The following is a 144179-nucleotide window of genomic DNA, read 5'->3' on the forward strand; positions in this document are numbered from 1 at the left end:
GAAAAGTCAGTGAACCAATTACCCATCTCAACAATAAGTTATGTTGGAATACCTGTCAAAAAGTTTGAACTACATTATCTGGAGTAGTGTAACTGATACAAAAATTAAAAAGCTGTGCCAGTCAAGACCTCCTCCTGATGGCCTAGTAAGCATTTTTCATACATTCTTGAACTACAGGCTAACATTTTGGGGAACCTGCTGGAGCTAAATATGTCTTCCCCTGGCAGAATAAAGTAATAAGACGCATTTTTGGTATATGGAACACAACTTCTTGCAAAAAATGTTTCACCGAATACAGAATACTTACTGCTCCCAGTTTGTACATACTCCAAGTTCTTGTTCATTCCAAAGACAATGTATGCATGTGCGCGCACACCCACACTGTGTGTGTGTGTGTAAAACTTATGAATTTGACCACCTATGGATCACCTACAACTAAAGACTTACGGTGTGTCTTTTTCTTCCTTTATTCCCAGTACTTCTTTATTTCTCTCCAACTGCTCATCTCTGAACATCTGTCCACACTCTCTTTGGTTGAGATTTTGGCATATCTTCTTCATAGTCTGTGTTTTATATGAGTAGCGTGAAGCAATTTCTGTCACATATTATTTCTTCTGTAATGCCTGTTTTGTTTTCATCTTTCTTCACTCTTCTATCCATCCTACCATTTTCTTCAGGTTATTGACATAATTAAAAATTTTCTTTGTAATCTGTGTTTCTCCCATTCTTTTTAAATGTACCATGTAATTTTAGCCATCTCTTCCTCATTGTATCTGTGATTTTTTCTGTATTTTTATATAAATCTTCATTTCTCCTTTTAACTCATTATTTTCATTGTTTTTCTCAGGACCTAGACTTTTACTTAGTATTTTCCTGTCTCTTTTTTCTAGTTCTCTTAGTTCACCTTTCTTATTCAGTGCTAGGGACTCTGATCAATATGCTGCTTTTGTCTTAATAACTGAATTATAATGTCTAATCTCCATTTGAATGAATATTGATTTCTTATTGTAGTGGTTTTGTGATAATTTGTACGCAAATTCTAACTACTTTGCTCTTTTTGTTTATTTGTTGTGTTATCCCGTCTGTTGGTTTGAATTCGTTTTCTGAGGTATCAACTCTTTTAATTTTTCCATCCATTACATTCATAAATTTTTCTCTATCGTCTTTGTGTTGTGTATACTTGTTTTTTTCATAAGATACTTTTAGCCCAGTCTTTTCAGCAATATTGTGTAATAGATCAAGCATAACAGTTGCATTTCAGTTATCAATGCTTCATCATCTGCAAAGGCCAAACATTTTACTTCAAATTTGTTCTTTCCTTGTTCCATGTTTATACTTTTTATGCCTCTGTTTTTAATGTGTATTCTCATGTTTTTACAACTTTATCTACAACCAGGTTCAAGAGAATCAGGGATAGTCCATCTCCTTGTTGAACTCCTGTTTTGATTTCGAACAGTTTAGAAATTTCACCTTGAGACTTAAATCCTTGATGTTATATCTGTGAGCATTTTTTCAAATCTTCTGGTATTTTCATCTATCTCTGATTCATAAAGTATCTGAAATAGTGTTTGTCAACTGAGTCATAAGCCTTCTTGAGGTCAAGAAAGTGTCTACAGTACTGCGTTTTTATTTTGTATAGTTCTTGCTCTCAAAATGGTTTTTAAATTAAGAATTTGTTCTGCATATGATCTACCTCTCCTAAATCCTGATTCGTACTCTCCTTTGTTAGATCCTACTTGTTCCTGTATTTTGTTTAGTAGTGCTGCAGACAATATTTTTTATGTTACTGGTAACAAGGAGATACCCTTGTAGTTGATGGTGTCTGCTTTATCTCCTTTTTGTGAGGAGGATAGATCAGTGCTTGTTTCCAGTCCAAATGTTTGCTTTTGTCCAAATGTCTGTAATTAACTTGCGAATTTTCTTCCTTGTGGATAAGCCACTAATTTCTACATTTCTGCCACTATCCCATCCTCTGTTGGTGCGACTTGATAATCTTTTATATTTTTTCTTTTGTAGGTGACTCTGATGGTGGATTTTCATGTTGTGCTTTTTGAAATTATAATCTGTCAATAGGCTCTCCACAATTTAATAGATTTTCAAAGTATTCAGCTAAGAGCTGGCAGTTCTCTTTATTGCTTAAAACCATGTTTCCATTTTTATCCTTAAAATGTAAGCTCTATGGCTGGATTCCTGTGAAAACTTCCGTGAAAGTCTTATAGAAGTCCCTAGCACGTGAAAGTCTTATAGAAGTCCCTAGCGTTATTCTTTTAAAGTCTGAAACCATTTCGTCTTGTCCATCTTTGTTATATTTTCTTTTCATTGAACCGATTATTTCTGCTGCTTTATTGCCTTTCTTCTTTAAACTCTTCCCAATATTCTCATTTCTTATTACTGTTGTATTGTTTTTTCGTGCCACTAGTCGATTGTCAATTGCTTCATTACATAACTCATTCCACTGTCCATGTCTTGGTATTCTCCGTTGTCGTCCCATTTCTTTAACTGTCTACAACCATTTGAAACTGCTTGCTGTACTCAAGCCTTGGTATACCTCTACAGTTCTTATCCTCCCCACTAAACTCACTTGCGCACACACACACACACACACACACACACACACACACACACACACACACATTTCTTTCCATTACCAAACTGATGATTCCTTGATGCCTCAGGATGTGTACTATCAATGAATATTTAATAAGGAGACTTAATGAGGAAAAATAAATTTGTGACCAAAAGAATGAATTACTATTATTTTAAAAAACATTTTGCAAACTTGTGATATTTGTCAAAACCTGATGATAAACACCATACAAATACTCAGTTGTATCCAATTGTCCCTACAGGTTCATGGGTCAAAAAGTTATTTTTCTGCAGAAGTATAAGCAAAAATATTATTTAAAGTTGATAACTGAAAATCTTGCAAAAGCCTCTATGGGACCTTGGGATTCTAACACTCAGTTGCCAATACATTTATGGTATTTATTTTTAGTAATATGAGTGAATTTAGAATGAATTATAACATTCACATCTTCCACCATGAAGATGATGTGCTACAGATGTGAAATTTAACCGACAGGAAGAAGATGCTGTGATATGCACATGATTAGCTTTTCAGAGCATTCACACAAGGTTTGTGTCCCCATCTACAGTTCAGAACTGATTAGATTAGATTAGATACAGTTTTTGTTCGATAGACCCAAAAATGAAATGATTCTCATGGGTGTGGAAAAAGAAAGAATAACATGAAAAACATTGAATATAATAACAATACCCTGATCACTTGTCAGGAGATTGTCAAAATAGGTCAATAATTACAGTAAACTGGAACTGCTAATATTTGCAGAATAAAACATAGTTATGCACTTTTAATAAATTTATCATACACAAAATACCTAATATTGACTGTTGTGACCAAGTGCTGTCAAAACTGAAGTCTAACAGACATTTTTACTTAAGCTGCTCTACCAGTCCCTGGTACAAAGCACAAGTAAAACAAGCAGAAAGATTTCCACATTCAGGAAGCAAAATTTTTTTATGGCTGTATATCTCACTCCTTTCTGGGCCACACTAAGGTTCAATTCAAATCAATTCCTTTATTCATCCGTTAACAATATACATTGTATGGATGTAGTCAATTACAATATAATTTATTATATTTAATTTGTTACAAAAACTCAGATAATAAATATAAATATTTCAGATCAGTATATATAAATACTATTAGTTTTCCATATTCAGATATTCTTCAATGTTATGAAAACTATGTGTTGTAAAAATTGTTTAAGATCTACCTTGAATTTATGAAATTCTTTAATTTTCTTTATTGTAGAAGGCAATGCACTAAAATGTATTTTCGGCTGATAGTTTACACTTTCCTGGTAGAGTGTTCCTTTGTGGCTGTCTCTGTGAAAATCATCTCTTTTCCTTGTTCCACGGTTATGAACCTGATTATTTAATGTTGAAAATTCCTGGTGAGTTTTCAGAAAGCGGACACATTCATAGATGTATAAGCTAGGAAGAGTCATTATTTTAAATTCTTTAAATATTTCCCTGCATGACACTCTACAAGGAACCCCTTTCATTAATCTACACTACTGGCCATTAAAATTGCTACACCACGAAGATGATGTGCTACAGATGCGAAATTTAACTGGCAGGAAGAAGATGCTGTGATATGCAAATGATTCGCTTTTCAGAGCATTCACACAAGGTTGGCGCCAGTGGCGACACCTACAACTTGCTGACATGAGGAAAATTTCCATCCGATTTCTCATACACAAACAGCAGTTGACCAGCGTTGCCTGATGAAATGTTGTTGTGATGCCTCATGTGAGGAGGAGAAATATGTACCATCATGTTTCTGACTTTGGTAAAGGTTGGATTGTAGCCTATCGTGATTGCGGTTTATTGTATTGTGACATTGTTGCTCGCTTTGGTTGAGATCCAATGATTGTTAGCAGAATATGGAATCGGTGGGTTCAGGAGGGTAATACGGAACACCGTGCTGGATCCCAACGGCCTCGTATCACTAGCAGTTGAGATGACAAGCATCTTATATGCATGGCTGTAGTGGATCGTGCAACCACGTCTCGATCCCTGAGTCAACAGATGGGGACGTTTGCAAGACAACAACCATCTGCACAGTTTGACAATGTTTGCAGCAGCATGGACTATCAGCTCGGAGACCATGGCTGCGGTTACCCTTGACACTGCATCACAGACAGGAGCGCCGGCGATGGTGTACTCAATGATGAACCTGGGCGCACGAATGGCAAAACATCATTTTTTCGGATGAATCCAGGTTCTGCTTACAGCATCATGATGGCCGCATCGATGTTTGGCGACACTGCGGTGAACGCGCATTGGAAGCGTGTATTCGTCATCGCCATACTGGTGTATCACCCGGCGTGATGGTATGGGGTGCCATTGGTTACGCGTCTCGGTCACCTCTTGTTTGCATTGACAACACTTTGAACAGTGGACGTTACATTTCAGATGTGTTAGGACCAGTGGCTCTACCCCTCATTCGATCCCTGCGAAACCCTACATTTCAGCAGGATAATGCACGACTGCATGTTGCAGGTCCTGTAGGGCCTCTCTGGATACAGAAAATGTTCGACTGCTGCCCTGGCCAGCACATTTTCCAGATCTCTCCCCAACTGGAAATGTCTGGTCAATGGTGGCTGAGCAACTGGCTCGTCACAATACGCCAGTCACTACTCTTGATGAACTGTGGTATCGTATTGAAGCTGCATGGGCAGCTGCACCTGTACACGCCATCCAAGCTCTGAGTGACTCAATGCCCAGGCATATCAGGGCCATTATTACGGCCAGAGGTGGTTGTTCTGGGTACTGATTTCTCAGGGTCTATGCACCCAAATTGCGTGAAAATGTAATCACATGTCAGTTCTAGTATAATATATTTGTCCAATGAATACCCGTTTATCATCTGCATTTCTTCTTGGTGTAGCAATTTTAATGGCCAGTAGTGTAATATCCCTTTTTTGAAGTTTGAAAGCTTGTTTTGCCACACATGTATTTTCACAGAAGATCACACCATATCTAAGCAAACTGTTCATATTCAGTGTTGCAACGTTCCCGAAGCATTCTTAGCACATAGCAGCATTTACTTAGTTTTTTACTCAAAACTTCTAGAAGCTTTTCTCATCTCAAGTGCTCATCCACCCACATACCTAGGAATTTTGTGTATGGAGCTTGTACAATAACTTAGTTTCCTAACTCAGCTTTCACTCTTCCTCTAGCTTTACTTTTAATATTACTGAAATTCATCAATACCGTTTAATCCTTATTTATGACCAAAGCATTGTCGCTAAACCATTTTCCTGTCTCATTTATTGTCTTAGAAACATTCTGCTGTAGATTATCCTTGGTGTATCCTTTTATAAAAATGCTAGTGTCATCAGCAAACATCACCGTTTCTGCAACTGTCAGATGGTTTGGCAAATCGTGTATACACAGCAAGAACAACAGAGGGCCTAATGCGGAACCCTGGGGCACTCCATAGCTAGTTTTTTTGAAATCTGAAATACACTCTTTGCCTTCATGACATATTTGTACTTTCTGTTGTCTATCAGAGAGATAAGAGTTGAAACATTTGAAGGCAAGTCTCCGGACCCCATAAAATTCTAGTTTCATAAGCAATAAGGCATGGCTGATTAGATCAAATGCTTTAGATAAATCTAAGAATATCCCGCAGCTTAATTTGTTCTTGTCCAAGGCATTTAGGGCCATTTTCATGAATTGGAAGACTGCCGTTTCTGTGGATGTGTTCTTTCTAAACCCATTTTGAGCATTAGTCAGTATTTTATTTTTATTCAGGAAGTCAGTCAGTGTTTCATACACTACTCTTTCAATTACTTTAGAGAAACCTGACAATAATGACACTAGCCTATAATTATTTGTGTCAGCTGTACAATCCTTTTTGTGAAGTTGCTTTATTTTGGAGAGTTTTAGTTTTGATGGAACACCCCTGTCCTGAAAGAAGTATTAATAAGGTCAGTTAGGTGAATATCTATACTGGTAGAACTATGTTTGATTACCCCGTCTGAAATTCAGTGAATACAACAATACATTTTATTTTTTAGTTTATTAACAGCATTTCTGACTTCACATTCAGTTTCTGGGTACAGGAACATTGTCTTTTCACAAGTTGGTGCTTTTATGTTTCTGTTGTTTGAATTGCACAGACTTTTAATTAGGTTTGGTGTTATGTTTGCATAATGTTCATTGAATATATTGGCTATCTGTTGAGCATCTTCTATTACTTTACACCCACTTTTAATTTTGAAATTGTGGGTCTTGGTTTTACATTTTCCTAAGCTTTTGTTTATAACCTTCCAAATCATTTTGATTTATTGCTTCCCTTGTTAATGTATGAATCATTGCTTAGCCTTTTTGCTGCCTGTAAAACTTCCCTATAGACCCTTCCATATTTCCTCTAGTATGGTTTTATTTTTGTATTTACTTTAGCATATTTGCTTAAGTTTCTAAGGGTAATTGCTGATTTTTTAATCCCTTGTGTTACTCATGTGTTTGTCTTCTCACTGACTTTAATTCTTTTTAATGGGAATGCTACATCATAATAATATTTATAATCAGTGAGAAAACTATCATACTTTTTGTCTGCATCATCAGTTTGTTCTATGCCTCATTGCACCATTTTAGCATACTATTAAATACCCTTATGTAGTTTGCATTAGTAAGTCTTCTTTGTACCTATTTTTCAGTGACTGTGCAATTCTTATTGTTCTCATTCCTTATCGTCATTTTTAAAGCCATATGGTCAGAAAAGCCTGTATCTGTTACTTCAATATTGTACTCAACTTTGTTTGTTGGTAAAAATCTGATCAAGTGTTGTTTCATACCCATCCCCATATCTGGTAATTTCCTGCACAGTAGGTTGCATGTTGTATGTGTTAAACAGATTTAATAATTGTACCTTGTTCTTACTACTTTTGTTAAAATTAATGTTAAAGTCACCAAAAACTACTGTGCATTGTGACCTGCCTCTCAGTTCATTTAAAAGATCATCTATATAATATAAGAATTGGGTAAAGTCACCCGATGGGAACCTATAGATGCAAGCAATGATAGTTTGACAGTCTGTAAGTTCACAAATACAACATTCAAAATCTTTTTCTTCACACTTCACCTTGCTAAGTTTTGCCTTTAGATTTGACGTTACTTCTAACCTAGACACATACACCTCCAAATTTATAAGTTTCCCTGAAAAAGCTATTTATTAAGTCAAAGACTGGTATATTTGCTGCACAAATCTGAGTGTCCTGAAGGCAGTACTCATTGATACACAGAACAGAAATCTCCTTAAGATTACAGTTTAAAATTACTTCCAGCTTACACGTTTTGTTGCCTAGTCCCTGATACAGCAAAGTCAATCCACCTAGATTTGGTACACGGCTCACCTTAATGACCACTTTAGGTTTTGACCAAGTCTGTCATATATCAGGCTTGGTCAGTCTTGTACGTTTCTGTAATCTGGTTCTGAGTCTTGAGACATATGTTCCAAATTGCTGATACAAGATAATTTGTTATTTACCATACTAAGTATTTTTTTTTTTTTTGGCCAGCAGTGTCTTTCTTATTCCACTTAGGCCTTGACCATGTCTTGTATGACAAGTTCTCGAGCACTTACAATTGTCAGAAGGTTGAGTGAGGGATAGTGTAAATTATTTCTCTTTTGAGTATTATAGAGTAGGAGTTGCCTAAAGTCTTTCAAACTCTATTTAAAATGTGCTTTATCTGAAACCAAGTTTTCAATGTTTGTTGGCAATTTATTGAAAATGTCTGTTCTTGAATATTTGATCCCTTTTTGGACCAAGGTAAATGATCTTTGGTCTGTAAGTAAGTTGTTCTTATTCCTAGTATTGATACGACGTACTGAGCTATTGGTTGGAAATACAGATATATTACATGCAACAAAGTTCATTAAGGAATAAAAACGCTGAGAAGCAATGGTTAGAATACCAAGTTCCCTGAACAGGTTTCTGTATGATGTTCTTGAATTTACACCACAAATGAGTCTTACTACACACTGGAAACTTCTGCTTGGTTTGATGAGTTACCCCTGAATATGATCTTGTATTCATAATAGAATGGAAGTAAGTAAAGTACGCAAGTTTTCTTATATTTATATCTCCTACATCTGACACCATTTGCATTGAGTTCTGTATGGAAATGTGAAAGCATGTAACAGATTGCTGGTAGACATTAGGCAGTATAAACCCCAGATATTCGGAAACAAGGTAAAAGGGTAACTTATGAGCTATCCTTTCTACAATTTATAGGAATCAGTTACATTAACTCTTTGTATGAAGCTGTAGATAGAAACCACTGAGTGCTGTAACAAGAACAGTGGCTCTCCTGGGAGATGACAGTCATGTGTGGGTGAGATGTGCTTGCTAGTGTGAATGAATGTGTGTGCGTTTCTTTTTCTTTTTGTGACAAAGGTTGTGGCTGAAAGCTCATGTGTGTCTTTTAATTGGTCTGTCTGCAACTTAATGTATCATCTTTACAGTAAGTAGCAATCTATGTTCTCCTTATGTTGTTGTCTTTCTCCCAGTATATATGTAAAGTTACATAGAAATAATTGCAACAATTATAAGTGTATTAGATTACTGTGAGTCAGGACTTACTATTTTGCATTTTTGTTTGTCTTTCCTTGGTAAATGCAAACTGGTGCTTGTTCCACAATCATAATCAGAAAATACACACAAAGGGCAGGGATGTGTTAATCATTGACAGTTCAAATGTACATCAGACAATGGTACCCCAAAAGGAAATGGCAGCAGATGATTGGAATGATAGCCATGTGCATACAGTGTGTATACCAGGAGGCTTCATCTGACATGTTTAAGAACTGTTCCAGTAGCCATTTATGGAGCAGAATGCAACCAGCTACACATTGGAACAAACTATGCTTTTTGTATGGTCTCTGAAGTCATATTTGCATCATTCCAGCAGCTGGCAGTTTGAGAAGATAAACCTTGATCACAAAATTTCAATGAAGCTCACACATTTGCAGCAGTGTCCTGAGAACTGGACATGATACTGAATGGAGTGGAAGACATGAACTAAAGAATTCAGAGGTTCTGTGATTAGCTAGGCAGTAACATTCTATACCTGTGCCATAGGGTCGAGATCTTTAGGTTCTCCCTAAATAGGTCAGGTGTGCACTATACATCAGAGACTGGCATCTGTTAGGGGGGTGGACACAAGAATGCTTTAGAGTAGAAAACCTTCAATCTGGCAGAAATAACGATAGATGTAGTAAACTACAAAGTATCAGTGTTACTCGTTGGGCTTAGATTAACTGTAACACTGTCTCTGCTTGTCCATTTTCTGGTTGTTGTCTCTTATGTTCCCATTTGGTGATCAGCTGTTGAAACCCCAGACCATTTGGTCCGGCCTAATTAGGTCTCTCTTGAGTAATTCCTGACATTCAGTCAAATCTCAGTGACAATAGAGGGCATATTTCAGAAATATTTTAAATCTAAAGGCAAAATAGACATGACTTCTTTGGATATGTACAGTTGAAACTGGTATCAGTAGCCATAAGGTACACAACTGATAAGCACAACTGATTACTAATGTACAAAGCACAAGTAAAACAAGCAGAAAGATTTCCACATTCAGGAAGCAAAAAATTTTTATGGCTGTATACCTCACTCCTTTCTATGCCACACTAAGGCTGAGTGAAGGATGGTGTAAATTATTTCTGTTTCGAGTATTATATTTATGAATGTTTCTGCTGTTTCCAAATTGTGGCTGATTGTTGACAACAAACTTCATAAATAGTAAATGTACTCTGTGGTTGTTATCGGCATTATGTGCCCAAGAAGCTGAAGAGTTATGTAGAAGAGGTTATAGAGAGGACACCATGCATTGTGCTTATTAGTCACTTCTGTGCAACAAACAGTTGTTTCCTTTATGTTCTGGGAGAGGCAAGAACAGAAAAGACTACATAAAGTGGGATCTTCAAGTGGAACTGACCATAAATAAATAAAAAATATTGACAGTGGTGCATGTTTTTAATGGTACATAGTGATGTTACTGTATTAAAACTGACGAACTAATTACTAATACCCTACTTATACGAGCAGGGTACGGTAGAAAGTACTACTTAGAAAGTCATCAAATTATCGGTACCTAACGACAATTAAACAAAAGCAATACTGTTATAGTGCTTCATTCTTCATTACTTACACATCATTGTTGTCATGTACCTGTACGGTATACCTATATTAATTTCACGTTAAATATAATTATTATATAAAGTACCGGTACGGTAGTGATTGTTTCTTTTGACGAATGGAGTAATGTTGCAGGCTAACGAACTCGTCAGGCGACTACAGCACACGATACGGCAATGTTCCTCAGTGACTGGTCTAGTGTCACCAGCAGACAATCAAAAATGAAAAAAAGGTACGACATCAATTTGGCATGCGAAGCGAAATGTCCTGTGGTTTACTGTTTTGCATCTGAAGTACCAGTGCTATTTTTAGACGTTCTGTACAGAAGATATGGTTTTTGAAGGAAATGCCCAACATTCTACCAACGAGGAATATTTATATAAAATAAAAAAAACAAAAAAAACATTGGTAGAGCAGACTATTAACTGTAATCGTTCAAAGTACAACTATTCATCGTATATCGCAGGTAGCGATTCTCAACTATTTCATTACTCTAGCCAATAATGAGAGGGTTATTTGTGCGCGAGTTTAAAGTGAATAATCGAGCGGACGCGATTTGCACTCTGCGTGTTTTAATTCTACACATTATTTCTGACAAGGATGCTGTCAACGTTACAACGCAGCTTTCGTACGTAGCTCAATTACTGTATTTTGAGATTTACATACGTAAGTGATTTAGAGACACAAATTCCTGTTAGAAATATGTGTTAGTTGCAGCAAGTGCATTACCGGTACATTACTTGTCCTAGTTAATGTATAAGCCACCAGGAATTTAATGACGCTTGACAATACTAATAAACTTGATTACCAGATCAAGTACTATTCCCGGCAAAAGCAGATGCCGATAAATTTCTTTGAGAACGTCACAGAGTCTTGGAACTAGGAAATATACTATCTCTCGGATCTATAGCCTCTACAATGAACATGTGAATGTAAGCTACAGTTGAATGGGGAACCGCAGGTACTGACCTTACCTTAAATGTTTATAACAAATTTAATAATTTTTGTTAAATTAGGAAGATCTACATCCCTACTTTGGAATACATACTTGTGTACAAAACAGTTGGTACTTTTCGTTGAAGAATATTGTCATTTGGGTAAAATACAAGTGTGGAAATAACGCTGTGATATAACTGTAAAGAGTTTCTACTTCCAAGTTTTTCGTCAAAAACAAGTTGCTAAACATTTTTTAAAGATAAGCGACATCATTCTCCGGTATTTGTCTTGTTGATGTTATTAAAAATCCAAAGAATAGTTTTAAAGTACATATACAGACTTCTAGAACTTTAAAGAGCGCCAATCAGATACTGACGTGAATAGGAACCTATGTGCGGAGACGAAGAGTCTCCGTAAGGGGACAGACATATAAAACAATATTTCCTCTCTACTGTGCCTCCTGGATACGTGATACATATAGTAGCGCCTCTGGTAATTAGTACATTATAACTACCGGTAACTTACTAGTATAAGTAAGATTGCCCTGTTCTAGAATACACACAAAACGTATCTACATTTATTTTAATACATGTTGATATTTGGCCATAACTCTCCACTACCTGGCCTTTATTAGGAACGGTTAGGAAGGGTACTAAATTTAATTCAATAATAATAATACCGTAATAATAAAAATGGCAAACGATTAATACCACGCATGCTGCCCATATTTGACACATTCATTGTGGCCTCTTAATCCAATCAGATGTGAATACTATTCTCTCTTGGCTAGTGCTGGTCATGAGTGGCTTTTCGAAAGGCGGGATTTTCGCGATATTCCAATTGGAATGTGTGAGTTTCTCTGGTTGAATGGGAGGCGAGGGAGTTTTAAATAGCCGGCTTCGTTTTGCCACGGTAGCGTTGTTTCCTTGAATCTCTCATATAGAGTGAGGCATCTGTTCATGCTTTTTGATTCGTTGAAGATATTTATAAACTTTCTTCACTGTGGCGAGTAGCTCACTATGGCCTTAAAATTGCGAACCTTGCGTTATCGTGACCTCGTTAACCACCGAATGCACGTATCATATTCGTTTTTCAGATGTTACTGTGTTTTTTTTTTTTTTTTTTTTTTTTTTTTTGTTCCAGAATAATCTACATCTCTTTACGGATTTTCCGTAAGTTAGTACATTGTCAGCAATGTTACTATAACCTTATTAATCACAGGGACGCATGTATCGCATTCGTTTTTTCAAATGCAGCCATGTGGTATTTTGGTTCCAGAATAATAGTTCTAGATTAGTTCTCTAGCTCTTTACGCGTTCACCAGTTAATACCGGTACATGATCAGATAATACCGGTACTTCATTAATAAACATCACAGGAGAACGAAGAAACATATACAAATTAATAACACAATGACACAAAACTTTTTACAAGTAGCTAGCAAAATCAAAGGAACTTTGTCATAACCCCCAATAACCTGATATATACACACTGGCTGACACTGTAGTCCTAGTTCATTTCTATCGCAAATACACAGTTAATATAATATCTTATAGTTCGGCGGCGTTTTCTTATGGAAAATTTGGATTAATGGGGATTCAGACCATCACAAAAAAATCAAAGAAACTTCATTTTAAATAAATTTTTACCTCAAAATTGTTATATACATGTACATACATTCATATATATGACACACACACCACTATTATATATGAGTATTAGGTTTCTTATGAGATATATTCTAAGTATGGACTCATGTCACTCCTAGTAGTTACAAATTTTGTTGAGACAGTGGTGTACTGGAGCATTATTTAATGACTGTAAGTTCTCTCTGATCAATTTGTTTTCCTTAAGGTTTTTCCCTAAAGAAATCCATATATGACCTGTCAAATAATGAACTAAAAAAAAGACAAAAAAATAAAAAAGGACCATGTGCTGAGAATATAAAAGAAAGTAATAGTTTTGAGAGGAAAATAATGTGTCTGGTGCAGTATATTAGTGCTGATCAATGGAAAAATAGTTATTTGTTACTTAAAATGTTTTTTAATGTTTCTGTATGTGAAGTTAATATGTAGGTCCAAGCAAATTGTATATATATATTAAAGCTGGGTGAATTTTATGAGTCTTTTATCATTGTAAAATATGATCATGATGACTGACAGTATTGAAACCTTTAGAAAGATCTAAGTTAATTCCCACAACACTGCTGTTATTGTCCAAATTACTAACTATTTCATTGGTGTAATGATTTATCACTGTTTTATTTATTTATTTTGATCCAACATCAACTGATTACAAAAAAAGGTTTTTTTGTTGCAGTCTTCTGGATAAGTCAGAGCCTTACTTACTAGGGTTACATATTATTGGCTGGCACTTTTATCTACACAACTTTTTCTAAATTTAGTTGAGAGAACAGAGTTACATATATGGACTATACATAAAAAATTGTTATTGCCATACTTAGATTAAGGAATCTACAGTTTGTGACATAGTATTCATATCTGACATTCAAATGTTTACAGTTTGTGACACACTCTAAGATCAGAGATTACATATATTTTTAGATAGATGGTCTTCCATCATACAAGTTTACTAAATCTAGAAACTTATCTATTGAATATACAGGATTGTTTAGGAGCCATAATTTTAATTTCGTTTTTAGTTTTGTAATAGGCAATTTGGAGATATTAGGATGGAAGCAATTCAGTAGTTTTATGCATGCATAATGAGGGCTTTTCTCCTAAAGTGTTGTTCTATGAGAGATGATGTGGGGTCTCTCTTTACCTCTAGTATTTTGATCGTGTATTCCTTTATTAAGTGTTTCTGTACTTCTTCCTGTTCTAAAGCCATGCTGACTGCTATTCAGTAGGCTGCGATCATTTAAGTACTTGGCAATTTGTTGTTTCATTAATCTCTCAATTGCTTTTGAGAATACTGAGAGGAGTAAAATGGGTCAGCAGTTTTCAACTTTATGCCAATTTCCACTCTTGAACAAAGCTATCACTTTTAATTTTTTTTAATCTCGGAGAGAACACACCCTCAGTGAATGATAAATTAACAATGTGAGCCAAGTGTTTTGCAATTTGTAAAGGAGTACGTATTGTAAGTGGTGCTGGTACATCATCTACACTAGCTGAACTTTTGCATTTGAGGCTTTTAATCATCTTCACTACTTCATCTTCTTTAGTTGGTAACAACTTCTTGCTGTATGCTGGTGTGTAAAACCTAAGTTTATCCTCCCTCGGGCATGCGCGTGTGTGTTGCCTTAGCTTATGTTAGTTTAAGTTAGATTAAGTAGTGTGTAAGGGACCAATGGCCTCAGCAGTTGGGTCCCATAAGACCATACCACAAATTTCCAAATTATCCTGATTTTTGAAATTTAAGCTAAGTGTTTGGGAAGCATTTGTAAAGTAATCATTCATGTAAATTTGCATGTCTTTTTTGCCGATATTGACATCGTCGGCATTAGTATGAGTAATTCTGTGCTGTTCATGTACTTTCCTTGTTTTTCTTTTTACAGAATTCCATACAGATTTTGATTTGTTGCCCAACATTCTTGTTATGCTACGGTTTCTAAGGAGCTTTTGAGTTACCTGGGGATATATTTTCCTGTAAGTCTTTACATATACTATAAAGTAGGGATCTGTGGTTCTTTTCATTTGAGAATTGAGCATTTTTGAAGCCCTACAGGATACTTAAATACCTGATGTAATCCAGGAACTAGTGATCCAACATGAATGGGCTGTAGTCAGTTTCTTAGCAAAACACATTTTAAAACTGGACATGAAGAGAAAGCATCATATGCATTGTTAGTGCTTGACTGTGAAAGCACTTCTAACCAGTATTTATTATTTTGACTACTGACAAAACTAGCACAAAATTTATTTTACAAGAAAGAAGTACATTTCTTTTTTCCACGGGTATAGCTGGAATTGTAAGGACGAGGGCATTATGATCAGATAACACTAAGTCAGTATTAATAATTTCTGTCTCTGTGCTGTCATCGTTTGAAAGTTTGTTGTCTATAAAACTTTCTGTTCTTTTTGTTGTTTTTGTGGGGCTTTTACTAGAAGAAATGCGTTGAAGCTGTGTGATATATTAAGAACCAGTTTCCTAGATAGAGATTCATGCATGATATCTATGTTGAACTCCCCACAGACAATTGCTGTGGCGTCTTCAATAAATGTGATGTCCAAAAGAGACTCCAGCTTACTAGTGAATGTGTGTGTGTCTCCACTAGGAGCTCTGTAAACTGCTGTGATTATTATGTTATCCAGCTCTTGTGCAGTTTAACAGAAGCAGCTTCAAAATGTTTTTCAATACTCAAAGCTTCTGCCTCACACCCTCTTTTATATTCCATATTAGATTTTAGGAAAATACAAACTCCACCACATTCAAGGACTGCTCACAAAAATATTTTTGCTCAGCATATTAATCAAGTGTCACACACAACTGTGCCAGACACAGCCCAGATGGTAACTGAACATGGCTAGAATGATTTATAATGCATAATGGAATCCTTAACTGCACAAAGACTCTTATTTTAAAAAAAATGACCTGCTCGTAAGAGAAACAGATCTTTGGAAACAATGAAATTTATTCATTGGTTTATTATCTTAAAAAAGTAGCTGACTTCCATTCATAGATAAATATTAGGCTACAAATAGGAGGTAATGAAATATTATTGCCTCCTTTCAAAGCTGAACCATCCTTGCTAATTTTGGTATGTTAAATTTATGCCCTGTGTGTGTAGGTTCTATGTAAAAGTGTAGCAGTAGTCATTGTTAATATAATGAACATATTTAGTTTCTAACAGCTGATTTTGTTTTGTTAGTATTTAACAGTATCCAACATTCCCAAAAGTATTTTGTCATGCTGAGACTTACACTGTCTTCCCTAAATTTGGAAACAACCAACTGATGGACAACGGAAAGGAAATACATTATAAAACTGCATTTTATTGTTTTCTAAACATTTAAGTTCAAATAATACTTACATAGATGAAACTATTAAATTATAGATTCCTCAGAAAAGCGATCCTCTGCATTATTTATTCATTTATTTTATTTATTTCTTGTTCCGGTGATCCATGTTCTGACAGTATCACACGATATGGAATGTGTCAGACATCTATGGTGGCACATAAAAACAAAATAATTTCATATTACAGTAAACAGTAACTTAGGTTCTACTACAGAAAATCAATTTTGAGACATAAATAAATATTACAAAATAATAAAGTGTTACAGAAAATAAATATTACAAAATATATTTTTACAATAAACAATAGTCAGGATTACAAATGTAGATTTGGGCACATATTTGCATTTAACAATACAAGAAATGCTGAACACTGTAGTTCAGGAACTCTTCTATTGTATAAAATGGTCCTTGTAATAGGAACTGCCTTAAAGTTTTTTAAACAAGGGCTCATCTCCTACCAGACACTTAATTCTTGATGGGAGGGTGTTAGATTTGCCTGTTGATAGTGGATATCATGTTTTCTTTTCATCTCATTACTATAATACTCACTATTCAGTTTCAAATGGATTTTTCTTTCCTTATGAAGCACATCAAAGAGAACATATGTTGTGCAGTGGATGTAAGGATTCTAAGTTTCTTAAAACGATTCCTGCATGTGGATCTAGTATGGACTCCACACCTGATCCATATGGCTCTTTTTTGTGCACACAGTATTTTTTTTAGTCAGTGCTGATTACAACAAAATATAATTCCATATGCCATAATGGGATGAAAATAGCCATAATAGGCTGACTTCATGGTTTCCATACTTCTGTAACAATAAACAATGGGTAATGGGTAAGTTGCTGAGCTCAATCTTTTGCATAGAACCAGGATGTGGTTTGACCAGTTCAGTTTTTCTGTCAATATGCAAGCCTAGGTATTTTGAGGTATCCACCCTGGTTATCACCAGCTCTCATATTTTTACTACTATTTCTTCATCTTTGAATGTTGTGTGGAAGTGAATGTAGTTTTTTTAGTGTAATTTAAAGGAAGGCCATTAATATTAAACCAGTTCACTGTTTCACATAAAACCTTATTTGCTGTTCCATCGAGTTTATCTACTGAATTATCAATAAGTAGTGTTGTGTCATCAGCAGAAATGGTGAATCTACAATATACCATAAAGAGAGGTAGATCATATACAGAAATAATAAAAAATAGGGGGCTCAGAACTGAGCCTTGGAGCACTTTACATGTGATGGTACCCCATTCTGACTATCCATTACAGCTTTCTGTTTCCTGTTTGACAGGTACGAGTCAAGCCATTTCCCTAATGAACCACTTATATCGAGATGTGCAGATTTTTGTAAAAGAATCTGGTGACTGACACAGCCAAACACTTTTGTTAGGTCACAAAGATCCCAACCATTTTTAGTTTTTTGTTGATAGGTTCCATGACTTTGCCAGCAAATGTAAATATTGCGTCTTCTGTCAACAAACCTTTCTGAAATCCAAACTGTCTTGCTGATGGTATTTTGATCCCTGAGATGCTTAACTGTCCTGGCATGAACTAGTTTCTCTAAAACCTTTGAAAAACTTGTCAGTAGTGATATTGGCCAATAGTTAGTAGCATCCGTCTTATCTCTCTTCTTATACAGCGGTTTTACAACTGCATACTTAAGCTTCTCAGGAACTATTCCTTGCTTAAGTGATGAATCAGAAATGTGTTAAAGAACATTACTTACATGGCTGCAGCAGTATTTTAATAATTTGTTACAAATATTATCAATCCTGGTAGAGTTCTTACTTTTCAGAGATTTAATAACTCTTTCAATTTCTTGAACAGTGTCTGAGTGGTGTACTGAGCTAGGTACTCTGGCTTTCAAAAGATTGATGGAGCCTTGTGAACCCATTTTTCCTGTTACTGTTAAATGTCTGTTTAATGAGTCTGCAACTATTTTTGGATTGCTAACAAGATGACCCTCACTTTCATATGCATATTTTTACTACAAACTGCATTTTCCCTTGTTTCCTTCTTTACAAAATTCCAAATAGTTTTTACTTTATTACCTGGGTAATCCAATTTCTGACTTCAAGTACATGTTCTTTGCTGTTTGTATGTTCTTATTCAGAAGTTTATTGTAGAGTTTATTTTGCATACTCCTACTGGGATCATTTGATCCATTTAACAGAACAATAGCTTAAGTGCTGACAAAGGCCCAATCATTAGATTAAGTCACCCAGAGTACAGTGTCGAACATTAGGTTATGCAACATGTTTGTCCCATGTAATTGCTTCTTACAAGATTTTTTTTGGTCATCAGTCTACTGACTGGTTTGATGCGGCCCGCCACGAATTCCTTTCCTGTGCTAACCTCTTCATCGCAGAGTAGCACTTGCAACCTACGTCCTGAATTATTTGCTTGACGTATTCCAATCTCTGTCTCCTGCTACAGTTTTTGCCCTCTACCGCTCCCTCTAGTACCATGGAAGTCATTCCCTCATGTCTTAGCAGATGTCCTATCATCCTGTCCCGTCTCCTTATCAGTGTTTTCCACATATTCCTTTCCTCTCCGATTCTGCGTAGAACCTCCTCATTCCTTACCTTATCAGTCCACCTAATTTTCGACATTCGTCTGTAGCACCACATCTCAAATGCTTCGATTCTCTTCTGTTCCAGTTTTCCCACAGTCCATGTTTCATTACCATACAATGCTGTACTCCAGACGTACATCCTCAGAAATTTCTTCCTCAAATTAAGGCCGGTATTTGATATTAGTAGACTTCTCTTGGCCAGAAATGCCTTTTTTTGCCATAGCGAGTCTGCTTTTGATGTCCTCCTTGCTCCGTCCGTCATTGGTTATTTTACTGCCTAGGTAGTACAGTTCCTTAACTTCATTGACTTCGTGACCATCAATCCTGATGTTAAGTTTCTCGCTGTTCTCATTTCTACTACTTCTCATTACCTTCGTCTTTCTCCGATTTACTGTCAAACCATACTGTGTACTCATTAGACTGTTCATTCCGTTCAGCTAATCATTTAATTCTTCTTCACTTTTACTCAGGATAGCAATGTCATCAGCGAATCTTATCATTGATATCCTTTCACCTTGTATTTTAATTCCACTCCTGAACCTTTCTTTTATTTCCATCATTGCTTCCTCGTTGTACAGATTGAAGAGTAGGGGCGAAAGGCTACAGCCTTGTCTTACACCCTTCTTAATACGAGCACTTCGTTCTTGATCGTCCACTCTTATTATTCCCTCTTGGTTGTTGTACATATTGTATATGACCCGTCTCTCCCTATAGCTTACACATTTTTTTTCAGAATCTCGAACAGCTTGCACCATTTTATATTGTCGAACGCTTTTTCCAGGTCGACAAATCCTATGAAAGTGTCTTGATTTTTCTTTAGCCTTGCTTCCATTATTAGCCGTAACGTCAGAATTGCCTCTCTCGTCCCTTTACCTTTCCTAAAGCCAAACTGATCGTCACTTAGCGCATTCTCAATTTGCTTTTCCATTCTTCTGTATATTATTCTTGTAAGCAGCTTCGATGCATGAGCTGTTAAGCTTATTGTGCGATAATTCTCGCACTTGTCAGCTCTTGCCGTCTTCGGAATTGTGTGGATGATGGTTTTCCGAAAGTCAGATGGTATATCGCCAGACTCAATATTCTACACACCAACGTGAATAGTCGTTTTGTTGCCACTCCCCCAATGATTTTAGAAATTCTGATGGAATGTTATCTGTCTCTTCTGCCTTATTTGACCGTAAGTCCTCCAAAGCTCTTTTAAATTCTGATTCTAATACTGGATCCCCTATCTCTTCTAAATCGACTCCTGTTTCTTCTTCTATCACATCAGACAAATCTTCACCCTCATAGAGGCTTTCAATATATTCTTTCCACCAATCTGCTCTCTCCTCTGCATTTAACAGTGGAATTCTCGTTGCACTCTTAATGTTACCACCGTTGCTTTTAATGTCACCAAAGGTTGTTTTGACTTTCCTGTATGCTGAGTCTGTCCTTCCGACAATCATATCTTTTTCGATGTCTCCACATTTTTCCTGCAGCCATTTCGTCTTAGCTTTCCTGCACTTCCTATTTATTTCATTCCTCAGCGACTTGTATTTCTGTATTCCTGATTGTCCCAGAACGTGTTTGTACTTCCTCCTTTCATCAATCAACTGAAGTATTTCTTCTGTTACCCATGGTTTCTTCGCAGCTACCTTCTTTGTACCTATGTTTTCCTTCCCAACTTCTGTGATGGCCCTTTTTAGAGATGTCCATTCCTCTTCAACTGTACTGCCTACTGCGCTATTCCTTATTGCTGCATCTACATCGTTAGAGAACTTCAAACGTATCTCGCCATTCCTTAGTACTTCCGTATCCCACTTCTTTGCGTATTGATTCTTCCTGACTAATGTCTTGAACTTCAGCCTACTCTTCATCACTACTATATTGTGATCTGAGTCTATATCTGCTCCTGGGTACGCTGTACAATCCAGTATCTGATTTCGGAATCTCTGTCTGACCATGATGTAATCTAATTGAAATCTTCCCGTATCTCCCGGCCTTTTCCAAGTATACCTCCTCCTCTTGTGATTCTTGAACAGGGTATTCGCTATTACTAGCTGAAACATGTTACAGAACTCAATTAGTCTTTCCCCTCTTTCATTCCTTGTCCCAAGCCCATATTCTCCTGTAACCTTTTCTTCTACTCCTTCCCCTACAACTGCATTCCAGTCGCCCATGACTATTAGATTTTCGTCCCCCTTTACATACTGCATTACCCTTTCAATATCCTCATACACTTTCTCTATCTGTTCATCTTCAGCTTGCAACGTCGGCAAGTATACCTGAACTATCGTTGTCGGTGTTGGTCTGCTGTCGATTCTGATTAGAACAACCCAGTCACTGAACTGTTCACAGTAACACACCCTCTGCCCTACCTTCCTATTCATAGCGAATCCTACACCTGTTATACCATTTTCTGCTGCTGTTGATATTACCCGATACTCATCTGACCAGAAATCCTTGTCTTCCTTCCACTTCACTTCACTTACCCCTACTATATCTAGATTGAGCCTTTGCATTTCCCTTTTCAGATTTTCTAGTTTCCCTACCACGTTCAAGCTTCTGACATTCCACGCCCCGACTCGTAGAACGTTATCCTTTCGTTGATTATTCAATCTTTTTCTCATGGTAACCTCCCCCTTAGCAGTCCCCTCCCGGAGATCTGAATGGGGGACTATTCCGGAATCTTTTGCCAATGGAGAGATCATCATGACACTTCTTCAATTACAGGCCACATGTCCTGTGGATACACGTTACGTGTCTTTAATGCAGTGGTTTCCATTGCCTTATGCATCCTCATGTCGTTGATCATTGCTGATTCTTCCGCCTTTAGGGGCAATTTCCCACCCCTAGGACAAGAGAGTGCCCTGAACCTCTATCCGCTCCTCCGCCCTCTTTGACAAGGCCGTTGGCAGAATGAGGCTGACTTCTTATGCCGGAAGTCTTCGGCCGCCAATGTTGATTATTTACCAAAATTTAGGCAGTGGCGGGGATCGAACCCGGGACCGAAGACGTTTTGATTATGAATCAAAGACGATACTCCTAGACCTACATGTCTCCAAACAGCAGATAATGATGAATGAGAGAAATCCAACCCCACAAACTGATTTTTTAAAATAAAAAACAAATACCCTTGAATTTCCCATTATGAGATCCTTCCTCTCTACGAATTTCCATGTATTCCATACACTCCCTGAATCCCCTAAGTTGTTTAAATAAACAATATTCCACACAATGTCTAAATTGTTTAAACAATATTCCATACACTACAATCGAATTCCCTCCAAATGATCGATCAACTGAGTCTTTTTCCCACCAGTTTCCAGGAGGGAGGGTGGGAAGAAGGAGGATTACCAGAGGGTGGGGGAGTTTAATTAATTGATTAATTTAATTAAGTAGTCATTCAAACTGATAAGAGTGAGAGGGGCTATTCCAATAACTCAGACTTGAAAGTGTACCTGTAGCAGTGATGGGGAGGGGGTGGGTTGGAGTTTTCCTGATGGGGGGGGGGGAGAGGGGAATGGGAGGGGGTGGCGAAACAGTAGGTTAAGTGTCTGTCAATCAAAAGGAAGGATCCTTTTAGCAGAACAATAAGGAGAACAACAGGTTTGCTCCTGAGTGCATACCTACCCCTGATGTAGGCAACCCACACTAACAAAATGGACTGAAACGACTTTTGCCTTACTACTATCATACAGTATGTATCATTGTTTGACGTCAGAGTTCGCTACAGATGCCTACACAAAAACCATCCTGCAGCCCAGGTAATCGAAGCCAATACATGCTACCACAACTGATAGAAAAAGAAAATGAGTCACAATTCTAACTTCGAAATTGTCCTCGATAAACAAAAATAAAGTGCCGAAAACCGAGGCCCCCTCACTTCCCTCATCACCTCCCCCTCCCCCTCCCCCTCCCCCCTGTCTTTCTCCATACATCCATCAATTGGGAGGACAAATGTTTCTTCAAATGGCCAGCTGCTTCCCCGAGCACCTTGCGGCAAGGGTAGGCCACGCGATACGCGGCATGCCTTGAGGAGACGGTCCTAGACAACACAAAAGGGAAATTTAGTACAATTCCACCCATCCCGAGAATGCTTCAGATGGCTTTTTCAGAAGTCGGCTGCTTGTGAAACAGTAAGCCCCTTCCACCTAAAGCTCTTGTAGCCTCACACTGCAATGTCTTCAAGTCAAAGTATGACACCAGCACCCCTCAGAACGAAAATAGGTGAAGTCCGTTTTATTTTAGTTTTATGAGCAAAATCGGTATAGTTTTCACGTTCCGCTGCAGGATACAATTCACATCTCATTATTTTGTGATGACAACGAAGTGAACCACCACCGATCAAAAATGATCAGCAGATACATGTCCATGTGTAAAATCAGGAAAAAAATCTTCGACTATTTTGCTGTGTAAATTACAGATCGCCGCAGAATCTCCTCACTATCTCGAAACCGTCTTCGGAGTAAAGAAAAAGAGAGAATTTAAACTCTGAAGACAATACATCTAAATTAAGCAATTTCTCTCAGCTTGTTGAAAAAATTACACGACCTGAGAGCGTCTCTCATGTTCTTTCTCAGTAAATAAACTGTAATGCACGCGTTTATTACAAACATTTCAGCCAATCATCCACGCAATTGGCTCACATGTCGGAGAAAAAAATCCTTCATTTTATGTTTGACGACAACAAGATATAATTCTTGCGGCAGTGAAAAAAAAAGGAAGTACCTGTCAAGAATCATTCCCTGGTGCCCTAGCCGTCTCCTCTACCCACCAGCCGGCACCTCATTGATATCAATTTGTTAGGCAAAGTAATTAAATTGATTATGAGAGACAGTTTGCATGGCGAGTAATTCTTTTTTTTTTCAGTAGTCGGCTTACTCTCACCAGGTAGGTCAAATTGGAATCCGAGGGAAAATGATTTTCTTTTCGAGGAAGCCTACTGAGAAATGACATCTGAAGCTGACCACAGAGGGATTATACTGCCCACAACATACATTTCGCGAAAGGAGCACACTATTAAAAACACGAACATAACGTCTATGTTGCTACCACCCTGCATAGAAAAGCGGTCTTGAATCTACAGGCACACACGCTGATAGTGTTACAGTTTCTGGTAGAAATGCTGCCTGCGATTTGGAATCAAGTCTATCCATTCAACCACAGATTTGCGTTGGTTCCTGTAGAGATGTCTTTTAATGATTACAGCCACTGGTGAATCATATTCATTGTTGTTGTTGTTGTGGTCTTCAGTCCTGAGACTGGTTTGATGCAGCTCTCCATGCTACTCTATCCTGTGCAAGCTTCTTCATCTCCCAGTACTTACTGCAACCTATATCCTTCTGAATCTGCTTAGTGTATTCATCTCTTGGTCTCCCTCTATGATTTTTACCCTCCACGCTGCCCTCAAATGCTAAATTTGTGATCCCTTGATGCCTCAGAACATGTCCTACCAACCGGTCCCTTCTTCTTGTCAAGTTGTGCCACAAACTACTCTTCTCCCAAATTCTATTCAATACCTCCTCATTAGTTATGTGATCTACCCATCTAATCTTCATCATTCTTCTGTAGCACCACATTTCGAAAGCTTCTGTTCTCTTCTTGTCCAAATTATTTATCATCCATGTTTCACTTCCATACATGGCACACTCCATACAAATACTTTCGAAACGACTTCCTGACACTTAAATCTATACTCGATGTTAACAAATTTCTCTTTTTCAGAAATGATTTTCTTGCCATTGCCAGTCTACATTTTATATCCTCTCTACTTCGACCATCATCAGTTATTTTACTCCATAAATAGCAAAACTCCTTTACTACTTTAAGTGTCTCATTTCCTAATCTAATTCCCTCAGCATCACCCGATTTAATTTGAATACATTCCATTATCCTCGTTTTGCTTTTGTTGATGTTCATCTTATATCCTCCTTTGAAGACACTGTCCATTCCGTTCAACTGCTCTTCCAAGTCCTTTGCTGTCTCTGACAGAATTACAATGTCATCGGCGAACCTCAAAGTTTTTATTTCTTCTCCATGAATATTAATACCTACTCCGAATTTTTCTTTTGTTTCCTTTACTGCTTGCTCAATATACAGATTGAATAACATCGGGGAGAGGCTACAACCCTGTCTCACTCCCTTCCCAACCACTGCTTCCCTTTCATGCCCCTCGACTCTTATAACTGCCATCCGGTTTCTGTACAAATTGTAAATAGCCTTTCGCTCCCTGTATTTTACGTCTGCCACCTTTAGAATTTGAAAGAGAGTATTCCAGTTAACATTGTCAAAAGCTTTCTCTAAGTCTACAAATGCTAGAAACGTAGGTTTGCCTTTTCTTAATCTTTCTTCTAAGATAAGTCGTAAGGTTAGTATTGCCTCACGTTTTCCAACATTTCTGCGGAATCCAAACTGATCTTCCCCGAGGTCCGCTTCTACCAGTTTTTCCATTTGTGTGTAAAGAATTCGCGTTAGTATTTTGCAGCTGTGACTTATTGAACTGATAGTTCGGTAATTTTCACATCTGTCAACACCTGCTTTCTTTGGGATTGGAATTATTATATTCTTCTTTAAGTCTGAGGGTATTTCGCCTGTCTCATACATCTTGCTCACCAGATGGTAGAGTTTTGTCAGGACTGGCTCTCCCAAGGCTGTCAGTAGTTCTAATGGAATGTTGTCTATTCCCGGGGCCTTGTTTCGACTCAGGCCTTTCAGTGCTCTGTCAAACTCTTCACGTAGTATCTTATCTCCCATTTCGTCTTCATCTACATCCTCTTCCATTTTCATAATATTGTCCTCATATTCATGGTACTCTCGTATCTCGAAACGAGTCACCTTTTTTCCAACATACCTGCTAAGGATCCCATACACCAAGAACTCCAGTGCTGTTTTTTAGACAGTCCCCTGCATCTTGTAATGCTCCTAAGTCTCTGCCCAGTCCTCCCGATAGCTTCGTCCATGTGATCGTCCCAATTTAAGCCGGACCTGAACAGAATCTAGAGAGAGTTATATCTAAGACCTTCTGCACACTGTGGGGAAACAGGATGAGCTGAGTTAATGCGACACGAACGCGTTTTGACCACTCAGTGGAAATGGGAACATGTTGTAGCTCCGCCAACCATGTACAGTGTATAAGGCCAGCGCCAAACGAAGGAATAGTACGAGCAATTATGGTGGTGTTTCTTGTTGGAAAAATTAGGAAGACTCCACATCATACACGGCATGGAGGAAGGGTGAAGATTTTGCTACTGCATTGCGACACATCTCCAAACTACATACAGATACTGCAGTTCAAAGAAGATCAGTGTCTCTCAGGGTGCATTCACGTCTATCACCCAACGTATGTGGCGATACTGTTAAATATACAGGTATTGCTTCATTGGAGCAGGTGGTTCGTGATTGAAGTCACTTCCACAGACAGATGTAAAGGTTCATCACCCGTACTGTTGGATGACCATATCCAACAGACGATCAGTTCAAATGGTTCAAATGGCTCTGAGCACTATGGGACTTAACATCTGTGGTCATCAGTCCCCTAGAACTTAGAACTACTTAAACCTAACTAACCTAAGGACATCACACACATCCATGCCCGAGGCAGGATTCGAACCTGCGACCGTAGCAGTCGCGCGGTTCCGGACTGAGCGCCTAGAACCGCGAGACCACCGCGGCCGGCGACGATCAGTCACACGAGAGGTTTCCTGTATTATTCCTTCATAAGCAGTTTAATACACTATTTTTTCGGTTGTAAGACACACAATCAGTGTGCACCACCATACACTTTGTTATCTACCATGACAGAGATCCGTGTCAGCTGGTGTTAACACAATTCGATTCTCTATCTCTCGCAGAAAGCTGAACATCACATGGCATAAACTGTACAGCTGCCACAACACAGGTTGGTAGAAATAAAACACAGAGGCAATGTTTAACAGTGACAAAAATGTGGAAGACATCGCAACATATGGAAACTGGATGAGTTTGCGGTACTGTAGAGAGCTTCCAACAGCTATTCGACAGGGTAGCAGATGTCTCGGTGTTACATTTCGAAAAGCATTGTTCCTTCATTCTGCAGTCATGTACATGATTACTGTTCCGGTTGACCATCGCTGGAAGGTGCTGTTCACAACTCGCATGGGTTAGTACAAATAAAAAGAGGTACTGTCACCTGATTGGTGAAAAAAAACATGTTTACGGCATCACAGCATATGCAAATAGCACCAGTCTGTAGCACTGGGGGACGCTACCAAACAACTGTATGGAGGTGATGATCTCTACATTTAGTGCCATGCTCCACAGCGGTAAGTAGTAGATAACTGGTGTTCCGCCAAGACTCCCTCCAACCGATGTGAGTGATGTCAGTCAGTTATTATGCGGTAATCATCAGCGTACCCAGTGGACAGTCAGGATAGGAAAGACACCGTTGATATGGAACAATGTACTGTGATACACACCGCAGTTGATAGCGAGATCAATTTTACCCAGAAGTTGGAGAGAGCTACATCTACAACATTCTGCAACCCGCGTAGAAACAGAGTGAGCTGAGTTAATGCTACAGGAGTGTGCTTTGACCACTCTGTGGAAATGGGAACATGTTGTCGTAGCTCCGCCACCCGTTTACGATGTGTACGATCAGTGCCAAAGGAAGCCTGCTCTTGCAACACGACATAGTATAAAAGACAGTACGAACAATTCTGGTGGTGTTTCTTGTTGGGAAAAATAAGAAGACCTCACATCATATAGGGCATGGAAGAAGGACGAGGATTTTGCTACTGCGTTGTGATATATCTCCAAACTGCAGTACGAAGCAGATCCGTCCCTCAGAGTCCGTTTACGCCTATCAGCCAAACATTCCATCATCGTTATTCTGTACCATACAACAGGGAAAAATTACGAACTGTAAAAGCTCCGCTAACGTCATCCGATAGATTTTTACCCATCTCTCTCTTCTGATATATCGAAAACAAATACCATCTGCATGCCGGCATCGAGCATATGCGGTGTTCCTATTAAATATACAGTTATTGATCCATTAGAGCAGGCGGCCAGTGATCGATGTCACTTGCACAGAGCGGTGTCAAGTTTCATCGCCTGTACTGCACGAGGACCATCTCCTACAGTTGTCGGTCGTAGGAGAGGGTCTATATTTCGTTGTTTGATACACCGCTTTTTCTGCTGTAACTCGCTCTGTACACTGCCATACATTTGGTTTTTTTTTTCCTGCCACTTCGACGTCTGTGTCAGTTTCTAAACTGACATTAACCCATTGTCTCCCCCAGAAAACTAGACATCACACGGTGTAAATCATGTTGGAGCTGCTGATCCCAAAACACACCCACACAATGGGTGATTGAAATAAAAGATAGTCACAACATAAGGAAACTGGAAGAGCTTTGAGGCATTATGGAGCGTTTCCGAACTGCTGTCCGAAGGTGACTGACGACCCCCACATTTAAACTCGTCATACACAGTGACGGAATAGTTGATGGCGCTGTGTTCCATTTGATTAATTCCTCATATTGCTGCTATGCACGGGATCACTGTTTCGGTGTTAGCCATCCTTGGAAGGTGTTGCTCCCTCCACCTAGACTCTTTCTCCATCTCAAACAAGCGATGTCAGTAAATCATTATGTGATAATCAACAGCGTACCAGTGGATGGTTGGGGTGGAAAAGACACCAGCCATGTGCTGTAATAATAAGCATTATTGTTGATAGTACGATCAATTTTAGCAATTTTATCTTAATTTCAACACAGACCAATGACGTGGCAGCATGCTTACCAATTTCTGTATCATCGCTAAACAGCCCCTCCATTACTTTACGAGTATCATCGACAATGTAAATAGATGACTGTGCAGTACGTTCATTCATTGTTACGAACATATACACCAAACTATGCCAGAGAGCGACCTACATATCTCTAGCACATCGATCATAGTGCGTAATTTACAATTTTCTCTATGTGGGATGGAGTCGCAGGGCACTGTCGCATTCTTAGGATATAGTTAGAGACCGAAAGATCTCCTGGCAATGTCTTTGACCAATGCTCCCTGCAGCACCGGCACCGATTTAATCTGCAGCTGACCACGTTTCGTGTAGGAACAGTGCGAACCGAAGCTGTAATTGCTGTCCCACACCCACCCAGGAGCACAAGATTTCTTCAGATGCGCGAATGTCGAAGAGGATAGCACCCCTTATCGGTGGATAGTAGATATGAATCTGTTGTGATGATATAACAGACGGCTGAGAACAAGAAAGGCGGACGGAGTTTGCTGCATTTTACGTAAATCAACTGCGCTACAATTCTAAAGTATTGTTCTAGTGTCTGGGGTCATTATCGAGAAGGTATTGGTAAGAGAGAACATAAACACTTGCACTCCTAAGGCAACAAGTTTTTACACTTAAAACACGCTATACTGTTAGATCGTTGCGGTTTCCGACCTATTAGTCGTGAGGAATGCAACGCTGTTACTATCCCGATGTAAGAAATATGTTTCCAGCGCATGACATACATTCTCCTTGTAGGTTTCTCTACGGTAAACTATGGTGATAAACTGTAAAATTAAACACTACTTCCTTAAAACACCGATTCCTTGTGATACATGTACAATACAGCTTTCCAGAGGTGTATAGCTCCAACTATTCACATCAGCTCAGGGTTCATAAATTATACTATGCTCGCATCAGTTCTATATAAAATGATCATTATTAACGGAGAACGTCTCTTATAAGAAAGATACAAACACATAACAGCGGTGTTTGACATGTGAAATTACACGTCATGCCGCCACTAACTCCGTAAACAGGACATCTGTCAAACAGATGTATACACGGGGAGTGTAGTACATCACAAACACCTGTCGCTAACTTAGAATCACTGCACTTATGAAACTGAAGACTCAGTTTAATACCCAAGATGCGGCAGGGGGATGGAGTGACAGGTGCCCATCCAAAATAAAAAGTTCTTTCCTGGACACACTGTTTTCTTGAAAAGGGCTACCTATTGCAGAAATATTTCCTCAACTATCCATACGCTTTCACTCATGCATGAAATACATCAATTGGGCAAGTTAACAGTCAGCTCCGACATGTGTCTTTATCCCTTGAAGATAACAAGCGGTGGTAGATACGCACCTGTTGCGTTGCTGCAAGTGATAGCCGTAAGGTTCTCGCCTCTAGGCGCTTGCCGAAGAAAGGACCGCTTTTGTATCTCTCGCTTCAATGACCTTCGGAGGTCCGTTGTTGAGTGCCAACTCTGATTCGACCACGTTGTACACATGAGTAGATTTGTCATGGAGCAAGAGATTTGTAAGAAGCCTATTTACAAGTTCGAAATGCTGTTTAACAATCTCTTGCTTACTACGGCTGCTTTTAATTTCGAGCGACCCTCTGCTTTTCTCAAAGAGAGATGGTTTCTTTGACAGATTGAAATATACCAGTCGTTTCCAGCCGTGTCTTTTCACGTGTTTGGTGTTGTTCTGGAATGATAGTCTGAAAGATGCAGTACACAAGTTTTTGTATGAATCTAAATTCTCTTTTTCACAAATATATTATTCTATTGGCAAGAGAAATTTCCAAATCCTTAGAAAATACACCAACAGAGTTACGACACGCAAATTTTTTCGGTAAAAGAATACTAATTCAGATAATGTCATGTTTTTCTTATCGATGACGTCGATACAAACTCTTAAATGACACTCCAAAAGTTTTCTGGTTTCTAATATTGATGTCCCTTTCATCGCTACTTGAATGCCGCCTCCATCGGCCCCTCGTGCCACTTCAGTCTACCCCCTTTTATAGGCCCTCACCACCTAAAGTAAATTAAGTAATAATTCAATTGTATTACAAAATAGTACGTTTAGTAAATGGACTTTAATACTTCATATTCAATCAGTTTTCAACTAACCGTTCTTAAATTCTTTTGAGGTAGTCATATAACCCCAAAGTACATTTAAACGCGATAATGACGTAGTTCCCCATTGCAGTAACAGATGGCAGCACCAGTCACGAATGTGGCTTAGAAAGAATACATTATCGTCTCTCAACTTACTTCATATCTTTCATTTCTCAAAAACTGCAAGAAATCCATAGCGAATACCAAATCAATTTTAGAAACCACACAAGGACCAATTGTGAATTATTTACCTTCTACACTTTAAAACAATCTTGACGAGATTTCAGATGTCACAAAACTAAACAGACGTGGTCACTGGACAGACAAGACTCCCAACGATCATGGTCACTCACACAATGGCTTTTCATCGCTGTTGATATCATGGCGCATGCATAAAAGCTTACATTTATACATATAGCCCCTGTGTTCAATTAGTGCTCTCTATCCAACATACGCATCAACAAAATTTTAGCATCAACCCTTTATTGAGAAATTCAATGTACACAAAAAAAAAAAAAAATCTGCTCTGAGGAACGCATGTATATTCATCTGCAGTGTGTTCAGATCATTAAAGAAGTGTAACGACGAAATTGTCTGTTTCCCATGGAGTGTTTCTCACATCACTCCTGAAGAATGTCAATACATGGTGGAACACCCCCTTGCTCGGATCCATCGTGACATTCCATCGATGAGGTCATACTGTTCCAAACTGTCCCACAGTTCTGTGGTGATTCTGCGTAAGCTGCACAGAGCATGTGGTCGGTATCAACGACAAAAACAGCGCGTTTCAATCGATTCCATATACACTCCTGGAAATGGAAAAAAGAACACATTGACACCGGTGTGTCAGACCCACCATACTTGCTCCGGACACTGCGAGAGGGCTGTACAAGCAATGATCACACGCACGGCACAGCGGACACACCAGGAACCGCGGTGTTGGCCGTCGAATGGCGCTAGCTGCGCAGCATTTGTGCACCGCTGCCGTCAGTGTCAGCCAGTTTGCCATGGCATACGGAGCTCCATCGCAGTCTTTAACACTGGTAGCATGCCGCGACAGCGTGGACGTGAACCGTATGTGCAGTTGACGGACTTTGAGCGAGGGCGTATAGTGGGCATGCGGGAGGCCGGGTGGACGTACCGCCGAATTGCTCAACACGTGGGGCGTGAGGTCTCCACAGTACATCGATGTTGTCGCCAGTGGTCGGCGGAAGGTGCACGTGCCCGTCGACCTGGGACCGGACCGCAGCGACGCACGGATGCACGCCAAGACCGTAGGATCCTACGCAGTGCCGTAGGGGACCGCACCGCCACTTCCCAGCAAATTAGGGACACTGTTGCTCCTGGGGTATCGGCGAGGACCATTCGCAACCGTCTCCATGAAGCTGGGCTACGGTCCCGCACACCGTTAGGCCGTCTTCCGCTCACGCCCCAACATCGTGCAGCTCGCCTCCAGTGGTGTCGCGACAGGCGTGAATGGAGGGACGAATGGAGACGTGTCGTCTTCAGCGATGAGAGTCGCTTCTGCCTTGGTGCCAATGATGGTCGTATGTGTTATATCCTCGCCAGTAGGGCCAACCGAGCCCACTGCCAAAAGGTTGGCAGCATCAAAGTCCGGACGCCGTCCGTATAAGCAGCGCCAGCGATACAGGAAATCGCCGCAAGTCTGCGCGCGCCACCGCTGGCTTCTGGCTTCTTAAGCGCTGGAGTCGCGAGCGCCAGGACAGTTCTGTATTCGCCGCTCAGTGGTATGCTCGCCACCGATTTGTGTACTTGCTAGTCCGTTGTGTGTTCATCGCAGCAGAGTTGATATTTGTCGTCAGCCGACGCTGACCTAGCCGCCCCGACTCGAACTAGACAGATTTCTGTAGACACGGAGTTCACTACTGTGTTTCTGTATCTTCCTTAATAAAGATAAGTACCGACTTTTATTTAATCAGAGTGTTTGGGTTTTCATCTTTCTGTTCACTGTTCCAGCGGACCGGTCGGCCCGCTATTAAAAGTGTGGCGGTGACTTCGTAAGCCGTTTCTACAGCGAAGTGTTTGTCGCGGCACCACCGCCTTAAAAGTATGCATGTTTGGCGCCGTGCAGGTGAGCGCCACAATCAGGACTGCATACGACCGAGGCACACAGGGCCAACACCCGGCATCATGGTGTGGGGAGCGATCTCCAACACTGGCCGTACACCACTGGTGATCGTCGAGGGGACTCTGAATAGTGCACGGTACATCCAAACCGTCATCGAACCCATCGTTCTACCATTCCTAGACCGGCAAGGGAACTTGCTGTTCCAACAGGACAATGCACGTCCGCATGTATCCCGTGCCACCCAACGTGCTCTAGAAGGTGCAAGTCAACTACCCTGGCCAGCAAGATCTCCGGATCTGCCCCCCATTGAGCATGTTTGGGACTGGATGAAGCGTCGTCTCACGCGGTCTGCACGTCCAGCACGAACGCTGGTCCAACTGAGGCGCCAGGTGGAAATGGCATGGCAAGCCGTTCCACAGGACTACATCCAGCATCTCTACGATCGTCTCCATGGGAGAATAGCAGCCTGCATTGCTGCGAAAGGTGGATATACACTGTACTAGTGCCGACATTGTGCATGCTCTGTTGCCTGTGTCTATGTGCCTGTGGTTGTGTCAGTGTGATCATGTGATGTATCTGACCCCAGGAATGTGTCAATAAAGTTTCCCCTTCCTGGGACAATGAATTCACGGTGTTCTTATTTCAATTTCCAGGAGTGTATGTTCGATTGGGTTCGTACCTAGGGAACAGGCAGGTTACTCCATTTTGGTGATCCTAGTATGTTAAAGGAACACGTTCACGAGAACAGCACGATGAGCACGCGAGTTATCAACCCTTAAGGTGCAATTTTCACCATAATGTTGTGGATACGGACCCACTATTGGCTGCAGAAATTTTTCCCTGTACTGTAGAGCAGTCAGATCGCCCTCAACAACCACGAGAGGTGTATGGTGTCCCCATGTAATGCCACTCCAGAACGAAGCTCCAACACCACTCTGTTGCACATGTGGGACATAGTGTTGGAGCTGTTCGATATTACCAGGTTGTCTCTACAAAAGTTGTCTGCGGTTATGATGGTACAGACAAATCCAAGATTCGTCTGTAAACAACATCTGGCGCCAGACACGAAGCATCCATTCTGCATGACATCTTGCCCAGCTGTAACGAAGTCCATGGTGTTGTGGTGTACACGTGGTACTCGTCGTGGTCGTGGGAATGGAAGTTAGCATCATGCAGTCGTTTTCTGACAGTCTGATGCAATACTTAACGTCTTGTGGCGTCTTCGAACGCCGATTTCATTTATGGAGCAATCCAGCCCACGGTTCCTTTGATTCAAAAGTTGCCGACATCGATCATCTTGTGCACCTGTTGAACGCGAACGGCCTGTGTGGTGTAAATGCTTCACACTGCCTGACAATTGGGATAGATTTCATGTCCCACCACATCACTTTGACTCTGGTGCACTCTTCGAGCAATTTCCCGTTTGACAAGCGTTCTGTACATAATGCGATGATGCAGACACCATCATTAGTGGCGACTGCCCTTCGTGACGTGATGGACATTCAATCTGCTGTTCCACAGACGTCTCTGGTGCTTTACTTTCAACTAAAATGTTGCAATCCATGCGGCGTTATGTCCACAGGTAACGCCCATGGCAGTGTGTATGTAATGTTCGATATTACATTTTCCGGCGTGCAGTTGCAGCTGTTATTTGTCCGCTGCTACAGAGTTATTAAATTTGATAGTTTCAGTGGTGTTTCGTGCTGTTTGTGGCGAAATAACGATTTAATAAACTTCTGGAAATGTTCTCTCGCTGTGTTTTGTAGAGTTTTCTGTGCGTTGAAGTCGTTTAACAAATTTCGTGGTTTAGTTTTCAGTTGACGTTTATTATTGTTTCTAGTAAAATATTTCAATAAAATTTTCATTCAGTGTTTTAACTTCGTAGAGTGTTCCAGTGGCCGCTTGAATTTTTGGTTTTAGCTAATAATTTTGTGAAGTTTTGTTGGTATTGGTATTAGCTGTGGTGTAGTACTATTAATACAGGTGGTTGTTTTCTTAGTAGACAGAGAATTTCGAGACCGCTATTGTTAGTTCATTAAATAGTTCTGCTGGTATAACTGAACTTGGGTAACGTAGACATATAGTTTTTTTCAGTAACTGTAAAATTTTACCATGATTAAGAAGTGTGGACTCTGTCGTAGGTTTGTGAATAATGGGTTACGGTGAGGGAATTGTTCAAAGTATTTTCATTGGGGGGAATGCAGCGGGGAAGCCAGTGGGCATTCTAGCGGGATCCTCTCGTGGGAATGCAGAATCTGTAGTAGAAATAAGTTGATAGAGGAGAAGGAGCGTAAGATCTGTGCCCTTCAGGTGCAGTTACAAAGCGCAAAGGAGGGATTAGATAGGATAAGGAGGGTGAAGGGCCGGCCGCGGTGGTCTAGCGGTTCTGGCGCTGCAGTCCGGAACCGCGGGACTGCTGCGGTCGCAGGTTCGAATCCTGCCTTGGGCATGGGTGTGTGTGATGTCCTTAGGTTAGTTAGGTTTAAGTAGTTCTAAGTTCTAGGGGACTTATGACCTAAGATGTTGAGTCCCATAGTGCTCAGAGCCATTTGAACCATTTTTTTGAGGGTGAAGGGTGGTGGGGAACGGAAACCGGCAGCTGGTAAGAAGGCAGCCGCGAGGAAGTATTCAGACAGTTATACTTTGCGGATATGCAATAGATTTGACCAACTGTCAGAGTGGAAAGGAGCCTCTTGTAGCGGGGCAGGAAGTGTTGGGGAGTGAGTACCAGGTCACCAGCATTGTGAAGCCCAGTGTAGGGTTGGCTCAGGTGATTGACAGCATAGGGGAGTTATGTAGGAATTTTATGAAGGAGGATCAGGTAGTAATAGTGAGTTGAGCAGGGACGGGGAATACGATATAGGTGGTGACCTGGTAAAGATTACTCAAACTGGCGGCACTAATGTGCATTTCGTGCAACTGTTTCAGCATCATTATCGGCCTCATCTTAATGGGGCAGTTAGGCGCGTTAACATGGGGCTGAGGAGGGCGCTGATGGCAGAAGGCATGGATCACATTTCAGTGGTGCCAGTTGGGTCTATCAGTAGATTGGGTTTCACTAGGCATGGCCAGCACCTCAATAGGTATGGGAAGGGAGGCTGGCAAAGCTTGTAGGTGACAGAGTAGTGGGTGGTGGTGGGTCCACTCATGGAAAAATTCCAGTAATAGTTGGTGTTAGAGCAGCATCTTTTTTTAGATTGAAGTCAGCTGATAGGTATATCTGCTTAAAGGAAGTCCCTCTAACTAAGGGCTCACCTTCAGAGGACATGTTTCCAAGTAGAGAAGGAATTAGCATATTTCATGAAAATAAAAGAGGTATTAGAGATAAAGTTGGTGAACTGCTTATAGATGTTGACTCTGAAATTATTGGTGTATTGGAGGAGCACCACTTAAATAATTTGACAATTCAGAGGTTCCCTTTACCAGGATAAAGATTAGCTGGCTGTGTTTCAAGGAGCTCCTTGTGGGGTGGGGGAGTGGCTATGTACGTAAAAAACAGTTTTCCATTTGAGTCCGTAGACGTATCACGGCACTACACTGAACAGGTATTTGAACGTTGTGCAGGGGCAGTTGAATTTAGTGAAACTTAGCTCTTAATTCTTGTTTTTTTTTGTAGGTCTCCTAACTCTGACTTCAGAGCATTTTTGCTCAAGCTAGAGATGGTTCTTGATTCACTTTGTAGGAAGCACCAGAATTTAGTTATATGTGAGGACTTCAATATAAATTTTGTATATGAAGGTGCAAGAAAAAGGATGTTGGTAGATCTCCTAAATTCGTATGACCTGATGCAGACTGTGTTTTTTCCAACTAGGGTGCAGGGGAACAGTACCACAGCCATAGACAATATTTGTATTCATTCTTCATTACTAGATGGGCATTCTGTTAGTAAAAGGGTGAACGGCCTTTTAGACCATGATGCACAAATTTTAACACTAAAAGGCTTTTGTACTCAAACAAATGTCACATATAGTTACATACTATGCAGGAAAGTTAATCCAACAGCAATAGAGAGTTTTTAAACCTTGTCAAGGAACAAAAGCGGCGCGGTGTTTATAGAGCCGATAACATAGGTAATAAATATAATCTTTCCTTAATATATTTCTCATGCTTTTTAAGAGCTGCTTTCCGTTAGAATGTTCTAAATGGGGTACTAGCAGTAATAGGAAGCCCAGGTGGCTGACTAGTGGGATAAGGATATCATGTAGAACAGTGGGAATTATATCAAAATGTTAGTCTTCACAATCAAGCTACAGTAGCCCATTACAAACAGTATTGAAAGGTGCTTAAAAGTGTTATTAGGATGGCAAAGAGTATGTGGTATGCAAATAGAATAGCTAATTCACAGGATAAAATTAAAACCATAAGGCCAGTTGTGAAGGAAGTGTGTGGTCAGCAGCACAGGGTCGACGATATACAGTCAGTTCGTAGTAAAAATATTTCTGTTGCTGATAAATGAGACATATGAACAGTACTTAACAATCATATTCTGAGCATTGCTGGTGAATTAAATAAAAATTTAGTTTCTACAGGGAATCATATAACTTTCTTGGCAAATGCCTTTCCGAGATTGATGTCTGAAATACTCCTCTGTGATACAGACAAGGGGGAGATTGAGTCAATAATTAAATCATTGAAGACTAAGGACTCTCATGGTTATGATGGAGTGCTTATCAGAATATTAAAGTACTGTGCTGCACATGTTAGCCCTGTATTTAGCCATATTTGTACTTTTTCCTTTAGGAATGGTCAGATTCCTGAAGGATTTAAGTACTCATTAGTACAGCCGCTTTATAAAAAGGGAGAAAGGGATAATGTAGATAATTTTAGATCTATTTGTTTGCCGTCAGTGTTTGCGAAAGTTATTGAAAAAGCTGTGTATGTAAGGATAATTGATCATGTCATATCACACGATTTGCTATCAAATGTACAGTTCAGACTTAGAAGTCGTTTAACAACTGAAAATGCTATATTCTCTTTTCTCTGTGAGGTACTGGATGTGTTAAACAAAAGGTTTCGAACACTAGGCGTATTTTTTGATTTAACTAAGGCGTTTGCTTGTGTTGATCACAAAATATTGCTCCAGAAGTTGGACCATTAAGGAATACGGGGAGTATCTTGCAATTTGTTCACCTCTTACTTTAGCAACAGACAGCAAAAGGTCATTATTCACTATGTTGAGAATGGCTGTGATGTGTGGTCTGAGTGGGGCATGTCAGGTGGGGGGTGCCCCAGCGATCAGTGTTGGGGTCACTCCGGTTCCTTATTTATATAAGTGATATGCCCTCTAGTATTACGGGTAACTCTAAAATATTTCTGTTTCCTGATGACACTAGCTTGGTAGTAGATATGTGCAACATAGGCTTCGTTTCAAATAGTGCAGTTCATGACATAAGTTCATGGTTTGTAGAAAATAAACTAATGCTAAATCACAGTAAGACTCAGTTTTTACAGTTTCTAACACACAATTATACAAAACATGACGTTTTAATTACACAGAATGGGCATATGAATAGTGAAACTGAACAGTTCAAATTTCAAAGTGTTCAGATGGATAATAAACTGTTGTGGAAAGACCACGTTCAGGATCTTGTTCAAATGCTGCCATTTTTGCTATTCGACCGGGATGTGAAGTGAGTGATCTTTCGACACGAAAATTAGTCTACTTTGCTTATTTTCATTCTCTTATGTCGTATTGCATTATGTTTTGAGGTAACTCTTCCCATTCTAAAGCGATACTTTTGTCTCAGAAACGGGCGGTTTGAGCAATAAGTTGTGTAAGTTCACGAACCTCTTGTCGATCTCTGTTCACGAGTCTGGATATTTCGACATTGGCCTCTCAATATATAAATCGAAACTGGAGAGCTTCCTCTTGGGTCACTCCTTCTGTTCTGTCGAGGACTTCCTTGAAAAATTAAGCTGATTCTTGTTGTATTGTTGATTGCGTTTACTTAAACTTAAGGATTGACATTATTCGGGTTCTTAAACATTTTACTTTTATCTGTTATTACCTTTATGTTGTAATTTCATGTACTGACACGTTCCATGACCTTGGAGATTTCTCCTCAATTTGCTCCTACGGAACTTGACGTGCAAATAAAATAAATAAATAAAAACGTCAGGAGTGATCTTGAGATCGGTGCAATAACAGTCACAATGGCAACACACATGTATGATATCTCTGGGTGACGCGAAACTTTTGTTGATATGTGTAGTATATATGCATGATATTGTTGGATTTCTTGTTTACTTTTACCTCTGTTGCACAGGGTACCTGAAAAGAATATGGTGTTGATATGATTATGATGATGCGAGGCACATCATCATCACATACAGAGTGTTTGACTGAAACTTCCTGGCAGATTAAAACTGTGTGCCGGACCGAGACTCGAACTCGGGACCTTTGCCTTTCGCGGGCAAGTGCTCTAGCAACTGAGCTACCCAAGCACGACTCACGCCCTGTCCCCACAGCTTTACTTCTGCCAGTACCTCGTCTCCTACCTTCCAAACTTTACAGAAGCTCAGTTGGTAGAGCACTCGCCCGCGAAAGGCAAAGGTCCTGAGTTCGAGTCTCGGTCCGGCACACAGTTTTAATCTGCCAGGAAGTTTCATATCAGCGCACACTCCGCTGCAGAGTGAAAATCACATTCTAGAGGGTTTGACTGTTTTAATACCTATTTATAATGCCAATTAACTCTCGGAATGTATTGTGGATTGTTATCAATGAATTTGAAACACATCTGGAATTTTGGATGGGCATCGATGAAGAGACCTGCTGAAGCCTGTCTTCGCATGGACAAGGGCCATGTGGAACACTTGTGCATATCTTCAGTTTGGGTCCTCGGGAGCTATGATATAAGGTGTTTGTGCACCTGCTCACAGTACGTCGTTTCAGAGCAACCATTGGTTTCTGGATCTCTGTTTGTTAGGAGTTTGCTTTATTCATTGTCCTCAACTCGTCCCTTTCATTTCTACCTATAATATTCAAACACCATTTATAAATTTGCTAAAAGACGAGTTTCAACTGAATTTTTTCCTACTCGACATTCTATTCCTTGTTGCTTTCTTTAGTTCTTGGTAGGATACTTTTTCTTCAAATCTGTCAGATTGCCATATCATCTTCTTCTTCTGCATCTAGTCAACGATAATTTTTTACAAATAGTTTTTCTCAAGTTGCATTTAGAACTGTGTGCCTTGCGCCTTGTCGCCGGGTTACTGTGTTTGCCCCACTCAAGGAGAGGCAAGTGTGTAGGAGCATCTTAACATGTGCGTAAGAGCGATTCCATTCACACCTGTGTCCACACAGGGCGTCTCTACTTGTGTATGGGGCAAGGTACAGCTGCACGGCGACTAGCCACGAGGCGCACTGTTGTAAACACACCTTTAGAATGTGATCAATGTGGTTCATTTTTCTCCTTCCCATATAGTTTGGAAGAGCAGTTGTTTCCTTTATTCGTTTGTGTGCTTTATTATTCCTTACCTTGTCTTCTTATTTAATTTCCTTCACTCTTGTATATCCATATTTTGGAGGATGCTGGAAAACGCCTGCCTTTCACATCCAGGCAGACCAATGTGACATGAGCCCCACCTGGCGATGTATACACTATCATAGAAGTTTCCGGCTGACTCACCTTTCGGTTTTAATACATTTGTCAGACACTGTCATGAAAAGTTTCAACGTCGAGGTCAACATGTGTTATATTACCGTTTTTGTATATTTAAGAACTTTCAAACACTGTTAAAAAGTAAGGCATTCGTTTAAAAAACCCATACTTGCCTCAGTATTTCGGCTAACACTATAAAAATATTATATAGTGCTGTGCATGCTATCATTTGCTGCAAAGCTTGTTTCGAAGCATTGAATCGCTTCACGATATAAAAGAGATATTACATCCTTGTCGACAGTGTCAGCATAGAGACAGGGGTTAATGGTCATGATATCATCATAGGGACTATTCTTACTCGTAAATAAGTCAAGAAGCCTAGGAGAGTGTTTCTGCTAGAAAGAGCAGAAAAGCAGTTGTTTCATTTAGTTCCAGTATGATGGATGTAGAAGAATTATGGGCAAAGTTTGAACAAATTGTGGCATGCTCAGGAGAAGTATGTGCGTAGTAAGTTGGTTAAGGCTGGAAAAGATCCACTGTGGTTTAACAATTAAATTCGGAAAATGCCGAGGAAGCAAAGGCCGCTGCACTGTTGGTTCAAAATAGAATATGTAACTGACGACAGGCAAAGGTTAATAGAGATTCGTGCACCTGTAAAAAGATCTGTGTTCGAAACATACAATAACTACCACCGTCATAACGTAACAAAAGATGTGGCCAAGAACCCGAGAAAATTCTGATCCAACGTAAATTCGCTAAGGGACTATAATGCTTCAGCCCAGTGACTATTTGACCAAGCTGGTGTGGTAGTAAAAGATAGCAAAAGGAGTGGCAATGTTTTATATTTCACGTTTAAAAAGTTGTGCACGCAGGAGAATCGTACCACCATACCGTCGTTTGACCATCCCAGAGACGCCCATATGAATGACATAGTAATTGGCATCCCTCGCATAGAGCCGGCCGGCGTGGCCGAGTGGTTCTAGGCGCTACAGTGTGGAACCGCGCGACCGCTACGGTCGCAGGTTCGAATCCTGCCTCGGGCATGGATGTGTGTGATGTCCTTAGGCTAGTTAGGTTTAAGTAGTTCTAAGTTCTAGGGGACTGATGACCTCAGCAGTTAAGTCCCATAGTGCTCAGAGCCATTTGAACCTCGCATAGAGAAACAGCTGAAGAAGTTGAAAACAATCAAATTGCCAGATCCGGATGGAATCTCAGTTCGGTTTATCAAAGAATACTCCACGGAATTGGCGCCTTACTTAGTTTGCATTTATTGCGAATCTCTCGCCCAGCGCGAAGTCCCAAGCGACTGGAAAAAAGCGCACGTGACTCCTGTCTATAAGAAGTGTAAAAGAACGTACCTGCAAAATTGCAGACCAATATCCTTAACATCCTTTACTGCAAAATTCTTGAAAATGTTCTGAATTAGGATAAACACATTTCCTTGAGGCTGAAAAACTTGGGTTCATGAATCAGTATGGTTTTAAAAAGCGTCGTTCTTGTGAAACTCTGCTTGCCTTTTTGTCACTTGATGCACTGCAAACTATGGATCAAGGACAACAGACAGATTCTATATTTCTAGATTTCCGAAAAGCATTTGAACTGGTGCTCCACTGCAGGCGGTTAACGAAGGTATGAGCATATGGAATAGGTTCCCAGATATGTGAGTAGCTTCAAGACTGCTTCAGACGTGGAACCCAATACGTTGACCTCGACGGCGAGTGTTCATCAGAAACAAGGGTATTGTCAGGGATGCCCCAGGGAATTGCGATAGAACCACTATTATTTTCTATATACATAAATGTCTGGGGGACAGGGTAGGCATCAATCTGTGATTGTTTGCTGACGATGCTGTGGTGTACAGAAAGGTAATGTCACTGAGTGACTGTGGGATGATACAAGATGATGTAGACAAAATGTACAGATTTAAATATAGTCCTTTCCTGATAGCGATGGCTTCCGTCATTTTATTATACTTCTTAGCCTCCTGTAATCGCTTCTGTGCATTTCATGCACTCTTCACTCTTCGGGCTATGGCTGCCACCCCTCGAGCTAAAGAACCAATAGCGAATATCCCTGCATCACGGGAATGGGATAATTCTACCAGATGTCTGAGATAGTGATAAAGGCCTAGGCATTGTGACATGTCTTTATCGTCTCATTACTCCTTTCTGCTTCAAGGCATCTTTAGTCGCTGCCACCATTGTCTGGATGCAAATTTTTCGACATGCCACAAGCTTTTACTTCAGTGTGTTTAGTGTATGACGAGTCGTGTTCATAACTTGTCGGAAATTTATCCCAGCATCCAATTTAAGTTTGGCTCACATTGTTTTATCAAATGCAGATGTTGCAATACATTGCCCTATGCCTATACCTATTTGCTCAGCAGCTTTATTGTTTAAAATTCGATCAACAGCGTGACGTTATGTCAAATCTTCACTTGCGGTGTACGCTAAATTATGTTCCCTGCAGGCCTCATCTAGTAGATTAATTCCTTTTTCAGCTCAGCTTTGTTCCAGATCCGCAGTAGTTGTATCAGATATTTGTAATTCAACTGTCAACTTACTGAAAATACTGCCAAATTCTCTAATCTACTTCTTAGCACTCATGCTATGCTACGGCACTCACGTTTGTCCACCCTGTTATGTACCACATCATTAATATTCAGTGAAATGTTGTGTGATGATAGGAAGACAAACCATTTAACTACAGCCTTGTCCTGCCGACATATTATGAAACACTCTATGAGAAACATATCCAATTCAGAGCTTTTCTATAATTCCTTTGTGCAGAAACTGCCAGAAGTTTCTGCACCTTTAAGATATACATTTATGGGTTTGTTTTTTACAGTTTGGATACTATAATTATCTCTACTGACCAATTCCACAGGTAAAATTTTTAAACGCGGTTTTGCATTTTGAGTCATGCACCTCTGAATTACTGCTTGTGTGGATTCACCATTTTAACACGATTATGTACTGTATTTAGAAGTTCGTTATCATAAAGGTTAATTGGTCTCATTTGTATTGTGTGTTTTGTTCAGTTATACTGCCTGATTTCGTGTAGTAGATTCTATAGTCATTTTTGTGATCGTTGAAGATTAAATGGTTTTTTATCATTCTGTTCAAAAATTCTACAATTCTTGCTTTCATCTGGGAGAATGTCGAGTAGTGGTTTATTCCACATTGCTCCATTACAGTTTTGAAGTACCTACTGAAATATTCGCTTCCATTATCAATTTGAAGGTTGTCTAGGCAATGATTCATCCTCGTCTGCAGCAATTGTTCGGGCACCTGTGCAACTCTCTTCCCGGTCATTGTTTTCACATGAAGAGCACAGACGGATTTGGAATACATATCTATAAACATTAAAATGTATTTGAAACCTTTATTTACCTGTGAATATTGTGTTACATCTGTAACATCAGCCCGCCATAAACCAGGCAAATCTCATATTATGACGCATGTGAAGGGGGAATGTTTTATAAGCCCGTTTGTAGAGTTCTCGGACCACAATCTCCATAATCATTATTCAATAACACATTTTTCTCAAAGCTCCGGAATGACTGATATTCCATTCCTGTGAGCTGTATTCCCTGTAGCAGCTGATACAGTGACCAGTCGTAACTGATCTGTTATTTTGTTGCGGCACCATAGTATACGTTGCTAGAAGTTTTAGGAATATTGTTCCACTAAACTGGGTATTAGTTCAAACTCCTTTCCAACTTGAAGCAACTGCTTACTTAAATGTATAGGAAGCTTTCCCAGTAGATATGACTAATAGATCCAAGGGACCCCATACGATAGTTTGTTTGAGGGGGCTATTCCTGGAGTATGGAGTATTTTTAATATTTTGGAAGCACCCTATTAAAAACCTGCATAACACCAACTTTTAAATCATTTCCTTTAAATAAAACCAGGAGAAAGAACACTGGCGTTCTACGCATGGGAGCGTGGAATGTCAGATCCCTTATTCGGGCAGGTAGGTTAGAAAATTTAAAAATGGAAATGTATAGTTTAAAGTTACATATAAAGGGAATTAGTGAAGTTCGGTGGCAGGAGGAACAAGACATATGGTCAGGTGAATATGGGGTTATAAATACAAAATTAAACAGGGGTAATGCAGTAGTAAGTTTAATAATGACTAAAAAAATAGAAGCGCAGATAAACTACTACGAACAGCACAGTGAACGCATTATTGTAGCCAAGTTAGACACGAAGCCCATACCTACCATGAATTACAAGTTTATATGCCAACTAGCTCCTCAGATGACGAAGAATTGAAGAAATTTATGATACGATAAAATAAATTATTCAGATAGTTAAGAGAGACGAAAATTTAATAATCCTGGGGGACTGGAATTCGATAGTAGGGATAGGAAGAGGAGGAAAAGTACTAGGTGAATATGGACTGGGGATAAGGAATGAAAGAGGAAGCAGCCTGGTAGAATTTTGCGCAGAGTATAACTGAATCATAGCTAACTCTTGGTTTAAGAATCGTGAATGAAGGCTGTATACTTTGAAGAGGCCTGGAGTCACTGGAAGCTTTCAGATAGATTATATAATGGTAAGACAGAGATATAGGAACTAGGTTTCAAATTGTAAGATATTTCCAGGGGCGGATGTGGACTCTGGCCACAATTTATTGGTTGAAAACTGTAGATTCACACTGAAGAAACTGCAAAAAGGTAAGAATTTAAGGAGATGGGATCTGGATAAACTGAAAGAACCAGAGGTTGTAGAGAGTTTCAGAAAGAGCATTAGGGAACGAGTGACAAATACAGAGGAAAGAAATACAGTAGAAGAAGAATGGGTAGCTTTGAGAGATGAAATAGTGAAGGCAGCAGAGGATAAAGTAACTAAAATGACGAGGGCTAGTAGAAATCCTTGGATAACGGAAGAGATATTGAATTTAACTGATAAAGGGAGAAAATATAAAAATGCAGTAAATGAAGCAGGCGAAAGGGAATACAGACGTCTCAAAAATGAGATCTACAGGAAGTGAAAAATGGCTAAGCAAGGATGGCTAGAGGATAAATGTAACGATTTAGAGGCATATATCACTAGGACTAAGACAGATACTGCCTACAGGAAAATTAAAGATACCTTTGCAGAAAGAGAACCATCTGTATGAATATCAAGAGCTCAGATGGGAAACCGATCCTAAGCAAAGAAGGGAAAGAAGAAAGGTGGAAGGAGCATATAGAGGATATATACAAGGACGATGTTCTTGAGGGCAATATTATGGAAATGGAAGAGGAAGTAGATGAAGATGAAATGGGAGATATGATACTGCTTGAAGAATTTGACAGAGCACTGCAAAACCTAAGTAAAATAAAGGCCACGGGAATAGACAACATTCCATTAGAACTACTTATAGCCTTGGGAGAGCCAGCCCTGACAAAACTTTACCACCTGGTGTGTATGAGACAGGCGAAATACCCTCAGACTTCAAGAAGAATATAATAATTTCAATTCCAAAGAAATCAGGTGTCGACAGGTGTGAAAATGACCGAACTATCAGTTTAATAAGTCATGGATGCAAAATACTAGCAGGAATGCTTTACAGATGAAGTTTAATAAGTCATGGATGCAAAATACTAACAGGAATTCTTTACAGATGAATGGAAAAACTGGTAGAAGCTGACTTCGGGGAAGATCAGTTTGGATTCTGTAGAAATGTTGGAACACGCGAGGCAGTACTAACCCTACGACTTATCTTAGAAGATACATTAAGTACAGGCAAACCGAAGTTTCTAGCATTTGTAGACTTAGGTAATTTTTTTGACAATGTTGACTGGAATATTCACTTTCGAATTCTGAAGGTGGCAGGGGTCAAAACAGGGAGCGAAAGGCTGTTTACAATCTGTACAGAAACCAGACTGCAATTATAAGAGTCGAGGGACATGAAAGGGAAGCAGTGGTCGAGAAGTGAGTAAGACATGATTGTGGCGTACCCCTGATGTTATTCAATGTGTATATTGAGCAAGTAGTAAAGGAAACAAAAGAAAGCTTTGGTGTAGGTATTATAATCCATGGAGAAGAAATAAAAACTTTGACGTTTGTCGATGACATTGTAATTCTGTCAGAGACAGCAGAGGACCTGGAACAGCAGTTGAACGGAATGGCGTCTTAAAAGGATAATATAAGATGAAATCAACAAAACGACGATAATTGAATCTAGTCGAAAACCTCAGGTGATGCTGTGGGAATTAGATTAGTAAATGGCCCGCATCTCGTGGTCGTGCGGTAGCGTTCTCGCTTCCCACGCCCGGGTTCCCGGGTTCGATTCCCGGCGGGGTCAGGGATTTTCTCTGCCTCTAATGGCTGGGTGTTGTGTGCTGTCCTTAGGTTAGTTAGGTTTAAGTAGTTCTAAATTCTAGGGGACTTATGACCACAGCAGTTGAGTCCCATAGTGCTCAGAGCCATTTGATTAGTAAATGAGACACTTAAAGGAGTAGATGAGTTTTGCTATTTGGAGAGCAAAATATCTGATGATGGTCTAAGTAGAGAGGATATAAAATGTAGACTGGCAATGGCAAGGAAATCGTTTCTGAAGAAGAGAAATTTGTTAACGTTTAGTATAGATGTAAGTGTCAGGAAGTCTTTTCTGAGATGAATACACTAAACAGATTCAGAAGGATGTAGGTTGCAGTAGTTACTCGAAGATGAAGAAGCTTGCACATGATAGAGTAGCATGGAGGGCTGCATCAAATCAGTCTCTGGACTGAAGACCATAACAACAACAAAGAAAACGACCTGATTATACTTTATTTCGTGCCTTCCCTAAGAGTTAAGGGGAGTCGTGGGCCCCTTTTGCTTCCTAGGTATGGTCGCCATTGGTTCTGTCTGTCCTTGTATCTCACATCTATTTTGCTAACAGTGTGATCGTTTATATAACTGGTAATTTTATATTCTCCTATTCCTCCTCCTCTTCTCTGTCAATCCTTCATGTGCGAAAGCTGTTTAATACTTTCTGTTACTGGTCTAAAAGTTTCAGAGAGGGAATGGTCTCATTCCAACGGCCCTATTTTTAGGTTAAATGTATAGGAATAGCCTTACGCAACTCTATAACTGTACATTTTGTTTAAATGCTGCTGCATACTATACTGACTTGAAGGTAGCACCCATCTTACGTAGACTTATATGGAGTTTTCTCTTTGTATGTCTAAAACTGCTTCAGTCTCATCAACCTCTATATTTGCTACATTGATTAATCTCAGACGGTTTCATTGCTTTCTACTGAGCTTTTCTTTCTGCAGTATTTACAGGAGTAGTTTTTTTCATATCTTCTGTTGTTTTTTCTATTTCATGGACCTTTAGAGTTATCATTTTCGTATCATCTCCCAACGTTTGCATTTCCATAGCATGAAGTTTAAGAGTTTTGTTGATATTTTCAACTTCCTTAGTATAGATTTTTTAAGCCCTTCGTTTGTAGCTTCAGTTTTTGTATCAATGTATAAACATATGTTTGGCTTGTATTTCATTCCCTCAGAATGAGTGAATTGCGTGAGTACTATTTTGTCCATAATCTACAATACACTGACACAATTACATATTGGTACACTAATTTTTAAACAGAAACTCCTCGTAACTTCGTGTATATTGCCCATCATTCAGTTTTCTCGTTGTATGGGTAATTAGAAAGCCGTACATTACATTAACTTTATCGTTTTCCATGGATCCCTTGGAGATGAGTCTGTGGGATGCGGAAAGAGTCAATGTTTTTTATTTATTTTTAATTTTTATGAGCTATAATCCTTGTGAAGATATTCATCGATGGAGTAGAAGGAGTTGGCCAACAGGAAGTTCTTTAATTCACTCTGAAACCGATCTTTATCACTTACAAGATCTTTGATATGCTCTGGTAAGTTACTGAATATATGAGTACCCATGTATTTGACTCCTTTTTGTACTGATGTTAAGCTTTTATAGTCCTTATACAGATTTTTTTGGTTCTGGTGTTACAATCATATTTTGCACTATTTTGTCTAAAAAGAGACATGTCGTAAATGACAAAGGACATCAATGAGTATATGTACTGAGAAGCAGTAGTTAGAATACCATGTTTCTTAAAGATGTCTGTGCATGATGATATAGGAGGACTGACACCAGATATAATTCTAATGACTCGTTTCCGAATTTTATAAATGTTTTCTTGGTGAGAGGAGTTTCCCTCAAAGATGATTCCATAACTCATTAGTGAATGGAAGTAGGCCGAATAAACTAACTTCTTCATTTTTAAATCACCTATTTCTGCTATATTTCGTACTGCAAATGTAGCTGAACTAAGGCATTTCATTAAGTCTAGAGTGTGAGTTTTCCAATTTAGGTTGTGGTCAATTTGTAGCCCTAAAAATCTGACGCTGTCTTCAGCTTTAATTTCATTGTTTGAATACATTATACTTATAGGGTCAGTTATTCTTTGTGAGGTACTAAACTGCATGTACTGGGTCGTGTCAAAATTCAATGACAATCCATTTGCTGTGAACCACCCATTGATACTTACAAATGTTTCATCATCTGATTGCTCAGTGAGATCATGGGTACTGTTTTTTTATACCAATACTTGTATCATCTGCAAATAAGCCAAAATATGCATTTTGTGACACTGCATATGGACAGTCATTAATATATGATAGGAACAACAAGGGACCTAAAATAGGGCCCTGGGGCACTCTTTATTTGATGGTTTCCTATTCTGAATGACTATTGTTAGGTGGTAAGCCTGATACAGACATACACTGTTTTCTATTAAAACGATAGGATGAGGACCATGAGCCTGCTACTCCTATTATCCCATAATACTTTAGCCTTTATGTAAGGATATCATGCTTAACATAATCAAAAGCTTTAGCCAGATCATAGAATATTCCAAGTGATAATAACTTTTGATTTATTGATTCTAATATATCATCTGTAAAAGTGAATATAGCTTGATCAGTTGACAATCCTTTCCGAAATCCAAACTGATTGCGAATGAGAATATTTTTCTGTACTAAGTGTTTATAAAGTCTATTGTACATAACCCTTTCAAACACATTTGAAATTATAGCCAATAATGAAATGGGACAGAAGTTTTCCACTGATAATTTGTCTCCTTTTTTGTGTAATGGTTTGACAATAGCATATTTAAGTCTATCTGGAGAAGTACCACTGTGGAGGGATTCATTACATAAGTAACTCAGTATATCACAAAGTTCCGAGGAGAAACATTTAATTATGGTAGTGCAGATTTAAGAGAGCTAATAATATTAGAAATCTCTTTCGGTGAGGTAGGATATAGTTGAATTTCGTCAAACGTCTGCGGAAATGCATTTTTTAAATATTTTAAGCTGTCTTCCGAGGAACTATGCAAACCTAAGTTGCCTGCCACTGAAAGGAAAAAGTTGTTGAAAGTGTCTGCAATTTTGGAGGTACCTCTAATCAACTCATTATTTGCAGATTAGTTTTTCCTGTTTCAGTTTTCACTATGTTCCATATAGTTTTTATCTTGTTATTAGAGGCATTTATTTTTTCTTGAAACTAAATAAATTTTGAGATTCTGATTACTTTGTTTAGAATACTGCGTGTGATTCCAGCAATCCCCACTTCGCAGTGAATTCATTGAATGTTATGTCGGTCACTACATGCATATGAGGTGTGTGAGAAACACAATGAGACTAAGTTATCAAACAACAATAGTGCCCCTTCCAAATTAGTTCTTTTCAGCAGCTGTACACCGGCGGAGTCGTTTTCTCAGCCTTGGTAGCAGCACTGAAAGGCTTCAACTGGTAGACCCTTTAACATGTTAGTCACATTCCTTTGAATGTTCTCTGTTCTCAAGAGTCCCAAAATGATATCCTTTTAAGATTTTTAAAATTTCAAGAAAAGAAAAAAAAGTCACAAGGACTCAGATCAGATGAACAGGGACGTTGTGGAACAACAAGAATGCCTTGTGAAGTGAAAAATTCTGTGATGGAAGTGGTCATGTGATATGAGCATTGTCATGACGCAGTATCCAATTGTGTGCAATATACAAATCTTCGATCAAAATTTCATGTGTGGTGATAGCGTTTAAGTTCAACAGGTCACTCATCATCCTTATTGTTAAACGTTGGTCTTATCTCACAAGAGCGCGTACATGTTTGACGTTTTCGTCTGTTTTTGAAGTTGAAGGTCCCCTTGAGCGAGGTTCATCTTCAACATGGTCTCGAGCTGTCAAAAATGATTTTTGCCAGCAAAAACTTGTTCTCTTGATAAAGGATGTTGCCCATATGCCTGTTTCATCTTTCCAAGTGTCACACTCCTGGATTCCCCAAGTTCAGCACAAAACTTGATGGCATAACGGTGCTCTAAATTCCGCTGTTCTGTTTTCGTGACACACAACAAAACACAGCTTAACTGATGACGCTCTCAAAAATCACGTGACGGCTGTACGGAGCGGAAACTTGGACTGAACATCTGGGAGGAATAATGAAACCGGTTGCGTTAACAGATCGCTGACAATGTTGTCGGTATCATTACTTTTCTCACACATCTCGTATGTTTTAAATTATTATTGCCCTGTTTGAAAGTGATAGTAAAATTTACATTGTCGCTTAAAAACTTCTGCGGGATCCTGGTGTATGATTGGCTCAAATGAAAGACGTCAACAATCATATGTTGGCCAGAACAAAAACGTTTCTATATTTGCTACTGGTTTTCCGCTGTTACATTGTCAAATATGAATACACTGGTAGGATTTACTGTTTCAGGTGACAGGATATCACTGCTTTTGCTGACTGTCAGGTAGGTTACTCTGTAAATGCTGCGCAAATTCTCCTGTAATAGCTGCTATTTGGGCTGAAATAATGTTTTTGAATATATATATATATATATATATATATATATATATATATATATATATATATATATATATATATATATATATATATATATATATATACACTCTCGAAGCAAATATATACAGGATGTTTTAACAATGTTATAATAACTATCATCCTCCAGCAGCTGTTTGTTGTTGTTGTGGTCTTCAGTCCTGAGACTGGTTTGATGCAGCTCTCCATGCTATTCTATCCTGGGCAAGCTTCTTCATCTCCCAGTACTTACTGCAACCTACATGTATGTTCCAACAATTATTGCAAGTATACAGAGTTTTCCGGTAAAGAGACTGGGTTTGATAAAAATAATTTATTGATATTATCGGTATATGTTGTTAAAATTCTTCAAAATACTTAACATAGTCGTCGATATATCAGAGCTAACGCGAATCCCACATTGCAAAGGCTCAACTGCCATGACCTTACAAAAATGTCCTGTTTGGTGGTTAGGTATGATAACTTTGGCTTCTGCATATCTCTCAGACACACAACCACCCTTCATTTACACTACTGTAAAATTTATACGCATAGGACTTTAAATGAAAATGAGAAGACTTTTGCTTTGTGTAGTGTAACTGAAGATATAAAGTATTTTATTCCAAAGCTACCCCTTTTACTCCCCACATAAATAAGTAATAAATGTTCAAATGTGTGTGAAATCTTATGGGATTTAACTCCTAAGGTCATCAGTCCCTAAGCTTACACACTACTTAACCTAAATTATCCTAAGGACAAACACACACACACCCGTGCCCGAGGGAGGAGTCGAACTTCCGCCGGGATCAGCTGCACAGTCCATGACTGCAGGGCCCCAGACCGCTCGGCTAATCCCGCGCGGCAAATAAGTAAAATTAAGACGTGAGTTCAAGGAATCTTGTCTATCTTAATAACAAATATAATTCAGTATCATCATAGATTTATTTCCACAACTCATGAATGACATGAAAAATAGCTCAATTATATTTATGCTCATGTTCAGAAAATGAAGTGTTCAGAAAATGAAGTGTATTGAAGTACAGTTTATAAATTGAAGAGAGGGTGGCAAAATGACTCAATTATGACTTTAAAAATGGATAACATGGTCAGACAGAGACTGGAACTCACTATCTCAGTGCGCTTTACTTGGACGCGACTGCTGCTGCTGTGGATACACAGTGCAGTGATTGATGTTCACTCTAAAGGTTCTTAGTGCCGGTGCTGCAATATGCTCACCATGCGCATGTAGAAATCTCGAATGCGGTGGCCAGTGTGCCTCTGCATAGGGTTGAACGGTGCACTTATGTCTCCTCCTCTCGTTTGGATCCACCTTCACACCCAGACTCAGGTACCAAGCTTAAATCGACTTCCCTCTCACTCCACGGCACAATATCAAATTTAATTTTCGGTTCCAAGGCACCAGATGGAATTCTAACACATTCCGCCATGCCTCGTGCAAGTATGTGAAAGACTCCACATGGAGTACGTATCGAAAAGCCGCCAATCGAAAATGGTAGCGCTCTACTGCGCCAATCACATATCACCCTGTGTACCGTACAGCCTCCCTCTATAAGACGGGGAAAATTGTTCCTCCAATCCTAACACGTCATGAGGAACAATAAATAAAATATTCCGGGCTATTAAGCTGTGGTCAGATAGATTTTCCATTAAAACCCAATGTTTCGTCCCCCATTTGCGGAGGACGTTTTCAAGGGAGATCGTAGCTTCTTTGAATGTTCAATTCACACCCTTGCTCCCTACTGACAGCAGAAAAATTCCGTTTATGTGTGCTCCCGTTCAGTAACGTGACATCACCTGCTTTGAATAACTGGGTGCAGTTGGTCGTTGTCGGTTGCCATCGTCCGCTGTTGCTATCACCCCAAGGTGGAAGAGTCGTACACGTCTTTTTGAGCATCATTCAATCAAACGCCTTCCTCCTTCCTACTGAAATTTCTGGGGTGTGTAACAATTTCAATGGCCTATCTGTATAGACTTGGATGGTATGCTCTTGTGGCTGCCAGTACTTGAGTCCTATCAAAATGAATGTGGTGCTCTCCTGGCTGCAAAGCATGTTCCGCAACAGCTGATCTGTTCATCTTTCCCCTCCCACAGTCGCTGTTGCGCTCTTCTAGTCGTTTTTTGACCGTTCTTTTTGTTGTACCCACGTACACCTCCCCACAACTACACAGAATCCTATAAATTACGCCTTTTTTCCAGCGATTTGAGAGCATCTTGGCCAATTTTAGATAGTCGTGTATCTTATGGGTGGGTTTGTAGATTACCGCGATGTAACGTTTTGCCAAAAACTTTTCCTATGCGTTCAGTAACGTCCTTAACGAAAGGCAGGAAAACTTTCGATTTCACAGACGCTTGTGCATCGCTGTGATTTCTGCGCAGCGGTCTTAGATATTTATTTATCTCAGCGTACGAATAACCGTTCTTAAGCAATGCATTAGTGAGGTGTTTTAATTCGATGTCAAGCATATCTGGTTCACAAATGTTCCTTGCTCTATCTGCCAACGTTTTGATGGTGTCTATGGTGTCTCGCTTTTGTTGTGGATGGCTGTTAATAACAGTCTGTGTGCGTGTGTTTTCGGTAAACTATATGGCCTAGACTACCATCTTCTTTCTTGAAACCTGTCATATCAAGCAAATTTAAGCTCTTTCTTCATAGTGAGCTGACTCCTCGAATTAATCCCGTTGAGATGCTTGTGAAAACGACATAGTTCGTCTCTGCCATGCCCGTACAAAACAACCGTATCATAGAAAAAAAATGGAACCAGATATTATTGATAGGTTCCATTGGATGCTGCTCGGATTTTTGAATATAGAAATTCTCTATAATTCGGCTTAAGAATCATCCCACAGACACGCTGTCAGTCTGTTCACAGAAGTCATCGTTCTATTTGAAATACATGACCGTGAGGCGATATTTAAACAGTTCTGTAATATCGGGCGGAAAAATTCACTCCAGCTGTTGCAAACTGTAATCAAGCGAAACCATAGTAAAATGCAATACCACATCAAAATTAAGTATATGTCCTACCGGCTGTATCATTGTGCTGTTTAATATGCTGATAAAATATGCCGTATTGTTGACCTCAAGTGTTTAAATACTGACTCGCGATCACTTTCAAATAGAAGGATGAGTTCTACGTACAGACGAATGGTGTGTCTATAGGGAACCCTTTAATCCCAGATATAGCGAATTTCTTTATGGAGAAATTCGAGCAGCAGGCATTGGAAACTGCCAATAAAAACGGGGGATTTGGTTTCGTTATGTAGTTGATACATTTGGTTTGTGGATGCGTGGTGGAGAGAGACTACGTCATTTTCACAAGCATCTCAACGAGATTAATCCGATGATTCAGTTCACCATGGGGGAGGAGGTTGGTGGATGGATAAATTTGCTTGGTGTGCTAATTTTCAAGAAAGTGGGTGGTAGCGTAAGCCACACAGTTTACCGAAAACGCACGCTCACAGCCTGTTACCTACACCGGGATTCGAACCAGCACCCATAACAACAGCGAGGCATCATAAAACTGTTGACAGATAAAGCAAGAACATTTGTGAACTAGAGCTGCTTGATGCAGAGTTAAAACACCTCGCAAATGCATTGCTTAAGAATGGTTATTCATCCGCTGAGGTACAAAGAGAGGTAAGATCGCCGCACAAACATTGTAGCAATGCACGAGCGCCTGTGAAATCGAAAGTTTTCCTGCCTTTCGTTAAGGACGTCAGTGAACGCCTATGAAAAATCTTGGCATAACGGAACATCGCTGTAATCTATAAACCCAGCAAGAATTTGTAGGATTCTGTGTAGTTATGCGAAGGTGTACTTGGGTACAACAAAAACAACGGTCAAGAAATGACTAGAAGATGACAAGGGCAACCGTAGGAGGGGAGAGATGGTCAGGTCAGAGGTTGCGGGACATACTTTGCAGCCAGGAGAGCACCACACTCATTTTGATAGAACTGAAGTACTGGCAGCCACAAACGGATACCATCCACGACTATACAGAGAGGTCATAGAAATCGTTAAATTTCAGTACGAAGGAGAAGGGCGGAAACTGAATGACATTTAGATTCCGGAAGAAGGGTACGAGTCTTCCACCATGGGCTGACAGCAACAGTGGATGACGGCGACCAACAACGCCGGATTATTCAAAGCAGGTGACGTCAGGTCACTACGCATGAGCACGCCTAAACGGAATTTTTCTACAGCAGTAGCGAGTGAGTGTGTGAAATGGACATTCAAAGAACCTACGATCCCCCTTGAAAATGTCCACCGCACATGGGGAAGAAACGTTGGGTTTTAATGGAAAATCCATTTGACCGTAGCTTAATAGCCCAGAATATTTTATTAATTGGGACATTCCCAGCCGTGAAAGTTTGCATTTTACATATTTTGAGAGATGAAACAGGTGTCCACTGCTACGTTTTCTGATGTCACAGTTGGCGTCTGTGTCAACACCTGTTATTTTGTGCGCATTGGAAACAGCAAGGCTTGTGTGCCTACATGGCCTCGAAGTAATAAAAAATAAACGGAACAGCCGCAGTATTGGGTGTCTTGCAATGCCGCCCCATTTCGGCTGCTGCAGCGAAATGTTTTCCCAGGTCTAACTGATACCGATCTTGCAGAAAGGTTCCCAGGAAACAATGTGATGATCCCTGCTGAAACGGCGGAATGCACTTCTCCTTGGCTGAAAATAATTGTCAGTGCCTTGGTACGTCGCAACTCGGCGAAAGCAGCTGTAAAACGTTCTGCCTTTGGCCTCTCGGACAATACGATGTGAGCCGCGCAGGGTAGCCGCGCGGTCTTGCGCGCCTCGCTGCGGTTCGCGCGGCTCCCCCCGTCGGAGGTTCTAGTCCTCCCTCGGACATGTGTGTGTGTGTGTGTGTTATCCTTGCGTAAGCTAGTTTAAGTTAGATCAAGTAGTATGTAAGCCTAGGGACCGGTGACCTCAGCAGTTTGGTCCCATAGGAACTTACCACAAATTTCCAATTACAATACGCTGCTGCCCGCTCAGGGCTTGCCACTTCCCTGTGGCTTAGGTCGTATCCTCTGCCTTTGCTTCCACTATGCGAAAGCACTGGCCAGAATATCTTTTCGCTCTGTCAACACCTGCTCTCACGACTCACTGTGTTCTCTGACCTGTCACCAATAAACCTTCCCTGCCATAGCTGTGGCTGTTCCACAAAACAAGCGCTAAGTTCCACGACCACTAATAACCTCATGCGCGTAGCTACCACTGAATTCAGTATAACAATCACTGTCAACCCTCTCTAATAGTCTCAATGACCATAGAGCCTCTCTAACCTAATGACAGTACCCTAATTGTATGTGTCTGCTCGACTGAATAAATAAAGTAGAACGATGGGTCCAAAGTATTGCTGTCTTGCAACCTCTATCAGAGTCTCGGTGATAGCCTGTTGGGTGGTGGGAACAGATTCTCTTGAGTTCTGGGAACAGAAAAAGGTTCGGTGTGCCCATATTGGTATGTACAGTGGCTGCAGCAAAGTTTCAGCTCCTAGCTGGGCCAGGTAGGTGATTACAACGAAGGTGGTGTGGGTTGGAGCGTTGTCATGGTGAAGCTACCAGCAAGAGCGTTGTCATGGTGGAGCTTCCAGCACTTGTCAACTTTCAAACGTTTCTGTTTGACCGCTCTGTACGGGCGTGCAAGGACTTCTTTGCAGAGAACGGCGTAAAAGGTTCTTTCCAGAGATACAAATTCTTTGTTTTTTCACTTTGGCCTCATTTTTGTCCAAATCACTAGTTGAAGGACGTCCAGATCGCTCCATGTCTTCAGCAACCTCCTGTCCATTCTTGAACTCATTGAACCGCTGGAAAACCTGGGGTCTTAGCGGATATCACTGGCTATCTCAAGTGCTATAATACACATGCTAGATAGAGGCAGTGGCCATTGTGGCGCCGCTGAACCGCTTGTCCAGTTCCTCCTAGACTTTGTAGTGTACTAACTGTTCAGTCTAGTATTTTTTACATGCGGCTTCTTCAAAAGTGGAAGAAAGAGAGGTTAAATTAATGTAAATAGGAGTATGGGGTGCTGTTGTTTCTGATGTGTGGGCACCTCTCTCTCTCTCTCTCTCTCTCTCTCTCTCTCTCACACACACACACACTCCAGCGAGCTGTTGCTACACATTTTTGTAAATCATTTTAATGGGAACGTGGGGAAATTCAGAACGATTTTGCGGGAATTATATATGCAGGGTGTCCTATTTATCTTTACCATCCGAAATAACTGTTTGTCCAGATGCAAATTACAAAAAGTTTCAAACAAATGTTCTTTAGCCGTCAGGGGGACATCAACCAGCATGATTGCCTTCGTTGTAGCTTTGTTTTTTTACAGAGATATGAACAGCGGTATGACTTTTTTAAATGGCACCCTATATTTTTTATTCGGTAATTCATTTCCTCTCCTAAAGACCTATTCAAGAACATATCACAGTGTACCATTCACTGAAACACAACGTTATTAATTACATAACACAACATTGACGTTGACGCTCCCAGCGCTTAGTGCAGATACTACGGGTAATGGAACACATCCACGTACGTACGTTGACAGAGAACAAATGTAAACATAAGTAGAATGCACACCCGTCATTCCGTCAACCATCGTCAGTTGAAGCGTTGTGTGAATAGGATGTACACCAACGAAGAGATGGTATAAATGCTACTCATGTATGGGGAATGTAAGTTAGCAGAACAATAATTGCAATACTGATTTCTTATGTACGGGTACATTTAGTACAGTAGTTTAGTCCTTCTAAATACTGTTGTGTAAAGTAGGCATACAGTAAAGGCTGTCCTTTCTACAAACTGCATCGACATCACGTTTCTTTTATTGTTGTTATTGAAAGGTGAAATGCTACGTACGCTGGAACTGTACTGAGAGCATATCCTGAAATGAACCCACCTTCCTCACGTATGTTTTCTCGTCTTGTTACGACGCTTCAGGAAACGGGAAGTTTCAACACACGACAACGCAATCGTCGTATCATTCGCACAGACGAAGCTGCCGAAGTTACTGTTCTCGCTTCCGTTGCTATGAATCCACATGTGAGTACACGACAGCGTGAACACGAGATGGGCATTCCTAAAACCAGTGTACATCGTATTCTTACACGTCACCGGTACCATCCTTACCATGTACACCAACATCATCAATTGCATGGGAATGATTTCCAGAATCGTGCACAGTTCTGTCAGTGGGCACAGCAGCAAATCCTCTCCAGTCCGAACTTCTTCTCCAATCTTCTATTTACTGATGAATGTCCCTTCTCAAACAGAGGACAGGTAATTACAAGGAACATGCGTTATTGGTCGAGCGACAACCCACGATGGCGTAGACAGGTGGAACATCAGCGTCAATGGAGAGTTAACGTCTGGTGTGGGATGCTTGGTACTACAATTATTGGCCCTTATTACTTCAATGGTAGTCTAAACGGCACAGCGTATGCCAACTCCCTCAGACGAATTCTTCTTCCTCTTCTGGATGAAGTGCCACTAAGAACCAGAATGCTTATGTGGTATCAACACGATGGATGTCCAGCACATAATGCCTTGCGTGCACGTCGTGTTCTGAACTGAAGGTATCCTGCCAGATGGATTGGTCGAGGAGGAACAGTTACTTGGCCTGCTAGGCCTCCTGATTTAAATCCTCTGGACTTTTTTCTTTGGGATGCACGAAAGACGTTGTCTGTTGCGATATTCCAACAACTCCAGAGGACATGCAGGAACGTATCGTGCTTACTTGTAATTCTCTTCAGCAGGCAGCAACGGAAACATTAAATCATTCTTTCGTTCAACGAGTGCACAGTGTTCGGTTAACAGGATCAGCACTTTGAGCACCTTTGAATGTTCTGCTCCTGGGCAATGGTCCAGGAGGGTCAAAATCACTTTTGTATTATGTTTTTACTTGATTAGCATTTGTTTTCTGACAACTCCAGCAAGTGGACGAGTTTGTGATCCAAGGCTCAAAGTCAATGTTGTGTTATGTAATTAATAATGTTGTGTTTCAGTGAATGGTACACTGTGATACATTTTTGAATAGGTCTTTAGGAGAGGAAATGAATTACCGAAAAAAATACAGGGTGCCATTTAAGAAAGTCATACCGCTGTTCATATCTTTGTAAAAAGCAAAGCTACAACAAAGGCAATTATGCTGATTGATGTCCCCATGACGGCTAAAGAACATTTGCTTGAAACATTTTGTAATTTGCATCTGGACAAACAGTTATTTAGGGTGGTCAAGACAAATTGGACACCCTGTATATGTCACTAATTTACAATCAATCTGTTCCGAAATATTTTGCAAATAATAGATTTCTCTACGTCTTAAATTCGCCCTGAATCACATTCAATCCTATAGAAGCAATAACATGCATGGGTATTCCGCTTCTACGGATTTTATACTGTAGCGCCTAGAAGCGCTCGGCCACCCCGGCCGGCTAGATTGTTCTGACTGACTCGTATTTACACTTCGCTCGTGTAAACAGTCTACAAAATCATAGAATGGAGCTCTGATATACTGGTGCCAGCGACACAATCTGTCACGATCGCTAATACACAGTATAGTTCACAGCAGTTTAATGACGCTTCCTTGTTTAATCTAAATAGACGTATCACCTGAAGTTCATTCCGGTACTGGCTTCTCCATACATGTCAACGATTAATACCGTTCCTTCCAAACAAACGAAAGTTAATAGAAGTGATTTCACTCGTACCACGTATGCTGAACTAGTACCAAGACAATGAATATTCTCTACTTCAGTTATTACCTCAAAGTCGCTATCAAGTGCCACGCCTACATACACACACTTAGATCTACTAGCAGTCAAATTATAGGGCTTTGACGAATACCATTATTCTGGAACAACCTAACTATGGCGCAGTGAGCTGAGGAAGCTCTAATGACTGCTGCTATTGCTGCGGCGTACAGAATACTCAAATAGCCGGTCCGAGAAATCGGGAAGGCCGTCTGTGGGTTGCTGTTGCTGTGGTGGCACAGCCAATAATAACTCAAACAGCTGGGTGTCTTGGTCTAACATTTCTGTTAGCACCGCATTGGGGGGTCTGTTGTGCTGTTGAAAAATAACAGAACTTAAGTACAGACGCAAAGGATGTACTATTAATAATAATAATAAGAACAATAATAAATATAGATGGGTGGACAAATACTTACTTTTGACTATACAATGTTCTTTCTTTTTTTATTCTGGCCGGAGGCGGTGGCTGATCTCTGCTACTGCTGCTGGTGCTTCATGATCCTTTCACAACTGCGTATAGAACAAGAATGATGATCCTCGTGCAACTGGATTTATAATAAGAAAAGAGATAAGAGGACGGTTAACTTGATTCCTATCGGTCTTGAAAGAAAAAGAGGGTTTTCCGCCATTTTAAATCCACGCAATTGCCCAGAAGTATGAGCGGACGTGGTGAGATAAGATCTTTATCTGTTCTAGAATTAGTACTGGTATCCGACTCTTGAAGTCACGTTTTAAGTCAGATTGATGCATAAATTGGTGTTAGAATATTTATGATTGCATTTGTGCAAGAAAGAAAATCATGAAATTTTTATTTCATATTTGCGATTCCTTCTTAATTTTATTTCGATTGCCTCCACACTGTCATACAGAGTACTTAATAACCGGTCTTTTATTTGGAGATGTCCTTTAGTTCATTCAAGTGATCTGTTATATCTACCAGAAAAGCAAAATCACGCATCCATTTTGCGTCCTTAAATTCAGTAACAAGCCTCCCTATTCCGTCGTTAATGTCTGTATTTTTTCTTTTTGATCAGACACTCGTTTAGACATCTTTCCATAGTTAAGCCACCTGTCATTGATGTAACAAACAGTGTTTCCCTATTTGATTCGACATTCTGTGAAAAGTTAAGAAAAAATTGTACCGCAAACAATGAGCACGAATGAAATTCACTACTTTAGTGACAACTTTCAAGACGCTAAGTTTGAGAATCTAGCACACAAGTTTTCGTAATGAATTAAGCAGTGATATTGCACTGTAGAATTGTTTCCCCCCTTAGCTACTTCTGTACTATTATTGCGACATACTGTAGTTCATCGTATTGGCGAATAAGCCATCACTGTTTGGAACACTTTAAAACGTGGGTTCCTCCAAATGAAGGACTTTCTTCAGTTGTTATTGCTGACGGATTTGTAATTTCCGAATGAAGTCTGCTTATGGGTCCAATAATACCCTCCATTAAATCATTAACTTTTGTGGTTTCTTTAAGATGGTCTAAGTCACCCAATTCTTCCGCAACACTGAAATCTTTAGCGGTTCCCTCACAATAATTGCTAACTGCGCAGTACTGCTTGCATCACAGTTCTCGTCGTGTGCCAGAGAAGAAAATGGAAACTCTGTGGCTTGCCGTTTTAAAGTGTTCCAAACAGTGATGGCTTATTCGCCAATACGATGAACTACAGTATGTCGCAATAAGTTTAATTTAGGAAACAGCACTTGCTTGTCAGTGCATAAAATCAAAAGCGCATTCAAGGGATTCTTTGACGATCTCCCTATATGAAAAGGGTTTTATTTCCTTGCAGTATATCGACGTAACTCGCTTTGACGAGTGAGTTGGAGTGTGAGAACATTTTCTTAAAAAGTAACTGATACTCCGAAACACTTAGCTCTAATTTCGAACATTTCGTCTTCACGAAACTGACCCTGAAATTTATTACATGATGAAGCATGTTTTATGCCGTTATGTCATGTGATATTATATCTTTTGTGGCCTGACACTATTTTTTTACTAATTATATATATTGCTTTTTCGTTTGTTTCAGTAAAGAAATACTGATTCCTGCCTTCCTCCGAAACTTTTCCTTTCTTCTTAGTAGGTCCAGAAACCATAATCACTTCACGTTGATACGGACTTGAATAGCACGGAAAACAAAACTTTCCGTAGTTTAACACAATTAACACTATTGAAAGCTTAAAGCTATACGTTCGCAGACTACCGAACATTTAACAATGAACGAATATTCAAAGAACTAGCGAATGCTGTTGTATATGTCGGTGCTTTATAAACTCACAGCTGGCTCCACATGCACTTCATAATTTAAAGTTTCGAAACGCTTGGATTGGATGCATTTGGGATTCCAGCAAAAGTTCTCTGTGTTACGTATTACGTTCCCGAAAACTTCTGGGGAGCGAAGACGTTCTAAACCAGGGCTGCATGCAGGCCGCCGTTTAGACACGTCTGATTTAGGTCAGCCTTAAGAAGATTTCCATATGAAACAGAGACCTCCCAAAAGAGTTCACGGAAAGAGTTATTAGTCTCTCGTTAAATATTTTAGAACATTTGTATTCGTGTGACGTACTCATCAACTGGCTGATGCATGATGAATACTACGCCTCATTCGTGTGAAGCCTTACAATCGTTCTAAATCGCAGACGTTACAGCAATTTGATATTATGTGCTAAGCACTTGCCACAAATTGGTCATTACGAGCAGCTCGACCCGAAAAAGTAATTTTAGACCTAGATGAGAAAGAATTCTCCTTTATATTTTCGTACACATATTGTCAGACATCTTATGTTGACATTTATGTCCTCCAAGATGCCGAGAGCTGCGTGTATGCATTGCTTGGCGAGCGTTTAGCTGCACTCTCATCTCGAGTGAGTCTTCAGATTTGAAAGCTACAGAAAATCTGTGCTGTTTCTCTGTATGACCAATGTAGCAGCTAGTAGTAGTGCTACCTTCATACGAGCACATTTTGTTAGTGCGGATTGCCTACATCAGGGACAGGTATGCACCCAGAGGAAAACCTATTGTTCTCCTTTGATTGACAGGTGCTTAACCTATTGTTCTGCTAAAAGGATCCTTCCATTTGATTGACAGGCACTTAACTTATTGTTCCCCAACCCCCTCACTACCAACCCCCTCACTCCTACAGGAGAAAATGGCGGGAAAATGGGCACTTGGGCTACCTCCACTAACCTAAATCATCTGACCGCCACCCCGTCCCCTGCAATTGGCTGGAAAAGGACTCAGCCTGTGCTGGATAGGATGGACATAAAACTTACTTAACCTATTGTTCTGTTAAGTGGTTTTCCATGTCACCCCCATTTCCTTAAACTATTGTACCGCCTTTGATACCAAATTAAGTAATTAGTTATCTCCTTCCACCATTTACTCATACACTTTTCGAATTTCACATGCTTTTGTATGCAATTTATGGCGCATTCTTCTTTGTCACCCACCCCCTTAAACTATTGCACTGTGTTTTACTTAAAAATTATGCAAATTGCAATAGTGTTCTGCACTTAGCCTGCTGTTCTGCTCCATGTCACCCACTCACACACCCCTCTCCCCCTTAACTATTGTACCATTAACACCACAGTGATATAAAAAATTTATGCAAATTAATTAAATCAACATTTTTCACATGTATGGGGTAGTTTTTTTTTAATTCGCAGTATCCTACTGGTCGGTGAAATCGATGGAATACAGTTTAAACGAAAGATCGCTAATAAAAAACACATCCCCCACTCGACGCCGCCGCCACCATCAGCTGCCAAGTGACGCATAGGTGTCAGTTCGGGTCCCACAAGGATAAGGCAGCAACTTTTCATACACGACACCTGAGAAATTCCATCGAAACACATGGTCACCCACGTACCATTGCTGGCGCGATGACGCATAGCTGCGGTGTGGGTCCAGCACCGAGATAGATCCTCCAATGCTTCCTAGAACAGCACAGGATGCATTCTTCCTAGCGATCCTCATGGGACAGCCAGTTCCTCACTGAATTTACCCATGAAACTGCTGGTGGTGGTGGTGTGGGAGCACCATTATTTTTTGCTGAAGATGAGTGCTATTAATGCAGTGTAGTTTAAGATGGAAGATAACAAAATATATATAATGGTTGCATGGAATTACGCCTATCATGCGCCATGAATTGGGTTATGGGAGCAGGAGGCACATGACCATGTCCGCTTCCAAAGATATATAGCAGACATGCCTAAAATTATATGTTCTGTGGTTGAAGAAAACCACAGACATATCATATGGTTAAAAAACTATATACTGTCACAGTGAGAGCAGGGTTGAGAAAAATGATCACAGAGGTTTGGAGGTAAAAATTCATTTATTTCTGACCCAACTTAAAAGTAATTTTACATTTTCATAAGCAGATACAGCAACACTTTTTCATACATGTTTTTGAGTCGATGGAGTGAGGGACACCAGTAGAATTCCAGGTCTTGAATAGTAGCAAATTAAAGATTCGATGCATCTGTGAGATCTTCTCCTTCCTCTTCACAAACACGATGATATTCGTGTGATTGAATAATTTAAGCACTGTCACCATGTCCTTTATAGAGTATGCCAGTATCATCCCAGTGAAATCCATGGTAGAAATGTGTTAATCGCTTTGCACTCTTCAGTGTCTTTTACACTTCACATACTTGAAAGACCTCAGTGATGCAATGTTTGCCGAGAATGTATCTATTATTCCAGCATCTTGTGTGTACGCTACACACGCAACATCTTTAAATATGAACTGTCTGTGCTCACCATCATAGAAACAGCGTTTGCACTGATGTAAGCTTCTGTATGTCTGTGTATATCCATGTGTTGTGGAAGGCTCATAAGACGTCGTGGAAATAAAACACTAGTCAAATGGCTTACTTTTCCTGCTACACAAAACAGTTGGACTGATGCCGACCATTTGCTATACAATGGGTGCGCATAGTCCACAACCACCGCAATAGCATAACAGGCGTGCTAGGAGACACATTAGAGGAGGTGGTGGGATTGTAGATTGCCAGTGGAATCACACATCCCTGGGTATAACTACTGTGCACCTGGTACAAATATTCAGAAACGCTTGGCATGAAATGAAAAGGGGTTTAATCCGTTCAATGAAGTGCGTATGGAACATGACGTTGCATACACTGAAAATAAACATCTATCAAGTCATCACATTGCAGATAGGATTTTAGCTGATAAGGCCAAGCCGATATGGAGAAGATAGGATACTGGTATAGGTTAACGCATTTCAGCATTTGCTGTTGATAAAACCATGTGAGGAAAAATTAAGTTGGGTTTAGCAGTGATGAATTTCAAGCGAGTAATGAATGCTGCACATTGTGCACTAAACAAGAAGAAGGACAAGGGTGTGAACAGAGTTGTTTGAAGTGTATCCTGACAGCGATGTATGCAGCTAAAAAGGCACTGAAGGAGAAAGATAGGGGAAGAACATGAGGATCGGTTAAAGCACCTTGAGTTCTACCAATACCTAAGACATCTGGCGGTTTTCTTCCATTTCTCATCTTGGCCCTCTCCACGCTCTCAGCGGTAGGGTCCCTCTCTGGTGGTGCTACAGCTATTGCTCGAACAGTCAAGAACGCGCAAAACTCCCAAGCACAGTTAGAAGAGGCAAGAAGACATAACTGCATGATGGAAGCAGTAGCCATTGGAAGAGGACTATACTTGAAACCGTACAGGAAAGGGCTTGGTCTTTTCATAAATAAATAAAAAGCCCATTAGCAGTCCTACCAGATCGACCACTCACAAATACTGATCTTCTTAAGTTTGTTAGAAACAAATTCAACATACCAAGATTCTGTGGTGTGTTTATGCGGGATACATTACCGAAGACTATGTGGAAAACTGGTGAATGTGGCATTGTGAATTTAGATTTTGCTGGAGGCCCTGGAACCCACTGGGTATCAAACGTTATGAAAAATGCGGATATCGTCTACTATTTCTACTTATTTGGTGACTTGCAACCGTCAGAAGAATTACAACGTTACTTCACTCACAGAAGACATGTGTTCTACAATTATCGGCGATCTCAGGACTTTAATACATACCTCTGTGGACATCTATGCATCATGTTTCTCTTGACGTCTGCAAAGAAGAAGAAGCATGCTTTATAAAGAGGAGCTTTCAACATTCCTTATGAGTTGAGGTTCAGATCCAATGTTGTACACTTTGATGTTAAAAGAATGATCATCTGTACTGCCGCTGCCTTATCCTTGTGGGACTTGAACTGACCCCTACGCATTGCTTGGCAGCTGATGACGGCGGTGGCGGCGGGCGTAGAGTGTGGGATGTGTTTTTTACTAGTGATCTTTTGTTTAAACTGTATTCCATCGATTTCACTGACCAATAGGATGCTCCGAATTTAAAAAAAAAACTACCTCCCACATGTGAAAAATGTCGATTTAATTAATTTGCATAAATTTTTTATACCAACATGGTGTTAGTGGTACAATAGTTAAGGAGGGGGGTGCGTGAGTTGGTGACATGGATCATAACGGTAGGTTAAATGCAGAACACTACATTAATTTGCATAATTTTTATGTAAACCCAATACAATTGTTTAAGGAGGTGGGTGACAAAGAAGAATGACTCAGAAATGGCGTTCAAAAGCATGTGAAATTCGAAAAATGTAGCAGAAAATGGTGGGAGGACATAACTAATTACTTAATTTGGTATCAAAGGCGGTACAATAGTTTAAGGGAAGGGGTGGGGTGACATGGGAAACCACTTAACAGAACAATAGGTTAAGTAAGACTTATGTCCTTCCTGTACAGCACAGGCTGCATCCTCTTCCAGCCAATTCTAGGGGAGGAGGTGGCTGTCGGATAACTTAGTGCCTTTTTCCCCGCCATTTTCTTAGGTTAGTGGAGGTAGTCATGGTATGTTGCATTGTCCTGATGGAACTTGAATTTCCCGCGATTTTCTGGGGGAGTGGTGGGGAGGGGTATGGGAAGGGATTTACCATTGGGTGAGAGGTTAATTAATTGCTCAATTTAATTAAATAGTCAGTGAAATTGATAGTATTGACAGGTTCTATTCCAATAACTCAGACCTGAAAGTGTACCTGTAGCAGTGAGGAGGGAGGGGGGTTGGGGGGAGAGGGGGTGGGGGAACAATAGGTTAAGTGCCAGTCAGTCAAAGGAAGGATCCTTTTAGCAGAACAATAGGCTATGTACCTGTCAATCAAAGGAGAACAATAGGTTTTCCCCTGAGTGCATACCTGCCCCTGATGTAGGCAACCTGCACTAACAAAATGTGCTTGTACGAAGGTAGCCCTACTACTGCAGCTCACTTGGCACTCATCGTTTTGTGGCAGATTCTCGCTACATTAGATGCACAAGTGACCGCGAATCGTGTGTAGTGACAATTTATATAATGGATTCTGCTCTGACTAAACGCAAACACAGAAGAGGTATCATCTATAATACTAGCAACAGAAGATAAACACGAGCTGGCGACATGCATGTAACAGGAATAGAAAATGTACATAAATTAAGATTGCATGTTGAAGATAGTGGAAAGAATGTTAATAAGAAACGAATTAAGAAGAAAAGTATCTTTGAGTGTATTCGACAGTAGAGGAAGAAATGAAAGACCATACCAGAAAGATGAAAAATGGATATATGTAATTCCTTTGTTCATTTTGACAAACAACTTCTTGTAAGGCCATAAAAAATAAAAACTAGTATTTAAGAACATGAGAAATTCAATTGCGAAGACATAATAGGCGTAAAAATAGATGGACCAAGGAAAAGGAAGAACTTGGGAGAAGAAAAGAATATGTAAAGGTTGTTTCATCACAGTTTTCAACCAAATTTGTTCATTTTCTTTTGTGCTCACTTAGCAGAGAAAGAACTGTCATTTGTTTTGTTTGTTGTTAGAAAAGAAGCCGGAAGTACACGACACAATTTCTTGTTGCTGCAGTAAACACAAAGAAAACAGTGAAGTGATGCTGAAAAAGAAGAGATATAAAAACCGAAAACATACCACACTCAGGAGTTGTGATTTTAAACTCGCAGCAACAAAGTTTCAGTCTGCGACTAATAGGAACAGTCACATTTTGCTGCATGTTCCGTATGTTTCAGTGTTGAACTTCTGTCAACTTCGGTTGTATCTGAATATGCCGTCCCAAAGTAAAATAATGAATCAGACTCTTATTTGAAAGACTTGGTGGTGTTGGAAGGATTCTTGGAAAACGTAATGCAGGTGTAAAGAAAACCGCATACAGTACCCTAGTGTAACCCATTCCAGTTTGCTATTCCAGCGTCTGGAGTCTTTATAAAGTACCGTAGGCGTGAAAGCAGACATAGAACGAATTAAGGGTCGCGCTGATAGGATTGTAACAAGGCAGACAAAAGGACAACAGACGTGCTCAGTAAACGTAACTGGGAATCTTTGGCTGAAAGACGACGTTGGGTAAATTTACAGAATTAAAATCTGTAATATTGGAGCGAAGCACTGTCCGCCACAAACTATATTTCCCATTCTCTTGTAAACTCCTCGTCTTTCTTTTGTTATTCTTCAGTGTCATCAGCCACGCGGAGTGGCCGTGTGGTCTAGCACGCCTTGCCACGGTTCGCGCAGCTCCCCCTGTCAGCGGTTCGAGTCCTCCCTCGGGCATGGGAGTGTGTGTTGTCCTTAGCGTAAGTTAGTTTAAGTTTGATTAAGTATTGTGTAAGCCTAGGGAACGATGACCTCAGCAGTTTGATCCCATAGAAATTTACCACAAATTACCCCCCCCCCCCCCAAAAAAAAAAAAAAGAATTCAGTGTCATCCTATCCTTTCCATCCCGGAGGCTAACCAGTACTATTTCAGCCTTACCGTAGCCACATACGATTTTCAGTTATATATTTGGGGAAATGTCGGCTGATAAGCAATACTTCACTTGTTGATCAGCCTTCGAAAGAAAATTCTCTTATATAGTATTACTCACTTGGTATATGTAAAGGCGAGGCATGTTTTTGACCTATAAGACATGATTTTCCTCTCAGAACACACTAATGGAAGAGGCCAGGGAATCGCTAATATTGCTGTCAGGTACCCTTTACCATGCACTGTAAAATGACTTCCAATGTGTTTTATAAATGCAGCGCTGTACTCTTTTTTTAACAACATTCGAAAGCTCCCGAAAACACGAATGTAGTAAAGGAACGCCTGTTACTGTAGGCGCTGAAATTTTGGTGGATATATCCGAGAAGGATACTCAGATTTAAAAACACGGCAGCCGGAATAGGCTATTACGATGTAAACACCGCCAGATGGGGGTTCTTTCGAACCTTACAACATATAGTCTATGTACTGGTAGAAGTAGCATATTGTTTTGCAAAGATGTCGAAGATAAAACTTATGAGTGTAATAAATGGCATATGAAATTTTTATAATCGTACAATGCATAGGTCATCTTTCAAAGAAAGACGTAATTTCCTATGAAATTAATTGCACCTAAAAGTGACACTGTACCAGAAACAGGATTTTCCATTTAGGAGTTCATCGTCTTAAATTCTACTTGTGTTATATAGAGCATGTTTTCAGTGCTTCGAAGTTTCAGTTCTCGAGTGCGTGAAGTTATTTCTTTGTATAGGAACTCTAATCTCTGACGTAAAATGGTTCAAATGGCTCTGAGCACTATGGGACTTAACTGCTGAGGTCATCAGTCCCCTAGAACTTAGAACTACTTAAACCTAACTAACCTAAGGACATCACACACATCCATGCCCGAGGCAGGATTCGAACCTGCGACCCTAGCGGTCGCGCGGTTCCATACTGTAGCGCCTAGAACCGCTCAGCCACTTCGGCCGGCATCTCTGACGTAGTTTACTCCGAATCCGTAAGTTATGAACCAATTGCTGCAACGCCTTTGCTCTTCCCTAGTTGATTTCTTCGGCTATTGCTGCACGTGACCACCGCCTTTTCCTCTGTTTGTCGTAGCGAAGAACAGGAGGATCAAGCGGGAATCTGAACTGAGGTATAGTGCAGTGTGATGGAAGACGAGCGGACGGCTACTCGGTCCGGTTCCCACCTGCGCAACCCGCAGGTGCTCCACAAACGGCGCGGGCCCGCCGGCCGCTAGGGTTATTATCCTCTGGCCGCCCGCCCGCCCGCTTGGCACCGTTTCAATTCCGGCCAGCCGCTCGCGAATCCCTCTTTTTATTCTATTTCATTTTATTCGCGAGTGCCGCGGCCCGTCCACCGTCCCCCTTCCTTTGCCCTCCCCCCTCCAAGACCCGCTCAGCTCCTTTCACCCGCTCGCGCGGTCCGGTTCAACGGCCTCTCACCATTTCTGCTCGCGAATTTTAGTTACGCAATGTGCCGCACACTGGCGCCACGGTCGCCTGTGACGCCGCCGGCGGTCGCTAGGTGGAGCGCGCGTACAGTTTCTGCTTCCCGGAGGCCGCGGGACAGGAAATTTCGCGACGCGAAATATGTGGGTCACGGCGAACTGGCGCTTCGGAGTGGGAGAAGAGCGGCCAACGGCGGGTGGCCCGGCTGCGACGGCGGCGCCGACTCTGCCCCTCTGCCTGCCGTCACCGCTATCGCCGTCGTCGTTCCACTCGATGCGAAAAGAAATTTCGCAACGAGGACGCTAGCCGCCCCCTTCCCCTGTGCCCCCGTTCCGCTCCCCTTCTCTGTGCCCCCTCCCGCGGCGTTCGCGAACTTCTCCTCTGGTCGTGCGATTACCGCAGCGCGACGCACCGACCCGCCTGCCTGTCTCTCTCTCCGCGTGGCGCAGTTTTAAAGCCCGGCGGACCGTCGGCCGTTTAAAGAGCGGCACCGCCGGCTGCCGGTCATTCCCTTTTGTTTTTTCGCCTTTCTTTCCTCTCCAGTCGCATTTTTCTTTGTTTGCCCTCTTCCACACCGTAAGCGCTCGTCAGCGAAATGGCAGAGGGCGAGAAAGCGCGCGCGGGGCGAGCCAAGTGTCAGCGAGTAATGACGACAGCGGAAACAGAAAAGCTAGCTAGCGGCGGTGGCTCCATATGGCAGCCAGTAGGTAGGCGTGCACGCTATCGCACGGTGCAGTGAGTGAGTGAGTGCTGTGTGGTGTGGTGAGCAGTGTCGTGCCGTGCTGTGCGCCGCTCCCCGACCGTCACACGACTCGTCGTTCGCCGATTTAAAGGAACGCCGTCGAGGAAAGGGCGAGGGGACACGTGTGTGGGAATGGTGGCCACTGCTTGTGCATCTTGACGCGAGTGCGTGTGACGCGCCCCCGGCCCTGCGGAACTGGTATGCTAATTTTCTTGTCTCTCCCTCTGTGCCTGTCTTCCCTTTTTTTACGATCTGGAGAGGGGAATGACCTGTCGGTGGACGTGCTCCATCAGTGAGTACAGTTTCCCGTGGAAAGCAGTTCACTCAAAATAAAACAAAACGAGAAGAAAAGATACAAAGGAAACGCGAGATGCACCGAATCATTTTTGCGCGGTATCGTCCAGAGCGTGAGCTATTGATTCCTGGAACCTTTTCAGAAACTTCCAGGTTCTCACTCAATTTCCAGCTGTTGCGGGTCTGCATATCGACAGCCCATGATACAATCTTAGCTCTAGACAGAAAACACGTTTTATAGACATCGTGCGCTTCTCTGGAGAGAAGTAAACGCGCGCAGAAAACGTTTGTCCAGCGAGTAGCTTCCCCAGTGTTGTAACCAAGTTGTGTCAGTTAATGAAAACTACGAATTATGCAGCACTAAGGCCAACGCTTCTTCCATCTTTATTACGTAGATTATTAAATACTGGAAGTTTTCTGTTGCTACTCTGTATAAGCAAAAACAAACTATGACCCTCGTATTCCCTTCAATGATACTGTACGATCATCTGTAAGTGACAGATAGCGTTCGCAGAATCAGTAGACACATAACAAACAAAAGATCGGTTCTGTGAATGACATACTCCTTAAAATCTAAATTCGTAAAGTATTCCAGAGGCTATGGCGTTTAATAAATATATTCGTGAGTTATCAGCTGTTTTAACTAAATAGGTACCATGCTTTCGCTTAAAATATTATTTGCGAAAATTAGACTTCATAAAAATGTGTATATAAATTTTAAATATCTGAAGTCGAAGTAGGTAGCCTGAAATGGACAGCGTGATGCAATTGCCACAATTAGTGACAGAAAGTGGTTTTCGACGTATTCTTCCCGTGTGTGTCATTCAGTTACTGTTACTTTTGATAACAGTTGTCGATGTCAATCTTTCAACTTTGACTTTATGCCTCTTTCCGAGCGTCCTTCGAGAGCAATAGAAGAAAGATTACTTTACAGGAGTGATTTATGAGAGGTGTTTAAAGTTTTGGACGTCGTATTATGGTTAACAAAGTAATGCAAACTCAACAGGTAAAACGTATTAAAATTGTTCAAGTAAATCTGTTAACAGTTGCCGTTACCAAGTAGTGCCCATCGAAACGAGCAGTTGTAGTTGAGAGACGCATTATACTATTGTGACTTATTTGGAACTGATCTGAGTCACTACTTTAACAGAGGAACTGTTTGTATCAACTCCACTACTCACTCTTTGAAGTGACTTCTGCATAACGACGAATACAAATATTTTTGTTTCTTTTTTGGTCTCTCGTTGACGAGATCGTAGTAATATATTAAAAGCCAACAAACATGGCGAATACAAAATATCGATATCTTAATTCTCTGTTTATTTACACGCAAATAAAAGGTAAAGATAACTGAAGACTGCCTTGGCATTTCAATGACGCAATTCAGGTACGCAAGGAAACCGACATGCGATGACAGTGTGTCTAATACTGTGTGACATGAGACAGAAGACAATAACGCTGTTTCTGAAAATGGTACAAACCAGAAGTATTAACAGAAAAGTGAAAGGAAAAATAAAAGAACATCATGCTGACACACTGTAAACTTTACTGGTTGTGGCACGGACCAGAGCCATGAGGAAAAAATGAGAGAAAAGTATAAAATTATATATAAAAATACTTTGCTCTGTTTCTCGTAGATTTCAACATATGGTGTTAGCCATTATATTACTGTTACTGTTGCTTTTTTAGTTGATATTTCTCAAAGATATTTTGTTGTCTTCTGGACAAAAGACAGTAGCTTTACAGGCATCTTGCTTACTTTCAAATTTATCAGGCATAAAATACAGGTAGTAAAGGGTTATCTACAACTCATACGGAAACCAGACGGCTTTTAGAAGCGTCGAAGGACTCGAAAGGGAGGAGTAGTCAAGAAGAAAGTGGGGCACGGTTATAAGATCTTCTCCATGTGAATCATCTACGTACAGAGCAACAGTAAAGAAGACCAAGTATAAATCTGGAAAATAAATTGAAGTTGAGAGAGAAAAATAAAAACAGTAATGGTTGCTAACAACATTGTCATTCTGTCAGAAACGACAAATGATTTGGAAGATCAGTTGAACAGAATGGATAATGTCTTGAAAAGAGCCCATAAGATGAACATTAATAAAAGAAAAACAGAAACAAAAGACAGCAGTCGACTGAAGTCAGATGATGCTAGGGAATTTAGATTAGTAAATGAGACGCTAAAAATAAGTAGATGAGTTCTGTTATTCCAGTAGCAAAATAACTGATGGCGGGAGAAGTAGACTTATAGAAAATACAGAAAATAGCAAGGAAAGCTTTCCTGAAAAAGAAAAATTGGTTAATATTGAATGTAAAAGGATGTATTTTCTGGTACTATTTGTCTGTAATGTAGCCTTGCGTTGGAAATGAAGCGTGGACAGTAAACAGTGCAGACAAGAAGAGAACAAAAGCCTTCAAAAGTGGTGCAACATAATATTTGTAGGATGGACAAGCGTAAAGCGCTGCATCAAACGAGTCTTCTGCCTGTCGACTACAACAACAACATTAATTAGGTGTTGTTAATAATGATAAACCTTTGTGTATTTGTTCACGAAGGATGCTGAAACAAGCATTGGATTATAAAATAATGAACACGGTGCAAACTTTCGATACACTACCAGAGAATAGTTAAGATGACATGGGAATGGGAATCTGAAGCACGGATGGGGATCCACAAGATCAAAAACGAAATCTCGTTGTGGATATGCTGAACACGTGTAAACTGATAAAGAAGGTTGATAAGAGAGCTGCAGTGGTGGTGGTCGGGGCCGCGGCGGCGTCGCCTTGCCCTTGCCCCGACGGTCGCCGGTTCAAGGCCGGCTCCGCGCTACAGCAGCCCACCTGCCGCCGTATCTGTATCTCTGTTGTCTGCCGCGCTCACTTATCACACGCATTCTGACACGTCTTGTAGCCTCTTCTGGGCGTTATTTTCTTCCATTACTCGCTGTAGACAGATGCTAAAAATTTAATCCGGTGCTACAGCACTTTCCACTGTTCTCATGCACGTTGACAGAAATGCGTGATATTTACGCAGGCGCTGACCAAAATAACGTGAACATCCACCTATTATGGGTTAGCAGCATTTTTGCGGTCGAAGATAGTCTAAATTTTCCACGTGGTCGTTACGTATGAATCTGAGTTATGGTAAGTAGGATGCAATTTCTTGAAAAAATAAACTATTGTTGTGGAACAAATGAGCCATTGACTGTTTTTACAACACAGGCCACAGTCACTTGATACTATCCAACTCTGGCGTTTCTGAAGGAGAATGAAGATGCACTATTTTATTTTCATGTGCATGCGCCCAATGTTAAAATATTCAGCCATGTGAGTGGGACCATATCACTTTAGATGCAATCTCGTACTGTCTCATTGAATGAAAATGGTCACCTAAAATAGTTTCATATATCATTTACTATCTCTTTCAGTGTGCCTATAATCTCACTGAAAATCAATACTTCTCGAAAAAGCACTGAAGTTCACCATGCTTCCAAGGAGACCATGCCAAACGTTCGCTTTACATCGTATTCTTCATACGTAATCACTTCCCGTGGTAGGGAGCATTCAAAAAGATGTTCGGATCATATTAGCTGATCCCATCGGTCCGCAGACGCGTGCTTCTTGCACCGCTACAAAATTTTCTTTGCATTCACGTGTTTCTGCAGTTCCTGTTGCATCGCTTATGATGACATATTGTTGTACAGTCACATATTATTCAGATTTCTTGTCGGAGAGGAGAAATCAGCGAGTAAAGAGATAAGACAGTTCACCATGGCAACACACACGTTGTGATTGGCAGACTTTATACGACCGCTTGTGTATGAAACAGTGACAACTATCCATGACGACCGTTCCAAAAACTGAAACAGTTTTACGATGCATGTTGCAGTAACGCAGGAAACTATGCAGAACAACTATCCATGACGACTGTTCCAAAAACTGAAACAGTTTTACGATGCATGGTGCAGTAATGCAGGAAACTATGCAGAAATCTGGTAGAAAAATGATCGTATGGCATTAGTGTCCGGGAGACCCCGTCTAGCTTGTTCGGCCGCCTAGTGCAAGTCTTTACATTTGATGCGACTTCGGCAACTTGCCTGTCGATGAAGATGAGATGAAACGATCTGGGCAGTTCAGATTCCGAGCGAAGAAAAGCTCCGACACGGTCGAGAAACGATCCCTGAACCTCACGATTTAAAGGCAGCGACGCTAATCAGTAGACCACAAGATGCGGACTAACTTCAGTAGAAGATATGTACAGGACCGGGATAAAATGTACTGCGATGTAAGCTCCGTGATAGAAATACCTACACTCCGGAGCTGGTATTGTCATTATTTAACCGACAATTCCTTTTGCTTGTACTTTTAATATCTTCCAAAAAACTCTTCCGAGCCAACAGTATGCCTGTGATAGTTGTGTTGTGTCCATTTACTCATCGTCTCGGAGCTTGCAGACGTGCAATGATGGAAAATGGTCAGTGCAGCGAGGAAAACAATCACATATCTCTTAAGAGCATCTAGAGGTTGTAGTATACCACGTGATAAGAAAACGTCGTTTGCTATTCAAAATAGTGGACGAATAGTGATAAGCGACAGAAGAGTACCGTTATCTCTAAGAGGAAGACTAGTCATACCAAGACATTTAGCGGGTTGTATGGTGGTAGTGAAATGACTAGTTCTGTGTATTATTGTAGGGACAATATTCATCCATTGCTGCAGACATTGTTCCCAGCAAGAGAATCCATCTTACAGGATTATCATATCCCGACTTCAACTAAAAGAAATGTTGTAGGCTAGTTTCCTGAGAAAATTACATTTCTTTCCAGGTCCTCAAAGAATCCGTATTTGCGTATTATCGAGCCTCTGTTGTCTGTAGTGAAAACACTATTTGAAGTTCAGAATGAGATTTTCACTCTGCAGCAGAGTGTGCGCTGATATGAAACTTCCTGGCAGATTAAAACTGTGTGCCCGACCGAGACTCGAACTCGGGACCTTTGCCTTTCGCGGGTAAGTGCTCTACCATCTGAGCTTCCGAAGCACGATCCAGCATCCCACAAGGAACTGGAAAGGTTTCTTTGCAAGGATTATCGAGTACAATTCGGAATTAGTATACAGTGATCTCATCAGAATTCTGAATCGCAACGGGTTGATATTATTTTGTCCATTTCGTATACTAAACCAATACCGTTCCGACTGAACAGATCCAGCCGAATGAACGCTGTTGATTAAAAATTCTATTATATACTGTTTGGCTTAACTCCAGGATGGAAACTTATCAACTGCACTCATTACTTAAAAAATCGTTGCTGGGAAATGGATTGCTTTTCTTTTTGTGTCAAGCATAGATTCCATGGATACATTGCCCCAAAAATATAAGTGTTAAGTCGCATAGGCGGCAATGTTCGGATCTAGTATGTTATAGAGATCACTTTCGCCGAGAAGCGCTGGAAATTAGATTGATGTTTGGCAGCGATACTTCAGCTTGTGCAACAATTTGTTTACGTAGCGCGGCCCATTTGTGGTTTTTTCTACTCAATGCCTCAAATGGCTCTGAGCACTATGGGACTTAACACCTGAGGTCATCAGTCCCCTAGAACTTAGGATTCCTTAAACCTAACTGACATAAGGACATCACACACATCCATGCCCGAGGCAGGATTCGAACCTGCACGATTCTAGACTGAAGCGCCTAGAACCGCTCGGCCGCTACGGCCGGCGATTTTTCTACCAACATCTTAACTGTGTTGTGTGTTGCACGTTTACACATCTGTGGATTTCCATTCCTACGCTAAGGCCACGCATTTCAGAAATTTTACTGGCAATATTTTATAATTTTTTCACTCTGTTGTGTCTATTTACTACATAGTCAATATTAATATCTTCCACACACATACAACGTAATGTACGACATGACAGAGCTTCACAGCCAATTGTTAGGTCAAGTCTGAAATTCAAAGAGAGCACTACCCCAGTGTACCTGAGTGCCTCCGCGTGCAGTTATATGGCTTCAAATACGGATTAACTGCTGCTAAGTTCCATGATTTTTTCTCCTCAGTTTGCCCTCGACATAATCTAACTTTCACTTATGTGCATGTTTTTTGTATGAAAAATACCTTGTTGCACCGTGAGTCGGATTCAAACTTGTCTCTGTCAAGCAGTGGAATTAAGGCAAAACAGAATCAAAATGAATCATCCCTAAGACATTGAAATGCTGAAACCAACCTTCGGATTCCTTGCCTTAGTTAACGTGTCACCTCACTCTGACCTATCAAAAAGGTTATCATGTTTCTGAAAATGAAGATCTTAACGGGCAGTTCGTTATCTTTCGTTTACTGCTGTGTATCAGGCATGTTAGATAATTGTCTCAAAGGCCTGGCACAATTTTTAGCTTAGCTGTCCGCCGCTCGTGGTCTCGCGGTAGCGTTCTCGCTTCCCGAGCACGGGGTCCCGGGTTCGATTCCCGGCGGGGTCAGGGATTTTCACCTGCCTCGAGATGACTGGGTGTTTGTGTTGTCCTCATCATTTCATCATCATCCAGAAAAGTGGCGAAATTGGACTGAGCAAAGATTGGGTAATTTTACGGGCGCTGATAACCACGCAGTTGAGCGCCCCACAAACCAAGCATCATCATCTCACAATTTTTAGCTACTCATCCGTCGACTCACATTGTTCTCACATTGTGTCCGCTCTCCGTGAGAAAGTAATATGCATGAAAGCAGTGACAAATAGCAGAGTGGTCACTCCCATTTCTCACACCTCAAGTGTTCGTCAAGGCGAAGAGCAGCATTAACATGTGACATTTTACGTTCCCTCCTGCATATATGAAACAAAACTAAACCACTTACAACGTGTGTAGGCAGCAATACCGAACATACGTGTTACATATGTGTATGAAGATTGCTAAAGAGGTTCAACACTGTGAGTTATTAGATGTTGAGACCTCTCCATAATCGCACTGCAGCCAATAGTACTAGCTGAATCTCTCAGTTTTACTGTGGTTGTTGATTAGTTTCCGTACAAGAAGTCGCACTGGAAGAAATAAACGTGGGCAGTGGTTTTATGGTACTTGTGGCTGGCAGGAATCAAAGGCTTAATGAAATGTTTCCAGTATTTGAAGATAAGTGCCCACCTCATTATACGATATTATAAGCAGTGTGCAGAGAGTTTCAGCTTCGAGAAGCTCTGGTTCACATTCTTCATAATCACGGAAGATAGCGCTGATGTAGTACTAGCGGCTGAAGAACGATGTGTGTCATATGATAACGTAGAAGTAGTCTGCACCTGCAATCCACACCATTCTGCAAGAACATATTAAAGTAAGGAATATTTTTTGTGTGTGGGTACTGAATCAGATGGACCAAAGATATACTTCAAAAAATCCGTAGCGTCGCATTTTATTTTGGAAACGACAGTGTTGGAGAAGAAGTAATCTAGTTTCGTTAAACTGATGATGATGCTTGGTTTGTGGGGCGCTCAACTGCGCGGTCATCAGCGCCCATACAAAGTCCCAATTTTTTCACAGCCCAATTTAGCCACAGTTACGAATGATGAGGATGATGATGAAATGAACACAAACACCCAATCCCCGGGCAGAGAAAATCCCCAACCCGGCCGGGAATCGAACCCGGAACCCCGTGATGCAGAGGCAGCAACGCTAGCCACTAGACCACGAGCTGTGGACAGTTTCGTTATACTGGTCTTGTATTATGGAGCAGCGTGGCTCAAATCCCCAGACACCAAGATTTATATGTCCCCTGGTTTATATAACACTTGAGACGAGTGGTGGAATGGTTCCTTGAATAGATCACAGGCCCCTATTCGTGTCCAGCTGACTTCGTTGTAAACGACATGTCAAACTCCAACCTATCTTTTTTCCAGCCTTACCTACATGTTTTAGATGTAGTAGTAATTATCACATCGAAAGATAAATTTACGTGGTTAATTTTCTGTTGTTTGTAGATACAAGTGTGAAATCCTGTGAGCACAGGTGTGTCAGTCCAATCAAGATGGCTGATGAAATCATCTGGATGGGCGCGATACAACTACAACATTTCTGTTGCAGCCGAAAATGAATTAACACATGATACTCTTCATCAATAGGCTGCGCCATTTTGTTTAGGCCCCAATAGTGACATGCTGCTGTGCTGCGCTGCAGGGATTTCAATGTGTACCGGAAGTGCACGCATAAAGCTCCAAACAAATAAAACATTAATCATGTAACTTTATTTTTTCGACACAAAAAACTTTACGACTATCCATTGTATTCTCTGCAAGCTACTATGATAAGCATGGGAAAATGTGCTTCCCAGTATTTCTCTTATTAGGAGTAGGGTTTTCTTTCTTTACATTTACGTATGAAACACGGAAGGAATGACTGCTTAAATGGCCCTATGCAGGTTGTAAATAGTCTAATCTTGTCTGTGATGTCCCCATGGGAGCATTACGTAGGGAAGTGTAATATATTCATATATTCCTCTCTTCTTGCAAGTTTATAAGTAGGTTTTCGCGGGGTAATTGGCGTCCATCTTCAAGCCGCTGGCACTTCCAGTTTTTCAGAATTTCCGTGACACCTCCACGTGAGGAAGAAAGAAACCTATGGCCGCCTTTGTAATCGTTTAGTATTCCTGTTAGCTTTATTTGGTGTGGGTGCTACATATTTGAGCAATTTTCTTGGATGGGCCGCTCTGGTCTATGTAAACAATCCCCTTTGTAGACTCATTCTCCCAATATCTTACCAACGAACCGAAGTCTACCACCTTTACCTATGAGTATGTAATTGTTATTATTATGCTGCAACCAACTGAGTGTTGATAATGGGGATTTACCGATCGAAATTTAATATTCCCATCTCAAAAGAAAAGAATGTTGGCTGTTTTGTACGCTCTTGATGAGTGTTGGAATATGTTTTGATTGACCTTCAAGAAACAGAGGAAAATGGGAGGTGAGACAGTACCTGGGGCTCCGTTCGAAGAGGCGTCTGAAATAATTCGCCAGAAACAGAGATCAGATGATTACTTTTTCAATATGTCAACGCTCAAACTTAATGATCAAAATATCTACTGACAATTGAACTACAGTACATTCAAAGTTTATTGGAGTCCTCCATACAGCTAGCACTGATTCGTTTAACTGCCTTATTCCCACAAATGAAGACGAATGGCTCCACTAGGTGTATATGAGGGTGTTAGAAGAAATACTGTGGTTTCATTTGTAATTTCTATAGAACAGCAAGAAAATCTCATGCACTCGCTATGTGTTTATTAGTGTCAGGGAGATGGATCGCGGATAGATGGTGAGGATGGGGAGGAACAAGTACTAGGTTGTCGCAATCTAATGATCTCATATCATTTCCACATACTCCTATCTCACAAATACAGCTCACCGGCCTCATGAACACAATGGCAAAATCACCTATTTTACTGGCGAGTGGATTTGCACTTCGTTGCCTCATGCTAGCCCAATTAGAAGTAAAAATGTAGCTGTCACTTCTCCTGGCAAGCAATTGTTAGCAATCGGTGGCTGGCAAGTAGCAAGATACCAATCGAAAAATAGATATACTCTAGAAACAGGCTACTGCTCGAAGAAGAAAGCGAAGGAATATGGTAATGGATACAAGTTTTCTCTACGCTGGAGATAGTGCTGCTATTTGGTCTCTCGAGTTGCGGTGCTTTAGGCCGGCTGTCCATGCAGACTATTCACCGGCGGAAGCAAAGGAGTTGCAAGCTAATTTACCTGGTAATTCCTGGAAGCGCGTATATAGAATTGACGTAAGTTATTACTGGAGGTTAGAATAAATATATTACACATGAAACTATAGATCCTCAGAATGTGCAACCGTGTGCAGTACTCGAGTATGACATAAATGCGAGGAATTTAGCACCTGAAAATGTCCATCGACGATTTTTTGAATTAACGTCCGAATTCTGATTTTGAGAGGGTCTTTAACTAAATTACTTTCTAAGGAACTATAATTTTAGAGTGTATTTCTTTGACGTCTCATAGGACTGATGATAGTATCTTCAGTGCATGAGGAATATAGCAGAAAACATACAACGTCATCTTCATCGTAGGAGAATAATTAAAGCGAGATGACAACTATTTTCTTGTAACTACAATAAGTGTTCGATTACAAATACAAGTAAGGTATTACTCTTTTTTAATATGCATTACAATACGAAAGTTATACGGTAACGGAGAGGCTATATTATTTAACAAATTAGTAACAACTATCGTAAAGAAAACAAGGAATACTTCTGTGTACTGAGGTTTCATTGCTGTTATCACCCACTGTTCGCGTCAGGTACCGGGAACAGCCTATAGAAGAACCAAATGCTGTTTTAAAAATCAAGAAACATTCTTTTGTCTACATTTCTTACGCAAAATTCGTGTTTTGTAAAATATTTACCTCATAGTACGATAAACAAATGCTAGTTTTGAAGATCGTCTTGAATGTGGAGATTAGTTTGATGTAGCGCTCTACGATAGTCTGTCCTGTGCAAGCTTCTTTATCTCTGCATTCTACATCCATATGAACCTGCTCACGTAACTCAAGCCTCGACCTTCCCATACAGTTTTTACCGTCTCTACTTCCTTCTTTTACCAAATCAAACATTCCTCGATACCTTAAGATGTGATCTTTAGTCAAGTCATGCCGTAAAACTATTTTTTTCTCTCATTATGGTTCAGTACCTCTTCATTGGCTATCAATTCTACTTACATGATCGACAGAATTTTTCTGTAGCGCCAGTCAAAAGCTACTAGTCTCTACTTGTTTGTAGTGTCCATAATCAACATTCCCGTTCCCGACAAGGCTACGTTCCAGATAGATCCTCTTAGAAAATACGTCATAGCACTTAAATTTGTATTCGATATTAACACAATCATTCTTTACGGAGAATATATGCCGCTTGTATCCTTTTTACTTCTCCTGTCATCAGTTATTCTGCTGCCGAAACAGCAGAACTTGTCTGCTACTTTCAGCGTTTATTTGCTAATCTAACTGCCACAACATAAGCTGACAATTCGACAACATTTAATTATACTTGTTTTTCTTTGTTCTCAGATGAAAATTTAGATTTAAAAAATGACACAGATAACGAATTTTATGGAAAATTCATAAATTACTACTAGTAAAACAACATAAAAACATCGCGTTTTCAGTTGGCACCTGAGAACTGGGTCCATCGGTGATAAATCATCTGAAAGAAGAAGATGGATAACATGAAAAATTAGATGATAAAGGCCATTAACGATATATGATGCTACCACACAATTTCCAACATACTGAAAATAGGTCACCGTAAAACATGACGAGGAGGCAGACAATTTTTCGATTTTATTAGAATGCGAGTACACGAAAGTATTGAGATATATAGCACAGCATCAATGTTTTTTCTCATTTGAAAAACAGTAATATATGTTTATGGTGCGATAAATGTTTTAGCAGGAAAAGTGCTGATATTACCTGAAAATTTTTGCTCACGTCACTCTGATAGCTTTCACCTGAAAGACCTTCTAAGAAAAATGGATAAGATATGTATTGTATTATTGCCCAGAAGTTAAATAACATTTACACGATTTCATTTAATCCAGTAACAACTTTCATTTCCTCTATACTATCGTTCTTACCGTTCCACGCAACCATTAATTTACATATATTGTTTCTCGTTAATTAAGAGAGAGAACTGAGCTACAAACGCGTGAAACTGAGATGAAGTAAATTCTTGTATTGCTTAATGGCTTTTTTCTCCGCAAACTTACTGGGAGTAGACTTTAATTCAGATATATTTAACCGTAGACGGCACCCTTTCCATGTAACAGAAGTGGATTATAGTAATATTTTAGTCTTTCTCTTTTACACTGAGGTTGTTCAATTAATTTATTTTCTGTCGATAGCGACGAATTAAAAATTACATATGTGTCATCGAAGGAACATTATCCATGAAGACTTATTTACCTTCTACTGCGATTATTCTCAAGAAGAAGGAGATTATATACACCATCATTATGCACGTATAGAAAAAATTGAAAAGGAGGCTAATTACGAATAGAATCCTAAATCGAGAATCACTACACATACAGCACTAAATTAGTGATATATTGAGGACAAGAAGGCGTTTCGAAATCTAAAACTGTAATGTAAGAAGAAGGACTTACACAGGGCGAACTAATTCTTGTGCACACCCTGAAGGCTTCTCATATGACTAAATTTTGTAAAAGAAGTAGGGTGGTTTTCGGAAGTTCTTAAGACGATTTACTTCCTCATAAGGAAATAGCCAGTTAATTAAATATGAAATTTTTATTTTGAGCCCTAAGATGGTGGACACTGTTCGTGAGAGTTTTGTAATTTTGTATACGAACTGAACGATAAAATTTGGAGGGCTGCCGGCGAAGAGTTTCGTCCATGGCTCAGTTTGAGCAGAATCCACTACAATTCAGTTTTCAAATTACATCACAAACATTAATCGTGCCACATTATTGCAAGAGGGTAATAATTTGTTATTCATTGTTAAGGATGACGAAATTAAGAAATTGGTGTGTGAAACAATAGAGAAAATTTCACATTTGTGATTTACCTGCAGAAAATTTTTTCTATATCAGAAGTCTTACGTTAACCATTTACACTATTTCTAACAAAGTTGAATGCAACGTCGGATGCAAGACACCTAAATTGTAAAATAATTCTGAATTAAACTTACTATAAGTGTAGCAATATAGACAGTTGTGCAAGCGCGTGTACGGCAAGGAAGCTCACAGTGATAAAAAAAAGAAGCCCAAAATGAATGTGGCGGATTACAAAAGACATAGTTTTGGAAAGCTTCAGATAAAAACAAGAAATCTCTGTAGACAACGGAGGAGTGTGTAAATGCCAACACTTTTTCCTTTTTTTTGTTATAACATCTGGGGATGTAAGAAGTAGTGCTTTTTGTTTCCTTTCGTAAGATTTTGCTGCACATTTCTTTGTAGACAGCTGTAACTAGTGGAATGAAAGAGATGATTTTTTAATGTTGAAATGGACTAGCGTTACGTGACATAGGCTAAAGATAATTTTCCTTTTGTATGTTTTCTTGGCTCGACGATGTACTAGCTGGCAAGAATTCAAGTTAAGCCACTGTGTTTCCATTCACTGGGAAAACGTTTGTTACACGAAATCCATTTTCTACAACTGCTTGTGTTGCTGTTTTCATTCGTGTAGTCCTGGTAATGTTTTTAAACATGAGCTAGTTGATCTTCCATGTCCCTTGATCTTCCATGCTTCATACCAAGTATTGTTCGCCCACCTTTTACTTTTGTTTGAATGATCTTTTCCACATCGCAGTCGTCTTCGTAAACGGGAATGCGGTACAGCGAATAAGTTCGCTGCGTGGAGGTGACATTTACCCGCACTATAGCTTTAATTTCATTTTGCATAACTTTATCACTCAACGAAGAAGTAGTTTTTCTTTTATATATTTCCATCTACAATACAAAAGAAAAACCAATTAATGATTTGAATAAATTGACATAAACATAACTGACGGTTTTCACCCGCATTTTACTGATCCGATTCGTCAGAAATGCAAAACATATTGCCCCATAAGTTGGTAATCTTGCCGCTAGCACTATACCCTCTCTTCATTAATAAATTCATTGGCTAATGATTACTTAATAAATTGCTAAACGAGTTATCAGTGATACATTCATTTGAATCCAAAACTATTTTACAAAGTAAAATGTTTTCAGAATTTCAGGCAAACAGCATAATCTTCCACAAACCTTAACACAGCATTGAACACACCTAGGAATGTTTGTTGACTACATCCCAATGTATACATCAAGCGTCAACAGTACACGTGACAATGGCAAAACATCTTTTACCGCTTAGTATGTGACGACCAGGAGAAAATTTCTAGAACTGATGTAATTCACCTCTCGACTCTACTCGGCCGACCTTATCCCAACGGTATTTGATTATATAAAAACGATGTAAAGTATTTCACATTACATTCAAGTTCTGTCATCAGATATGTTGTCAAATTATAATGTTACTAGTCGAGTGCACATCATAGTTAAAAAAAAAGGCAGAAAATTGCGAGTGTGTTCATTGAAGGAAAAATATGTGTCATACGAAAACGAAAGTTGTACTTGGCAGATAGTAATGAGTTTATTGAAGAGCTGCTCCAAGAATGGATGAGCAGCTCTGGAAGAAACGACAATATTAAAACATTGGTTACTTCTAACACATGAAAAAAGTTAATGCTTTATTGCTCCCAGAAAACTGAAGAAATATGACAGAAGATTATCTGTTGTGACGTGGTTTTGACATTCCACAAATAAAAAGGACGTTTGATACGAAAAAGCTATGTGCTATGCTCCACACAAACGACAGACGGTTTTTTTGCCTCTATACCCTATCACCATCTCATCCAACTGCATTGTTGGCCTACACATGACGGCATCTAATGTTTTCCAGGAATTCACCAAACCCAAATCCTTCCAGCGGATTGCCACCGGGTAGTGTGATTCATCACTCCAAATCATTCGTACTTACGTAACGTATAATGGTTAGTAATCCCGAATTCGTTCTCTCTGAAAGTCATATATCAGTTACACATAAACAGACGATTATCAAGCGACTTATAAATTGTCTACCGATAAGATGCCACGAAAAAGCTCTGTCTGCCTCTCTCTCTCTCTCTCTCTCTCTCTCTCTCTCTCTCTCTCTAAGCAAGACTTAAGTATCAGGAAAGACAAACATTTCCATCTCTCAAGAACCGTTGCCCCAGGATTAGAGGTACTATACGATCTTGGAGCTTGCATTGTTAATGAAATATATGGAAACATCAATTAATGGAATCGAGTGTGAATGAAAAGTAGTCATGCAGTACAAATGATAACACCACGCGTAGTTCACTTAAAAGCGAAAAATATTAAAACTGTTAGAATGCTGTAATTGAACGTTTTGTCTTAATATTTAATTGCTCCATTGCAGAATCTTTGTACATGTCAGTAGAAACTGTATATTTTCATAATGTACAAAAACTAAGTTGTTATATGTCTTTAATGTTATGTATAGTGCTACACATACAATAGTTCTTGACAGAACTAGACTCAAGTAACTCTGCTACTGAATTATTCTACCTACAATACATGTTGAAGACATCTTAGTAGAATCTGCTTGCTGTCGTAATTTGCCTGACTCTACTCTCGCAATATTTCTGAGGGTACGTCATCCGGGAATAGGTTTTATACACAGATGGAACCGCAAGCGTTGTTGCTAACAATCCGCCGATGGAACAAAGTTGAATATGATGCTCTGTTATATCCTTCGAAAAATATTCTTCCGAGATGATAGTAATTTTCAGTAATGCGATGATGACTGTGCATAAAAAAATTATTATTCTGTTTTTACCTGACTGCAACTGCATAATTTATTACGTCACTGCCAGTGAGATGATTTTCGATGATAGAATTTTATGAGAATGAGTCGAAACGTCCCAATTCATTCAAAATATCTTGTTACTGGCTCTTTCCAACAACCCCTTGCCATCACTAATATACAAAGAACCTATGTTGATAGCCTATATGCTACCATCTAAATCATCTAAATACGATAACTGAAAGTGTCTATCGAATATTCTTATTCTAGGGAAGAGAGTACTCAGCAAGTGAATATTTGGTTAGTCGAAGAGAACGTTACAACAAATTAGCTCTTCGTCAGAGAGGACTTCTTGCGCTGTAACCTTAGCTGCAGATTCAAAAGCAAGTTTCTAAATTACTTATATATAAAACAACGATTTCCGATATAACTGCGAAATAATACGTAATTTTATCGGACACGTATTTATAAATACTAGTGAGTCACATATTAGGGTCAAAAGAATACTATTGCAGAGAAACATAATCAAATATATCAGGAGTACCCAGATTTTGGAGTTGGAAAAGATATCTTTATTTGCTATAACATTTGTAATTTTAAAACTCATAGATTTAACAATAAATAATTTTCCGTATAATAAATGCCACAAATAAACTTATGGAAAGTACTGTGGTGTTACCTTCTGTCGGTCGTTAGTGGATCTCGAGTCTATTCTTGACCTACGAATAGAAACTTAAAAAACATTATTACAGGCGTTAGTTGAACCAAAAACATTATTACAGGCGTTAGTTGAACCAAGTATTACCGGGGGCAGGACTAGATAAAGCGGTAATGAGCATACTTCACATAATAATCTCTAAGACTCGGAGCAAAAGTATTACTTAAATTTTCACAAAAATAAACATTGCAAATATTCCTGCAAATAATGATACTTGTATCAGATGTTACAGTGATTAGAGCAATCTCTATAGCATAAACATCACTCAACCTTAATCCGCAAATGTCGCAAGTGAAATTATCACTGGTATGTCGTAACACAAGTATCTCCCCTTGCAAGCTAGGCATATGCTGCTGTTTTCTGTTTCTTCATGTAATGAATTTCTTTTTGTGTGCAGTGAACACAGATAGCAATACGCACTGACTGATCGAACGTAACCGGACATCCATTAGAGGATATTAATATTGGGCGTGCCCATCCACTTTCTGACGGCTTGAATTCTACTGTGGATACTTTTAATGAAGTGTCTATGGAGCTTAGGTTTGAAGAGCCGCGGTCTGGAGCGAAGTCGGCGTTCTGACTCATCCCAGCAGGCCAATCCATTTCAGGTATGTTATTGTCCATAAACCATTTTCTCACACAGGCAGCTTATGACAGAGTGCACTGTCATGCTGATACAAACAGTCATCGTCTCCGAACACTTCCCCCACAGTAAGCAGTACACTATGCTATAAAATCAGTCCATATCTATCTAAATTCCGCATTTTATTAAGCGCAATAAGAAGACGACACCTTAAACGTGAAGAACACCACCCAGACCGTAACACCACGTCGTCCGTACTTCATTGTCAGCCTACCTGTGATGGAAGATAACGCTCTCCAGGCATTCGCCGAACCGAAACACTTCTATCGGATTGACACAGCGTATAATGTTATTCATTACACGTAATCTCATCCACTGTCCAGTAGCACCATACTTTACACCGCCTCCTGCGTCGCCTAACATCGATTATTCAAAAGTGTGGCTTCTGAGGGGCTCGATCATTATATCTCATTCTTTTTAACTCCCTACGCAGAATCAGTGCGCTAGCGGGACTTCTCGTAGCTCTTTGGAACCAACGAGTGTTACTTAGGCGACATCCGATGGCTAGTTCACTGAGCTCTCCTGACCGACCCATTCTGCCGTTATCACTTCTCTACTGACAACACTATACTCTTACCCTCCATTTGTACTGGCGTGACATCTAGTGGTCAATTCCGTATTTCATACGATGTCTGGATACTTTTAATCAGATAGTGTATGTTCTCAGAGTGTCATTTATATAGTAATACATATGTTTCAGTACCCCCACTTTTTTCGAAGGAGTTGAGTTTTTAACCACGGTCTGTAAATTAGACGGCATTTCCAGTATTTCAAACAACAACAAATAACAGAAAATTCTATATCGTCATGTTCTGTGACTCACTTCAAAACAAGTTCGTGTTTCTATATTTGCGGTATCATAGCTGTGCAATTTATTTTTAACAGAATCTATAAGCATATCCGCTAAAAACTGTTTGAGGTTTTGTCTTGTATTTTTGCTGTAAACTTAAACAGTTCTGTGTTGACATATGCTTATTTTGGCTTGATGCAACACCCCGTTCCAGTCCTTTCTTATTATACTGTATGACCTCTACAAAGGTTACGGTTTCACGCTGAACTAAATTGTATTATTTTTGGCTCCTCTTGTTCAAAAGCAGAAAATCGATCAGTACTAAATTCGGAAACGTGTAGGGTGAAACACAAGTAGTATTTAGGTTGAGACCACGGCGCTCGTGTAGGAAAATCTGTAATGAGTATGTGTAATATGGTTTAACCTTTAGCACAATTGTATCATTTGTTGTTGTTATGTTGCTCGTTGCTAAAATTAATTATGTACACTTGATATGTAGTGCCATATAGCAGACGTGGACTTCGACCCACATCTTTTAGCTGATTTCAAACCCTGTTTCTTGAAAACAGCTGATATTGTTCTTTGACCAGAAAGTAAACAAAAACTCCCACAAATAACGCTTTCTGACAACACTGTGAAACGTCGGACTGATGATGTGGCGGAAGACATAACAAACCAGGTAGCACAGACCTTGAAAGAATCACAATTTTCCGCAATACAGTTAGACGAAAGTACAGATGTTGCAAATTTTTGCCAACTGTTAGTTTGCGTTCGATACATACAAAACGAAAAAAATTAAAAATTAGATGCTATTTTCTACGGAGCTAACAACTGCTTCAAAAGCTGTTCATATGATGACAGCGATATCTGAATTCTTTTGCAAGTATGAACTGTCGTGGCAAAAGCTAATCGGCGTATGCACAAATGGCGCGCCGTCATGGATCTCGCCCAGAATTCGTGCAGATGGTCAGAGAAAAGAATCTCAATGTTCTTTCAGTTCACAGTGTTATACACCGCCAAGCTTTGACAGCTAAGACACTTCCAACGAAATTAACGACGTCTTAAAATTATGCATCAAAACTGTGAATTCATGTCAATAAAAGTGCGTCAAATACTCGTCTTTGTACGGTCCTGTGTGAAGATTTGGAAATAGAACATGATCAGTTGCTGTTTCATACGGAAGAACGCTGGCTATCAAAAGCAAACATGATAGCTAGGTTATTTGAACTTAGAGATGAAGTGATTCAATTTTTGGGAATTCAAAACCAAACTGAATTGTGTGTGGAACTCCAAAAGCCAAGTATTCAACTTGTTGGCTTATCTGCTAGATATCTGCTATTCCTTGAACTTACTGAACTTGAAATTGCAAGATGGAGGTTCGAACACAATTTATCATCGGGATGCCATCACAACGTATACCTATAAGTTTCAACTTTGGAAACGTAAAATTGTAGGCAGCAATTATTCCTGTTTTCCCAAATTATTTGTAATGTCGGAAGAAGCACTCATTAAGCAAACTGATACTACGAACAAAATGTCAAATCAATTGCAGCATCTAACTGTCGAAATCAAACGCTACTTCCCTAGCTCGTGTTATAATGACTCTTACAGACTGGCAATGGATCCTTTTACGTTGACACAGATGTTCTATAGGAAACATTGCAAGAGTAAGCCTTGGAAACTAGAAGCGATTCTGCAGCCAGATACGACTTTAAGAAGATGGATAAGCCGTTATTTTGGGTAAAATGTCTGAAAGTGTATCCCAGAACAGCAAAGTAAGCACTGCAACTGCATTTACCATTTCCGAACATTTATTTGTGCGAAACGGGATTTTCAGCAGTTGCAGTAATTAAAACGAAATATAGAAGCAAATTTAATATTGCTAGTGGTTTACGTAGTGCACTAACTTCTACTCAACCAAGAATTGAAAATCTTTGCAAAAATGTGCAAGCTCACCCATCACATTGATTTATTTGTTTTTTTATTACCAAATGTGAGTGCAAATCGTATATGTTCACAACACAAATTTATATTATAAAGTTTATGAACTTTTTTTTATTACCCTTATCCGCGCGAACGGTTGCGACAAGCCATAGTTCAGACGTCCAATATCGCCCTAATTCGAAGCACTTTGTGTGAGCTGTCTTCTGTTTCAGCCTGTTCGCAGCCTCACCAATCTATCAGCAGTTTTCGTTTTTCTTCTACTCATTGCGATGTATTTCAACAGACTTTATTATTTTCACATTTTTTGCTACAAATAAGCACCGCATTTGAAACGCAACTCTAATGGGTAGAGCCCGAATTTCCATGCAAATACGTGCATTGTGCATTGACCATTTTAGGGAATAAATGCCTATGTCGAAGAATTTTGTATTTAGTGTCTTCTATTTAGAAATTTATAAGGGATACAAATAATTTTCCTGCCTTCATAGGAAGTGTTGCAATAACTTGCATAGGCCTAATAACTACTCTCTTTTCATGTGTGAATTGTGATCAAACTGAAGATAACGTGAAACTTATTGTAATTTTAGAACCGAAAAATTTTTCAATTTTTGGAGTGCTTCGTTTCATAGAATTGTGTGTAAAATACAACACAATAGGCCTAAACCATCTTCGCCCTATGTCTATATTAAGATGTTAGTCGACAAAGCAGAAAAGTTTCCTTGTCGCCCGCAGAGGAAGTGGCCGACGGAACGCACATTTTTAGTTGTTCTTCCCGTGGCATGTCTGAACACTTCGTATCGATAAATCTTTTTTCCCACTGGCGCCATCGTCAAAATCTTATTGTTGTGTCGTTAAAGACCCTAGGGAAATGGTGCTGTGTCGTGGTGTGTTATCTGCGCTGCCGACATTTTAAATAATAACGAAATGAGCGATTAATTTGCTTAGCGCGGTAACATCTTTAAAACAATTTGATTTTTCTTTATACATGTGAGTAATGCATTTGAAGATGAGCGTCAGTCTGTAATACGCAGTCTCGAATCTACGTTTCTTCCGTGTCAAATTTTTACCACTGCAGCTTTCTGGCACGATTCGCATCTCGTCGGTTGGCAGCACCGAACCGGAGAGAGATAAACATTGCCCCTCTCACGTCACCCCTCACTACAGTGACAATGGTTCTCTCTCGCTCTCCTACACCAGCACGCCCTTGAGATAAAACATTAATTTCAAATGTTCGAACTCTAACAGATACTCTATCGCTCTTAATGCAATGTACGCGTGAACATCAATATACATTTGTGTAGAACCGTGAAGTATACTCATCACACTTACCACTATTGCAAAATGAGGTCTTGTCCCAAAATGAATTTTTAAGAGTGAATATTGTTGTTGTGGTTGCTGTATGCGCAATTTTAGTTAGCGACTTACCTCAAAGGCGTACGTGATGCAGAGGGAATGTTGTTTAGCCGCCGTGTTCACGTTGTCGACCCGCAGGTGCGTGCGCTTCCTACGGAACGGAACTGGTGCCCGTCGGCTAACGTTTCGAATAGAAGCACATGCGAAAATGAAGTTAATGTAAATATAAAAGTGAAACTGAATTTTGATACTGTGTATTATTATTGTTTTTTCCTTATATGTGCAATTTGGACCTTGTGGCAGTTCATGAATGCACACATTTTTAAGGTATGGTAGTGTATGGAAATGGGGCTCTAATAATGAGTCTTCATGAATCCATGTTACTTCCGTGCGATATTTACTCTGTACGAGGCGCACGCAGCAGCTTTATGTTGGCAGTGCCAAGAGAGAAATTAATACATACGCATTTCCTGTTTCACGGCACTCTTTCCTCACCAAGTACACACTACTTTCCCTTTTAACCGCCCCCCCCCCCCCCAACCCCCAAGACAATGAGATAATAGGTCGCATGTGTAGATGTTTGCTGTAGGTAATACAGTATTATTATTGTGAGGGGGGGGGGGGAGGAGGCGTGAAGTTTCCATTTTTGACAGTAGAGGGGCGAGATCAAACATGCCCTAGACACTCCAGTATTAAAGTACCTCAACCGTTCCAAAAACTCCTAAATCGTTGAAAATAGGCGCTTTGTTAAATAATATAAAGGTGTTTCTTCTTGGTTTTATTAGTAATCGCTTTTAAACTTCTGGTATTGTATATTTTTGGAATATAACACAAATTCACATTTTGACGTTAGTAAGTGCTTATTGTCATGCAAAGGATAAGAAAATTAATGATTTTTTTTTAAAAAGCCATCTTACCCTTACTCGAACTGAGAGACATTTGTTTCCTGGTGAGTACGGGTATACGGTAGTAAACTGTTACCAACTTGTCCTCATCATACTATTGCTTGTTCGGCAGGTAGTTACGGAATGATACAGAAAATGACAATGACTATTAATTGCACGAGGCAAATATGATAGTCGCTGTCAAAGTTCATAATTATAACGTACTTTGGTATATTCCAACAGCAGAAATGTAGTCTAATATTGTAGACTTTTTTTATATCTTTTATACAAAACTTGCACGTACTTCAGAAAGCTGTCTCATTGTGATAATCGTTAACAATATGTTGCTAACTTGTCAACACCGAAAAGAGAGCCTCGCAGTACTTAAAAAAAAACCTCATTATGTGTATTCGTTGTGGATCTGATTTTCCGTGGTAAAAAATTGCAAATTTGTGGTAAGGTCTTTTGGGACCAAAATACTGAGGTCATCGGTCCCTAAGCTTACACACTACTTAATCCAAACTAACTTACGCTGAGGACGACACACACACCCATGCCCGAGGGAGGCCTGGAACCTCCGACGGGGGAGGTCGCGCGGTCCGTGACAAGACGCCTCAGACCGCGCGGCTACCCCACGTTGCTGATTTTCCGTGGTCTTCGATATTTTTTATTTTATTTCAAAATAGGCATTTTGTCTCTGTCCAGGGCGGGATATCGTCGCTGAAATGTGGGACTCCTTATATTGTTGGCTGTAATACTGTTTTGTTTTATGATTAATGGATAAATTCTTCCTTCTAAATATATTCCTCTGCGAAGGTGCTTCTTGTCATATACTTTCGTTCAAGGCTGCAAGTTGTGGTTCTATGTGTAGCAGTATTAATCTTGTTTCTGTGTCTTGTCCACATGTTTAGCCTGTATATCATTTTATTTTTTTGTCTCATAGATTCCAAGTATGAGAAGACTGCTATGTTTCAGTCGTAGAACATTTGAGATATTTGATACTGAAATACGTCATAATATTGTATTGTATTAAAATATTGGTTAAGGAAAGTCTTAATTAAAAGCACACGATACACCGTTGTGTATGTTCCAGTTAAAATCCAAAGCAAAAAGATATTAACTTAGTAAACAAAGCATTGACTTTATTATGAACAAAGGCCAAGGCACACGAGTTTAGAAAATTAACAACAAAAGTGGCTAATTATGAAATAATGACAGTATATAGTAAATTAATTTTTACAAACGTTGAATCAAATCATCTTTCAAACAGACGCGTCACTTGTTGGATACGCATTGAAATGACAAAATCTATTTTGGTGTCACTCTCTCGCTGTCTCAACTGCGACTCGAGGCCGCACACGAAACTCAATAATACCGATCCTATGGAAGCAGGCTAAACTCCCTTGCATTTAGCACGATAAATGCTGCAGCAGATGGTATCTGATAGTTGACAAATCATTCTTTTTAACGTAAAACGAGGCAATGAGGAGAGAATTAATTCTCTACTTGGAAGCGAAGTGCTGACTGAAGCTCATCGAAGTGAATTCCGCATAGCAACATATGAGACGCTACCACATCTAATCTTTCATTACAGCGCAGAGATCTACTTTGGGCACATTTAACAATGATCATGAAATTATTTATCGTTGAAAGCAGATTAAAATTCAGTTATCTATGTTTATTTCAAAGAAGTTATTTCACGCTGTGTTTTATTACATTTCATGGCTTTTACGTGTAATTTTTAATGCTTCTGTGACAGAAGAATTCTAAATACTCTCAATTAACTTACCAAAAAAGGTAGACAGAATTAGGCTCCACATGTTCCGGTTTTAACAGTAAATCCTCTGAACTTAATTTAACTCTTTTCACAGCTTTCGAAGTTATCATTAATAAGGGCGCAGAAATTGTGACATTTCACTCTCGGTGAACAGTAGCGGTATCACAGTCGCGAGATGCGTCAGTGCGAATTTCGCCGCCTGTATCTTCAAACGAACGTTACCTTGGAAGTGTAGAAACATAGATGGAAAATAATCTTTGTAGTAGTATTAAAATAGTGAAATTTTTGCTCCTATTAAAGAAAACAATTATTTTACTCTATTTACAACTAGTGTAACGTAAAATTTAGAGCTGCAAAGGACTATGTATTTGATACTAGTAACAATGATGTGACAACCAGTCGACATTGTAGGGATGCATTTCGCAGAATTATCGTGCTGGATAGATATATGTGTACATATAGAGAGCATCACTGACAGCATGAATTTCAACGTTTGGAGGTTTCTTGTGACTTGGGATAAGAAATCTAACCCTCCTGCAGATGTTAACTGAAAATATATGGGCTAGGATCAGTTTACAACAGATGCACATGTTCCTCCGAAGAAGATGTCTGCACTATAACAAGTACGCAATATGGCATTCTTTTGCGCTTCCTTTACTGAATTTACTTCCTACCTAATTGTGTTTGTAATAGTATCCTTACAGACATGATTTAATCTTGCTCTAAATAGGAAAGCACAAGACATATACGCTAAAAACAAACTCACTGAATCTGGAGCATGTTAACGATTTTTTTCTGACTTTATCTTCCTTCGTTTGATACCACTTATTTTGGGAAAAAAACCCAACTGCACATTATGGACTACAAAGAAACACATCTCTTTTGTAAGATTATTGTGTTGCACCAAACGAACGGAACACAAGAAACTTCGTTCATCGAGGCAGAATTTGTTTTAACTTCATACAAATGATAGGACTGATATTCTCAAAATACCTTAATTGCAGCTGAGTTAATGCTGCCATTTTATTTCCATGGCGTCGGTGTCGCTAGTGATGATCTGCTCCCTGTTTGGTTTCCAACAAAACAGTTTGCTTGGAATCCAGACAGCGAACAACGAACACTTAGTCGATATACCGTGTAAACTAATGGTAATAACACAGCTGCAGATTCTTACAGTATACAAAACGTGAATACGGTAAGTCATTTTTGTATCACCTACGTACTTTACGAGAAAAGGAATTGTCTGTTGATATACTGGGGATACAGATTTCATAGTGACGTTCTTCCCAAACCCCCAACGAAGCGTAGCCACGACGGTGAAACAATAGGGTGAGGACAGCGGTGAAACTTTCCGTGGTCACTTTGGACGTTCCACCGAGCGAGATGGCGCGGGCACTCGGGACTCGCATTCGGGAGGATGACGGTTCAAACCCGCGTCCGGCCCGCATGATTTAAGTTTTTCGTGGTTTTCCAAAATCGCTTCAGACAAATGCCGGGGTGGTTCGTTTGAAAGACCGCGGCCGATTTCTTTCCCTATCCTTCTCTATTCCGAACATGTGCTCCCTCTCTAATGACCTCGTTGTCGACGGGACGTTAAACACTCACCTCCTCCTCCTCCTTTGTAAGTACCCAGATGTGTTTCTGTATGAAATTTAGCCTAAATTTATCTCCTATTCTACAAAAAGTCTACGTGTTACGAAAACCGTTTACCCACAAGCTGTTATCCAACTTAAGCTCATATGCTAACCTTTGACTAATCTGAACTGTAACTAGTCTGAATACAACTTGTCTTTATATAAAACCCACAACTAAAGTGAAACATTTATCTGGCCCTAATCAATATATCCACTTATCTTGCGACTCGACAACATGGTTGCAGATTTCTCGAAAGCGCGACAGCAAACAATATTCAGGACAAAGATTTTGGAATGAAGTATATATTCAAAAAGGCGGAGTAAAGCTTCGCGTGATCTTCATAGATAACATTGGTCTGAACAATGCTATGCTTAACATAGCGAACAATGATTTTAAAAGGATATAATGTTAAAAGAGAATTTCTACAAAAACGAAAGAGCTTAATCAGTTGTATGTTAATGCATGACTCAGGGAAGCGAAGTGGTCTTTCTCTCAGCTCTGAGCAATGACATAGTAATCATTCCGACAAACTAGCTGTGCAGTGTCGCAGTCCTACCTGAAACTTCTTCTCTTAAAGAAAAAATAACGTTATTTAAAGTTTATGTTCTTTTCGCCTTTCAATATATACATAATATTCAGCCTTGCTGGCCTTTACAATAAATCTTTCTTCACCTAACAGATGCAATCACAAGTCAACGTAGCACTATTGAATACGTCCATCACCTACCACACTTCAACTAAAAATGTATAAGACTGAGGAGAGGCAAAGACTGTGCTCTCTCTCTCTCTCCCTCCCTGATGTGCACAGTGATAACTTGCAAAAATCAAAATGACAAGCTCACTTCCAACTTAACGCCATTGCTGTCCGGACATGCTCTTGCACCGCTCTGTTCCATGTAGTTGTCTATAGATGACTACGAAGTACGACGTGCATGGTTGCTGCGACTGAAAAAGGGTGCTTATGCTGTGAATGAGGTATGTAAGTCGAAATAAAATAAAAAGTGCATTGGATGACATGTGAGCACCATCTTGGAAGTGCTGCGCTCCCGGGGCGCAGGCAGGGCCCCGCGCGGCGGCGAGTGGCCCGCGGCCCCGCCGCACGCCCCGTTAGGCCTAATTCGCGAACCCGCCTCGCTGCTGCTGTTACCGCAATGCAAAAATTTGCGTGCCGCGTACGCCGCACAGTCGTGACGGAGTGGCGCAAAGTCCAGCTTCTGGCGTTAGTTACACGTTGGTATTGTAACGATACAGGTCGCATTGTCACCCTCAGTATAACTACTCCGGGCAAGTAACCGCGTCGTCATGTTGTTCCGTAGACCAACGCTGCGGTCACTGGCTGTTGCAAGTGGCCTTCACCAAGGTGCTGTATGTACTACTGCTCAGTACTCTCACTATGAACTAGTAAATACAGGCTCCCGATGAACGCCGCTGATGGACAAACGCCTTATCTTCAAGAAACATATAACACGCGTGGCAAATAAAGCTGTGTGGTTGCTGCATTATATCCGTTGACAAACAGAAGGTCGTCTCTAAAAGGAAAATTACTTACCTATTCTACAAGTCGATAATAAGGCCATTAATGTTGTATGCATGCCCCATTTGGGGAAAAGCTGCGTCTACGCAAATTAACAAACTTTTGGCTGTCCAAAATAAGACATCGCGCATAACATTAAATCTCTATGTTTCGTTACAAACTCAACAATCCACAATGGCTTAAAAATTAAAACTGCCTCAGAAGAGATTCGCTCCACATCTGAAAGCTTTTACAGAAAACTTACTTACTTAGTCAACACACTAATTTGTTAATTATCGACGTATGACATACATGACCAGCATAAACAATCAAATCTGCTACTGTTAATCACATATTCACATATGTTACAGATCAGACACCATTGTCATTAATATTCCGTTCTTTTTTATTATAGTGCTGCGTGTTGTGTAATATTTACATGTAAGAATCCTTCTAAACCACCATTCATTAAAATTTAGTTATGAACTAATCGTTGTAACACAAAACTTAATCTACAGACATGTTTATATATTAATCTTTACTTTGTCACGTTGCTGCATTTTTATTACCCCCACTGTAAGTTTTTGCCACAATATTATGATGCTATGTTTATTATAAAAATGTTTACATAGTTGGGTATAAGGACCCTCGGGTCGAAACACTACAAAATAAAATATATAAAAGGAAAAATGGGCCGCTTAACAACAGTGGCTGGAACGTTGATCTATAAAAGAACATGACGACGCTGTCAAATACCCAAAATAACTTTGTTGAAAACAGTGGCTAGTTTTATGGACACCGCCAAACGAAGTGTTAAAAGTAACCGTCTTAAAAGATCGTATCGCCCCAAAATGACACATTACCTGTTTTCAAATCTCACTGACGTGGTCCATTTAACTGGCATCTTATTACGTGCATAGCGTGTCACATTACTGCGCTAATGGCAGCACATCGGTGGAAACGTTTTACCCTGAAAGAACAAAATACAAGACTAGGCCATTGAATGTTTCGTTCTATGGCAGGAAATAGTTCTTCGCATTAGCGTTTTCGTTACTTTAACAATTTTTAAGAGGTTGGAACAATATAGGATATTAATTTGTTCAATGTGCAAGCAACACCACGCTTCTCATCGAAAAAATATGGCAAAGTGTTGTGCTTCAACTAAAGACTCCGACGGAATGACGTACCCACGCTTCCTCTTAAAATGGCACAGTATGTTAAATGCCTCAATGCAGTTTCGTTTCCTGTAAGGAAATAAGAATTGCTAAAACATTGCTCTCTCATTTATAGTGGTATTAAACGTAGTGTGAAAGAAAGTGGTGAATGTCACTGTGTATAAAGTTTTTGTGGCATACACTGTTGTCTCCGTGGAAATCAATTTGCTCGCAGCTAGACTGCAAATGATGAAACTATGAACTTGTTTCATCATGACACGGAGGATGAAACAGTTTATAAAAGTATCCAGTGCAAATTAAATTCTTAATAGAACTGAGTCGTAATAACAGAACAGAAATATTTCTGTTAAGTGCAAAAGAAACTCTGTGCTTCATAATTTACCTTCCATTATGTTTACTGATAATTCCATCGACGTGCAAAGTAGAAAGAAATCAATATGTATGAGAATTAGTAAGATCTTAATATTCAAAACTAGTAAAATAAAATAATGGAACAAAGAAAATGAAAGAACCCATCAGATTAGATAATTTAGAAAAATAACGGACTTCAAACATCCAAGTGACGGAGCTATCTTTTGCTGTAATGACATAAGGTTTTGTTCTTTGCCCGCAGAAAATTAAGTGCAATGTTTTTAGATTCAACTCTCGACTCTGTGTGTAAGTATTTCAAAATTTCCATTCGAGCAGAGAGCTTTGTGCTTATCTTATTTGGAAAATGTACTGTAATTTGACATATTTATTTCGTTTCTGTTTTGCGAGAAAGGTATGATCACGTTCATTGTTTAAATTAACTTCAGGGTAAAACCGCTCTACGTCATTATACCCATGTATAAGCCCAAAATGAAACATTTGCTGTGGTTCTTTTTTAGATCGTAGACCGTCTTATTTGAGACATTCACTGATTGATTTTGTGTTGCACATTGCTGTGTGGCACGTTCTTGATTTCAGTGTTATAAATAAAACATACTTAAACTTTAGCACGTCTTCACACACACCCCTAAACCGAAATGAGGAGCCATTTTATGTGAATTTCCCTTCACCCACACGTATATGCTTAAAATCAGCTAGAAGTGCGTCGTATAGGTTAATTTCTACGATGTCATACATTAACATTTGTCCCTGTTACGTACAAAAACGGAACGTGGAAAGAATACATACATGCCTTTGTGCGAGCTGTTATTGGAATAATTTTATCCTCATGACCTCCAAGTAGAAACGTGAAGGAAGAGTATCAGCAGATTCTCTTTTGGTCCGACTTCTGCAGGTTTCCAGGTCCGTATTATAGAAGTATTAGGCTTCTTTCAGCGTTCCTGTTACTCCGTTTCGTGAGTCAAGCGAGCCTGTGGTGACTCTTATTGCCCTTTTCCCTGTATCCTCGATGTCCACTGATACTTAAGGAAATGATGGAATGTACACATTTTGTCCAATCTTTATCTATTCCTGGTCAAAGCTAATATACAATATTTTACTTTGTTTCATAAGTAAACAAACTTGCAATATTCAAAGACGAGTTTTGTCGACATTGGAAATTCCATCATCAGATGATTTATATTGTAGGTATAAGATTTTTTTCTAACTTCACTTAAGGTTTCCTTCATATATAATCAGTCATACTGCCGCTATGTGGAAATCGAAGCCTTGAAATAGTTTCTGTATTTTGTTAATATTTGGCTATCTAACATGTTTCCTAGTTAGTTATATAATAAGATCTTCTACTTTCTGAATGTTTTCCCTTAAACTTTACAGTCAGCATTAGGGTCTTTGCAAACGTTCCGAAAGAAAGAGGGAATTTCGCATAACCAGGAAGCAAAATTGCGAATTATGCGGACTAAAACTAGTTAAGAATAGGAAAAAATAAGAAACAGCAGCAAGGTACCCACAACACTTCCTTTGTCTTTGATTTAAGAATGAAAACACCATTTTTATACTCAGATTCATACCAACGGCTTTTGGCAAGAATAGATTTGTGTTTTGCTTCTGTTTCCTAATCTGCATTTATAATTAACTTTTTAGATTTAGTGAGTACTACATTACGTGGAGTAATTTTTGTACAAAAGTTTCTATTTTATTGAATGATACTAAATAGATTGAAGATGGAATTTCGAACTGAGTATTAATAAAATAACTGTTTGAGAATAAAATTGTCATTACATTATATACTTAGATTTGTCGTAGTTTGTATTAAAAATTATTCCACATAAATTCTCAAAATTATGGATTGTGCCACCTTGTGAAAACATGAGCCTATCTTTGGAAGAACGACGTTCTGACGATGGAGAAAGTGATTATAGTATTATACACTCTCTTTATTTCTTTTGTATATAGTCACAGAAATATTTACAATTATGATTAGCTTCATGTTCTTTGATTTTGTCTAAAAGCATTGAAAGGGAGTGTATATACTGTCTGGCTTCGTTATCACCACACGCAGCAAGTACCCGCGTTGATCATGACATACGATTCGCATTAGGGAGGAAGGGAGTCTCAAACACCCGCTGGGATGTCCAGCTTTAATTTTTCTGTGGCTCCCCTGAAGTGATTAAGGCAAATGCCGATGAAATCGACGTGGCTGATTCCCTTCCTTGTTCTAGTTCAATCCAAGCCTGTGACATTTCGCTAATGACTCTACTGTCGACGGTACGTTGTAGCGTAACATTCCTTCATTTGTCTCGTTTCATCTGTGCTGCTTGTCACGTTCAGTTTATTTTGCGAAAGTGACGTATTCAGGATAAAATACCGAACAACATTATTTTTACGAACTTATTGATTGGCGACTCCATGTTGTCTTGTGCACTACGACCAGACAACAGGTATACTTGAAAAAAGAGACAGCATTGGTCGTATATTTTTTACTATCGCAAAATCGATTTTCTGTCACTGAGTGACCATCTTCAGTGCTATATTGTATAACTTAAATTAGGATGCACTGTTGTCACTAAGCTTACGGCAATCACATAGACTATGTGATTGCCGTAAGCTTAGTGACAACAGTGCATCCTAATTTAAGTTATACAATATAGCACTGAAGATGGTCACTCAGTGACAGAAAATCGATTTTGCGATAGTAAAAAATATACGACCAATGCTGTCTCTTTTTTCAAGTATTTTTACGAACGTTTAGGAAGCCGTTAAGGGAACAGTATTGCGAACGACAGAAATAATGGCAAACCTACACGAACGTACGGAGAAACTAATAGTATACGCGTTGGAATAGAATAAATTAAGGCAGTCATTGACCAACAAGCTAGTACAAAAATGTCTTCATATGTTGTGTTTCGGTTGTGAATGCTGCTGACAACGTACAATACCGACCACATAAAAGTGTATCTCTGAAATGGTGCTATAGAAATGTTCGTAGGAAAGAAAGTAGTAAATCAGCTGTTTTCTCATAAGAATAAAAATTCTATAATATTAGATAGACAAAATATCGTGAAACGATAGCTTTACGCCAGTCCGGCAGTTTTTGCTGTGGTACATTCCGGATGTGAGGAATGTACAGCCTCGTGTTCCGTTAGTTTATAAACAAACTAAAACAATACATCGTACAGGGAAAAAACCCGAGTCTGTAGGACAGGGAGGAAACATTTTAAATGACACTATTCGTAGTGAAACAAAAGGCTCGAACACAGCTCAGATAATAACTGCATTACTATTACTTCTTCTATGTTCTGTAATCATTCCAAAGATGTTTTTGAAATGTTGCTACATAACAGATTCCAACGATTTTTCTTTCTGCTTTTTTATTTCTCATAGTTGTACTCGTTATTTACGTAAAAAGCGTACGAGCAGCATTACTGGTTATTAATATGGTTACATAAACATTTACATTTACTTGTAGATGCTTACTCAGTAAACTATTGAATATAACACCGCGAAGGACATGATGTACCTGTTTAGTTGTTTCCCTTCCTTGTAAAACTCGCATTGGGGCAGAATGATGAAGATGCTATACCCTCTGGTGAGCTTTAATCTCTTTTGTCTTGTCCTTATGGTCTGTACTTGTATTGCTAGATAATGACGGTAGGATATAAACCTAATTACTTGGTTTGGTACGCCTCTGAATTTATTCAACTTCTTTCAAACACTGGAGTAGTACGCAAGAAGTCTGGCGGGAAACTTCTGTGCTATTTACTTTGCAGATGCTGTTACCATCCCCCAATTCTCCTAAACATATACATTTCGCGTTGTCTGAAAATGACTTTGCGTGGTCGCCTAGCCTCCACTACGTATTTAATCGATATGACTGAGACCAGTTATAGTTAATACCATAACAGAATACTGTGGTTTCTCTAAATCCCATCAGTCGTATTCTGTGACAGCTACTTCAGAAAGCCCGCAACCTATTTCCTCCCCGCTCATGTGAATTGAAACGGTGTTTTTTCGTTTGTTAGTGAACTCTGTGCTCTAAGGAAATTAAATTCTAACTTTCTTTCATAAATTACGAGATTTTTCCTCATGTGATTTGCATTATCGAGGATAATGTTGAACACTAGCTGCCATGTATTACACCTTATACAAATGTTGTTAGATTTGATCTGGATCCGTGTACAACTGCCTTGGGTTAATAGTTTCCTGTAGTTCATTAACATTATCAGCGAATTACCTGAGGCGCGCTTAAGTTTACGTGAATTGAATAAGCTCTCTATCGGCGAAATTTTGCATTGTGTCTATTTCACAAGCGGGGTCTTCAAAAACTTGCTGAAGTAACAGGCAGTTGCAACAAGCATAAAGGTCATATCACTATTTTAAACTCAAAATAAATATGTAACTTTCATATTCCGGGGAACTATTGTTATGGCTTGGTTTCCTTCACTCAGATGCTTGTTGAAATGCTTCAAAAAGTGACACTTTCGTTTTAGAAAAAAAACTTATTTGATGCTAACCCAGTAGTATTTGGTAATTTACGAGGTGTAGTAGAATGCTTGCGCACTTGTGTTTCGAAACTAGTAGAAATATAGAGGCAGTCTGAATTTTACAAAAAATATGTCTGCTCCTCTAGGTCGCCTGTGCCTGTTAAACATACAGCGTTATGCGACAAAAGCTCATTTCGCTCTCGTGCTTCAAATATTAGTATTCGAAAGAAGCTTGTCCAATACATTTGTAATAACAGCAAGAAAATCTCGTGATAATAGTAGTAAGATAGGTTCTAGATATCTAATGTGGTATTTTTTACTCACCACGGTGAAGGAAACGGTAGGTTATTCGTGAGCCACGTCAGTTGTTGCTTATTGTGTTCAGACAGTTTTTGAAATTAAGTTCTGTTTTGAAAATGTAAAGATGCTTTCCAGAAGGTATTTTCAAGACTTCTACAGTGAAATTGCAACTTAACTATAATAACTGGACTCTTAAACTGTTTTTCTGAAACAAATTGTTTTCGTTTGGTGAAAAACGGACGGATATTCTGTGACATGAATGGGATGGCATGCCACTGTCATCTCAATACATTAGTACTGTATGTTCCTTTTCGGAGTCTCTTAAAACGAGCAGCTGCCAGGGACGCATCGAAATGACCCACAATGTAGCCTGTAGTTATAATATTCTTGTACCCAGAGCACTTTCATAAGTGAGAACACTATTATCGAACCACTGTGTGGTACCTATAAATGTCTCTGTTATAACTCTAAAGTCGTTGCTATATTTTTACAAAACAATATTTTCTTATAACGTTTTCCTGGCAAACTCTACGTTTGTAATTCAGTTCTGCGTGAGTGCCGCTGTATATAGTCAGTGACTTCCGTATCTGAGAGCGCATGAATCTGATATAAGGCATCCATTGCTTAAAGACTAATGCGTCTACTTAACGTTATTAAAGGTGTTTTGACTATTTCTCTCGTAGCAGGCTTCAAATTTTACTATATAATATCCGTAATGTAATCTCAGTTACTAGTATAACGTATGGAAATTACTTATTCAAGCCTGAAGCGTTCATAATCACGCTACGTTGATTATTTTTCCATATTTCGCCCTTGGCTTAAATTTTTATTGAGCTTTGGTTTTGACAAAAGCTTTGTTCTACAGATTACTCAAGAGAGCAGAATTTATTTTCGTCGTTAAATACTATTTACATCCAGGAACCATGTAGTTTGTTTTTCGAATTACGCAGTGTTTCATTTTTCCTCCTCTGGGTTTTCCTGCTGTGCGTGCTGCTTCTCGCACTTGTTCTGTTGAGCAGTCACCATTTTACAGCAAAGAAACCGAAAGTGAGGATTTCGTCGTGAAGATTTATTCCATAATGTCATTTCTATTTCATTAGTCTCCCTATTCCGAGCTTACATATTATAATAAAATAATATAATAATTACATGTCTTTTAACATTTTTCTACAGTTTTGTGGCCTTACAATTTTTCTGTGTGCATTGACATGTTTTGCGATCAGCCTTACGGAACTCGCGACGTTATTCACTAGATATTTTATATAGAGAGTGAACCAGAACTCCAGCGACAAACAAAGAATTCGTGTAGAGTGATTTAAGAAACCCTAGAAAATTTGAACTCGGATGAGTGACAATGCTATTGTTCGGCGATATTATTTCTGCTCTCTCATTTTGCATTTTGGTCTTCCAGTTTCATTACACAAAGTTTTTGATCCGTCTGTGTCGTACGTATTAGTAAGGCCTTGCGATATCTATCTACTGGTGCGATATCTATACTTGCGCACTTTTCCACAAGGAGGCGACCTTGAATGTCCAATGCAGTATAAACAGACGGCTACAAGAAATGTAATGCCATATGCTGTAGCAAAATGTTTTACGCGTCCAACATTTCTGGAATGTTCAGATTGTTTGTCGAATCGAGATTTCATCTTGGCACTTGTTTTCACAGTACAGAGCTCTTTCACTTGCATCCTTGCACTAAACACGGGTCATCTCAAGGTGTTGACTTTTCACTTGCATACCTTCTCAAATATGCAGGCGCTCTTCCATGACGCTGTGGGATTACAGTGTATTACATTAGACTGGCTATAAGAACTGTTTGGGATTGCATAGTTGTGAAAAAATTAGTAATGACTCATCTTCTGATGAGATAAAAGTATTATAATTGCAAGGGATCCACGTAGAGTCGTACCACAACATAGTAAGCACTTAATTTTTAAAATATCATTTTGTGACCCATACGGTGTCGTGACCCATTCAGTCACCAAGTATCAATTGTTCAGATTGCCCCACAGACCGTGAGGAAAAAAAGAAGATAATTTTCCAGAGAGACAGGGAAATGTAATGTTCAATGAATTTTACTACTTTTCACTGTATTTTTATGTCATTCCAGAATCTTCACAGGAAATACTAGTATATTATTAATACTTCTAACGCTTCGTTGACGACAAAATATGCATAAATTATTTCCATACTCTCTTGGGACAGTAAAATGTAACATAAAAGTCGACATTTAAAAGTTGGATAAATTTAATTTCTGTAGTTCGGAGAATTTCATTTAACATTTTATGACAAACGTTTCTTTTTTCATATGTGTTTTTTTGTTATCATCTTTGGAGAAAACAAATGTTCCTTGGTTTTCTCTTTTATTTTATTGCTCGGTTTTTGACTGAAAGAAACACATTGCGAAGTGAAGTCAATGTGCATCACATCATTTCATTCGCTGGAATTGATCTGTATGTGTTTACTTTCTAATTAGACGAAAGGGACTTCTAGTCTTGTATGTACCTTGTCGCTGACGTGTTCCACGACACCAAATGCTCCTTCGATTTCTCGTCACAACACATTCATTCTTTTTATAGAAGTTTTTTCTCTTGTTAATGTTTCGTGGTTAATTGCTTCGCCATGTCACTGAAGGGTTTGGCATCAAATGTCTGTCGTATGCTCGCGGAAAATGAATGTGATGGTTGATCTCACACATTTCTTGATTTAATTTATTCCAGGAAAGAAACATCACATGTGCGTCGAATAGATATAATTTTCTAACGCCGAGGCTCTGTATATGTCGGGTGTTTTTTTAATACAACTAATGAAGTCTGAATGAATTCACCAGCTAAATTTTTTGTGAAATCAATTTTTTTTCTACGTTAGAAAAGAGCTGTTTACCCATTTACCAGGCGGAGAGGTCGCTTCAAATGGATGTGGTTTTGATTTCGTAGCAAAAAAGAGTGTGAAACAAGATAAACGTGGAGTATGCGAAAGAACAGTTGGTAGACGTCTTATGACCATTCATAAGCACAATAGGTAGTATGACCCTTGCCCACGTAAAACGGGACGTTTCTGCTTTTAACATACATCGGATTCGAAATAACCAAAACGAGTTTTCTTCCCAACTGTAAGTACACAGATTTGATCCTTAAGTGGAAATACAAATTCTTCTTTTCTCTCCTACCTCTTCTCCTCTCGTCCTTTCCCTTTTTTCCCAAGCTGTTATTTTGGCACACCATCTTCCCGAAGCCAAAATGCTGAAGGCAACAGTGAAAGACGTCTATCTGAATCAATGAACTGCCGTCGACACGTCTTCTGTTCCTCTTCGTTTGCATCAAGGGCTTTTCAGCTGCGAGGAATCAGTATTTATCAAACATATGTTTTCGGCCTCTTACTGTAATCAAAACAAAGACGTATTTTATTATCTTTTTGTACTACAACTCTTTTTCAGGTCTTTCTGCTAGGCCCATCACATTGGCTTTCAGGCTTACTTTCTGTTGCTTAAGATGTACGTTGTAATAGCTTCTGTGATTGATCCTGTATTTTTTTATATCACTTTATCTTAGAAACTTAGTTTGAAAATTTTCGCTTTAGAGTTTTTGTCTATTCCTTAATAAGGTTGGTAAATCTCTGGAGCTATAGTCTCCTTATAATAAGTAGAACAGCTAGTAAAGTAATTACTAATATTTCCTGAACTTGACTAGAAGAAGGGATCGGTTGGTAGGACATGTTCTGAGGCGTCAAGGGATCACAAATTTAGTACTGGAGGGCAGCGTGGAGGGTAAAAATCGTAGAGGGAGACCAAGAGATGAATACACTAAGCAGATTCAGAAGGATGTAGGCTGCAGTAGGTACTGGGAGATGAAGAATCTTGCACTGGATAGAGTCGCATGGAGAGCTGCATCAAACCAGGCTCAGGACTGAAGACCACAACAACAACAACGTTCTTAAAGTGACCCCAGTTTCTACTCATAAGGCATTTTTCGATAACCTGAGAGTGGTTTCTATGTTATACAAATTTTAATCCGTATATAATTAGCCCATCGTTGAGAACAAAGTGTTCTGAAGAATTGTAATACGTGATTACCCATCCCATTCTCTCAGAAAACCAGGAGCTCAGTACGGTCAACCGTTTTGACTCTCCTGAAAGGTTTATTGCGGTTGCAACGTGCAGCAGAGCAATGAAAGGTTTAATTTTTAGCTGACTTTGTAAGCTTGTGCCTAACCGTAAACCATTATTCAGCATTTCTAAGAGAATTCGTTTTGCATGGTCATCGAAATAGCCATATGAAACATATGCGAAGAAAGAAAAGAAGGAAATCGGAGCAACAGTCCAGGCTGTACCCATTTTCGGATATCTCACATCATACTTAAAGTATCTATCATTTCCTCATAAACGCAACATCTCGCTTATCTAGTTTCCTAACTGCTGCTATCCGCAAAATAAAAATATTCTCAAACCCCTTCTCCAGTGTCGCTATCCGTCTGAAACAAACTTCCCTGTACTGTACGGAAAATACAACATTCTGTCGCTGTTAAGAAAAAGCTGAAGCTCTTTATTTTGTCATTCATGTGATTTCTCTCCCAAAAACTAACAGTTATATTTTTTTCCCTTCCACTTAATTTGATTTTCCCCTTTTCTTCATTACGTGTTTTCTGTCACTCGCCAATTTCTTCTGTCCCTTCCCATTATCGTTTTCCTCACGTCCTCTGCTGTCACAGCTATGTTCAGGCAAGCACCTGTAAATTTCCTCTGTTATTCTATTCTTAACAGACATTTTTAACTATGTTTTCGTCATTATTTTATGGTTACTCGTTGTATTCTTTCAATCATTACTGTTTCTAAATGTTCGATTACATGGTAAATAAAACACCTAATTAACGAAGCATACTGGTAAAATGTGAAGAATGCCCTGTTACATGAATTCTAATTAGGGTAAACGAATCTGTAATTAAAAAGAAATACAACAGTTTTCTGTGATTACTGCTTATTTCGCTAGTTGAAATGTGGTATGAAAGATGAAAAATGTATTCGTACACTATTATGAAGGAATCAGGATTCTGTGTAATATGTGTCTGTGTGTCCCAAGCACGGAGGATTTGTCTCAGTGTGTACTTTGCGACAGGAAGTACAGCCCATTGATATCTGAACTAAAGTGTTAACGTGTGTCTTTTATGGTGACTATTATTTCTACCGTGGTGCCATTTACAGTAATTAAAACATTACCCACTAACCGGTAAGTGAAAGTTAGATGCACAGTAATTGACGCATATCAATAACTACCAATATCACATTTCCTATGACCAGATATATGATCCTATCTATCTTAAAAGATATGCTAAGGAAAGGCAAACCTACGTTTATAGCTTTTGTAGACTTAGAGGAAGCTTCTGACTATGTTCATTGAAATATTCTCTTCGACATTCTCAAGGTAGCAGGGTTAAAATACAGTGACCGAAAGGTTATTTACAATTTGGACAGAAATCAGATGGCAGTTATAAGAATCGAGGGGCATGAAAGGGAGGCAGTGATTGAGATGGAAGTGAGACAAGGTTGCAGCCTATCCCCGATGTTATTCAATCTGTACATTGAGTAGACAGTAAAGAAAACCAAGGAAAAATTTGGAGTAGGAATTAACATTCATGGGGAAGAAATAAAAACTTTGAGGTTTGCCGATGACATTGTAATTCTGTCAGAGATAGTATAGGACTTCGAAATACAGCTGAACAGAATGGACAATATCTTGCAAGGAGGATATAAGATGAACATCAACAAAAGCAAAACAATGATGATGGGATGTAGTCGAATTAAGTCTGGTGATGCTGAAGGAATTAGAATATCAGACGATACACTTAAAGTTGTTGATGAGTTCTTCTACTTGAGCAGTAAAATAACTGATGATAGCCGATGCAGAGAGGATGTAAAATCTAGAGAAGCAATGGCAAGAAAAACGTTTCTGAAGAAGAGAAATTTGTTAATAACGAATATAGACTTAAGTGTTAGGAAGTATTATCTGTATTTATGTGTCTAGAGTGTAGCTACGTATGGAAGTGAAACACGGATGATAAACAGTTTAGACAAGAATGGAAAAAAGCTTTTGACATGTGGCGTTGCAGAAGAATGCTGAAGATTAGATGGGTAGATCACATAACTAATGAGGAGATACTGAATGGGAGAGACAAGAAATTTGTGGCACAACGAGATTAAAAGATGGGATCTAGATAGAACAGATTCTGAGACATCAAGGGATCACCAATGTAGTATTGGAGGGAAAGAAGGGGGGAGGGGGGTAAAATTCGTTAATGGAGACTAAGAGTGGAGTGCAGTAAACAGACTCAAAAAGATGTGGTTATTCGAAGGTGAAAAGCCTTGCACAGGATAGAGTAGCATGGAGAGTTGCATCAAACCAGTTTTTGGTCTGAGACCACAATAACAGAATGGTCCAAACGCTGTGCACTTAGTAATAGTTATAGTTTCTAAGGATTAGTGTAAGGGCCTAATTACCCGCGACTATATTTGAAGATACTAGTGTACTGTTACCCAATTTTAGGCTAATAAGTGAAAATACTATTCTTAATAAATAAATAATAACAAAACGACGTCCTTTTCTAGAGTTAAAAAAGAAACTCTTCTACCAGGAAGCGATGGAGAATCCATTAATATAAGAAATTTTATAAATAGTCATTGATCCCCATCAGGAACATCTTTCTATATTCTTGTTCCTGTTCTTGTTCTCGTTCTTTATCTTCTTCTTCTGTCTATCATTAGATCAAAAGTCCTCAGAAGCTTTAATTTAGTACTTAACGAATCCACCTTCCGTTAGATCTGCCAATATTTATTCTCACTCCTGACTGATGACGAATAATTCCTTTGGACTGTCTGTCGTTATAGGTACAATGTACACAATTTCATTTTCTGATTCTAGAATTTAGTTGTTTTCTTTTAAAAGGCATACGCTAAACTATAACCACATTAGTCTGTTTTTCATATTGTACCTCTTAACACCTAAACGTTTCCTTACAAACTTGTATCTTGGATGTGTTTCGTCCCTTCCTTTTCGTAACATAGCGTATGGCCACAAATACGAGCTATTACGTGTAAACCATTAAAATTAACTGAGAATTATTTCTTGACGAGGCATAATGCAGTGCTGTGGAGGTGTGTGTGTGTGTGTGTGTGTGTGTGTGTTTGGTACTCACGAGCGCTCAACGGCGAGGTTATCAGCGCCCTCGGTGGTTAGGGATTGAAAGACTTCGCAATCAGGATGACCTGAATTCATGATTCTAGTCCGGACATCCAGATATAGATTTTTAATGGATTCCGTGAATAATTCCAGAACGAGTTTTGAAAAGGCCATGATTCGATCTTTTATTCCTCCCCTAGTGACTTTGTCGTCGGTAGGACGTTAAACCTTGGTGTCGATTTTACAGAAATCATGTTGCACAAACTAGTGTTGATGAATTTTTATATTTTGCCAATATGGGATTTATCCATGCGTGCGTTAAATATTTATAATGGCTGTCATGAAGAGTCTAACAACAATACGGTGAGCGAACTTCTATTACGGTAGTGTAATAAAAATTATTGCTGCCAGTAACGTGTCAAAGAATTCTTACAGGAGCCAGAGGCGGAGAGTTGTCACGAGCTCATTGTTACACAAATAAGATTTTCTCATAAAAAAGGCTAAGATATCGAAAGAGTTTTCTGAACTGACCGATCTCCCGCAAGTGATATTGTAAAAGTGAAATGGGGTTTAAGAAAACTAAAACACAAAACAAAATATAGTGGGGTTGTAAATGCGATGTGTTACAGCTCTCTGATAATCTAATGAACAGGTGAAATACTCCATTTCCAGGCCATGGGCAAGAAAGAGTAGCAAATTTACGAGAAGGTCTTACAGCAAGAGCAAGCATCCGCTTTAGACGTGATTTACGGATCTTGGGACTACTTAATTTCGGTCTAAAGAAGACAGAAGCTATGTTTAGATCACTTTTGTGGAAGTTGCCTCTTACAGTGAACATCCCCATGTGAATAGCCTACCACACAAGAGAGGAGAGTATACTGACAATGACGTAGCAGTAAAGTTGAAACTTCCTGACACATTAAAACTGTGTATCGGAGCGAGACTCGAACTCGGGACCTTTGCATTTCGCGGGCAAGTGCTCTACGAACTGAGCTACCCAAGCACGACTCACGACTCCTACTCACAGCTTCAATTCTGCCAGTACCTTGTCTCCTACCTTCCAAACTTCACAGAAGCTCTTCTGCGAACCTTGCAGAACTAGCACTCCTGGAAGAAAGGATATTGCAGAGACATAACTTAGCCACAACCTGGGGGATGTTTCCAGAATGAGATTTTCACTCTACAGCGGAGTGCGCATTGATATGAAACTTCGTGGCAGATTAAAACTGTGTGCCGGACCGAGACTCTTCAGCAGTAAAGTTAATCACAGGAATATATCAAAAAACATTTCGCATTCCTACAGTTGCTATTACATTGACATAGCACTTGCTTATCTCCATAGGAAAGAATGGCGATATTTTTAAACTGTTCATCTGCATTTTGCAGTCTTTCCTCATGGCAGTCTACTTAGAAACGTATTAGAGTTTTGTAGTTTCCTCGGCATAAAAATTCTCTATTTATATTACTAATTTATTACGTAAAGTTTCGCCTTCTTGCCTTCTCTTTATGGCCATAAAGTCTGGAACATAACAGGTGATCAGAAAGTCAGTATAAGTTTGAAAACTGAATATATCACGGAATAATGTAGATAGAGAGGTACAAATTGACACACATGCTTGAAATGACATTGGATTTTATTAGAACCAAAAAAATACAAAAGTTCAAAAAGTGTCCGACAGATGGCGCTTCATCTGATCAGAATAGCAATAATTAGCATAACGAAGTAAGACAAAGCAAAGATGTTGTTCTTTACAGGAAATGCTCAATATGTCCACAATCATTCCTCAACAATAGCTGTAGTCGAGGAATAATGTTGTGAACAGCACTGTAAAGCATGTCCGGAGTTATGGTGAGGCATTGGCGTCGGATGTTGTCTTTCAGCATCCCTAGAGATGTCGGTCGATCACGATACACTTGCGACTTCAGGTAACCCCAAAGCCAATAATCGCACGGACTGAGGTCAGGGGACCTGGGAGGCCAAGCATGACGAAAGTGGCGGCTGAGCACACGATCATCACCAAACGACGCGCGCAAGAGATCTTTCACGCGTTTAGCAATATGGTTGGTTCTAATAAAACCCTATGTCATTCCAAGCATGTGTGTCAATTGTTACCTCTCTATCTACATTATTCCGTGGTTTATTGAGTTTTCAAATTTATACTGACTTTTTGATCACCCGGTATATCACACCACCGTGTCTGATTGGTCAAGGTTTGTAAAACCCATACGGTAGAAATTTGTTCTATCGCCGACACCGGCAAGAACGTTCCTTGGGAGTTTCAGAAAAACTCGAATGATTGCTGTTGTAGTAACTATATAATTTCTTAACTTTCCATACGGTGTTCAAATGACCATTTACTGCTCCAATAAAGCTGGTCTTAGTCATCTTGTAGAATATAACAATGGTTTTCATTGAAGTAGAGAAAAATGCTTTGTACGAATTTTTTCGTATTTCATCCATACTAGGCAGCTTCTCCTGCCACAGATACTTAAGTATTAAAAATGAAAATATAATTTGCGGATAATATGAGGTTATGAACTTGGATAAACTTGACGAGCTGCGTTAAGAATCTCCGTTCAGAAGAATCTAATGCAACTGTGAACAGCGAAGCAGGGCTCCTCACCAAACAGATAGAATACAATATGTTACTTAGAAACGAAACAAACTGAGACACACATTATCTTGTTTTGTCTCGTATCGTCTGTTCACTAAAGATATGAGTTCACACATTAAAACGAGAGGAAGCAACCATGTCTTTAAAAATCCTCCAGCTACCAAGAAGACCAAATCGAAAAGCAAGAAGCCCATAATAAGAGTCACTTAAGAATAGCAGACTTACCTAAAAGGTAATAAAAATCATCAAACACTAAAAAAATAGCGCAGTCCCTTAAGAGACGACAGTCTCGTTGTACCCGCGCTCGTAAGAGAGATGAGAAGGATTTGGATGCTCAGAAATATCTGTGTTCTTCGAAGTGATCTGATGAGACGAACCTAAATAACATTGTCTTGTACAGCTGTTACTTACGGGGAAAAGGATCCACGATACCCGAATATTAATAAAGTTTGCCACATGGTGCAGCCGATATGCAGCGGAGTACATAGCCGTTTACTTTGAACACGTGGTGTGTCACGCGGCTAGGTTCATTCAGAGCGAGCCCTGCCACGGTGCGTGTAGATAACCACGCAGGATGGCGTGTGCTGCCGCTTTCCCTGCGGGCTGTGGCCGATGTGGGCGATTCCACTTCGCTTTTTCATTCCACTTCGCTTCAGCCTTTTTTCACTCAGGTACGACACATAGAATAATACAGACCTGAAATGGGATCCAATAAGCTGAAACTTTCCCTTTCCATCCACCGACTTACGTCTTACTTCCTACAAAGCAGTCTAGGGAGCGTGCTCAGAATCCTTGTAGCCTTTTCACCTCAATAGCTCAAAATGGTTCTAATGGCTCTGAGCACTATGGGACTTAACATCTCAGGTCATCAGTCCCCTAGAACTTAGAACTACTTAAACCTAACTAACCTAAGGACATCACACACATCCGTGCCCGAGGCAGGATTCGAACCTGCGATTGTAGCGGTCGCGCGGTTCCAGACTGAAGCGCCTAGAACCGCTCGGCCACCAGCGGCCGGCCCTAAATAGCCAGCAAAACCTTCCTTTCGGCTGATGGGGCGTTATCATGATGAATATTACGGCTTTAGAGCCCTGGTCTTGGATATATGATTTAGCATCTTAGGGAAACATAGGTCCGGGCAGCTCTTACCAGTGATTTTTTTTTTAGGCTAGTGAAACGCATGTTTTATCACGTACATTACGATTAAGAAAACAGCCACTGTACTGTTCTCAAGAAATCGTAATTTCCAGATTATGTAGTTGTAGATACTACTTGAAACTACCTGACAGATTAAAGCCGTACATCGAACTAGAATTCGTATCCGGAACCTTGCCTATGGTAGGCAATGTTCTAACCAAGTGAGCTCTTCAGACAGCGCCCTCGCAGCTACTGTCGTACTAGCAGCACTGTCCTATCTTCTGTACTTCGTCATGGTACTTGCTGTTTCTTTCTGGCTTCGTCTTAACATTGTTGTTATCCGCAACGACGCTGTTCATTCTGTAGGATGCTAAAGTTTCCGATTTTTTTAAGGTTTATTTACACCATAAGATGCGACTTGTCATTTGCATGTCGTCAAGGAGATAAAATAAAAATTTCTCTTTGCTGTGGTTTTGCAGAATGGCGTGAAAGTTTCCAGAAACATTTTCCAAAGATGAAGTAGAAAATTGCAATAATCAAACGCAGAAGTATGTGCAGCTACTTGTTTCCGAATAGTTCTGAACTTGTCATGTTTGCCATAAAACACCTTTCCAAACAATCTCAGTTCTTTCTGCTTGTTGAAGATTCCTTCCCAAATCTCAGATATGAAATGCTCTGAACAGGAGGATATGTACATCCCAAACCAGTTCATAATATTAGTACGTCGCATCACTCCTTTGTCTTGGTTGTAATACCATACAATCTTTCTGATTTTTATTCATCTAAAGCTGCGATTTGCGAAGAAATCGTCAACAAGCAGACTGAATTGAGAAGAACAGTATTTATTTTATAGTTTATCAACTATTTTTTGGAAAGGTGGAATAATGTTAGATGTATAGTATATACGTGATTAATCTGCATATGTAATTAACAGTGGTTACATATTATAAAATTTCTCCAGAATTACACCATCGCATTTAAACGTTTGCGAACTGTGCCCGTATAGCAGCTACCGTACACGGACATAAATAACAAAAAAGGTGTGTGTGTTTTATTTTGTCGAATAAATTTCTTTCTTCTCGAAATTCGCACTCGATTATTTTACTGAGCTGCGATTTTTTCCGTAAAAGGTACCTAGTTTTGTCTTCCACTACCGTATCTTTCTTCGTTCAAATTGTTTTGTAAGCAGTTGCTATACGGAAAGTTTGTAGTTTATGTCTGATAGATTACTGTAGCTCCTCAGCTAACTTAACTTTTGACAGAATGACTGTTGCTCCTCAGCTAATATAACGTTTGACAGAATGTAGAGCACATTCACCAAGATCCATCGCAAATAAAATAACGTCTTTGCTTCTCACGTAAAACCCAGGACATCTTTCTGTACAACTAAGAGACCAACTGTCGTGCACAATATTATTTGTGGTTCACTTTGTAAGTTATTTAATTACCTCCATATTAAATGTTCTACTAATCACATTGACTTGGTTAGCGCTCCTAGCTCCAGGCTCAAAGGTTCTAGGTTCGATTTTCGAGTTTTGAGGAATAGGAAGGTGCAGAAAAGCCTCATAAGGACAGATGACACTTGAATCCTTTAAAAATTGGGCTCTAAGCAACCGAAGTTGTGTCTCATTGAAGTCTAGGAGATACACGTTATTTATTTTTATTCATTTATACCCTCCTACTAGATCTACCAGTTTCCACCAGCGTCCAGGAATCTGTGTGTTCTTAAATATTTAATGATCATATTAGGGGTTACATCAGTGTTTCACAGCTTTGCCTTCGGGTTTTGCCAAAGTCTCTCAATGTTTATCAAATCTAAATCCATTCCTTCGCAAAACTCTCCTTGTTTGCCGATAAGCTGACGTAAAATAAATGAAGCGTGACTGATGCTAAGTCCTTTTATAAGATCTATTCGTTTTTCTATCAACAGGTATCCTCCTATTATTTTCAGTTTGCTGTTAAGAAATCTGACAGTTTTGAGAGAAATCAAGAAACTGCTAGAGAGTTATGTTGCAAATTACGCCAACCGTAATAATCGAGATGAATAGTTAAATAATGGTAAAACACTGAAGCAGGTGGCAGTCGAGTTAATAGGAAAGAAATAACTTCCGTGATCTGTATGCTGACAAGAAAAATCGAACTCCAGTTTCTATCGGCATCTTCGAGGACAACTTGCGATAGTAACATTCTAATTTCTCCATCACACTGTCATCATCATATGACATCCTACATCACTTTCATCCGATAGGTTTTTTTTTTTAGCCTCTTCAAACATTTTCATCGTTTCACTGCTTTTCAAACCCGGCTACTTTTCGCTTCCAAACCGAAAATGTACCCATCACTTTTCACGGCCGTAAAAGTTTCGTATTTTGTTACATCAACTTCCCTGAATACATTTTAAGCCACCTCTGGCATTTCTCCTCTCTGGCTCACCGTTCCCTTCCCGATTCTGAGTACTTTCTATTTTACTTGAGTTCTCGATTGTTGTTCTGCCAAACCGTCGTCCTTCATTCTTCATGGATCCTTGTTATTATTAGCTGCTGCATTGAAGACGTACTGTGTATGGCTCTGAGCACTTTGGGACTTAACTTCTGAGGACGTACTGTGTAGATAAAACGTTTTGCACTGGGTTGATACCGATTAAGACGTCATGTTAACTTATCTAGAAAATCAGTGGTTGCTTTCATAGTGCCAAGAGACTGTTGGCACCAAGTAGTATTTGACACTGAAATTTCTCGGAAACAGTCTTTCGATAAACGAGTGTTAAAATTTCAGTGAGAGACTAGCTTAAAAGTATTACTTCTTCCGCATATTCTTTGTTTATATACAGTCAGAATAAACTGTATTGAAATCAGAAGCATTTAAATAGGGCCTTCTGTACCATTGGTCAATGATGAAAAGAGAATCAATGAAAATCTGTGTAAAAAGAGATATATTAACCTACTGCACAGACATTTAACTTTTTATGTAACCATTGATACAGGCGAGGTATAATTGTGACTGAATAAACAAGTTATGTTTGGAATGCTTGTGATGGCACGAAAGACATTTACAACTGTATAAAATAGGAACGAAGTTGAGGAAAGCTTCATCTGAAATCAACACCTAAAACTTCTGCGAGATGACAACAGATTTCTCATGAACTAGCACTATATACAGTGTCTTCTTCTTCTTATTCTGCTTCTTCGGCCTCAGTGGACCGCTCCAATCATTTTCTGGTCATCTTCTTCAATAGATTTTCTTTCCGAATTGCGCAGTGTCTTACACATGTTCCGATTTTTTTTTACAATTTCTCATCTGTAAATACACTTTTCATTGTTTGTCATTTGTCTATTTTTGGTTTAAATTTTATTTTTATATTTTTCAGTTTCTTTAAATTTTCTGTTTTATTTTGCAAATCGTCCGTGGTTGATTCTATTTCTTTTCATATCCTCACTGATTCCCTTTATGTATCTCACTTCTCGCTTCATGTTCCAAAGCTTCTCTTTAATATTTCTTGGTAATCTGGTTTCCGGTGTCCTCACAGCGTGACCAAAAAAAAAAAAGATTCTTTTTTCTGTCATAGTACCGTCCATTGTTTTGACATTCGTTATTTATGCACGTTCTAGCTGTTCTTCTCTCTACTTTTAGGATTTTGCCGATTCTGTTTTTCCTGGTTGTGCCACTGTCTTGTAACGTTTTAGTTTAGTTTTGACTGACAGATATTTTTTATTGTATGTAAACAATATTAATTTTTGAGCTTTTGTAAATTTATTACTTTTCTCTTGCCATGTAGATTTCTCGTCCAAGTCCCATGTTAGATTAATTATAAGTATTTAAATTGTTTCACTATTTTCACGTTCCTGTTATTTACTGCCGTGTTGTTTACTACTAGCGGATCTGCTACCATTATCTCAGTTTTTTCGAATGATATCAGATATCCTTTTTTCTGCTATATTTCGTAGGCTTGTCATTTGATTTCTGGCGTCTTGACTGTTATTAGCTAGTAAAGCTAAGTCATCTGCGAATCCCAAGCGATTTAAGTTTCTTTGTTCATTTTTGGTTCCCAGTTTTATTTTTTTTAGGATTTTGCTTGTACCATTCTTTCACACGTAGTCCAGAGTATCGTAAACGGCTGATATATTTCTCCTTTGAATTTTACTTTAGATTTCCTGCTTGTTAGAGTTAAGTTTATCATTTAATTAAATTGGGGTGGAGACCGAAATTCCTTAGCACTTCAACATTGAAGATGTATTTATACAATCATTAGCTTTTTTGAAGTCTACAAAGTAAGTAACTTGCAGTATTTGTCCTCTTTCGTGGTAGTCCTTTACCAATTTCAATGTGATTATCTGTTCTGGGCAACTTATCCTGGATCTAAATTCTCCTTGATATTCTCCTAGTTCCAGTTCAAGTTGGCCTTTACAATGTTTGTATAGAGCTCTTGACATGACTTTATATCTGATATCCAAGAGGAAAATTCCTCTATCGTTTACTAGATTTGATTAGTCTCCGTTTTTGTGTAAATAATGGATTACAACTGCAGTCCAGTGTTCTGGTAGTTCTTCTTTGTTCCAGATTTTCACTATGCGTTGCGGTAATGATATCTTCGCTGGTTGTGATGCGTATTTCGAAAGTTCCGCAGGTGTTCGACCTTCTCCACTTGCTTTTTAGTTTTTGAGTTCTTTCAGAGATTTATGGACATCATGGATTGCAGGTGAGTTTATATTTTCTGCTGGTGTTTTAATAGCGTATCTGTGTTTGTATGAACTAGGTCTTGGAAATCTTCGCAATTTAGCAATTTTTTAAAGTGTTTGTGCCATGAATTTTGTATTTTTTCTACTGCTTTGGGCCATCTTATTATTTTAATCCTTTAACATTAATGTTGGTGGATCATATCTTTATAGTTGTCTGCTAAATATTTTGTAGTAGCCCCTTGATATTGTTTTCTCGCTATTTGTTTCTATCATTAGAAGTATATGTTTTTGATTTTGGCGTTTGACCCTTTGGGTTATCTTTCTTTGTTCTGTGAATTTCAAATGTGATTTTCTGACTTTGATGCCTTAACCAGACTTGGTTTCTATCTACCACTGTTTTATCACACTCGTTGTTCCACCATTGGGGTTTTTTCTTTGACTCATTGGGACTATCTGTTCAGCTATTTGTTTTAACTTGGGAACTATTTGCTCTAGATCATCTGTTATTTTTGTATTCCTTGTCTGCTCTTCGTATTTTTGCTATTTATCAGTTTATGAGGGTCGTAGTTTCTCTTCTGTTTGAGATGGGAGTTTTTATTTGTCAACCGGGTGAGTATAATTTTTATCATGTAATGATATGATACACTATCTGTCCTCTCAGAACTTTCCCTTTGTCGATTTTCCTGTTGTAATGTTTATCTATACAAACATAATCCAATTGCCGTTCTCCTTATTTCCAGTCTGGATGGTTCCAAGTTTTGAGTTTATTTGGTCTTCTCTTGGAGTATGTTCAGTTTGAGCTTATTTCAAATAGTATGCAGAATTCCACCATTCTCATGCCATTCCTGTTTGTCCTTTATAATGCTGGCCATTTCCCTAGTTCGTCTCTATATCTTCTTTCCCTTCCTAACTTGGCACTAAAATCTCAGATTAAAGTTTTGGTGTTTTTTATCTATGAACGTTACTGTGAGATGTAAAAACTCCCTAAATTCACTCATATATTGTCTGTATTCTTTCTTATTTTTTCTGTCATTCGTTTGGGCATGGGGATTTATTACTGTGTATATTTTATTTGCGACTTTTATGGTTAGTATTGATAGCCTGGGAGATTATGACTTAAATTCTATTACGGATTTAATTATCTTGAGATTGACCACAAATTCCGTTCCAAATTGTGGACTTTGCTTCATTACTCTTTTTCCGGCTATTCCCTCATAAATTCTATATCTTTGTGATTCACTTGGCTTCTGATCAGTGTTTCTCATTTCTTGAAGTACAGTATGTAGCAAGAAACTTTAATTTTTGCGCTACTGCTGTTCCGTATCGACGGGTGTTGTCTTGAAAAGCGAATGTTTACAACGAGAATAAACTTCGTAGCCGCTTTATGAGTTAGGCGGATAGTTGTCGGGGGAGAGGTGCAATTTCGTAAAGAACGTATAGTTAAAAAGTTTCACTTTGCTTGGGTTAATTTGAACCAAATCGAAACTACTGTCCACATTCCTTTGTTGACAGTCTTCCCTACTTGACAAAAAATGATTTGGTACTGCCTCCCACTAACGCTCTGAAGCTCCTTGCTGACGTCAAGGTCGTTGTGAAGTTGTACTTAATACGTGAGTCCTAGTAAATGTCACGCATGTGAGACACAAAACTAAAATGCCTGGCGCATCCTACCGTCGATGTTAGCAACTTTTCCTGTTATGAATGGTTCAAATCTACCATTTAGCATGAACATTAAATTCACTATTTTTTGTGTTACTAAACAAAATGTACAACCAAAAGAATCTTCGTTTTTTTTCTGTACCGCAGATGTTTAGCAGCATATTGTTAACACATTTACTTAGGAATGTCAGTGTTAAACATGCTCGGGAGTCGTCCGGAAAATAAGGTTTGACAATATAAACAGAAAAGTTAGTTAAGAATATTATTTCTTAAATATTAAGCGTTTACATACTTTATGCTACTTTTCCAAACAATTTACTCAATTACTAAGAAATTTATAGTAGGGTCGGTCAAGTTTGTGTATGTCCTCTATGAAGAGGTTTTCAGCGTAAGATAACAAAGATTTCATGAAGAGCTGTTCGTGAATATAAGCATCAAAGTACATTTTTTTGTGCGCCACAAAGAAGCTATTTCAAAAAATTATGATCTTTTGCAGTATTCATTGATATTTCATTATCGAATACTTGTTGGATAGTAATCTTCTTTTCCATTTTATCTTGTTATTATTTTTGTTACATAATATTCAGATGACTTACTAAATCATTTCAGTATCAAAGTGATCGAAATGATAAAGGAAAGTGATTCATTTCTTTCATGTGGCGCTGTTTGATACTATATTCTAACCTGATACTATGCTTTTATTACTACTTTTGTAGCTATGTGTTGTATGATTAAGTCAATTGTACGGAACTATTTTTAAAAGTAAAGAATTCTTATCAATTGTTTAATTGTAATTTTGTGTTTTGACTTTTCCATTGGGTTTCATTTCGTTCTGTATCAGACGTCATCTTTGGAAATAGCATTTGCAGGGACTTTATTCCGCCTGTAATAGAGTTTGCTACCACAGAAGAAAACACATTTAGACAATGTAACAAAAGACATGAAGGCTGCGGATAACTGCGGGAAAAGCTCTTAGGAGAAAATGCAACGAAGACAGAGAAGTTTAACAGAGAGCAAAAATGTTTGAGGCTTGTTCACTTTCTATACTCATTTTCCTGGTATGGGTGCTTTATCATTGTTTAGCTGCTTTTTCATAGATCTCGTACATATTACGTCGTATTCATCTGACTGTTCACCACGTGCCTACATAATCCTCAGAAGAAAAAGTTAACACACCTCTACCATTCTCTTGAACTTTGAAGCACAAGTCGGATTTTTCCAGTATATAATTGTTCAGTTTGATGTGACGGTAAAATAGGCTTACGGACTAAAAATATTTCGTACAAAACCTTTAACCCAGTTACTTATTTTTTGTGGCTTCCCGCAAACATACATATCTCAAATCCATATTTCGTAGTGAATAAAACACTTCAATTTTCTTTAGTTTGTGAGTCAGCCTACTTAGCTTCGGTGGAATTTCATTAGCACCTCTTAGAGTCGATTAAGTTCGGGTTATTTTTCTTAGACTGATTTTCCGAAGTACTCTGAATACCATTTTCCTTTCCTAGTTTAAGTTTTTCACTACATGAAGTGGATATATTACTAACTCCAGTGTACTTGAGTGAGTAGTTAATACATCATCTTATGATATAAGAATGCATCATTCCTGATGTATTCCTTCAACCATTATTTAGGTGTAGATAAAATTACATGAGATATTTCCTTCTAAATAATTTCTTTTAGACATTGTGAGTATCAACATCTCCTTTTCGTGAAATAATCTTTTATGTTAAACTGCAATTAGGGATCAACATAGAAAAGATACGAGCTTCAGCGGGGCTTGAGATAGCTTCAGAATGATTTTCAAATTTGAAGACATCTCTTCGTTTTCAAACATATCTACCAAAACCGTTCGTTAAGTACTTTCCCAAGTAATGGGAAAAAAGCAGGACAATAACAGTAATGTTTATTTCTCATTACTGTACCTATGGTCTTCGAATTATCTACGTGACGGACTCCTTTTGAGTCCTTGTAGACAGCGCCGGGTCAATTTATGTACACCCTGGACGCAACATTTTCCTTTTGCAGTTACAACTGGCTGGTAATAGGTCCTGTCGTTTCATCATCCTCTTAGAAGCATTTGAATATTCACGCTGTTGTCTCTAACATTCGCATAAACGTTCAGAATCCAAAACATATTATGCTGTACGAACGTCGGACACAAAGTCAACATAGCGAACACTCCCTGTAATATTTCTTTATGTTGTAATAGGTACAGTGGACGTTACATTTCAGATGTGTTACGACCCGTTGCTCTACCGTTCATTCGATCCCAGCGAAACCCTACATTTCAGCAGGATAATGCACGACTGCATGTTGCAGGTCCTGTACGGGCCTTTCTGGACACAGAAAATGTTCGACTGCTGCCCTGGCCAGCACATTCTCCAGATCCCTCACCAATTGAAAACGTCTGGTCAATGGTGGCCGAGCAAATAGCTCGTCACAACACGCCAGTCACTACTCTTGATGAAATGTGGTATCGTGTTGAGGCTGCATGGGCAGCTGTACCTGTACACGCCATCCAAGCTCTGTTTGACTCAATGCCCAGGCGTATCAACGCCGTTATTATGGCCAGAGGTGGTTGACTCTCTATATGGCTCTGAGCACTTTGTTACTTAACTTCTGAGGTCATCAGTCCCCTAAAACTTAGAACTACTTAAACCTAACTAACCTAAGGACATCACACACATCCATGCCCGAGGCAGGATTCGAACCTGCGACCGTAGCGATCGCGCGGGTCCAGACTTTAGCGCCTAGAATCGCTCGTCCACCCCAGAGGTGGTTGTTCTGGGTACTGATTTCTCAGGATCTAAGCACCCAAATTGCGTGAAAATGTAATCACATGTCAGTTGTAGTATAATATATTTGTCCAATGAATACCCGTTTATCATCTGCATTTCTTCTTGATGTAGCAAATTTAATGGCCAGTAGTGTACGTCTACACGGGGGTCCGTTAGATGGTAGAGTGAGAGGACTCTCTCAGAGAGGATAGGCAGGCCACGCAGTCTGCTGAAATGAGGTGGCTTACGACTTCGCCCACGTGGCAGCGCCTTGCCTTGTGGCAGCGTGGGCGCACGCGCCGGTGCAGCCGACTAGGCAGCCCACGCCACAGCACAGCAGATACGTCGCCTCGGAATAAGGCTTAACATTACTGTCACAAATATTTTCACTTGGTTTGTAAAAGACGTGTTGAAGATTTAGCGATTAACCCAAAAATTATTTAGCCGGAACAGGAGAACCGTCACACCGACTCATACAGATGAAGCTGCATTTCTTCTTCTTCTTCTTCATCTTGCGTTACGGCCTCTGTAGGACCACAGGTAGCCCCTCCGTGGACTGCATTTTCCTCTTCTTCTCCCAGAACGTCTCCATTCTTTCTCTTCTTCTCTTCCGCTCTTCTTGCGAGGTCTTCAGTTTCCGTTTCTCCTGTCGGCTCCACTGGTGACACTCTAGCCTTTTCCTGTATTCTTCTCTGTCATTTATCTCCGGCATATTTGTAGGTGTATATTTGTTCCTCCAATTTTCCTTTCCTTCCACCTTGATCCCCAATTCCAACCAGTCCTTTCGAAGTTCAACAACCCACTTAGTTCCTGTCTTTCCCCTTGTCCTCCCTGTTGTTTCCCACACTCTCTTCGTCATTCTGTCCATACTCATCCTAACTAGATATCCAGCAAACCTTGCTCTTTTGAGTCTGATTTCCCCGGATTCTGTTCTCATGTTCCGGTACAATTCTTACCTAGGTCTTCGCATCCACCTCTCTCCACTTCTTTTGGGACCTAGTATTTTTCTCAGTATTTTTCTCTCTTTTTTTCAAGTTGTTCTGCCCCATTTCTTGCTAGTGCCATCGTCTCAGCAGCATAAAATACTGCATTCCTCACGGTTGCCTTGTAGTGGCTTATCTTTGCCTCTATGGATATATTCTCTTTATTGTATATCTCTCATGCAGAAGGCTGACCTCCTCTTCTTTATCCTGTTATTCCCTCCTTGCTCCTCTTCCTTCTTGTTATAAATTCTCCCAGGTATTTAAATTTGTCCACAATTTACACAGTGCCTTCCGGTGTTTCCCAGTCTGCAGTGGTATTTAATGGCTTTTTCTTGTTATAGGCGATCCTTGTTTACGTAATAGTGTCGGTCATATAAACGTACCAAAAAGAACACTAGGAATTGTTTCTTGCTGTGTTGACCCGCCTGCTAGCCCAAGCGATTCAGTACGTCTGATTTTTGCCTTTTTGGAAAAATTGTGAAGTTGTTGGTAACTAGCACTTCGGCCCATAAGAGCAAAGGAAGAGGAAGGGAGTCTTAGAGTACTTCCTTAAAGGTGAATTTCTGTCCTTACTTTTAAGGATATTTTGCGGTCTAGCGACTATAGTGAACGCAGATGCGTCCTTGTAAGACGCACAGTACATCTGTTACGAAAAGGAATTTCTTCATGTGGTGATCAATGTGAAAACGAATGGCGTTTGGTATTTATCTCTCATTGAGGACGAGATCGTTAGAGACGTAAAATACATTTATGCAAGGAGAGGGAGAGTGAATGTGCTTTGCCTTTTTCAGAGCAAATATCCCTGCATTCGATTTAAGGAATTTGGGGAAAAACCGGCAAAATCTTGATTTTGATTGGTGATTGAACCCTTCGCCTATTGGATGTAAGTTCAGGGTGTCAACCACTGGTCACCTCACTTGGCTGCACCCGAGAAGTCAAATGAGGATTGAATGAACATTCTCAACAAATCATAACCCACTGGCCTACATGCGTATTTGAGAGGAGCGGAGTTCAAATGTCTATACCGGTGATTCTAACGCCCACTTGGTCAAAGCTCTCGTTCACAGCGATCCCCCATCCCCGAATTACCTTATGTTAACCTTTAAGATCTAAATGCGGAAAAGTGATCCACGTTATTTAAAAACAAAAATTGACATTTCTTTTAAATTTAATAATGAACAGCGAGTTTACACAGAAACGTGACAAAACAGAATTAATCTTCTGAACTGACATTCAAATAAACGTTAATATGATGGATGGATGAGTCCCTCATCTATTGCATGCGGTGTCTGGGCTTAGCTATCAACAGTGAAATGTTGTTTGTTGCAAGCCAACATCAGTAACTTGTTGTGAACCATTGCGAAACATGTTTGAGAGAGCGGGTCGCATGTCAAATTTAACTTGGAGGCGCTTAAAGAAAATTAAAACCACGTTCACCATGTCAGGATGTGCCACTATCAGATGTTCTATTATTCTCGAAGGCTTCATGGCCTCATTAGAGAAGACTCTTTCACAATTGGGTACTATGGTTTCTGTTGGTTTGTACTGCTGGTGATGATGATGAGGTCCCATACGGTTCCGGACTGAAGCGCCTAGAACCGCTTGGCCACTGCGGCCGGCCGTTGGCGATGGATGGCATTTGTTATTTCGACCTTTCTCACCAGATGTCACCACCAACCAAAAGCAGAAACTCGAAGTGAGGAAGATATTGGTATTTTCTCTGTAGGTTCAGACACAGCTCAATCTCCCCCCCCCCCCCCCTCTCACAGTAGTCCAAAACAGTGTAACCGCTCACTGATTTCCTCGCACCACCCCCCAGTGGTGAGGTACCAACCACAGTGAGAGTCAGTGGTCTATCCGATTATAATTCCTAGGACTTTGCAAATGTTTTCACATGTATGCCAGGATTGTTTCTTCAATAAAATGACGAGTGACGAGTAATAACTTCTTTATCATCGTTCAGCTGAGTTATTACCTCTTCTCTAACAGTAGACTGGAGACATAAAAAAAAAAGATTAATTGTTCCAACAGTATAAGATTGGGTGTAGAATGAAGGAACATTCGAATTGCGTTCAAAGGCTCTGCGGATAAAACTACACAATTCACTCACTCACAGAAACAGTTGTGCCGAACGGAAGTATGCTCACAGGTACAATGGTGGGTTTTTTTGTTTGTTCCGGGAGGAAATCTAATGGAACTCTAATACTCTTCACTTGAAATATTACTGACGTAATGTTCACATAATGTCCTGCCTGAGATTTAATATACCGTCGGCCTGTGTGGACGATGCTGTCGTGTTCATCGTTAACTGCGAACTGAGCCTAGCGCTCCTCTGCTCAGCCGTAAGCAAACGAGCCGTTGCGGTGGCGAAGAGAAGCTCCAGGAGGCGTGTCTGCGCAGGCATTTCTCATTCGTCGGTGCGGCGAGCAGCGACTACGTTACCTATACTCTTCTGTGGTTTCGTTGCGAGGTGCCAACCTTGCGTTGAGGTCCCGGTCTTTGGGCGACACCACAGAAACGAACGAGTTTCGGTTGGAACTAAAGAATGAATAAAAATAAGGACAAGAAGGCAGACTTTTGTAACTGACGTGTATTGCAAGGGATAAAATTGCATTGGTGGTAGCGGAAAAAGTTGGAGCGATCAGCGGCCTTAGAGGACAGTGCATTGCAAACAGCGAAAATTGGGTTCTAACAATGAACATATCAACAAACGAAAGACAGAAATCGCATTAGCACATCGTTAGCCTGATAGGAACATGCAATGCCAAAAGGTAAATGAATCAGTATACTATGAAGGAAAAATACGTATGCAACAATCAGACCATCTTGACTCTGATAGTGTGAAAACGACATTTCGAGGAATTTTGAAGTCAACACCAGACTTTTAAGAGATTTAATATTTGTATAACAGGAAAATCAAAGCTCATGGTTACTAAGTGTTCCATCAAAGGAGGTTGCAGTTGGGCTAAGAAGCAGAATAAAGGCGTGGAAGGCAGATACCTCTCTCTAATTAATGTATCTAACACCTGAAGAGACGATAATTTTGCTTTATTTTCCTAGGCGTGTTTATCTTTTTAACTAACGCAGTTGACGAACTGTCTAAGCGCTCGAATCTTGATGTCCGCTCGCACTTTTTCGGTGCAAGGAAGACTCGCAGCATCCACTAAGCCTCGTGAGACCATGCTTTGATATAGCATCAGAGGTGCCTTGATTAGTGTGAAGCTTATGAAGGCTGACGTGAAGGAATATTCAATACACATATCATCCTCTATTTCTGTTTGATCTGTTAACGTCACTACCACGTAATCTTAATATCTGCAGTGCAGAAGTGCGGGCTGTTCTGCTAATTTTTCTTCAACAGTTTCTTACCAGGCTAGTTAGAAGACGGTTTGTATTATCCGCTGAGGTGACTTGAGTCACCTGGTAGCCAAAGCACAAATTGGAAGTGGTGCCATGAAGTGTATGAAATCAAACTGAACTGATTGATGCTGTCGTACATTAGCGAACCCGGCAATGCTTCGATTTGCTAAATGTGTATGGCAATTGGATATGTATTCTGATCGCCTTCCCCCCTCCCCCCTTCTCTGTCTGTTTATCTCTTCCTCTCCCATCTGTTTTTTACATTCTTCACCTTCACTTTTCTCTGTCCATCACATCCTTCCCCCTCTCTGCCCATCTCCTCCTTCCTATCTTTCCCCACCTCATCCTACCACCTCTCTATCCACCCCCTCCATCCCCCTCTCTATTTCCTCCCTGCGAACCTCCACTGTCCATTTGATCTGCCCTTCTCTCGCCGACCTTTTTAGCCTTGTTTATCGTTATTGCCAAGGAAACCTTGATTGGGAATTGAAGTTGCTTAAAATGTATGGGTAAATCGGCTAGGATCATTTGTATACTGGATATGAGAGACCTCTCCCGCTGCTGGATGTGGGGATAGTAGGTTCGGTGGGAGATTTCCCATAGCTTTGATCTACAAGCGGGTAGTACTACAAAGTTTTGGACGTTCCGAATCGGCAGTGGCATTCTAATTATAAGCCCATAAGCCATAAATACAACATCCGATTTGCTCTTAAAACTGACTAAAGAAAAAAGCATAACAGCACGTAGTTGTGTATATAATTTTTGTTTGAAATTAAAAACAGAAAGAATGTAAGTTGGAGAACAATTTGTCTAATGGTTTAAATGTCGTGCTTTGATAGTAACGACTGACTGAGAGAAAGAAAACAAAACCGCACATTCTCACAGCACACCAGGTTCTTTCTTGCGTTTCAATAGAATATCTGTACATTTGTGCTTCAAAAAGTATATTGCGTATGTCCATCTAAATGTTAAAAAAAGGACTATCGTACAAAAATTTGAAATAAATTGGTCAAGAACTTTTCGAGATGTTTGCTACGACTTTTCCCTATTGTATATCTACTTCACGTATATTTAAAAATATAGAACCTATGTCAGTGGTTGTCAATCTGGTCCCTACCGCCCACTAGTGGGTATTCCAGCTTTCATGGTGTGCTATAAGGTTTTTAAAATGATTTTCATAAGATTTTCATAAAAATTAGACTTAAAGTATTTGGTAAGTAGCTGTTGTCGTGTGCTTTAACTTACTACAACTCTCCTTTATAATTTTTATCAAGTTAAATTACTTTCCTACTTTATAAATCACCATTACTGTGGAGCCGGTGGATCTTTGACTTACGGTATCATGAACGTGCGTGAGTAAATAACTAAAGGCATTACTACCGATGGAGAGCCAAGTAGTCAGTCATGGTCGCTTAATAAGCGTTTGATTTCATGGAAGAATTGCAAGTATCGCGCGTATTTTAGATGCTACTATGGGGCGTTCGTAACTTCCTTGACGTGTGGCTTCAGTGCAGCCGCAGAAGCAGCCCTTCGCGAGAGGATCGATAGAAAGTGGAGACCAAATTTCAGAATGAGACAAGTTTGAAATTCAAGTTCTCGTCTACAGTGTGGTAATTAGGAACGAAGCAAAAGTTAGATTGTACTGAGGAAGAAAAGAAAACTCATCCCCCAAACACATTACCATGAAGTGACTTAGGGAAACTGCGAAAGACTTAAATAAAAACGACTAAATGGGCATTTAGCTCTTTTGATGAGCATGTTAGAGATTTCAACAATAGCTCTGGCGGCGCATTCACCTGATTTGAAACTAGCTAAGAATTCACGGTATCTAGTTGGTGGCTGATCTTCTACAACACTCACCCCCAAACTCGGTGTCGTCTGGTTCCACTGTTGCTCAAAGTTTCGATACGAATTCGTTATTTTCGTTACATACAACATAGAACATTGTTAGCTTTCTACCAGGAATTTATCACTTTTTGCTACAGTTATGACTTCGTTGTGTTGCTGTACATGGCGAACCATAAGAGGGTCGCAATCAGCGAATAGTTGAAGAGGCTGTTGTCGATCTGTACGATGGTCTTTTTTTAAGAACATATTGTCAAACAGCACGGTTTTCCATAGTAAGTGCCTGGGCGTTGTAATTATATAAAAATATTAAAATTCAATCTCAGTTATTTAAATTAGGATAGAAAAGTCACAGTTCAAAATAAATCTTGCTCTCGTAGTTAACGGAATGCCTATGAGACCTTCAGCAAATATGAGCTTCTTGCCGTTTAAGATTCTTATATTTATATAAGTCACTAATTACTAACGTACCCTTTTTACATAATTTATGGAGAGAGTTGCTGAATAATTATATACCTTTAAATTAATAATTTAGTTAGGATCTCGTCTTTCCGTTTAAAATGTAGGGTATTTCTTCCAAAGACCCTTGCTTCTGGAACACAGTCGAGGATTTTTTGTAAGGGCCAATATCACATGCTTCTGTAGTATCCGTTGATATAACGGAAGTCGTGTTTTTCAAGTCTGTAGTAATCACTGTGTTGTGTTTAAAGATTCTTACATATTTTTCTAGCTTTCTGTATGTAATATTTTGTACATAGTTTTCCACCTCCAATTTTGTCTAGTTTCTTACAAGCGTTACCGAACTAATTTCAGTTAACATGGAAATGAAACGTAATATTTTTGGCTTTAAACAGCTTAGACAGTTTATATATATATATATATATATATATATATATATATATATATATATATTAACATTATTACATATATTGCTCCCTCTCCCCCCTCGCCCACCGACAACCCGCCGAACCATGGTGGGGTAGCTTGCGTGCCTGTGCGATACGTGTAGCTGTACTGCAGTTGCAGCGGCATCGGAGGGTATTTGTGGAGGGGCCAGAGGAAGGACAGCAGCCTATGCAGAGGTACCGGTCTGGATGACTGAGTGATGAGACTTTGTAACTAGCCAACATCGATTTGCTTTTTTGATACTGCGAACAGCTGAAAACAAAGGGAAACTTTAGCCATAATTTTCCCGATGACATGCAGGAGTGTGGCTTAATAATGATGACACCCTCTTAGGTAAAATTTTTCGTAGGTAAAATACACTGGTGTGTAAAATTTAAGGACGAAAGTATCTTTCGTATCATGTGTCACTGCCAAGTAACATAGCTGGATAAAACTGGTATCATACATAGAAATAAATGCTACACTGTACTACATAAGGTAACTGAAAGTAATACACAATGTGATGAACAGAATTATACTTTTATTCAAAGCCAATAAGTACACTGAAGTCACCACGGTACATGATGCTCGCCTGGATGATACAAACGGCGGAACATGTTGCTTGATAGGGTGTGTGGTCACGACAGACAGCAGTGCATACTCCGCAACGTGCTGCCATGCTGCCCACAAGCTAGGTAAGGAATTAATATGGTAGGGCGTTCCGTTCCTCCACCACCACCATGGACGTGGTGCATTACGCCTTCACACCGCATTCCACATGTGATCTATGCGATTTAAGATGGGGGAACGGGCAGGCCAGTCAATTTGCCGAATGTTTTTCGTTCCAAGAGTTCCTCTTGCACTTTTCGATGCGATCGCTCATTGTCATTCATAAAAATGAAGTTGGGACCGAATGCAGCGCTGAAAATATGTTCTTGGGAAAGGAGTACATGTCACAGTAACGTTCACCTGTGAGTGTATGTGTTCAAAGATTTGGAGGTCGGCACGTCCATGCAACATTATGCATTCTCATACCATAACACTTGACCACCAAAACTGACGTGCTTGGTAATAATGTTTCTGGATGCTTTGCGCGTTCTTACCTCTCACTACATGAGGGTACATCCAGAATCACTACTTAGATTGAATCAGGTCTCGTCCGAGAACTTGTTTGTCCAATCCCTTATCCTCTTGGCACCATTATTAACGGTGACGCCAATGTGCATGTCTTCCGACAAAGAGATCACCCCCACGCAGCCGCCGTGTCATTGTTTAGCATGAAATTGCGTAGTGACCGCTACGTCGCAGGTTCGAATCCTGTCTCGGGCATGGATGTGTGTGATGTCCTTAGGTTAGTTAGGTTTAAGTAGTTCTAAGTTCTAGGGGACTGATGACCTCAGATGTTAAGTCCCATAGTGCTCAGAGCCATTTGAACCATTTTTTTGAAATTGCGTACTTGGCAGTACTGTTAAATGTGGTTGCAACTGCACCCGCGGTTTGACGTGGATCCCTTCTCGCCTGTTGCACAGTGTAGCGGTCATATGCTGGTGTAGTTGACCGTGGTCAGCCACCTCCTCTCCTTTGTGCTTCAGATCGATCGCCAGGCACATGAAACGCTGTACCAAACTCCTGGGCTACATTCGCCTTCGTCCTTCTTCCTGTTTCCTGACAGTTTTTCCCCGTGTAAACTCTTCGAAATATTACCTGCAGGCTATTGTGTAATGAACACCACCACCACACAGCACCGTAACTGCACAGTGATGGTCACACATTGACTTTTCCCGTTCTGTGAAGTATTCACGTTGGGGGGGCAGCCCCAGTTGGCGCTATAGTCACGCTGGCCTCAAGCCATGTGATGTTCAACTTCATTTGTACGACTGAAAGACCTCACTTTCATTCATTTCCATCGAGTAGGTAATATGTTGCTTTATCTATCTCATCCTTAATTTTGCAGAGCAGTGCAGTTACCCATTCGGTGTCCGAGTGGGGACTAATCTGGAGGATGTCATCAACAGCAAACTCAAGACTGGCGTTCAACGGGTTCGAGAGTGGACGCTAGACGCCTTACACTAGTAGGTAGATTAGAGAATTTAAAAAGAGGGTTGCCTAGATTGAAACTATATATTGTGGGAATGAGTAAAACTCGATAGTGGGAAGAACAGGACTTCTAGTCAGGTTAGTGCACAAAATTACGTAAGGTTAATGCAGCAGCAGTTCTAATAATGAAGAAGAAAGTATGAATGCGGTAATCTACTATATACAGCGTAGTGAAAGCATTATCGTACCCAAGATAAACACAAAGACAACATCCATACTGAAGAGTGAAAGAAACTGGTGCATCTGACTAATATCGCATAGGGCCACCGCGAGCACGCAGAAGTGACGCAACATGACGTGGTATGTCATGTCTGAAGTAGACATGTCTGAAGTAGTGCTGTAGGGAAATGACACAATGAATCCTGCAAGGTTCTCCATAAATCCGTAAGAGTACGACGGGGTGGGGGTGGGGGGGGGGGAGAGATCTCTTGTGAAAAGCACGTTGCAAGACATCCCTGATATGCTCAATGATGTTCAACATATTGCTACAATCGGAATAGTTCATATAAGATCGTACATCTTCATTTACGCCAAAGTTACTCATTTATTTATTTATATCAAGGTTACCTGGCGCTATGAAATTACTGATAGATAGTATTTATGACCGGTAGACTCCTCCTAACGCCTGAGTGCGAAAACGCAGCTTTTTTAGGAAATTTTTGTTAATAACAATTACTTGATTCATGCCAGAGTAATGTAGTTTCCCTACTTGTCTCTTTGGTGGCGTCACGAGAGATTTCTGCATCGGCACCTCATCCTACTGGCTCCGAAAGCGCATGGCCAACTGCTCCTGCTAGTGGGAACCTACCGCTCGCTCCTTACTCCGTACGTACTGCAGCGCTGATACATTCACTTCACGTACGTGAAATAGCAGACCTGGAAATGAAGTAAACTGCCCTCTTTTTATCTGCAAATAAGGGGGGGCTTACAGACTGTTTAGTAACGTTCCATTTTGAAAGAAAAAAAATTGAGCCTTTGTTCCCTCGACTCCGAATCATAATTGATGGTACGCGACCTCATTTGAAAATGACCGAGGGAAAAAAAAACAAAAAAGTATTTGTCTTAGCCCGCCTGAAGCAGTTTAGCGAAATCATGTAAAACCTAAAAGAAAACACTCATAACAGTTCAACAGTTGAAATATTGTGTCACCACATTATTGTACGAAACGCTTGTTTGCTAAGACGTGTGTTAGGCTCCGATGTCTACATAAATTTATTGAAATCTTGCGTGTCAACAACATGTTACGAGTTTCTAATGTTAGAATAAACGAAATTATGTCTATAGGCAAGTCAAAGTAGGGAAGTTTTTCAGCGTTAAATGCGTTCTAGTCAAGTAATATATTTAGTTATTTTAAAAAATTCTATCATAGAACCGCCACCAGAAGAAAAGTAGACAATTTCCATAAACAGTTTAGGTAGCAAGATAGGAGCTGAAGACATGGCATAATAGAATCCCAGGGGTGGCCGTGCGGTTCTAGGCGCTACAGTCTGGAACCGTGTGACCGCTACGGTCGCAGGTTCGAATCCTGCCACGGGCATGGATGTTTGTGGTGTCCTTAGGTTAGTTAGGTTTAAGTAGTTCTAAGTTCTAGGGGACTGATGACCTTAGAAGTTAATTCCCATAGTGCTCAGAGCCATTTGAACCAACAGAATCCCAGATATCGTTGCATAGTGACTTACCCGGCGAAATTGGCACTTACGATCTATAAATTATGTGCAAAACGAGAAAAGTTCCACAAGTTATTGTTTCACGTAATAGATAAATCTAGACGGAAGACTGAGGTTTGAAGTCCAGTCGGCGACAATTCATAAGACTGAACACAAGCACAGATAGAGAAACAATGGTGAAAGAAATAGAGCATGTCATTTTCAAAGGAATCGTCCTAGCATTTGCCTTTAGAGATTTTGAAAAATAGCGGGAAACCCAAATCTGAATGACAGGATGGGGATTTGAACCACCGTAGTACCGAATGCACATGGAATGTATTCCCAGTGCGCCACCTCGGTTGGTTCATTAAGTACACTCAGGTATGATGTGAACGTCGTGCTTTACGTCTTAACGCCTGCATAACCCTACGTTTCTTTATTATAATAACCATCAAATTTATCTACGTCTTTCAGTCGTGTTACGACGGTCCTTCGTCCATCGCCGTTTGAAGAACGAAGAGTAGTTCGGTGAACTACTTTAGGATCATCACATTGGTATGTGATATGTATTACTAAGCAGAGTTCTGGTTCAGGAAAGCAGATATTTCACTCCGTCTTCCTTATCTGGTGTAGTGTTATAATTTGCTTGATACTTCGCTGTTTGGCGAATTTAATCTGCCGGCCTAGCTCGAATTAATGGTCCAGAAATCGGTTTTAATCCTTTCCGAAATTCAATTTCTTAACAACTGAAAGAAGATAAAGGTACGATAGTTGTGAAACTGAAACAGATAAAGCCCATTTTTTTTCCAGCGACTTATTAAATCGACTAGGAGTTTTGACCACTAATCTTTAATATAAAACCAGGTTCATGTTTCACGGTGAATGGACTCAGTTGCAGGTTGCCTGTCTATCGGCTTCCAAGGACAACGAAAATTTAACTTTCAGTATTTCATATAATTGTTAACAGAATTTAAAACTTTAAAATGCTGACATAATCCACTCATTAAGAGGTGTCTTACGTTAAAGGTTTAATACAATAAATTAATTATTATAATTATAAATTGTGTATACGAGTATGTCTTAAAGCAGCGTAACTCAGATTACCCAGTCTATATTTATCCAGTATTTAAGAATGAGAGCCCTTACAGACTTGAAAAAAACTTGAAACACAACTTAAGATCCATCCATAAAATGACGAAAGTAAAATAAATAAATAAATAAATAAATAATAAAAAAACCGTTAAAAACGTTATTGATTACCACAATTTCACTGTTCATGCTTTAAAACTTTATCATCAAGTATGAGGTTTTAATTTATCACTTCTTTACTATTAATATAAAAATGGTTCAAATGGCTCGGAGCACTATGGGACTTAACATGACTTAACATGTAAGGTCATCAGTCCCCTAGAACCTAGAACTACTTAAACCTAACTAACCTCAGGACATCTCACACATCCATGCCCGAGGCAGGATTCGAATCTGCGACTGTAATGGTCGCGCGGTTCCAGACTGAAGCGCCTAGAACTGCTCGGCCACTGCGGCCGGCTACTATTACTCTATTCGCAACACATTTTACAGACGGTAGACACATTTACCAGCGAGTGTACTTGCAAAATAATATCGTTGTAAGACACACAGTTCAGGAGATGTGACGTCATAAACAATATTAGAGACCTTCAATCATAATTTCAAACCTCTTCTAAATTTTTACTCGCTACATGCTTAGCATCAAATGTTTAACACATGAACTCATCCGCAACGTAATCAGACATTTGAAGCTGTTTTAGACATGGGATTTCGATTCTTTAAAGAATCGGGGTTTTACTGCTAAACAAGAAAGAACTTAAATGTAATAGACACTGTAAAAACATTTGTTATTTCAAAACGGCTTTCAGTCCTATTTAAGAAGAAAAAGTTTGATGAAGTTTCTACTATTAAGACAAATTCAAACGGCGACTTAGTTATATTGTACGAATAAATTAGCACGAGAACCAGTGGTGTGCAGATACGTGAACATCAGGCAGTGTGGCTGTTGTTACATAGATCTCTCATAGATCAGTGAAAGAACGGTTATTCGCGTTGAAATTTCGCCCTACCGAAACTAGAGCACTTCTTACTCTCTAATGAATAATTGTCTTTATAATAATGTCTTTATAATAATGTGCCAGAATATTATCATTCAGACAACTGGTTAATGAGCTTCACAACATTGGGGTGAAATGGTTTAAGGCAATGTTGGTCACAAAAGCGAAAGTCGTAGGTTAAGCTTGATAACACTTCATGACCAGATATTGCATACGTCTTTTTACTATTTGTTTTCCTTTGGAGAGTTCTGTTCACGGATTTACAGAGAAGTCCCAGTGCCTTGTATGAAGCAGATACTATTCCGTGAAGTTTACTATCTACATCTACATATACCCAGCAAACCACTACGAAGTGCATGGCAGAGGGTACCTTCCAGTACCAGTTACAAGGGTTTCTTCTCTTTGTATTCACGTATGGAGCGCGGGAGTTACGATTGTCTAAATGCTTCTGCGCGTGCTGTAATTAATCTTATCTCCCGTCACTGTCCCTATAGAGCGAGCTTTGGATGTTGTAAAGTGTTCCTAGAGTTGCCATTCAAAGCCGGTTTTTGAAGCTTTGTAAGCAGGCTTTCCGGGAATAGTTCACGTCTATCTTCAAGAGTCTGCCAGTTCATTTTCTGCAGCATCTCTGCGACACTCTTACGCGGGTCAAACAAATCTGTAACTATTCGTGGAGCCTTTCTCTTATACGTTCAATATCCCCTGTTAGTCCTATTTGGTACGGGTTCCACATACTTGAACAGTATTCTAGAATGGGTTGCACGAGTGATTTGTAAGCAACCTCCTTTGTAGGCTGATAGCATTTCCCCATTACTAAGCCAAAAACCTAAGTCTACAACCGGCTTTACCCACGACTATGTGATCATTTAATTTTATTGCCTACAAAATGTGACATCCAGGTGTTTGTATGAGTTGGCCGATTCCGACTGTGACTCACTGTTATTATAGTCATAGGATACTACGCTTTTTCGTTTTGTGAAGTGCACAGTTTTACACTTCTGAACATTTAAAGCTAGTTGCCAGTCTTTGCACCACTTTGTAATCTTATCAAGATCTAACTGAATATTTATACAACTTCTTTCAGACAATACTTCATTACAGATAATTGCATCATCTTCAGAAGTCTGAGGATTCTGTTAATATTGTCCGCGTGAACAGCAAGGGTCCCAACACACTTCCCTGGGGCACGTTCGAACTTAGTTCTATGTCTAACGAGGACTCTCCATTCAAGATAACATCGTGTGTTCTCCTTACCAAAAATTCCTCAATCCGGTCACAAATTTCGCTTTATGCCCCACATGGTCGTGCCTTTGACAATAAGCGTAGATTTGATACTGAGTCAAACGCTCTTCGGAAATCAAGAAATACTGCATCTTCCTGACTACCTTGATCCAAACCTTTCAGTATGTCATGTGAGAAAAGCGAGAGTTGTGTTTCGCATTATTGATGTTTTCGATAAAACTGGAAATTTGTGGTAAGGTGTTATGGGACTAAACTGCTGAGATCATCGGTCCCTAAGCCTACAAACTACGTAATCTAACTTATACTAACTTACGCTATGGACAATGCACACACAAAAACACCCATGCCCGAGGGAAGACTCGAACCTCCGACGTGGGGAGCCGCACGGACCGTGACAAGGCGCCTAGGACCTCGCGGCCTCCCCACGCGGCCGATGTTTTCGGAATCCATGCTGGTTGGCATGGAGAATGTCATTCTGTTCGGGATATGTTTGACCTCAGAATATGTTTTAAGATTCTACAACAAACCGCCGGCCGGGGTGGCCGAGCGGTTCTAGGCGCTGCAGTCTGGAACCGCGCGACCGCTACGGTCGCAGGTTCGAATCCTGCCTCGGGCATGGATGTGTGTGATGTCCTTAGGTTAGTTGGGTTCAAGTAGTTTTAAGTTATAGGGGACTGATGACCTCAGAAGTTAAGTCCCATAGTGCTCAGAACCATTCTACAACAAATCGATGTTAAGAGTGTTGGAGAGTAGTTTCGTGGATCACGTCTTTTACCCTTCTTGTAATCGGATGTGACCTCCGAGACAGAAATTCAAGCTAGGCTGTGACTTACCTACTGCGCAAATATACCACGTCAGTTTACCATTAGCCTATCCTTTCGATATATATTTAAATGTTCCCCAGAAATCTCATTGCTTTCAGTTTCAGATTTTAACCAGGTTTCTGCAAATCTGCTTTTCAGGAGCGCTTCAAACACTGTGACTTTGTTACAAATGCTTCGGCAGTTAACTGCTAGGAGTTTAATACTCTTGCCTAAGGCGGGAGAGGGGCATTCTTTTGGATCTTACACTTATGAGTTTCCTACAGCTGTCGTTATGTGGATGGCGAGTCGCCTAGATTAGAAACCCTTTTGGGCATCCCACAACAGTATGCTGCCAGGCTAACGGCCTCTGATGTGTAGTGCACAGCTGACCTATTTAGGGGGATAATAGTTCTCAGCCCTATGGCGGCAGTCCAGGAAGTCACAGCCTAGCTTGTTACAGAACTTTAGAAGTCTCTGGTTCCGACCTTCCACTCGACTCAGAACCAAGGGACCAGGCGTACAGGGTGCAAGAGCTACCACTGACACGCCACTCCCAGTCAGGTGGATGACTAATGACATTCCGTGCTCCCTTCAGAGGAGGTAGGATCCACAGGAGAACATGATATTTGAGGAACTTTTGGTAATGGCTCCTCAGGCAAAGACTCCCGGGAGCTCTTTCAGCTTCCGACACATCGATTCGCAGCAGTCGCCAATCGTTTGACTCAGGGCGATTTACAGCTGCTTACTAACGTCATCCAACTGATCCCAAGTTCGAGAACAACATTTAAGTGGGGCTGCATTGTGGCTCGTGCAGCGTATTACAAGCCAGTGAACTAAGAACTTTGAACTAACCCTCCTGACTATCTTTTATTGTGTTGACCTAAAAATTACTAATTACCTATAAGAATTGAAGAAAATGCACAAAACAAAATTTCTATTAATACAACCGAAAACCCTGTGGTGAAAATAATTAGTTTCGTAAAATTTTTTGAGGTGAGTTTCGTTAACAAACACGAAAATAGAGTTAATTTACGATAAATTTAGATAGTATACGCCCCTCATTAGGAGAAAACCAAATGTAACACAATATGTTAGTTACATTTTCTTGCTACCGTAAGTAATCACAAACGCCAATTTGCTACGAATTAGATTATGCACAGGACAATGGTAATTTCTGAAAATTCTAAATATATACCGTTTATTTGCATTAATATACACTGAAATTCGGGGTGATCTATTCTTTGGCACTAACTGCGAATTGCAAACGCTGATATTCTGCGAAAAATAAGTTGCCCGCAACATTCGTACCAGTAACTTACGAAAAGTTTGAAAAATATAGATTTCTTAAGCATCCGAAAATTCTCAATATAACTTATTTCTCACATAATTATACAATGAAATTAGAGAACGATTATTTTGAACGAGGATAGGTCTACTGTTCTCAAACATTTTAAAACAGTACAGGTAAGTTTAAGCCTACATTTGGCGATAACAGTACGAGTTTATTGCGCACTCGCAAATGTTCGAAATTTCACAATGTATCACAACACAAACGATATTTATACATTCAGTGAAAGAGTATGCAGAAGCGTCAGGAACAGTAAAATATGCGAATGTAGAATTTATAATCTGCAAACGAATCTGGCACATGCAGTTTCGCACAAAGAAAAATTCCGAATTGGCTTTTACATATACATAAACGTGCGAATTGCGTGGACTTTTTACTTAGCTGATTCTGTGACAATTTCTACACTGGCTGCCGAAGATGAACTCTGCAGCGTCAGATTATCTCACAAGAGGGCCATCAGACCTCTCAATCACGGAGTTTGAAGAGTCGTGGGTGTGTTGTAGAGGGAACTGTTCTGTGTATCTGGTTAGCGGCTTGTCGGAGGTTGGAACACTTTCACAGATTGACATCTGCACGGAGTGACACTTGCACGGAGCCTGGGTCTCTTTCCGGGCTAACCGACTTTTCACAGTTACAGCCACGCTAAACAGTCTAGCAGTTCAGCTCAGCTGCTCTGCGAGCTGAAATTCAACATCTCTTTTTCATATCTTGATGATGAAAAGAACCGGGGCAGCTACGTAAGAAACATAATATTTCTAACGACTGTTGCAGCCTTATGATGACTGCCGTTTTAGGACGAAATTTAAATTGACAAATGTATTTTTCCTTACAATTTTATTTAAACGTTCAACATAAATACACAAATGTCAGTGAATATTACTTATTTTGCATTTCGCTAAAGGATCAATGTCTGGTACCATATTTCGAGTAATGCTAATTCGATGACAAGCTCTTAAGTTAAAATCTGCTAGTGAGCTTCTGTGGGTGGATTTCGTTCTCTTCATTCAGTAAAATAGCAATATCTACATGTAAGTCTAAACATCGACATAATCGTAGCTACAGCCTTGGTAAGTCGTGAAAATTTACTTTGGGTAAACAGAAGACTACGAGACTAATTTTGTTGTGAAACTAATCATGCGAACACTGTTGGTAAATATATTCTAGCCGTAGCAGAGTTTCCACACTGTAACACAGCCCGAAAATCAGTGAAACTGCGCAATCCTTTGCAACATGAAAAAGCAGTGTTGTAACTTGATATAACTGCAGATTCATGCGTTGTGTGTTCCTTTTGATCTTTTGTATGAAAATCTACTGTAACGTTGTGAGACCTTAACTTTTCCCGGCGAATCGAATGTTCAAATAACTTACGGGTTTGTTGCCGGGTGACGTCGTCGAACATCGCCGATATTTCGACAGGAGTACACCCTGCCATTCTCAAGGCACAAATGCACATTTTTTCTTCCTTGCATTTGTGCCTTGAGATTGGCAGGGTGTACTCCTGTCGAAATATCGGCGATGTTCGACGACGTCACCCGGCAACAAACCCGTAAGTTATTTGAATATTGTAACGTTGTTGTAAACTGAATTTTATCGTCGTATTCAAAGTTTTGAAGCACATTAATATAACACTATGCGTACTAAGACACCATCGCATTCAATAGACATCCTGCACTGATACGTAGATGTGGATGTGTCTGGCCACTTTGAAGTTCCTAACGCGACTATTAAGCTACTTTTCTATTTCACATCTTTGCAGTGCTTATCCTTAGATCTAAAAACGGATTGACTCTCCTCGAATTACACGTGTGTCTATGGAATGTTTGAAATACTGACCGTACACCAAAAGATGCCAAAGATAACTTCTGATTTCGATCACCATCAAACAGAACCATATTTACTCCAACCATGGTATAAACTCAAACTGGGAAAAACAAGTTGCAAGATTTATAGGTAAACTGAAGCGAAACAGCTGGCACCTAGTCGTTGGAAATCAATTACTTTGCCCACTGACTACGTAAATATAAATTTAAGGAACACACTGAAGTCCTGTTCGGAACAATTAACAATCTCTAAGGAAATAGGCATTGGCTTACAAACAGATATCCCTTCCTTTGAACCTCCTCGAGATGGCTGTGAGTGGACTTAGAAAATTCAAGAAAAGGCTTTGAAATTACAGGAAGAAGGCTCATGTAGTCATGAAGGGAAAGCGTCATTGTGCCAGAGAATTTTAATGGGGGTGTGTCCTGTAGTAACATTAATTTTTTGATAAAATGTTGAAATTCATTTTACCATAAGTTTGTTTTTCTAGGCTGTGAGCCACCTTTTTTATCATAAATATTAACCAACCTGAATGAAATTTTTCCGGGGAGTAGTTTTGATGAATTTACTTACTTCGCTGCATCAATATTAACTAAAACGTAATTTGCTTATTCTGTCATCACATTTATGTACCGATAATTAAACAAAATTTAAGCCTGAAACTTGAAAATGAAAACAAATTATTAACATTTCTCATAAAATGAATACACGTAACCGTTGAACTAGGTCTTGTGAATGTACTGAAAAGGTCAGGCATGTGAAGAATACCGTTAAAATAATGTCAGAAATTCAAAACTCGAAAACCAATGAAGCTATAGAATTTTTTTCACTTGGGCATTGCTACATCTTTACATAACATACACGATTTTAAAGTATGGTTGCTATCGGCACAGTAGGAGGAAAATTTTTTGGGTGGAGTCTCCCCTTAAGCACCGAGTCGTATAAAATGTATGTTCGTATCTAAGGCTACGCCGAAACTAATTAAGGTCATTTCTTTGAAGGCAGCATATTGTTTTCACTTCTCCTACGCTACCTAACGATGTCTGGCCATCGCCTTTTACCGTGAGCGCTCGCAAACCAGACGGCGAGCGAGCGTGAGCGTTCTTGCTCGCCTAGCCGCATCCTCAACAGACCTGCTGTAGTCATGTGTTACTAGAAATTAGTGCTGACATGGATTGAAATGTTGGAAAACTGCGACCAGTCACTTTTTTATGATAATTTATTTTGTCTTTACTAGCTTATGCCGGTTTGCTCGTTTGCAAACAGAGGGAGAAAGTATGGATTTAATTGCCTGTTACTTGGCTGCGTTTTCG

This window comes from Schistocerca cancellata, chromosome 9, assembly GCF_023864275.1.
Source record: "Schistocerca cancellata isolate TAMUIC-IGC-003103 chromosome 9, iqSchCanc2.1, whole genome shotgun sequence".
NCBI classification, from domain to species: domain Eukaryota; kingdom Metazoa; phylum Arthropoda; class Insecta; order Orthoptera; family Acrididae; genus Schistocerca; species Schistocerca cancellata.